Source organism: Amphiprion ocellaris, chromosome 12 (genome assembly GCF_022539595.1).
Source record: "Amphiprion ocellaris isolate individual 3 ecotype Okinawa chromosome 12, ASM2253959v1, whole genome shotgun sequence".
In the NCBI taxonomy this organism is placed as follows: domain Eukaryota; kingdom Metazoa; phylum Chordata; class Actinopteri; family Pomacentridae; genus Amphiprion; species Amphiprion ocellaris.
This window is the reverse complement of record NC_072777.1, coordinates 21,817,691-21,961,869: the sequence shown is the minus strand read 5'-3', so window position 1 is coordinate 21,961,869 and position 144,179 is coordinate 21,817,691. Positions and strand designations below refer to the sequence as shown.

Sequence of the window (144,179 nt, the reverse complement as noted above, 5' to 3'; positions counted from 1 at the left end):
CTTTCAAAAGCTTTATGTGGTGAAAAACTGAAATTTGTGTTTCTTGTGCCTTAACTTGTCATTTTGTAAAGATGTTATTAATTTTTGCTGTTTTTTTTTTAATTTTGTTATTTGGAAATACCAGAATTTGCACATTATTTTACATTTTTGTCTGTCAGATCACATCGTTTCCAAAAAAATAAATTGGACATTACAATCAAACAGTTACTCAGTACTTGAGTAGTCTTTTCACCAAATACTTTTTTACTCTTACTTTGGTAATTTTTTGGATGACTACTTTTGACTTCTACTTGAGTGATATTATTTCGAAGTAACGTTACTCTTACTTGAGTACAATTTTTTGGCTACTCTACTCACCTCTGGACATAAGTCACCTCTTCTAGTCTATTTTCCAGGTGATTCATGGGACGCTGAGATCCGTTTGGAGGTCAGGATCGGGGATCACGTCTCCCTGCTGAGGATTCCGAAAGAAGGACAGCGTCTATTATTGGCCAACCCAGATGTCTGGAAACAGAGCAAAACAACCTAAATCTGGACCAGCAGACGTCCGGAGGGGGGAGTTCGTCTAGACTGTCTGTAGCGCTGCACCGCCTCTGGTCACTGTCCTTCACAAAACCTTTCACCTTCAGCTCTGACGTACGTTCATAACTGACAGCTGTCGCCACATCAAACATGCTCTCCATGGCCTCAGGATCAGTCAGAGAAATGTGTAAATTAGACGCTGATTTGAACATGAAGCCACAGAGGTTAGAGCAGAAGGTCAGCTCAGGCCTGCTGGAGATCCCTCGTGTAGCTGAAGGACGTTTTCGTGGACTCGTTCTGAACAGCGGCCTTCACTTTAAGGACAGCTGCTGCCTCGCTGTCAGCAGCTGCTTAGCAGTTTCACAGACATTCTGCAGGGAAAAAGAAGAAACTCTCACAGTGAATTCTGATCCTTGTAATTTTCACGTTTATTCTGTGTAATTTGTACTTGTGTCACTGCTAGAGCACTAACACAGAGCGCTTAAGTGATGGCACGAACATGCATTTTTACATGACATCTGAGTGATTTGCACAAGCAGAAACCAGTAATTTCACCGTAAAGTGAGTGTGCTATTCAGGCCAAGTAACTTCTCCTATGTTGTAACCTGGAGGCAGCCTGTGCAACATGACATCTGTCCTTCCTCCCAAATCCATGTAATGTGTTCAATAATTCTCATTCGTTTCAAGTTGAAACCTTTTAGTACAAATTTACTCTGTTGTTGATGCCTATTTAACTGCATTTTTGTGTAAATGCTGCTATACTGCATTACCGTTGCACATTGTCAACATGCTCAAGCGCTTTTTCCTTTCATTTATTTGAATAATTTTCTTGAAATTTCAACCTAGAAGTCGTCTGTTTTCTTGGATTTGGCATCACCGTGGGGCATCTCACATGTTTTTTCAGACAAAGCTCATGAAGAGATGACACAAGAGTTGTGTTCACTTGGATGGGCAACTAATTAAAATGCCAGATGGCAGAATCGACATCAGAATGATCAGTGGTTTAGTCATCTAAATGTTCAATTCTGATGGGTCATTTTCTGTCTGACGAGTGAGATTTAAAGGAGATCCATAGATTCTCTTAATAAGACATGAGCTGCCTGGAAAACATGATTTATGAAATATTATATGGTCTCTAAAATACTGACAATGTGCTATTTTTTAGATTTATCTGTATCCTGACGATCATGGACTATGTATAACACTGTGCTACTATTGATGTGTGATTCATGCATATGAGGGTCATACATCAGTAATTTCCTTCCCAGACATACATATTGTTATTGCCAACACTGTCAAAGCATGGCAGCACAATATGACCAAAGACCAGAAAAACAAGAATGATCTTACCACCAGCACCCATAAAACAAAACAGGAAAAGAACAAACTTTCACCATTATTCATTTCTTTGTTATGTAGTCAGCATACAAATATGTCCACAAGGACTTTTATGAAATTTGGAATTTGCCGAAACATTTGAAGCAAATCGACTGAAGAAAAACCAGAAAGTGTCTTGTACTGCTATTGTAAGCACTAGTTGGGATAATGATAAATAAAAGATAAATCAAACAATCAGTTTAAAAATGTTGAATCTTTAATTTTTTATCACAAAAGCCTTCATGTCTTGGTGTATTCAGGACTTGGTCACAGTGGAGTAACAAATCAGCATCAATGCACCAATACAGATCAGTCAAAGCCCATCACAGTGCATTGTAATGTTCAGCTTTCTATTCAGTGTTCAGTGTTCCTCCTGCCTCTCTTCTGTGCACCACCACCCTCATTACTACACAGGCTGACTAAAACATAGATTAACCAGCAGCTCACTCACTCTCACAGTATTACAATCAGACAACGTGATGTCACTACTGAATAAAAGAAGGGAAAGCATGCAGCTTTGAAACAACCAGCAATAGCACAATGCACTGCAGAGTAGATAGCAAAATACAGTAGTTAATGAACAAGTTGAAGTTCTAAAATGTATCTATGTGAAATGCTAGGTTATGGTGAGGACATGCAAGAAAGAGCAAGACAGTAACGTAGGACAAACACAAAAGCAGCTTTCAGAAAAGAAAATTGAAAGAAGCAGCTGAAACAGTGGAGTGACTCATATATGTGTGTGTGTGTGTGTGTGTGTGTGTGTGTGTGTGTGTGTGTGTGTGTATTTTTTGAAAAAGAGAATAAAATACCAGCATAAATTAGGCATGAACAATCAATCCATTTCAAATCAAAATCACAGTTTGAAACAATACAATTAGCAAATTTCAACGGCTAAAAGTTACTTTATACTTACGCAGCTCAAATCACAATTGCAATGTCTTGTAACAAGAATTAAAATTTGTTTTTTTTTTTCTGAATTGTTCAGCCCTTTCCGTCAAGGTGTAGTAGTAGTGCAATGTCAAAGATACCCACCAGTGCTAAAGCTAGCAACAGTGTGTCATCTGGACAATGTGTAAAGTGAAAAATGTTTGTTTTGTGTTCATCTGTTTCAGTGCTGCAGCACCAGATTTTATCAGCTAAAAAATCTGGTGCTGTTTGCCTATAATCCTTGTAATTTAATTTCGAAAATTAAACTATATGCTTGTACATGTAAAATTATTGCATTGTTTTTCATTTGATGAATGAATGGCACTATGTGACACCATGAAGGAGATGAAACACTTACTGACTGCTATAAAAGACGAGTTTCATTGAGTATACTGTGAACTTTGTACTATTAATAACTAAGATCTTTTGATGTCATAGTGACAGTTAAATTCAATTCTAGACAAGGGCCCATCAGTGCAGTACCCAACACAGCTTTATTGCTTGCATATATTGTTTTTACACCTTTTCCTAAAACTATTTTCACATTTTTAGTGGGTCCTAATGAGGAAAGCTATGTTTAAAGTACATGGGACGAATGACTAAAACGATGGTCATCTGCATTTCACTCAAATTTCAGTCTGACAATCCGCAAACCTGAGTCTCCTCAGTTCTACATTGATGCCAGAAACAGTATTTGACTAAAGTGCAGTACTAAAGAAGCGAAGAGCTTTATAAATGCTTATATTATCAATGGGAGTGCCAATCCGTAGATGGGTGTCAACTGGAGGTCACCAGCACTCATTTGACCTCTGAACTCAATCCTGCCCCGTGCTGTTCCCCAGAGAATCGACTGAGCCGGTTGAACCGTGTGTATGTTTCTCCTGTCAATGAATTACTAGACAATTCCCCGTTCCTGTATTCACGACTCACTGCACCAGTGGATTTTAACTGAACACTACATCACTCACATTGTCCAGCTCCCCTGAGAGTGTCAGCTGTGGCAGAAGGAATGATTTAGAGGGTTTGAGGATGAGGCAGCTCGTGACATCCGTGAGGTGGCTCGATACTACGAGAAAATATCCTTCGAAATCCTCTTTGACATATGGGAATTTTGCCGTTTATTGTTTTGTTTATTTCAAGTCTTGTGTGTTTGTATGTTTCATTGTCCATCACAGTAGCATTTTCTTCACCATTTATTATATATAGTAGAAAAATATACTACATATTTTCAAAATGTTTGTCATTTCTTTATGTGCATACTATGGGCACAATAATCTGCCACTCAGTCCCTGTCAAGAAAGTGTTTAGGTGGTATGTCTTTCAGCCAAAGTCTAAAAAGCTGGAGTTTAATGTAAGTTTTATTTTATCTATCAGATGTGTTAAAGCTTAATGGACTGGTAGCACACAGAATATTTATCAGAGCTTTTAACTACAAACAGGTCCTTGTATGCTGTGATGAGAGGGAACCAAAATAGTGCCATTTCAGACCACTGAGCCAAAAAGATCCTAAAAAGCTCTGAAGAAATTAAGTTAACTGCAGAGTTGGGTGATAATTCTGTCTAGAACTGCCACAATAAGCAACTCCGTTCATATTACATGACAGGTCACTGGATCCATTGAGGTTTTCATTCATTTGTTTGCTATTTTGTCAGTCAATACTACGCTTATTATGCAAGGCTCACTGAAGGTCCAACACTACTTTGGACAACAAAAAAAACAAAACATTGCACTTCAATGTTGACCCAATGTTTGATAGCTGATAATTCAAGGGCCAGGAAACATTTATGCATGTCAACAAAAACCAGCCTTCAGGTGACCTCTCCTCACCTGATCGCTGATCAGCTTCAGATGACCTCGCCTCCCCCGTAACCCTCGGATGCTGTCACGCTCCATTCGCCAGCTGACCAAACATGAAATGATTATTGGGTTCCAAACGGCAAGATGTGATATGCTGCTGAGTCTCCGTGTTGGCAAGCCGGTTTGGTTATTGGCATAAATCAGGTGAGGGGAGTGGAGCGGAAGGGGACTATTATCCAGATGCCGTCTATTTTTAGACAGCGAGAGAGATGCATGAGGAGATGAGGTAAGATGGAGATTTATTTCGACAGAATAAAAGGAGAAAGATTAATACAGAGGGAAGTTCAGATTAGAAATAAGGAAATGAAGGAAAGAAGGTAAAGGTAAGGTAAAAGAGAAGAAAAGGAAGGCATGTGCGGGGTTCAAAAGCGTAATGGCCATTTGCACAGCTCATTGGTCAGGAAGAACAACCTTGGCAACCTTGACGCAGCCCAGGAAAAGTTACCCATATATCTGGCACTCTACAAGCTGCATTAGTTACCTTATCCAGCTGTATTACCTGCCTGTCATCGACATGCATTTGCAGTCCTGGCGACCCGCATCATCAACCTGAGACACATGCCTTGATTTATACTGCTGTAGCAGGTGGAAGCCAAAGAAGAGCCTTCACTCATGGGCAAGGACAATCTCATGCTGTAACACTCTCTTACCCGTCTACAGCTTTCTTGATATGATTATTATATATGAGATTCCCTTAAATTGATCACAATCGCAGCTTTGTTGCACATTTTCTCACCTGCCTCTTCTTTGCATAATTTACATTCATAATAGTCATCGAGAGAATGGGTCACGCAAACACCATTTCCATTGTGAATATCTAAGAAAACTATTCATGACAAAACCACAAAATATTGCATAAACTTTGCAAATGACCTTAATGTTTTAATAGTGTTCTGTGTTAGCTTTTGGTCAGACTTTAAGCCAAAAGCTTGGAATAATTTATCTAAAATCGAAATTTAATGCGCTGCTTGTCCAGACAGAATGTCCTGGTGACATTTCTTGAATCACTGCAACATGGTAGTGCATACAACGATAGCGTGACCCATGATCAGAATGCCCACAGAGTAATTTTAGATTTATAATGTAGGCTGAATTACTTTTTCTGAGGGGCTGTTAATGGAGTATATAAGGCCATGAAATAAAATAAGCACATCTCATGGAAATTGTGTCCGAACACTTGACCTTCTTTGCAATGTCTAATACAAGATGATAAACTCCAATAACTAACACATAAAACTGACATTTTATGAACTAGAGCTGTGCCCCTCGTCAGTGGTAGAGCTCTCATATCTTTTATCATGAGATGAACAACACTGACTCCATCCACAGGGAGCTAAAGGCCAGGCTGTGAACCCCCCAAAACAGCTAGCATTTATCCGATTTGATTCAAACTCAACACTGCACCTCCTTGCATCCCTGGTGATACATCCACCAAGTAAGAAGCAGATCTGATGTACAGTAGTTGAGAAAATTGACGAACAGACGGACACACACACAGAAATAGATTTCTAAGTTAGTTGAAATTGAAATGAAACAGCAATCTGTGGCAATTGCTTCTACTGATATTTCTGTTGACCAAATTCATGATTTTTTCCTCGTGGTTGTGCTCAAATATGCTATCTTTGTCTGCAGACACTGAGATTCAAATATTTGCTTTTCCAAATATGTGAAAAAAGTCAAGAGTTTTGATAGTATATGCCTATTTTTCAGATTTATGTAGTTGCCATGAATGCCTAAATTAGCTATTTCTGCAATATAATAAGGCTGTAGCAGTTATCAAACAAAACAAGAATTGTGCATATTTGCCCTTAATAAACTCAATCAAATGCATTAACGTTCGTGCATTTTATTGTTTAACAGTGAGAAATGGTGGTTTGCAGCTAATTTGCAGTCTGTTGGTGATATTGTTGCTGACTTCTTCACGACAAACAGTACTGATTTGGTTGCTTGTTTTCTAACCAATATGACGTCCGTGTCGTATAAGAACCTCAATAGAAGACACTGGAATCTCCTTTAAAATGTACTGAAACTATGTAATTACATTCAAACTGATTGGTGAATTCTCCCTGTAAGTTTCCACACTTTTAAAAAGTTACTGCAGCACCAATATGGTCCAATTCCTCCCAATTAATTTGACCTTTATATAATGAGATTTTCCTTCATGCAACACAGAGCTATGCCATCAGTCAAGTTTTGCTTAACTCGGCTGTCTGGCACACCATCAGGTGCTATAATAGAGCAGGTGCTGGTGTCTCAGTGCTGTGGTTGTGTTTTAAACAGGGTATTTCCTCAAGGCTCCCCTCTTTGCTTCTCTCTCTCTGAGCAGCTGGATGTCTTCATGCTCGCCTGATTAAAATAGAAATGCTGCAGTCATATTTTCAGTATTATTTATTTATAAAGCTTAGGGGAGGTTTTAGTGGCTTTCACATGAGGCATTTAAACACGGTGTAGGAAATATTAAGTGCACATTCATCAGTGAGGCACTGACAGGTAAAGAGAAGTCAATATCTTCCATCATTGACTGCAAATATTAAATTCCACCAACAGTAATAGAACAAAGGGGATGTAAATAAAGACATGGAGGCAATTTGCCTGAAAACAAATCATTTTTTTGGTGCACAAAAGGATCAGATATAAAGATGTGGTGAATGTTAGCTAGTAGCAGGATTCTGTTGACCAATATGAGGACGCCAGCTGTCAGCTGCAGTGTTTCCCACCAAACAAACAACTATGTCAGATGCTATCGTCTCCAAGCACAAAGCCTTACATGGAACGCTACTGTGGCTAATTTACATTATTCCTACAAGTCATGTGAGGACACAAGCTGAGATTTTCAAGTCATGACAGTCGGTCAACAGCTTTACATACTGTCTAGAAAATGGTCTTGAAAAGTATTAAAGGACAATCTGGAAAGTTTTCAGAATACTCCAGGGGGAAATGAAAAATCCTGTGGGGAAAACACAGATCATCATCAGTTTCTGTGGGTTGCATACATGAATCAAGCAAGTATACTGGGCATGACCTCCCTTTTCTCTAAATACAATCTCAGCTCTTGATGTTTTTAAGATTCCACACAATTTTTGAGTTAACTCCATGTTGACATGGATACTGTTGTGGTTTCTCTTAGCCATCAAGGATGTGCAGATGTTGAAGAAAACGTCCATTGACACTGTTGCTTAATATAATATGATTTATTACATAAATAAGACAGCATCTGAACATGCACCATGGTTTGCCTGTGGAGAGTTTCCCCAGCCAATATGAATCTCCCCCGAACATAAGGCTGGTGGTCATTTTATATGCTTTGGACAAGAAGGTCAAGTATGAGGTCACAACAAATGGTTTCAGCTAAAAGACCAAAATAGCAAACAGAGGGCCCCATAAACCATCCTCCTAGACACAGAGGCTCCTTAGAGCCCTGTCAATCAATATCTTTGACATAGGAATCCTTATAAGGGTACCTTCTAAAAGGAGAGCACAGTCCAGATTCCATATGATAAGTAACACATCAGACACTACAATACACACAATCTATGTATCTAATGTTACGGCCACAAGTAATTGTGTGCCGTCTTGTGCGTTGGATGGATTCCTTCTTGGTCTTTGTATGAGGAGATTACATGTGTAGGCTCAGCTGTGGCTGGTTTCAGAGCCTCTCTGGAACCCCAGCTGCCAGCCATCTCCACTGATGACTCCAGAGTAGACGACCTACACTCCAGCCTTGTTCTCCCCTCCTCACGACCTTCCTGATTGGGCCACCATCCAGTTATCTTCCACCTTCAACCAACCAGACACGGCAATCGCCACGCCTTAGGAGTATATATCTGCAACCAACCTCTCAGTCTGGGTGGCTGGTAATTGTGACCAGTTTGCCCTGGTGTCTCTGTAAATATTGTATTGTTAGTGTTCCTGTGTGGTCCATAAGTTACTTGTGGTTGGTGCTATGGACAATTTAGAGCTTCTGTTGATGGCTGCTAACTTCGTGTGGAGCCTACAGATTCAGTGGAGACTGAGACTCCAGTTAGCAGTCTGCCAACTTAGTAAAAAAGCTATTTAGTATCTTGAGACTTGATGTATTGTGTGTACTATGTGTATTCAAAGGCACCAGTTTTGTTTAGTTCATTTTTGTGCACTGTTGTATTAGTTTTTGTGGTAGTGGGTGTTGCTAATATACTTATGTTTGGCTAGGGAGTTTGGTTACTCTGTTAGCCTTTGTTTTGTTATATTCTGTTCTTTGATGTGGCAGCACCCACCAGTCTTGTATTTGTTATCACTTTTATGTTCAACTGGCCACTGAGCAATAAATTAATTTACCCGAACCAATAACGACTGGTTCTTTTGTTGCATCCAGCCAACCCTAGGGGTTGGATCATAACACTACTGCTTGCAAATCTGCTAAATAAGAGCGGTCAAATTGAAGCATAAAACTCTTCATTTTAAGTGTTTATAGGACTCACCAGAATGAAAAACACCTGCAAGAGGACAACACTGAAGCTCCTCCGTGTGCCTTTTTAGAACAGCTGTCTGCTCAAGGAGTGTTCTCAGACTGATACTGGATTTGAAGCAGTTGCCAATTTGAAGCAGTATAGGTCTTGCAGAAGTGCAAGGATTAGAGATCAAAATGGATGGAAAGATGAAGAATAATGCACATACTGGTTGGAGCGAAACATGTACTGTAGATGTGGTCATAGGAGGTGACATTCACAGAAAGTTTTGTGATTTGGTGACTCTTAACCCCAAAGCAGATGGAGTGGACACCAAGGTATTTGGGACAATGATCTTTTTTTTTCATGTACTACCCAGTGTGGAGAGATTTTCCATCAAAAAAGAGCAGTCCGGAGAATCAGAAGGAAAGGTCTCTGATGGCTCACAGGCTCATTGTTGAGCATGTCGAATTTTAAAAATGACTTCTTTCAGCTGTAAGGAGCCAGGGAAAAAGTAGGATGACTACCTTGAAGAAGACAAAGGAATGAAAGAGCAGCAAGCCATTGACTTGAAGAGAAAGGTTTACACGGATGATGGTGGATGATTTTAAAAAGCAGATGGAGTGAATGGAAGCTGACATTTGCTCCTTTGAAAAACTAGAAAATAAAAGAATTATGGAAATGGAAGCTACGAGCAATCTGACCATCATTGCCAATTCCATCAGTTCTTGTGGTAAACTGCAAAAGGGAAAGAAGCATCCCTGCTGAAGATGGAAAAATAGATAAAGTGGGTAGTTTCCATAGTGTAGTGGTTATCAACTGGGTGGAAACATGTTTATTTGTCCATAAGACCATCAAACTCCTCCCACAAACACTCAGTGAGTGATTTAATGCGAGGAGGAGATAAGCAGCAACAAACAATGTCATCATTTTGCTTTCATCTTTCTTAGGGAACACAAAGCTGATGATAGAAAAACCTCAACATTCCCCAACAGGGAATGGAACCACGATCTTCCTTGTGACAGGCAGAGATACTGTCCACTGTACGAACAAAGACTGTGTGGGACACTGTCTTTGTGTCAGTCAGCAGTTGGCCCAGTTTCAACTGTGACAAAGACTGCTTGGAGATACAGTATTTGGACATAGGGATGACCAGTTTTTCTTGGATTCTCCTGTATCTTCCATTACTTCTCTGATGTTCTTTTGTTCAAATAATTTCTCAAATCTCCTATATTTTAAACTTTTCTGACAAACAAGGTTGGCAGTATATGCCATTGATGTTAGGAATAACCACTGGGCCTGTCTGGTAGAAGAAGAAGGCGGCAATATGCTGGAGGACATCGCTACATGGTACCTTTGAATTACACACAGTCCTGCCTTCCTGTCATGTCAAAATATGCATCTCTGTTGAACAGAATGAAGTGGAACCATCTTTCTAGTAACAAAAATACAAAAAAACACTACAAGAGTGATTTGTGAGAACAGCAATCAGGGAAACTTGCATCCTGTCCTGAGTTTGATGTCTGACTGTGTCTCAAAGCAGAAGCCGGGTTCAAGATATCCAGGATATTTTCTCCTTAGCTGTCTTCACTAAACCTAACAACAGTTGAACAAAGTCAGTCCAGGGTTTCTGAATCCAGCTTTGAATGTGTTGACATGAAAAGGATGAAGCTGGCACCAGATGACCAACCACAAACATGTACAGGTCTATGTTTCTAAACCAGCATGAGGATCAATTGAAAACTATAATACAGTCTAAAAACAACACAGCTGCTGCAGACAAAGCAGGAAGTAAAGCTGCAATAAACTGGCAACTGTGTGAGCTGTGAGTTAATAGACTTATTAATATCACTGCTTCATATAAGACAAGATCTGAAGAAAACTTTAATTATGTATAAGATGCTTGGATGAAGGTTTCTTATTAAATATTCAGTTAACTTATTATGGGACATGAGTGCATAACTGAATCACAGCTGTAGTCTCTTTATACTACTCAAAAAAAGAAAAAAATATCAAGTGATAAAAATAAAAGTGTTTTCATGGAGATGTGGAGAATGAATTCAGTAATCTCACATTCAGTGTCATATTCCAATAGTGTGCAAGAGTTTTATTCATTCTGCTGCTCGGTGGTGACAAGTGGTTTTGAGAGGAAGTAAAGAACAAATATGCAAACATTACTCCAACTGATGAGTATGCTTCCTGCAAATTTGACAAAGTCAAGAAGTGCAAGGCTTTAGTGCTTTGTCAGTGTCTGTTTTAGGATCATATCAATATCTAAAGGCCTATAGAACAATGAATTGGCTGGAAATTGCAGCTTTAAAACCTCCTCGGAGACCTTCTCCTAGTATTATCTGCACACAAAGCTCTGTGGGATGTTCAAAGAATTGTGACACTATTTTCCAGTTCCAACTGACTGGTCACTAGGCATTGTTTCAATAGATATTGATCTGTTATCTCGAACATAACCTCCTCCGGAGCAGGTTCAGCATAAGTTACCATGGCGATGTACCCCATTGAGGATGAAGGTGAAGGTGGCCGCAGAAACGCAGCCAGCTTCAAGAAAGCCAAGCGAGCCAAAACCGAAGGAGAGAAAGAGGGAGAAGAAAAGGAGAAGAAAGAAGTAAAAGAATTTTACTTCACACACAGTCTGTCACAGTCACATGGCCTGTTCGATGGCCACAGACGTGGCCATCGAACAGGCCGGGGGGGTCTGGCACCGTGTAGTTCCTAGAGCACTAGAAGGCAGCCACCATTGAGTTACAGAATAACCAGGAATAAACCTGGAAATACCTCAAATCCTTCTTTGTAGTACAAGTTTCTGCATCTGCATTTCTACGTCTGTCTGTCTTGCTTGCGTACCACTGTGTTCTGGGACTTTCTACCTGACAAAAGTGAGAGTGAAATACAGCTATTTATTACATTTGATAGATGCCGACGGGCAACAGTGTTTATAAACTCAGCTCAGAAAAGATAACCGTGTCGTGTGCAAACATTTGTTCACAAAATGGTTTTCTTGCAGCAGCTTCTGTGGAGATCAGTCCTGACAATATATGGGCAGGAGGGAACTTCTCACAGGCAAACAAATATAAAACTAGACAGCAGTGACTTTAGGATTCACTGTGTGGACTTTTGTCTTAATATAAGAGGTATGTGGACAGTGGAAGCAGTTGTGAGGAAACCTAGGGCATCCCTTATTTACTTTAGTGTGGCAATAAATGCATTTTTGACAGGTACTTACCTTTTTGGGTAATTATGCAGGGTGTCTCTAAAGTCTAGACACATAGGGAATCTCATTAACTATAAGTTTTTTGCCTCCACAGATTAAATATGGCTTTGTTGAAAGAAGAAAGAGTTGAACTAGTACTTCTCAATGGACAAGAAGGATGGACATATCAAAAGACGGTGGATGAATTTAATATCATTTTTAAAAAATCTGTATTTTTGCCTATGTGTGCAGACTTTAGGGACACCCTGTAATGCTTCATTTTATTGTCAGCTGAAAGAGCACTAAGTGTTCTTTTATGTACTTCTCACTGACTTAATAATAATACTAATAACTTTATTCATATAGCACCTTTTAAAAAACAGAGCTTAAAAAATGTCAAAAAAGAGGGAGACTTAGGAAGACAGTTGAAGAATAGAAAGTCAGTCCAAAAAGACCAGGGAGGCAAAAGTGGAGAAAATAGAGGTAAATAGAGTAAATCAATACAACAACACCTGATAAAAATCATAAAAGCACCAAAAAAAAAATTATATTCAATTAAGGAAAAGGAACAAGTGAAGACAAGATGAATAATAATAGTAATAAATAAAATAAATACGTAAATAATAAAAGAAAAATAAGGTGAACAAATAAAATCAGAATTGCACTGTTCCAGCTCCAGTTGAAGTTAGTGTTTGCTGCATTTATATTATCCTCTTATTTCTGCCTCTGCATCCTATAAAGTACATTTTGACTCGAGCAAAACTGTGTTCAGTTATGCATTTGATGATTGCTATTGGACTAGCATAATGTAACGTAGCATAAACAGTCTCTTTCCTGCCTCTATTTTGCCAGAGGCCATTTGTTAAGTTGCCTCATGCACCACATGTTCTGGCATAAATAAAACATGCTACCATGTCAGCTTGTGCTTCCTAAAACTTTGTTTCCTCTGAAAATAGAAGAATGGAGGAATTTAGTGGAGGATGAAAAATAACCTAAGAGATGCAAAACGACAGATGCCGATTCACTGACAAATTCCTTGATTGGTGAAGTGCTGTCAGCCTGGATAGAAAACGCAACGGTTCTTTGGTTCAGAGATACTGAAGAATATTTAATCCTGTGCAGTGTGTAGCCCTAGGAAATGCGTTGCATCATGATGTTCTGTGTCGAGGTGCAGCACATTGTATATGGAGCGCTTCCCTGTGTTTCTGTGCAGGTCTTATGTTTTATTCACTTCCCATTAGAGGCAGGCAGCTGCAGCGACTGTGCGTGAAGCTACACAGCTCCTGATGTGTTCAGCTTGGGGAAATCCCTCAGTGGCCGGCCTTTTCTGATATCATAGCACCGCCTCATATTGTTTGACTGTATTCCATTATAATTTCAGACTTACTTGGAGACCCACCATCAGAGTTGTGAGTCCTCATTAGCAGGAATAATATCCAGCTGGACCCTCTCGATGCCTACCAGTGAGCTGGTGGTCAGTCGACTTGGAGAAAAGGTGCCGCTGCTTTTGACTTGATGCCAGACACCAGAATGGAGGTCATAAAAAAGCCTGAGAGTAAAGACAAAGTAAAATGCAGAGACCACCAATAATCAGCCTTTATGACTTAAAAAATAAGGGCTGTTACACAGTATTGCGCAGCAAAAATTTAGTGTAACAAAACGGCATAATGGTCACACAATCAAGCAGAATAACAGATGTAGGGGAGCAGGCACTGAAGTGAACAGTGAATCTGACCTTCAGGAGCTAAATCAGCTTAATATTGATTTGAACAAGTGGATGCACAGAACATGAAAGCACAATAGTAGCTGATTGTGTTCCACAAGTGCAATAAAACCTCATGTAGAGCCACTGCAAAGCCACAAAAAGCACCTCCAATCAGATAATCTTCAATTAAGCCTGTGGGTTAGATAAGGTGATTTTTTTATATATATATATATATATATATATATATATATACAGAATGCTGTGTGACAATGGCAAAAGAAAGCCATGAAGTACAAATTACAAAAAAATAACAAATTAGCTGACAAAGTAGGCTTTTAGTGATTTTAACCATTTGTTAGGCAGATTCTTATAGTATTGACATATAACCTCTGCATACAGTAAAATAGCAGCAGAGATAAAGTACAATATATTATTTTAGCTCAAAGAAATTAGGTTCATGTTGTTGTAATTCGCCACAGAAATCAAATTTTCTGTTAAAGCGCCTCTGATTTAACTTCTAAAAACATTCTTCTTTTTTTTCAATGTTCAAAACACCTTCCAACCTTTAAATGACTCAGATGTAACTATATCGCCCACCACTAGCTGCAACTTGAGCCCACCAGCTCATCTATGACTGTTCAAATACTAGAAACCTACTGTACTACACAATGGCAAGTTGTAATCGGAGTAATTCATTCCTACATCTTCAAATTTGAAACTATAACCATACTGAAAGCTCAACCCTGAAAGTTCACAGGATTGGCTCCTTCTTTGGTTTGTTACATATGAAGCTCACAAAGTCTGAATCCATGGTTTTAGAAACATGGGGTTGACACTCATGATATACCTTCCAGAGTACAAAAACACACGTTAACAAGGTAAAATAACACTTGATTTTCAGCAGGAGGTCCCTAAGGATAAAAAAACCAATAGGTTCTCCATTAGCTGCAGCTTGAGCACCAGCTCTCCTCTGACTCTGCTCAAACACTGTAAAATAGTGCTACATTACACAATGGTAAGTTGTACTATTAAAGGAATTCAGAAGGAGAACCTTCTGAAGGAGAATAATGATACAGAAAGCTCCACCTTCCAAGTTCACAAGATTGGTTCCTGCTGTAGGTTTATTATGTACGGAACCCTAAAAGTCTGAATCCATGTTTTTGAGACCATCATCAGTTCAGGAAATGCTCAGCCATGGCAATGACTGCTTATTTCACTGAGGAAATGTCTTCCAGCCTATAAAGAAGCCACAAGTTAACAAAGTAATGTAAAACTTGATTTATAGTAGGCCTGGTCTTCTAAGGATGAAACAACAAAAGTAACAATCAATGTATGCAACTAGTAAGTATGCAGTTCCTGATTTTCCTGAAAACTACAACTAACACCATTACACTGGTGTGTTCCTTTCATTCTCACTTTTGCTTTCCAGAAAGAGATAGTGTCATATTATCCATCAATCCATTAGCTATACTGGCTCAATCTTGCAGAAGGTTGTGGGGGTCCAGAGTCTATACCAGCCGAAAATTTGTGAGAAACATTAGACACCCTGGACAGGTTGTGATACTAGAACTGGTCTAACTCAGAAATACATACAACCATGCACACTAACTCGCAGTTTTGACAAATCTAGATTCACCAGTTCTCACAAAGGCTCCGACTGATCAGCGGCTTACCTTCAGCACTATTCAATGTCCAAAATATCATTTTTGCCTTTAAACAAGACCAAACCCTGTCTTGCAGGTAGTACTGGTAGACTTTAAGTCAGACTCAAAATCTAGGTTGTGTGATGGTTAGGCAACTTAATCTCGAAGCATGTCAAGGCTCTGGGGAGCGGGCCATTTGCCACCTTCATGACCAGTTTCTTGGCTAGGACCTCCCAACCCACTCAAAATCGCAGCTGATTCTTCAGATGCTCTGAAGAGGCTGATGAAGACAGGACAGACCTATGAGACATGTCTTATATACTCAATCTTCACACTTTTCATTTTCACTGTTGAAGTGGTGCTTATGGAAAGTAGGCAGGAAAAAGGTGTGCAAAAACTAAAAGGCAGGAGTAAAACTGCTAAATTCAAAAAACACCGTTCACTGTTCAATAAAAGTCCTCAAGTAAGCCATGACTCAAGTGACAGCTTCATAATCATCAATAATAACAATAACATCTAAGAACAACAAAAACTAGAAAAACACTCAGAGAGCGCAGTACTCCACCAAGGCAGCTCAGTTGACGTATCAGTTCCGACGGATGAAATCTTTAATAAAAAATGACCTTGCGCTGAGCACAGGCATGTGTTATGCATGTGCATGTTATGTATGGATACTGAATTGTGTGTAAATTACCCTTATAAAGGTCTTTTGATCAGTTCATCACTTTTGGCAAGCCTTTGTTTTGCTAGTGTTAAAATAACTGTTCCCTCCATGCTTTTATTTTGAAGGCGTATATTAACGTTATGGGCTTTTATTTTGTCACCATTGTCTGCCCCCCTCCCTCCAAGCAAGAGGGAGGGGGGCAGCCATTTTGTTTGTCTAGTTATTATTAGCTGGTAGCCTGACCCTTAGTTTAATCTTGTCTATTGTTTTGGCTAATTCTTAGTTCCCTGTAAAATCTTGAGTTTCTTAGCTAGACTTTGGTTAGGTTTCACACTTAGTTCTGTTCCTTGATTATTGTCATAAAACTCCTTGTTTAAGTTGCCTGCTCTATGTGCCTGTATGCCTGCATTCTGGTTTCACCCCCCCGAATCGTAACACCTTGTGGGTCTTGCGTAAATGATAACATCAGGGCTGCTGCACCAGTGTTGACTCATCCCTCATGAATATGCATGCTTCATGGTTGCCTGTGTGTTTGTGCTGACCAAGGCATTTACAGTAGGGTCTCTGGTGTCAAGGTTGTCGGCATTGTGCTGGCCAGATGTACAGAGGCACACACTGAGTTTGTTACTGGCTGCTTTGGCAGCAGAGCATGAGAGGATGAATGAGGTAAGCACATAAGAGGAGGTATACACAGGAAAAGAAGAATATAGCATCTTGAGTTTTAATATTTCAACAGAACAAACATCACAGAGCTGCTGCTGAAACAGGTTAAGAGCGAATACATTCTATTGCCAGTGTGAAAACGTAATTCTAATGGTTAATTTAACAGAAAAGCATGTTGAAGTTAATGAATTGTTGGAATGTCTGATTTTCTTGTGTCGCCATATAACTGTTGAATGAATTTGGTACAAACTTTTGAAATGTTGGTGAAATATGAATAAGGAGCATTTCAGTTGAGTCAAAAAATCTGTCTCTTGGATGTCAAGACAGCTCACATGCATGAGGAAATATGGAAGAGAATTTCAGGATTGCAGTTGTTTTAGAAAGTCAGCTGAAGTTTTATTTTATGCTTTTTTAAGCCATCATACAGGTAGGTTAGAACTTGGATAAATTCATTAGATGTAAACATATAAACTTGCCCAACACTCTCAGTCAGAACTGTACTTGTCTCATTTTAATTATCTCCACTTAGCATGCTAACATGCAAAACTAAGAAGCTGAAAATGAATGAAAAGTAGACCCTTTTTTCCATCAATCTACCTATTGTGGCTATATGGGTCAAGTTAACTTTGCCTGCTTCAGTGCTCTAGATTTGGGGAAACAACAAGTCACACAAAGCCTGTGAACAGTGTTTATTGGCGTGACTATCATGGGCCCCTTGCAACTTTAAAAACAGATTATTTTTCTATTAATCATTTAAAATTAACTGCCTGCAGACTTCATTAGAGATCTACTTCCTGGCGAACCTAACCCACCGTTACATTCACCTGTGCAAGTTGGTTTGTTTGCATGCGTGAGGCTGACTGTCACCACAGTCATACTGTCATCTGAGAAAACTCAGCAGTTTGATGTAATGGCAGATTTCACCCTGGACCATGATGAGGACGACAAGTCATTATAGTTTGATGGTAGGCTTGACCCAGATTGTTCTCAGTGGATAAAGCCAGCGGCAGGAATAGAACAACAGGATGATCTGAGAGACAGTATGTCGGTGAAACTGGTGTTGTTTCTGAGCTCACTGCTCTACTGCTGAGGGCGAAAACATTGGCTGCAAAGAGTGGTACCTGGTGATGTCAGATTTGGTAAATCTTTGTATATGTGTTCATGCAACTAATGAATCTGCCATTACATCATCTCCTTTGTGAGTAAATTCACTTTTTCTTTGAAATAAAAATCATGCAAAGAGAAAACATAAAAGGATCTCACTTAACCTGATGTTTTGTATAGACGTGGTTACAGTTTTTTGTGGGTTTTTTTGGTAGTTACAGCATTTACAGAACAATCTTGTTTACTTCTTCCTAGTTTTTCTAATGTAGCCAATTATAAGGGTTATGCTAACTTTGCATTTAGCAACTTTATTGAGTGTGTGAATAGCATTTATTCGGGCGACTCGCTAGAGCTTACTGTAGCCATTATATATATCTCTGTGTTTGTAGCTTTCTAGTTTGTAGCTTTTTAGGCCTTTATTGTAGAAGACAGTGGAGAGGAGACAGGAAATGAGAAGAGTGGGGGAAGGACATGCAGCAAAGGGCCGTGAGCCGGAATCAAACCATTGGTGCTGCGTCGGGGATTATAGCCCCTGTTTATGGGTCGCCCGCTCAACCAGTTGAGCTGTCCCGGTGCCCGGCTTTCTGGAGTTTTAAGAGTTGTTCTTGGATTTGTGTTTGTAACAAAACATACCATAGTAAATTCAGTTCCCCCATGAGGTCACAATTATATGTCAGTGCAGCTTTGTGTCATGCACCTCTGTCTGCTGATTGTGAGCTTGAGGTAAAGTTCAGTAAATAGTGAGGAGAAATGATGTCAATTAACGTACTAATCAAGATAAAACCCCACCAAGTTACTTTTGACCACTGACAGTTCCACTAAATTTGTATTTTGTATAAGATCGTGGCATTCACAAAACTGCTGATGAAAACAGGATCAATCAGAATCAGTTTTGCAAATTTTGGCTTCTGTGTTAAATAGAGGAAATCAACAATGGTTATGTGGCAGTTTTGCCCAGAAACCCTCTGTTATTAATCAGTGCACTGTTTTCTGTGCTAATCATTATTTGTACAAAGTTGAAACTGCCGGATGGCAACGGGGAAACCTGTAGGAGTCAATAAGCTAGAATATCTGACACGCGCTGCTGATGACGACAATAACAAGGCCGGATAGCATGACTGAGGATCTTTGTATATGTGTGTGCGAGGGAGAGATGGATGGAAATAATATTCAAGGAGTCAAGTCCCTGCCAGAGACCTGCAATAAGTCGGGGCCAGACCAACATGGATGGTGCTCCGGCTAATCTGAACACCCAGTTAGACCAATATTAGCTTAGTCAAATGGTACTCAAATGACTCCATTTCTATCAAATGTCAGCCCCGTTTCCTTCTGCTCAATGTTTTTCTCGCCCATTTACTCTCTAAGTGACTGCACTGCCGCAAAACGAATGCTCTTCTGCAGACATAAAGAGTGAGTTCATCTGCCGCACTGATGTGCACATACTGCACTACAGGGCTTAATGGATGCTCCAGGAAGGACATGCATTATGCATACTGTATCGTGATGAGGTTTGTGTGAGGACCATGTGACCTGACAGGTTTTCTGCACTGACAGTATACCCGAATGTAGAAAAATTTAATAGATGTGAGGCACAGTTCTGCACTGGATTGTGAAAATTGGGTGCTTTATGATGTAGCCTGTCAATAAAACACTTATTGGTTCTTACTGGTACTTAATTGTGTCTTTAGTCCATATACTGAACTTTAATAGTGCACTTAAATGTAAGTAACAGCCATAATTACCATAAATTCTCATCTAAGAAATAGTTTTCAAATAGCCCCGAAATAATAGACAAGGCCAGTATGGATAAATAAATGCTGCTGGTAATAAAGACTGGTTCAGAAAAATTGAGGACGAGGGTGAAATTACCTGTAGACATGTCCAGAGCCATGTTAAAGTCAAACATCTGCAGCTACCACCTTCCAGACACTAGTTCTGCCAATGACTGTATGGCTTTTATCAGAATGTAACAGCATCACATCATAACATACATTTGCAGCGAATCTTACGCATCTGTCACAAGTCAAGTAAAGCCGACACATTATCAGAAGGTGACAGTATCATATATTTGCTTTTGCTGCTCTTATCAGAATGTAGTTGTATAAACTCTGATGACATTCACGAATCTTGGTTTGATTTCTTAGTGGTTCGATCCCCCTCCTTTCCACACATCAAAGTGTCCTTGGGCAAGACACTGAACCTTAAGTTGCTCCTGATGGCAGGGAAGCATCTTGCATGGCAGCTTTGTCACCATTGGTGTGTGAATGGGTGAATGAGAAACACACTGTAAAGTGCTTTGAGCATCACTAAGGGAGAAACATGCTACATAAGTCCAGACTATTATTTTCTTGGAGAGGTTCATAAACAAACTACAGTAATTCAGGGGCTGAATTCAAAGACCAAATGTGACAGTGGCGCGATGAAGACTGTCCCATTTTGATAACCGTTTCAAATGCAGTCTAGAAATCCAGCCTTCTTCTCTGGGTCCACAAAAGATCGACCCCTTTGGCTGGAACTCTGCCAAGATTTGTTTGGCGTTGATGATGGTTGGATTTTTTACAATGGTCTCCTCAGGGCCAATTTGGTGTCTAAGTAAGTATAAATGTTTGGTTTCTACTCCCAAGAATTGCAAATTATACCAATGTTAGAACATCACAGTCTAACCAATACATTTTAAACTGTCCACAGTCCTGTGTCAGTGTGAGAAACATCATCGCAAGTAATGAAGCATTTTAATTTCTTCCAGTAGAGGATAAAAGAAACAGGAAAAAGTGTCTTCTTGTAAAAGCGACAACATTCAGGGCTTCTGTCAACTTCAACAGTTCAGGTTGCTCAATGAAAAGGTCACAGATAGGAAATTGTCCATACACCAGACTGTCTCATTTATCATTGGAATGTACATAACCATTGGGGAAGTGTCATGTTTGTGACAACTGCCAAAGAGGGGAAATTAAAATAAAGGTCTATAAGCGCAATAAAGGTCTGGATATATCATTTAGTTTCCCCAAATAACAAACATTGCACTATGAAGAGAAAATGTAGTATAACAGAAGGTGTGTTCTTAGGAATTTATAATGTTGTGAAGTAGATTGTGCTCTTTTAAGGCCTCATTGATTAATTTTTACCATAGAACATTTTGACTCACACTTGAGGCACTTTTGTGGCTTGGATTGGAACGAAACTCCTTCAATCATGAGTCCAGGTGAGAAATTAATTTAGGACTCCAAAGTTGCATTTTGGCAAGAAACATTTAGATTGTTAAGCTAGTGTTTTCTTATTTCTTTGAAACAAAATCTACTTTTTTACTAATTCAAACTTTGAACATCAGTGACAGTTGCTTACTCTGAGGACAGAAATATGATGCAGCATGTATTAAACCACAAACACAGTAAGTGGGAACCAGTCGATACATGTAAAACCTAGACCTGCATAGTTTTTATGATTTCATTTCGCAGTTTTGAGCTGAGCAGCTGACCTTGTTGCAGGATTAATTATCCTCTGTCATTTGGACCATAGTGTTTGTCTTTCTGTAGTGTTTATATGCATCACTATGAAAGAACTATACTGTCACTCAAGGAGTCAAAGGTATACTGTTAAAAAAGCAGTGTAATATATAGATGCAGGAGGGCCAAAAATAGTGTATCTTTAATCAGAACTCTGAACTGATAATCATTCTGTCATTTTCCTCACACAGTCATGTTTCCTACACTATAAACCTCAAGCTGCACCTATCATATTTTTTGCTGCACTTTGGTATTTTATTTATGTTTTCACTGGTTTTATGTTGTTCGCTCCCTGCTATTTCTCACTAACTTCCATTCATGACTCAGCATCATTCAGCCAGGAATTTAAGGGCAAAAAAGCCACCTCTACCTGCTGCCCGACAAGTAGACGATGATGGCTTTTCTATTGTAGTTTGTCGTGCCTGTGATTGAGTGGAGTGCGCCATTAAGATTGGGGATTTCTGCTGATTTATTCCTCAACACTCAGTGTCCTTGAAAACATCTGTCAGTGCTGCCAGGGATGGATCGGCTCCCAGAGAAAACACAGCGTAGGATGATGAGGTCCACGTTGGATTCTGGGGCAATTACAGCCACTAAAAGAAAAGAGAAGAGAGGCTGTAACTTGCAGCTGGAAGGTTGCCAATTTTAATCCCATCTGAAATAAGTGAAAGTGAATTGAAGGCTCATTTGGCTGTTTACAGTTAAAGGTGCCCTGGAGCAGGCCAATTAACCCCCGGCTGCTCCAGTGGGCCCATACAGTGTCACCTGGACCACAACCTTTAAAACGGACACTTTGGTTTTGGAGTAATCTTTGCATTTACTGTAACTAGCAGTCATAGTGGATGCTAATTAAAGGTCTCATATTGTGCCCCTCATAAGCAAAGTACTGAAAGTCTCATGTCTCTGAAATTTGTGTTTTCAGCTCAAAATACTGCAAAAATTATTAATTTTACCATAGCTGTATAACCCCTTGTTTTAGCCCTGTTCTATATAAGCTTTAACTGCTGCTCTCCACGCTGCCTTCAGGAAGAAGACTCTCTCTGTGTCTGTGATTGAGAGTGCAGAGCAAAACACCTTAGGCAGCGGACGCAGATGTAAATGTGAGAGACCAAATTGTTCTGTTGCTTCTAATTTGCTCTCTGAGCGAATATTTGATATGTAAATGTAGCTAGTGCACTGCACAGCTGTTACTTTGAACTCATGTTTGGTGAGTTTGGCAGACATCATTGCGGTTGAAGTGGCATTTTAGCAGTGTAGAACAGCAGCAGCTTTGAAATGGCTACGAAATGACTGCTCTGTAGCATGTAGCCTTAAAGTCAAGATATTGTTATTAGTCTTCCTTGGGAGAAATTTGTCTTGCACAGAGGGATCTGCTGCACAGACGACACATACCATTCCTACAACAATAAAAATGACTAACATCCAGAATTAAAAAATAAAGTGAAATGAAAGTACAATGCATCATCACATCGGTTAAGAACTAAAGTGCAATGTGTAATGTGCAACTCAGCGTTATGTATAAAAACAATGCAGAACACACCCCTTACACACAGGTTATCTGGATGACCTTACTGGCTTCTTATCTTACTGTTCATCCCAGGTAATCTGTTCATTAATGAGTTTTACTGACAGAGGGATGAATGAGTGTTTGTACTGACTGTGTTTGCATAATGGGACCCCTGTACCTTCTTCCTGAGTTAAGAGTCTGAGTTCAGTCTCTATACAGAACTTGTATTGTTGTCTGACAATAGAAACAGAAAAATATGTAAATAAGAAACATTTAATGAGAATTGAGCTGTATTAAAGTACTTTATATATAAAAACCCAGAGCAGGAGAGAGGCAGACAAATGTGAAAGGCTGAACTTAGGTTTCACTGCAGCACAACAGGTGACATGAAAATACGAACAGTCTATCAGTCACCGTTACTATTTCCACAGTGCTAACACTGAGAATTTTCCTATTGTAGCGGAAGCATTGTTATCAAAAATATAACTAATACACCAAATCATTTCCTCAGATGCTGGGAAAACATGAAGACTCTTGTGTTCACTTCTGCGGCTAACAGTAGAACATTTGGGGAGCTTTGCTCATGGTCGAGATGTTTTATATTTAGCACAATTCTTGAAAGTAAATAAACAAGGCAGCTACTCATTCTGAATGGTTCACCTCAGAGGCAGCAATTAGTTAGGGGCGGGAGTTTGTACATTTTTAAGTTGGTGATCATTGAGTCGTCAGTTTCTATGTAGAAACTGGATAACATTCTCGGCTAGGCTGAGACTACAAAAAGTCAAAGGACAAATGTCAAAAAAAGACATTGAAATGATGGATAGCAGAGAGTCAAGGACCACTATTTGATGCAAAACAACTACAGGATAATCAAAAACAACTGGATACAAATTATAAAAATGAACACAAATAGACATAAAATGATCTCAAAGGCTGACAGGACCACCACAAAAACCAAACACTGAAAGGTACAAACGGGCCACATAGAGATGCAACCAGACCACAGAAGGACTAATGCAAAAATAAATGCCAAATGCTATAAATGTAAAGACTCCTGAAATGCAAAATGACCACACAAAATAGCAAATAAGCAGAAAAAAATGGCATAAAACAAACACTCGGTTTCTTGAAACATGTCTGCAAAAAGAGACAAAGTGACCTCAACAAAATGCAAAACAACCACCCAGAGATGCAAACTATATCAGCTTTGTTTATTGTTATTTTGTCTTTTTCAGTCTTGGTGTCTTGTGTAATCAATCTATTTATGGGAAACATCATAAAATTTCATTTATTGCTCATGTATTTGTCAGGATATTTTGACTACAGTCCAGGGTGGTGAAATGACTTGAACAGCCATCCTGCTGCTAACATGGCTAAAAAATACCTATTACCTCATCTTAAAATCCAACATCTAGAACCGCCAAATGCAGATGAAGACATTAAGAGCTTGACTTAGAGAACGCTTCATTCTTGGTAAGTACAAAAACAGACAAATTAGCTGTCTCGAGTCTACAGTTGGTCACCTCTCTATGTGAGCCTGCATGTTGACGTTGTATTGAAGACTGTGCACTATGTGAGCACATCTGAGCAGCCACCCACCACGAAAACAGTAATTTTTGGACTTTTTCCCAGCTAGAGTCATAATCAATTACTAGAGATGCGAATGCTTGTCACGCAGAGTCAAATTGCTGCTGACACATTGACAGCTTAGCAACCGGCACCAACAACAATTTTATCACATACCTGCCCCTCCCAATTACTCATTTTAAGGAGCAGCTCCCTCCCTGTAATCGCAAGGTGGTGAGAAAGTACATTGTCATTTGAACTCATTGTAATCACGGTGGTCCCAGCTGATCTGGGTTTGACACCTTCCATCTCCCCTAATCCAACGCAATCTTACCTCCATGTTCACTTAAGCAAATGTGTCGTTACATTTTATGCCTCTGCATTTCCACACATAATTCAATCGAACACACAAAAATTGGGTCATCTTAGGAGCTTTTGATAGGCTTTAATAAAGTAATAAATCATCATTTTTGTCAAGGCAATGTAACTGACAGTGTCATCTATCAATGCACAAAGTTCAACCATAAAACAAGGTGTGTGTGAGACCGTCAGTGTTTCACACTATGCTGTGAACAGCTGCAATGAAAGGAGGCTGTCTTGTTCAACTGGCTGCTGGAGCTCAGAAGGAAGAAAGTTGCTAATAATAACACACATTTACACAGGTGCAAGGTACAGTAGCAGCCAAAATTCAGACACATCTGCTCGTTTCAGATTTTCTTTTCTTATTTTCTATCATGCAAGACAATACTGAAAATATCAAAGCTTTGAAATAACACATAGTGGTGTTATGTAGTAAGCAAAAATCCAAAACAAAGCAAAATATGTATCAATGTTAAATGTCTTACAGCCTTGATTAAAAAAAACTTCTACACATTTTCACAGTATTAATCAGCTTAACAGTCCAATGTCTTTTCGTTTACTACATCCCTATATGCAGTTTCACATTAGACAGTACTATTAGAGTGGTTTGCAGTCGAATGTGAAGCGGCTGGGATGGGAGTCAGCACCTCCAAGTCCGAGGCATGGTTGCTTCCCCAAGCAAAGGAGTTCAAGTATCTCAGGATCTTGCTAACAACTGATGAGAAAATGGAGCAAGAGATGGACAGGAGGCTTGGTGCGGTATCAGCGGTAATGCATGCTTTGTGCCGGATCATCATAGTGAAGAGGGAGCTGAGCCATAAGGTGAACCTCTTGATTTACCAGTCTATCTACATTCCAACCCTCACCTGTGGTCATGAACTGTAGGTAGTGACCGAAATGAGATGGTGGGTACAGTGGCCAAAATGGGCTTCCTCCATAGGGTTTTGATCACTCCTTTGGCTTGTACTTGCCAGTAACAACTCTTGGTTGTTTAGTAAGCGCATCTATTGGAGCCTGTAGATGTCATCTCATGGTAGGCGTGTTACAGTTTGACATGGGGAGAACCCAAAGTGAGAGCTCCCAGAGAGGTGGCGGAGGCAGATCAAAATTAAACAGATTTACGAACAAAACAAACCAGGAATAACATAAAACAGTGTTGGGGAAACAAGCTGTGGCTAACTCACTAAGAAGGGAATGGGGGAAGGCAGGCTCCAAGGAACCGGCAGTCGGGGCGGCACATGTCAGTGCTGACGGCGATCGGCGGAGAGCGGTGGCGGCCAGAGGGGAGAGCCAAAGGGTTGCAGCCAGTCCTCGTCAGGGGAAGGCAAGCATTGGCCCTGACAAGATGTCCATAGGATCCGTCAAGGGGGGGAGTAAGATTTCACACTTAGGGCATGGCAGAGGTGTGAAAACTAATTAGCATCGGGCCTGCCTGTCTAGCGTTACTCAGGACACCCATTGGATGAAGCAAGGCATGGCAACAAAAAAAAACTGTGTCATGACTGGTTGATAGATCTGTTGCTATTGGTCGTGTCATGTCACCAGTGATGCCCCACCATAACTCCATTTCATCTGGAGCAAGTACTGTCTTCCTGGCATCCAGCTGCTGTGAACACAATCAATACAGGAAATCAATACCACTCAATCAATACATTCATTAACATAACAGAAAAATAATGTCATAATGACCAGCAATAGTGTTCTTACCACATCCGCTGGAGAAGCTGTTTAATTTGTCTTCCATGGTGGCCATCCTGTCCTGCAACCTCTGCTCCCTCACCTCCAACACCGCTCAAGCTTCTGCTCCAGCTTCTGCTCCAGCTTCTGCTCCAGCTTCTGCTCCATCTGTGCTATCTGGCCAGACAGATCACTGATAACGCTCAACACTCAACAATTTCTTCTCAGTGTCTGACTGGAACCAGTCGGTCATGTCCAGGCTGTCCTAGCCAAGGAGTTTGTGGTGAGTCAAACTGGAGATACCGGGCAGCTATTGTAGAAACTCACGTGACAAAGACAATTTGTTTGTCCGTTCGTATATCACACGGTTGTCGCGAGACTTCGCGATGATGTCTGTGACGCAGCATTTCTGAGTAAATACTAACATGCCGACTTCTCCAGGTGAACAGTTTTTCTCCATGCTTGCAAAATGAACTTCTCTGATCAAAAGAAGTAGAAGTCCAGTCTACTTTATGCAAATGAGCTGCGGCCTGCTCCTGGTAAACACACCGTATCTCTGGTCGAAACGCACTGCATGTTGCATGCTGGTCCGGTTGCGGTGTGTTTCGACCAGCGATCCGGTGTGTTTCCCAGCCAGTTACAGTGTGACTGTGCATGGTTACATGTACACAACAGGAACACATAATAACACTCAGTTACAGGCAGGATGAGCTAATCAGGAGCTTATTTAAAAAGTAGAAGACAAACATTTTAGAGAGTTTATTCCGGACAAATGGGTACTAATTAATACAAAAACAAGAGCTCAATTTGCAAAGCAGTTTTCAAATTTCGTGAAGAAAATGCTTCAGAAGGGCAAAAAGTTTGATCATACATTTTCTTTTCACAAATGAAGACAATTTTTCATTACATTTATGTTGCTACATATTTAGAGTTCTACGTAGTGGGTGCTGAAATGACCTTGGCAAATACTACAGCAACAAGACAGCTGTACATCCTCGCTTCTCAGGATGCATTCTATGAATTCAGACATCTGTTAAGATGGCGCATTGACACATATTTCCGGGTCACAGGCAGGAGAAGGTAGCACAAAGTAGATGAGGGGGCTAAAAATAGAGAAAAGAGAGGAGCTCTAAGTTGTAGAGTCTCAGAGTCAGTGTAGAGAGGAGGTTGGGGTGGATGGAGGGGTTGATAGCAGTTGGGCTATCATTGGAGACTGCTGTTTGTGTCCCTAAAGAGCAATCTCTGTGTGTCAAATTTGAAAATTTATCAGAAAATTTATCGTTTTTTTTTTAACCTCTATCTTCACTCACACCTTCTACATTTCGAGCACACCAGCTCACCTTTGTCTCTCCTCAGACACTGTACAAGTATTCTACATTACAAAATGGCAGGTTGTTATATTGGAATAATTATCTATGCATGTTCAAACCAGAAACTGCAAAAAATTGGAAGAATGACTACAGAAGGCTTCATCCTGCGTGCTACATATGAAACTCTGGATATCTGAATCAGTGTTTTGGTGATGGTCATCAGTACACTGCAGTTTCAAGGTGGAAATGCTTAGTCCTGGCATCGTTACCTGCTTATTTCATCTATTAATTGTCTTCCAGGATACACACACACACACACACACACACACACACACACACACACACACACACACACACACATATATATATACATATATACATATGGATTTTAATGACTACTGTATTTCATTAATTTGATCTTTTTACTGGAAAGGATAAACCTCCCCAAATTGTTCTTGGACTTATGTATAAATAAACATTTTTTTTTAAAGCTCCTATGGGTAATATTCAGAGGATGAGGACAAATAACCTCTACTTTGAGGGTGACCTGATAGCCGAGCGCTTAGGTAAATTCCCACATGGGTGCTGAAGCCTTGAGCAGCAAGTCTCAGCTGGATTCCCGGCTAGCCAGATCATTTGCTGCATGTCATTGCCCTTCTTGCTTTTCTCACCATCTCCTGTCTCTCTCCTCACATCACCCTCAACTGAGATAGTTTGAAGTACCAAAAGTGATCAACGATAGTCTAAAGTATCAATACGTGGTTGTCTAGGTTATAAGGTTATTGACACTCTGTCCCTTTTTGGCAGCCATTACCTCGTTTTTGAATATTTGAATATATATATATAAAAAAAATCCCTCTTAAAGTTTATATATCTGTCATTAAGAGATTAAAAAAATGGGCAGTTTCTTCACCACACCACTCACAATGCAGCATTTGTTGGCAAGGACCTAATAAAAGGTGCTGTCGTGTACAATTATATTAGCTTTGTTTTCATCACTTAGCTTGCCTTTATTTCATCACTCTTCCTATATTGGTCTCTGTCTATTATCACACAGGCAATCATAGATGCCCTTCCTCCACTACAGCATGGTGCCACTCACTGCTGCCAAAGCTGCCTCTGTCCAAACAGAGAGGCCAACGTATGAGCAGCACCGTATTGATTCTCATCAAGCCTCTGTCTTTGCACAGAGCTTTTACCTCAGTTGAAGAAACAGGGAGGAAATGGGAGCTGGTTTAATGGAAAACAAGCCCAACTTTGGCCAGAGTTCACATGAAAGAAGTTTTGGGGAAGTTGTAAATATCAACCTCGGCATCTTGAATTCTTAATATACTAATTGGATTATTATTTATTGTGTGTGGGGGGGAATCCCTCAACTTCTGCAACTTCTTAAAATGTAATTAAAAGATGCGAAAAATAGATCATGAAGTATAATTAAAATAAAACAGTCGGTGGCCTCATTTCACAGCTCTACCTAGAGTTTCTACCACTGTTTCTCTGTTCATTTTCATGCATTCCCAGACGCTATATGCCCTACTTAACACCACTGGTGAAGAGCCTCATTAGTGAAATTAGACATGATTAGTTCCCCATCCAGTCCTTTCATCAAAGCAGCCTTCCCTCAGTTTGGTCAAATTTCATCTCCACTCCACAGAAAAGTTTCTGACAATTTCAACATCTGTGCAGCTTTGCAATCAGGGCTGCCTCCTCCTGCAGTGACGCAACAGGAATGAGGCGGAAAAGAGCAACGAAAAGCAAAAGCAGAGAAAGTAGGACGATGCAGGAAAGCAGACAGACATGCAGCGAGGGAGATGTTATTCCCAGACCAAGCATTTGAAAAGCTCTGATGAAATGATTGCTGACATACAAGTAGAACTTATCTGGAAAGGTTATTGATTTTACAGGTGGTGTCAAACATCAGGAAAATCAAATCGCTCCGTGATCCAACGAAACAGTCGCGAAAAGCTGCCGAGTCACATCACAATAAGAAAAGAAGAAATGTTTTCTTATAGAGAATCAAGGCAAGGAGGAAACAATTATCAGAGGAATAAAGTATCAAAGAAAATGATACATTGAAAAAAATAGTCCTACATATCTGCTTTGTAAATCACATCCTCTGCTCTCTGTTAAGAAACAAGCAACCCAAATGAGAAATTTTCATACTTTATACTTCTACTATACTAATGACAACACCCTCCATCTGTGTGCTATCATAGCTAGGCTTAGACTACATGCTATTTGTGTCTGATAAGTGTCAAATTAGGTGATTATAGAGTCCTCTTCTTGCCATTACAGGTCATAGCTTGCCCTATGTCATCACCTGTTTGATGTCTTTTGGAAAGAGGTCCAGGAACCAACAACCAGATAAGCCAAAAAAAAAATAAATGAATAAAAAATAATAAAACTGTAGACCAAGGGTCCGTTTCACGAAGCAGGTTTAGTGAAAACTCTGAGTTTGTTAACCCTGAAATGAGGGAAACTCAGAGTTTTCTATCTCAGAGTAGATCAACTCAGAGTTCAGGGTTAAACTCAGAGTTTGTTGAACCTGCTTCGTGAAACGGACCCCAAGTCAAGGTCCACACCTGGAAGGCTGTTGTCTGTCCTTTACCCTTTATTCATCTTTCACTTCACAGTTTTGTTTCCAGAAGAAAGCTTTGGGCTCTGATTGGTCAACTTACAGTTCTGTTGCAGAAGCTGATTTAAAATAATCAGATATGCTAGTTGAAACGAGTTTTTGTTACTGCTAAGTACAGTGTGAAGTAAATAATGAAGTTAATAAAATGACTGAACCAGACTCAGAACAATTTAGGAATGACAGATGACCACAGTGAAACGGGATTCAAATTTTAACTTTATATAGTGAACAGCAATAAGCAGGTGGGACACAAAGTATGTGCAAACACAAAGTAAAGCTGACCCTGATATCAAAATACAAACAAAAAAGTACAATAATAAAAGTAAACTGTGCGCACATACTAAATAAACCAAAAGACCAATTACCTCCGTAAGGTTTAGCTTAACACCATAGCAACCCCACACCATGCCAATGGTTCCTTTATGTTGTACTTAGTAACAGCAGCGCCTTTAGCTAAATGTAGTGATGATAAATATCCTACAATACCAATTGCTGATTAGCACCATCTTTAAGCTGTAGCTTACGGTGAAGGAAACACTTAACGTCACTAGGTTAAAAATGGACCTCACATAGTTTAATAAAGCATGGCACAATAATAAGTACAGTTTGGTAGAAAACCACCCAAGACAGGAGGATGTTTACATCCAGTTAAGTCAGATCAACCCTTCAGTTCTGGGTAAAGTTAACAGCATTGTCTCAGCAGTTTATTGATCCACACTGGGTCAGTTTTTCAGCATTTTGTAGTCTATGACTAAAGTTTAAAGGATCAAAGCTAATTCATCATAATAATAACATAAATATCTGTACCAGATTTACCGCCAAACCTGTCAACACATTTTGGTCTGGACCAAAATGGTGGACTAATGAAACTACCTATCCAAAAGGAAAAGCCACATCCAAGACTGGATTTCTTTTTCTGGAGTCCCTTAGGTAAAACTGTACTATTAGACATCTGTTGTCATTATGCAATAAAAAATAAATAAAAATCCAGTTAGAATTAATAATATGCACCATGTGAGCACAGGGTTCCTCTAAAGGAGAGAACTACAGGATGAGTAAAGACTTCATAGACTTCAGCTTTTGATATTATAATTGAGTGGTTCAAGTTGTGTGATTAATTGAATTCCCAAAAGCCAACAGAGGCCTAGAAGCTCCTGCCCTTCAGCTGTCATAGCTTCAGAATCCTCCACAGCTGTGTGTAAAACCTTTTGTTCCACCTCTGGGTGGAAAAAGCTGAATAGGTGTTTTAGCAAGACGGTTCTTAACAATGACAAAGCCTAAGGTTGCATTTTTTTTATTATTAAACTTTAGGCCCTAAATGCAGCTTCATCAGCAAGAATGAACAAAAAGTGAGAAAAGAGAATATTCATAAAACCACTTAACAAGACAGACATGACTTGTTTCTGTAATTTGTATTGAAATGAGTTTTGAACAATTAGGAGAATGGCTTTCACATTTATTTCTGAGGGCATATCAGATCCAAGTGGGCATAAAAAATGCAGCAGCAGCAGAAATAGCATGTACAGTATGAGTCTGAGGCAGAAATCACTTCCTTCCATTTGTTCAAATTTGCTCCCACAGTTTTCCTCTGAGGAGTTCTGATGCTAACAGTAGGGTGACATAAAAATAGTAGACTAACCTTGATACTCAGGCCAGTGAATCTGGCCCCAGCTCATACCTTATGTTCTGAACACAGTTTGATATAAATTGTCACATTTTCTGTCTTGAAATACATTTTCAATTGATTTATTTTTAGTGCCACATTGTAGCTGGAGATTACGCACAGCGATTCTTTACTCAGATGAGTGTGCTTTGAGTGTGACTTCTTTTCCTATTGTTGACATTGTTGTCATGGTAATGATAACCGCTAGGGTCTTTTTTCGTTGTGCTGCTGCTGTATTCATGCTTGTTACACTTGAGAATTTGCCACCAACTCCTAAAACATGAATAGAGAATGTGATCTGTTTTCTCTTACACACAATTTCTACAACGACAGTATACACTGAATGTCACAAATAAATATGGACAAACTGTTATGAGTTCACCTCAATTTGGTGCAATCATAAGCAATCTGATTTGCGGTGTAGTAATCCATCAGAGTTCAGGGGCTACACATGCAACTGACCAAAGGCAAAGTGACATTTCTTTCTCTAGACTCACGTGCATTTTGACTACCTTGATCGTCTTGAACTTCAGTGTGTGTTGCTTTAAAGTTAAAAGTGAATTAATATATGTTCCTTTGTTATTGCCAGTCACTCCAAACATTTGACCTTGACTCAAAATCCAAGGCAGGTGTATGAGTAATAAGACTGAGAACCTCTGGACTAGGCAGACACATGAGGAAAGTGATCTCTTCAAAGAACAAAACCCCAAATCTGTTCTGCATAATTCTGCACCATTAATTACTTGGACACTATTTCGACATGATTCCAGCAACATATTAACATACCTGGTTTACACATTTACTCAAAGACCAGAAAAATTCAACACATCAGGTGGGTTGGTGGTTGGGGTTAGAGTTGGTGACAAATCAGGTCAAAGCACATGCTTGGAAATACCATCAGTAGTTAGTTCCTGGGTAAATTTAACTATCGTCAAGTTATTGCAACATCAACCCAATCAGGAGCAGATAGAAGAGGTTGGCTTTTCCTACTTTGTTTAACACTGATCAGATTGGAGTCTCTGTGGCTGGAACCCGATGGGAAGCCAGAAACTTTTTCACAATGGATCCAGGTTGTCCTGAAGCGTTGTGTGGTCGCTCGGCAACGAGTTCTGCCGTTGGAGCTCAGTGCAGTGTTAGAGGTCTGCCAGCAGACATCTGATGATGACACGCAGGTGATGGGTCAGTAGGCAGCTGGTCTTCAGTGCGTGGTCTACGTTGTCTTCATGGTTGATGAAAAATAACTTGTTTAGTGGTGGCTCTCGTTACGTTTTCTGTTGGCGTTAGCCAGGTAATACAATAGGATTGTGAAAACTGAGAGCGGAGGCGCGGTGGAATTCAGAAAAAGGAATAAATTTATTTTTGTTATTTCTTATTGGCTCATCAAAAAGAATATTAAAGAAATAAGCTCAGGCTTATAACGAAAGTGAGGAGTGTCTACATATGTTGTAAAATTATAAAAGGGCGACAAAAATGAGACAAAGAAAAGAGCGCTGAAATGAAGTAAAAATTCAGGGGACAAAAAAGTTAAAGAGCGTTACACATCAAGATGAGAAAAAACTGAGACGAGGCGTCAGAGCAGTGGCGTAAGGATAAGCTTACAGGAAGAGAAGAGAAAAGGCGGAAGAGAAGAGAGCGAACAAAGGGGGCGTTCGTATTTTTATCGTGGAAGTTAGTCCTGGGAGTGTAAAGAAGTTGTTGCCTCGAATTTGGTGAAATTTAACTCTTCTTTGTTCTCAGAAAGAGGGAAAACTGCATTTGTTAAATCGAATTAAAACATATTATTTTATGTGCACAAACATGATCTGTCCATCTCTCACCATGACCCATCGACATGGAATCAAAAATCAAGGCTATACAATCTAGCAGATAAAGTAGGCTACACTAGGCATAGAAACTACATATAAAATATGCTTTAGATATTAAGAATATATGTTATTGTGAGGCTATGTGTTACATTTAATGTGTATAGTTATGGATGTTACCAACTTCACATTTTACACTTTTAATCAATGATGATACAGTGGTTATTATTGATTTCGTCCCGACATCGTCAGGCTATCCGATGTCGCTAGGTGGCACTGTGGGTCCATGCAAGTAATGTGATTACTTCAATAAAACCTTAACTTTGTCCCCATATCACCTACAGATGTGAATTTTGGATAGGTGATAAAGGAACTCCTTATTGTGACTTTGGTATGCATAAAAACACAAAACAGATATCAGAAAACAGTTATTGATTCCATGTATATTTCAGTGTAAAAATGTGAGTCTTACTCCAGACCCTCATCTGGAATGCAGAAAGTTTTATGGTTATTATCAGTTGCCCTCATTGCAGAGGGGTGCTAGTGTCAGTGTTCATATGGGGGTTACATGAACAGAGAAGGGAGTAGGAGAATTCACAGCTTCGTGAGAGTCACTGTGTCTTTTAAGTTGTGGTCCTTCAAAGTGTTTATGTCCTGTATGAAGCTTCATCCCTCCACAGGAGGTCTGAGATTCACCCTCATGCTAACATGAAATTAATGTAGCACCATTTGCTCCAGAGGATTGCAGATCTTGAGGTTGGTCACAGCAGTCCTGCTGTAATTCACCTCTGACTCTAATGTAGTTTCTTCCTGAGAACAGGAGGGTTTCCTGTTCTGTGTAATGTCCAAGGTGGCAGTTTTATGTGGGCTGTAGGTCTAAAACCTAAACGAAAAGAGTTTGTTTCCTGGTTTGACATCTTCCTTGGCATTCCAAGAAAGCCAAGCTGTGTTCTCTTACAACCTCCTGCTCCAAACTTGATCTCATTTTTCCCCTTTTACATGTGCACCATGTTGACTACACATTTGACTCAATTTAATAAAATAATTTATTAATTAGAGATCTTCAAATTGTTTCCTGAAATAAATATCACTTTCATCACAATATACCTAGTGCTTCATATTTCCATTCTCAGGTGATGATCCCCTTTTAATCACATGGAATATCAAGGACTTTCTCATTAAAAATCACATCTGCCAACTTTAACATGAACTCAGTTTAAGATATATGGAAGCCTAACAAATCCACTAATGTGTTGATCAGGCTAATTAAAGACTTAAGCATGTTCTTTTACTTTACACAATACCGCCACATGAGGTCCCACCTTGATGTATGTGAGTTTTGGTTTTACATGACCAGCAGGAGCAGTTTATGGCTCATTGCCTTATGAAAGCCCTGTTTAGTTAGAGACCTCATGAATTACTAAACATGAACCCTCAGACAAAATCAATAGACCCTCCCCACACCACGGCCCTCCCCTACCTGCTCACATCTCCTCAGTCTGAGCCCTAAATGGATGCAGATAGAGGGAGCATTTCTGTTGGTGATGGATTGTCTAGACAATGTCTCAGCAGATAAATAAGCAAAAATTAAATCAGCATGCATTGCGTAATCTCCAGTGCGTAATGTCCATTTGTTCAAATCACAAGAAGCTCCCACAATGACATCATAATGCATGATGTCCACCAGCTATTATGCAAAATAGTACACCGACACTAAATACCTCCCTATTGTCCACAGTGTGATTACATTTATTACCACTTACCTTCCTCAAGCCTTTTTAATTCCAACACCAAATGGCACTCATTTGATAGGAGTTTATTAAATATCCACATATGCCTGCTATGCTGAAATGGCCGACTCTAATGATGAGGTATGTTTTTATGATCTGTGATGAAATTATGTGGTAATCAACACAGATAGAAAATACTAATTTTAAAAGGCCAAGCATTTTCTCACCTCACTTTCTATATGTTTTCCTAACTTACTAAGAGGTCCCTGCAGGTTTTGTGACAGCAACCTTTGGGGGCCAGTCTTGCTCCTTATGTCCGGATATTCCCCACTTCAAATTTGATGTACCACAGCGGTGACCAATGGCAAAATACAACATTACAAACAAAGTAAGTTTATAGTTACTAGTGTCTGCTTGTCCTAGTGTAGCTGAAGATGAATTCGTCTCCACATTGGACCATGCCAATAGTTGAATGGGTGGACTGAGGAGGGTTAGCAAATGACTGAGATGGAGATCAGCCATCTTGGGGAGATGAAATAGGGGACGAGTAGTCGGTTTGCCATTTGTAGGGGGTGTGTAGTGCTGGGTTTATGCACAGTTGGTCGGTGGTTACCAGTGACACCTCACAGCTACTGGATTCCCGATTTGCATCCCATCCTGGGCCTGCTACATTGCATGTTCTCCCTGTGCATGTGTGGGTTTTCTCTGGGTTCTTCGTCTTCCTCCCACAGCCCAAAAACATGCTCAGGTTAATTGGTGATTCTGTACTGTAGGTAAGTGTGAATGGGGGAGTGATTGTTTGTCTCCATGTGTAGTCCTGCGATAGACTGGTGACCTGTCTAGGGTGTACCCTGCATTCACCCTAAGTCAGCTGGGATGGATTCCAGCCCCCCATGACCCAAATGAGGATTAAATGGTGTATAGATGATGGATGGATGAATGGATGGATGGATGGATGGCTGGTGTTGGGTTTATGTACAGTTGACCAGTGTTGGTGTTGTGTTTTGCCTTATTTGTCTTTAATGTAAGATCTTCACTTTCCTTCTATTTTTATGAGTGTAAATGGCACCAGCATTGAGCTAACCATCTTGTTATCTTTCCTGTCTTATTGTTGGATGCGATACTTGATCACCAACTTAAAAGTCATCATCATGGCTCATCTTCTCCCTCTTCTGCTTCACTTTTTGCCCTCACTTTTTCCAAGTTTTCCTGCAGTAGTGGCAGGGCCTGAACATCAGGACACAACAATTTTTAACCAACCGGGGACCGGGACAATTCCCAGTGGGCTGGTCTGCTGTTTGGGCCGCATGGGCCGGTGTTCACATTTTTTGTTTGTTTGTTTGTTTGTTTGGCCGGTGTTCATAATACACTGAATTACAAGGCTTTACAGAACAGCGTGCTATTGTAGACTGAACATGTAAGCTTATCATTACATGATTTTAATAATAATAGGTCGTGATCTAAAGTGGGCCAGTCTGAGGCATGAAACTCCAGGGCGGAAAATGAGTCCCACTTCGGCCCTGGGTCTGTCTTAGGTTTTTGATCTGACAGAAAACTTTGAAATATGAATATTAAGCCCATGAGAATTAAGACACAAATTGCATGAGAGACTGCTCTTTCCTGAATAACCATCTTCTGTCCTTGATCTCTCAGAAACCTTTGAGGTGCACCAAAATTATAGAACAATTCCAAATGCATTTAACAGACTGTTCTTGCTGAAACAGTCTCATCATATCCTGCACTAACAGTCTCAATCACTTAAGGAAATATTGCTTTTTCTTACATATGGCACTAACGCACAAGCATCACCGTCATCATATGTGTGCTGTTAACTTATATATCCTATGTGCTAATGTCTTTCCATAGACCTAAATGCACATCACTTTAGTCAATGTTACTATTGAAACGCTAGCCAGCTGAGCAGTCTTTATGGCCAAAGTGTCCCAACAATGAACCCTCTTGTTTTCTTCTCGCCATATTAATGCAAAATCAGAATCATCAGGGTTTGCTCAGCATTTTTATACCTTAGCATGAGTGGGTGTTAATTGCTAAATTGTACCATCAAGCCCACCTGTATGGAAGCATCTGCATTTATTGTGTCCCTTCGTGCATTTATTAAGGATGTCCGTAATTGTGTGGTGAAGGTAAACCCCTATGCTCAGAAATTACAAGTTTAAATGAAGCCCTGCCATTCATGTATGTGTTTCTTCAGGCCATCCCAGACCAGTAGTATCTTAATGCAATGCAATCCACTGTTATTTCCATCCCACACTAGTCCCCATGCTCACTGACATGGAAGACCAGGTTTGTCTCCTCTGGAGATGTTCACCTGCTGTTGTCTGCCTCACATATAGTGAAGCAACCATCTGATGGGCCCAGGTTATTAGTAAATCTACATAAATGAAATATAATTTGAAGTGACAAAGCCTACCACTAACCCCAAGAGTGTAATTTTCACGTCTGTTCTCTGAGAGCCCAAAGGATTGGCATTATGCCTCAGGATATCTTCTATCCTCTTCACCAGTTTTGGGTGCATTTCAAAAACCTATTTATCTCTGACTACTTTAATTATCCAATCCTATTTGAATATTATCGTACGTTAATCTAAACGTATCCCTATGTAAAGCTTTAACAGGCTTATTTTATATCCATATATATATACTGTTCTCCCCTCTACTGTAATTAAACTTACACAAGATACAGCATACTCACAAGTCTTCCTCATAGCACTAATGTTTAACTATGTAAATCAATTATTTGTCTTTGAGGCTTGCTATTAAGTAGTGGCATCGGGATTTGTGACTCATCAGTTGCCACTGGTGTAATTCCTCAATCAACAGGTGTTAGATAGCTGACAGAAAGTATAAGATTTATACAAGTAAAGCAGGGAATCAGTCGAGCACAAGGAAGGCGACTCCCAAAGACTTATATCCATGAAAACAGCTGTTTTGCAAGTGCTGTAAGAAAATCTTCAGGGCCAGAATGATAAGAATTGAGAGTAAAAACAGCAGTTCAAATGTGTTTAATAGCAACCTATCAATCAACTGTTGAACCAGTAAAACATGAAGACTTGCAGAACTTGCAACAGCTGTCTTTTACCAAGAGACTTGCCAGCGATAAGCCAGCTAAGCTGAACTGTGCTTACCGGGCTGTAGTCTGACTCGCTGGTTATTGATTGCGGGTTTAAGACTGTCATTGGTTGTGCACTTTCCATTATCTGTATGTTACCATTTTCGAAATCCCCTTCACGATGGGAAACAACTACAACCCCTGAGCAGCAACCTACCATGTTCAAAATTTCAAGCTTTTTCTTTCTTTTTTTTCCCTTTTTTTGGTGAATTGCCTAAATTAGGGCATTGTTCATCTCCCTGCATGCAAATGTATTACTGAAACAAACAAACAAAAATTGTTCTCCTGGCCCTGTTTTGAATAAACACAGTTAAAACATTGTGTTTGTAGCTTCGGACAATACCACTTTGATTGATTTAAAAAACATAAAAATGGCAGAGCTTAATAATGAGGAGCAGTCAGACCATTCTACACAGTGCTGTGTCAGTGCTATTGAATGGTCTGGCTATTCAGGTCCAATTGAGTCCAAACACTCCACTGAGAAGCTAGTGCTAATGCTCTGTGGGCGGTTCATCATGTTAGCCGCCTTCTCCAATGGTATCTCCACAAAACTAGCAGAACAGTGGATGGTGACTGCAACTTTAGTAGGTACCATCAGTGACCACCAGTTTAACTGAAACACTACAGTATTTCCAACAACATACTTTGACATAAAAAAAAAACATGGATATATAACTGTTTTCAATAATATACAGGCATTCTAGGATTCCAGAGAGAAGCTAAGATTGAAAAACGACAAAATTTTACAAGAGAAAACAGAGGAAAAACGGGAAAGACAGAAGGTTGGGAATGTTTGAGACTTTAATTTCTGCCTTCACTAGCCATGAATGCTGTATACTGTCAGCCGTGACAGATAGGCCTCTCTCTTCAAAAGCTTATTCAAAGCTACAGTAAGTCATCTCCCCCACCATCACAGGCTGCCATTCAAATGTACAAAAGAGAATATCCAAAAAGGTGCCAGAATGCACAATGAAGTCACTTAGTTGATGTTCGGAAAAAAAGACTTAGCAGTCAGTAGCTTTCTGTCACATTTTGACATCAGTTACTGCATGTCTTCTCCATATTTTGTTGCACTGCTGTGAAATTCCCATATAAAATGTGCTTGTTTTGGTCAGTTTGGCATATTAGACGGTTTGGTGTGACGAAAAGCTTAAATGCAAAGCAAGTCCAGACACTGACAGCACTGCACAGATATCAGAGTCTGAAAGCAAATCATGCATACAGTATCTGTGGCGTTCTATGAAAGCATCATTAACTCTGGATTTAGTGCTTAGCTCGTGAATTTTGACATACAACTAGTCTGTAATGTCCAACTTTTCTCAAAAACCCTGCAATTTTCATTATTGTCACTACCACAGCGTTATAATTTTAGCTGTCTTCTCTTTATTTCTGAATGCATGCGTGGAGGAATTTACCCCCTTACTCTGGCAGCCACAGGAGAAGAACCAAGTGAAGGAGCGTCTGACAAACATTTTCAATTTCTAAATGCAAATCACGTCCCAACTCCTCTCTGTCCTCGCTTATCTCAGGATTTTCCTTCTATCTCTCTCTCTTTCTCTCTCTCTCTCTCTCTCTGTGTGTGTGTGTGTGTGTGTGTGTGTGTGTGTGTGTGTGCCACTGTGCATATGTTGCAGTCCACTTTTTCTTTTCATTAAACTGGTGTCTGTCATGCTTGTGTGCACAGTCACACACGTGCAAGTCTGCACACCAACCTGTGTGACCTGCCTGTTATTGCTATCCCTGCAGCTAAAGAGGAGATGGGATCTGCACTGTTGATGAGTATAATGATTTAATCCGGAGCCGACACCAGCTCAGCGTTCCGGCTCGCACACACACACATGCACACACACTGTGGCTTTGACATTATGATGAATTGGAGCAATGTGGCAACACAAACAGGCACATTCGGATACCCACGTGTATTCATACTCACATACCCATTTACTCAGTCATATACCACATGCACAGGCTTACAGACACAACTGCATATGCATTGTATTAATATGTGGGTATGTGAGGGCAGTTATAGCTAGTTGTTGCAGCAAGTTTCTCCTACATGGGTGCCAAGTTTTTGGTATTGTTAGTGTTGAATATTGTTTGTTAAAAGGAGACCAGTTGGACTCTTTATCACCAAATCTATCTTTTCCCCACAGTAGGTTGTAATGAGCTGTGTTTAGATACTTAAATTCAATGGTTAAAAGGTGTCATTTTTGCAGGTGCTATATTAAAAGATGTTCCCAAAATTAATGTAAAATGTTTTTGTGAGGATGTGTGAGTAATTCGCGACTTCACCACATTAAGTGTGACTTTGCGAGCTTGACTGTAGCTTCACAGAAAATCTTTGTGGTGTCTCTGCCAACTAAGAGTCAGCTGAATTATTTCTTTTTGTGTTGTAGCATTGTCTGGAACTTTTTACAACAAAGTTGGCTATAAGAGACGTAATATGAATCTATGTTAACAGGAGCATGTACTGCTTTGTTTACATGTAAATATACTGTCCGCTGTGTCTTGACCCGTTACAATTTCTGGAACTTATTGCCATGAAGCTGACTGTGCTTTGTGGAAACAACGTGATAAACTGGGCAAAGCCTAATTTTTACTGCTTTACTTAAATTAAAGTGTATTAATCACAGCAGAAAGCGACCTGACCAGCTTCCTCCGTAGGTGCTTGCGAAAATGTTAGATCCTCAAAGCTTTCGTCTTTTGCCATTGGTGTAAAATGCTAGCTGGCGAGCTAATTGCTAACATGCTAGTGTGACTGAGTCGCAGTGGCTCCCTGAACTTTGGTCTGCTTTCCTCTCTATTCTAAGAAAACTTGTTAACTTATTGTCCTGCTAGCAGTTTATTTAAAAATAAAAAGTTCTAACTCATAACTGTTGACAAACTACTCTACTTTCGTGGCGTAGTTTATAGGCCAACAGAGGAGGTTAAACAATTGTGAATGATGACTAACAAGCTAGTAAAATTTCCACCATTACGGGTTGTCAAAGGTCAGTTCTGTGAATTGATCAGACATCAGATATTATGAGGTCTTTAAGCTATGAGAGCAAAAATTTCAATTTGTAAAGTAAATAGTGACTAAAAGTTTCCCTTTGATAGGTAGTGGAGAAGAGTAGAAAGTGCCATGCAAAGAGGTGATGTACAAGAACCTCAAATGTATACATAAGTACTTGAGTGGATGCATTCAGTTACATTCCACCACTGTGATCTGGGGTTAAACACATGGTGTCAAGATTCGACCCCCTTCCAAACATGAGCACATGAAGCATGCAGACCCTCTGACCTTCATCTATCACAGCTGTGTTGTGGCATTTTATGATTGAACGAATGATAAAGTTAGACAAATGGGATGTGTGAATGTAATTCAGGAGCTAACAAAGATAAGATCGGAAGACCTAATGTCTCAAGGGAAGTTATGAGTACCCTGAATAATTCTGTGGAAAGCGGCAACCCAACTGAAGCCTATGGAGCCCATATAAGGCATAAGACAAGAAGTTCATGCCCCTCTTCATCTGCACTCATGAACTGAAATCTAGGGCACGATGAGCCAAGCAGAAATAATGCCAACCTAGCAGAAATAAAAAAGAGGAGGTGGTCTAACTTTTGGTAAGATTACATCATATACATTCTGATTAGGTCTTAAAACGATGGGTTGCGGCTTGCAGAACGGAAGAGGAATGTTTAAGAGAAGGTATATAAGACGATGTTATGCTTTGTGTAGTCAGTTAAAATCTTGAGATTTTGCTCATGTTTGTTCTTACAGCCTCTGTACTGAATAAACATTATTTGCATCAGACTCTGAAGACTGCTTGAAGATTCTTTTTGAAAACTTTTTGAAGACTCCAAGTTTTGACCCAGAATTGATTTTTTGACTATGTGTTTGACAAAGCTGTCTGACCATCGTTGGCCCTTAGCAGCCGGACTGAGTCACAACAGCTGCTGCAATCTTGACAGTCACGCTTGCTCCAGACTTAATATCTTCTAGATTAAAAAAATAAATATTAGCAAAGGCTAGTGAGCTTGCTAACTATATCAACTACTTCTTCCCCATTCATTGGTTGTCTACAACATCTCCAAACCTGGTCACTGCTGAACAACTGTTTAATGCAGTAGTTCCTGTACTTTGTGAGAACAGAGCCCATCTTCATTTGGAGCTATCGTAAATCTTGATGAGTAACTAGACATTAAAGTGGGCATGCCCTGTGAACAAAATTAGATTTTTGCAAATATGCAAATCTGAGGTGAAGAGAGGCCGAAAACAGTGTTTGATCTTCGTACTGTGCACTTTCCTTTGGGAATTTTTTAATTAATATTTTTCCAGGAAACCCGTCCAGATGAGGCACAATCTATTCTTTATTAAGTGTCTTCCTGACTTAGCCATAGATTTATGCTGCTGCGAGCCCAGCAAAAGTTATCCACTCTGCCATCGCTCAGTCTTCCTCTTCTTCCTCCTTCTCCTCCTCCACATCCTCTCCTTGGACCCCCCTGAGACAATCAAATGACCTTCACCCAGGCAGATTGTTTCAGCTCCATAATCAACACTGGTCACAATGAGTCACCTCCAGCACAGTGACGAAGGAGGGGAAAGGGGCGGAGGGCTGTTTAATGACACAGGGAGAAAGGGATGTCAAAAGAGAGGGGGAGGGATGACGGGTATATGGGATGAAAGGAGAAGGAAAGAAAAAATAAAAAATAAAAAATCCAGCCCTCTCTATTAATGCGGCTGTATTATTCACCATCAGAGAGGGAGAAAATTCCTGCCAAGGAAAACCCCTAGTCAGTTAATTAGCAGCTTCCCAAATGTGGAAGATGGAGGTGTAAGGATGAAGAAGAGGAAGGCTGGTGAGGCCTGAAAGGAAGAAACAAGGAAGAAGGAAGAAATAAGAAAAACTGAGATGATGGAGGGGCCTAATATTTTATTGTCAGGAAATTAGTAAATAAATATTGTATTATTCTCCCTTTTTCAACTGGGAACAGGCATTACCAACAATGACTCAATTGTATGTTAAAGTATAACAGACAGCAGCAGAAAACAGCCAACCTGCTGTAGAATGTCCTCTTCCAGAGCTCAATAATGTGGGATTGTTGTGATTTTAAGGGAGTTTGGTTCTGTAACTGCAACATTTCTTTACTAAGTGACTATTCCTGTTATTTAATGCTGCTTTTTCACTAGAAATGTCTATCTTGTGGGTTTGCAAACTTGCTAATGATTGCATTTCCACAAATCTGTAAACAAACTCTTGCTCAGACTGAACCCCAAAACAAGGTTTAAAATACATGTAATCTTTTTTTTAAAAAAAAGACTTACAAAAATAACACAATTTATTAGTCAGCAACTGTAAAAACAGAAAGAAGTGGATTTTCAAGTTTCCAGCTGTCATTGCACTAATCTTCTGTATTCCGTCGGAAAACATATTTCACTAAAAAATTTGCTAAAAATAAACCATATGCCCCAGATTCTCTAAAACGTAAAAAAAAATCAGTGCTCCTTGGAGCAGCTCCAAAGCTCATAGGGACATGGCTGCAACCATGTTGCTACTCTGTTGGAGCGACTCCTGGCAATACTCAGTGTGTGCAAATGGATTAGTGTGTGTGTTTGTTTTTAAGTGGGGTTTTTTTTGTATGTTCTGCATTTTTTCCCCGACTTTCTTGTCCTCCCAAAATGTTCAATGAAACAGTGTTATACCTGGCCTGTGCCCTGCTACTGATCACCTGTTTATGGCAAGTAAATGGACTCCACTGAAAACTAGCGCAGTCGTTCACCACCACTGGAGTAGAGGATGAATGTCTCACACTTTCAGGCACTGTCACCAAACAACTGGACTCTGCACACCTCCACACCAGGATTTTATTCATGGACTTCTCCTCTGCGTTTAATACTGTACACACAGACACCCTACTGCACCGCCTCTCACACCTTCAGGTTCACCCCTGTAGCGGAATGTGTAGAAGTGGTCTCGCTCAGGAACCATAAAAGAATATATGTAGCAAAATTGTTGCAGAAATTAGCCTCATACAGCAGAACCAAAAATATATATATATGTGGCAAATGTGTCAGCTGCAACACACCCAATGGTAGAAACTACACTTTATGATTAAAAATTGCACTCGTTAATTTAGGGGCACCATCCTCAGCTTATCTGAAGAAATTGTCAATTCACACTAAGTCTCAAAGAGACTTTAATGAAAAAGGATTTGATCAGTCTCATTATGAAAGTCGTAAACTCTGATTTCATTGACCGCCAGTTCCCAAAACAAAGAAATAAACGGTAGAACTGCTGATAATTATATACAAACATTTATTAACTAATTCTACAAATAAAAAATAAACAACAATGACATAACAACAGACAGTGAATAAATGAATGAATAAATGCAGATAAACTAATGAGCTGTGATCATCACTGGAAGCAGTTGGTAGAAAAGGTGATGAAGTTAGAATTTGGAATTGGAAAACAAATTATAATTTGTAAATTCACCCATTTAGCAGAAGGAAAGTTGTGGTAGTGAGAGAGAGGCTGCTGCAGGATGTGGAGCTGTGATGATCTGCTGGATGAGTTGGTTCAGGAACGCAGAGACAAGAAGGCAATTTGAAGGCTTGAATTTTTTAAAAAGCCCAAGTTGCATTCTTCAAAAAAAAAAAACAAGTCTAGTTCCAAAAGAAAGCCTAAATACAAAACTATGTCAAAGCCAAGTTTTTCAAATGCCAAGTTGCATACCAGTGACTTTCCTCTATATAGAAAATTTTGGAGCCAAATTAAAATCAGCATCTAACCAATCATGGATGTGTTCCTCCCAAGGGGTGGTGTTGAGCTTCACTGTCCATTAGAGGTCAGAGGCCAGATACCTTCAAAACTTACTCATAGTTCATTTCTTAAATGTAGAAATCAAATTGTTCAACATTTATGGTGATCACAGATCTGAAATAACACAGAATAAATGATTAAAATGACAGCAGACACAACATGTTTATCCCATATGGTTCCTGAGATGATAATAAAACGTGTAAACATATGAATAAACTTACAAATTGTAGATTTTAGGGTTTAAATATCTGGGAACAGAGATCAACAGCAGCCTGTCGTTTGTGAATCATGCTGATTCAGTGTAGAAAAAACACACAGCAGCTTCTTCACCTGCTGAGGCAAATGAAGACTTTTAATGTCAGCAGAGGCCTTTTAACCCCGGTTTACACCTCACTCATTGAATCCATCCTCACATTCAACATTTCATCCTGGTACGGTTCCCTCTCCGCTAAGCACAGAAAAAACTCTTCCGTATTGTGAATTAGGCCAGTAAATCTCATGTCTTCAAACTGTGTAACTGCTCTGTGATCTGGATAGCCACCCTGATGACAGAGGACCCCTCTCACCCTCTCCATCACTCCTTCCAGTTACTTCCATCAGGCAGACGTTATAAAGTCTATCTATCTATCTATCTATCTATCTATCTATCTATCTATCTGTCTATCTATCTATCTATCTATCTATATCTATCTATCTATCTATCTATCTATCTATCTATCTATCTATCTGTCTATCTATCTGTCTATCTGTCTATCTGTCTATCTGTCTGTCTATCTGTCTATCTGTCTATCTATCTATCCAAAATTCAAGAATAGTTTTTGGTTTTTCTGAACTCGACTGAACCACAGACTGTGCTGGTTCAAGGTGCCCTAAAATTTCCTACACTGGAAAACTGTCCAATAGTCATATGCGTTTTTTTTTTTTTTGTGCATAATTGATATGTTTTCACTACTCTGCACTGGACTGCTCTCTCCATCACTTTAATATATATAAAGAGACAGACAATCCTTACAGAGTAAGCTACAATTATCTGCCTTTTTGGCCTTTGAAAATAGACTATTCACTTTTGATTACTATTAGAACTTAATGGATAAAGCTGGTCTTCCGAGTCTAGTTATTGCCATCAGATTCCATCAAAACAGAGCCTAAAGTCTGATGCTTCCTCTCGTAATACTTTCTGACTTCTCTAATTAGTTCTGACTCATCTAATTAGTCTTTGGCACTCAGCCCCAAACCCAGCGGTTCCCGCTGAACACAGACTAAAGAACAGAGTTCTGTTTTGTTTAGAAAAAAAAAAAACAAGGCTGAGTGATTTACTCAATAAGATGGTCACTGTAGTGTCTTGAAAATGACACTCAAACAGGAAGAGCTAATGCATTTATTGGAGACCATTTTCCCTCAAATCTGGTGCTTTAAGAAACACTAAAAGCAGCAGCAGAGTAGCTTTGATTTGTTTTCATTGAGGCTTTCCCTGCTTGGTTAATGGTCGATGGCAGTGCTTCATGCTGATGTCTAGTTATTTTGGTGTGGGGGTTGAAGAGAAGTGATGCTGCAAGGAATTATAAAGGTATAACTCAAAGGGAAAGTCAAATAGAGGAATACATCAGGTGTAGGTGTGGAAAAAAACATGTAGAACACTGATGGAAGACACAGAAGGAAGATGGAGGATGGTTGTACAGAAAATCCCCTTCAGAATGGATGGGCTATATATTTGCAGAAACGCTGCGTCAGCACGGCGGTGAATCAAGTGCTGATGATAAATGAGGTTGAGAAACGCTGCTCTGACGTCATTTAACGAGGGGCTATATTTTTTAAAGACTACTTTATGGTGCATTCCAGAGGTAGCTAGAAACAAACTGGTAGATACAGCGAAGTGGTGGCAGATAAGACTTGAATCCTTCTGGTTCGGTCTTTATCATCCACATAGTCATTTTTAAAAAATGCCTGAAGTTTTAACATGGAGGTATAGCATGTTTTACCTACATTTCAGCCTCGACAGATTTTAACATCCAACTTCCATCCTATAAATACAGAAGTCTGAGGCTTTTATGCACAGTTTTGGTCTCGGTCTCATGAGCAACATTATTTCATTTATATTCTTAAAAAGTAGACAAAAATAATAGGAAATCTGACCAGGCTCTTCAAAATGTTACAGCTACAGAGTCGAAATGCTTAATTTGGTTTGAGGAGTCTCACTGGACCGCAGTTGGTATTCAGCATCAACAGTATGAATCAATGGTCCATCTGTGGAGATATGGTGTGAAGGAGCCTTTTTGCTTTTGGCACATTTCTGGTCCTTTAACACAATATATTGTGGTTATAATTTCAAGGACCTGAGCATTGTTGCTGAGCATGCGCATCCCTTTATGCCATAGTTAACGATCTTTAATGGTTAATTCCAGTATGATAATACTCCACGTCACAAATCCTCTCAAGCTGGTTTCATGATCATGATAATGAGTTCAGTGGACTTAAGTCGTCCTCAGTCACCACATCTGGATCCAGTAGAACATCTTTGGGATTTGGTAGAAGGACAGATTTGCAGCTGGCACATTTGTAAATGAGTAAAAAAAAAAAAAAAAAAAGACTCCTTTGGGACAATAAAGTGACCAATCCTGTCTCCACAAAATGGCATTTTAAGTTACATTTGAGGGGAAAATCATTTTGTTTAGAAAGAAACATTAACTGTCACAGTTGACATCATAGGAAAAATGACCACAAAGTCTGAATTAGGAGGTATGAGGGGAGCATGACTGCATAAATGAGAGCCTGGACATTCAGCCTGAAGACCAAGATTTGCATCCCATGATGGATCAACACTTTTAGACCTGAGTTTCATTTTCTGTCATTGTCTGCTTTCAGTTTTCACTCGGTTTCTGGTAGGTTTAGGGAATTATGACACCTTTAGACACTTTTATGTATTAGAAACTTGGTAAACATTATAGTTTGGGTTAAATACAACTTTTTTTTTACCACATGTTTAAACCTTCTTCTCCATGCTCTGGGTTACCATGGTGACAAATCTCACCCTATCTAATATATGATTGGTTACTAAAAACTAGCAACTGCAAAGCAATAAGATTGCTTAGGAAAATATTTGTGACACATTACAAACAAATGTAATCCAGCAGAAAACACATTTTTCTCAAAACGTAATTGAGAATACTTTTGTATAGGAATGTAATTTTGTGAAGACTGGGTTGAAATGACTGAACTGAACTAACAAGAAACAGAAATTGTGTGATGTAATCATGGTAATATGGAGCAGAATCCAACTTCAATCTGGTTTGGTATTTGCTTTTTATGGGTGCCAGCTCCAGACTTTTTGATCAGTCACTGTATTGCCAGCAATGGTATTGTTAGACTAATGTTTAATCAAGCTACTTGCTTTTTGTTTCACACTTCTCCTTCTCCCTGCAGGTTTTTAAAGTGTCCTGTGTTGGTTGACCTTGACTATGGCTGTATGACGAAACTCAGGACTTCAGTGACAGCTGAATTGTTGTCATTTTAGTGGCATTTCACTCATTTCAAGATGTGATGTTGCTGTTGAGGTTGTTTGAAATGCACCTGTGCATTATCTCGAAGCCTGATATTGAGCAGTGTCACCACACAACCATAATCTAATTTTGATTGAATTATGATGTGGTCCTCAAGACAGGCTCCCTGTTTATTTTCAACTACATACCTCAAGACATTCAATATATTTACGTTAGACTATAATCAAACTATGAACTCAAAAACTGTTTGTCTCCAATTCTTGTGTCCAATTCTTTATATACTTTCAGTTTTACCTTACTAAGAACATTGTCTTTGATAAATCAACTGGAAATTTAAAACCCCATTTATATGACAATTCTACTAGTTTCTTAACTGCATCCTACAGTTTCACTCCTCTCATCCAAATTGCAGCATCAACAGCAAAAAGCAAAAACACCATCCCATTCTCTTTTTTCCCATAAATACACAATGTATCATTATAGAGAACAGCTACGAGGAATTCTTCTTTCAACAACCTCTTCTCAATAATTGTTCCCTATCCTGACCCAAGGACTAAAAAGTCCTTGATTTGTCTACTGTATCTACCTGAACCTTGATATCTGATTCACAAGTTGTTAATAATGCTTATTTAAATGTCTCTTAACTTCTCTACATCAAAAAAAAAAACAAAGCTGTTCATCTGTAGATCCTTTCATTCATCATTTTCTTATATTTTGCAGGTGTTATATAGTAAATGAGTTGGTCCATATGTTATTTGGTTTGTGCAATCTTTTCCTGGACCTACAGCAGCCTCCTTCTGGCTTTGAGTCAATTTCCCTCGCAAACTGTATTATCTACTTCTGGTGAAATATCCTTGAATGATTCACTGCGATCTTTCATCAATATGTTGCAAATGGTGGAGCTGTAATAGCTCTTTATTCTCCACTATTGTAGTTTCCCTTCCTCTTTTTTTCTCCTCTTCACTAATATTGTCAAAACTGTGGTTTTTATGGACAGTTTGTTCCATTATGTCTGCTTCCTACTCATCTTACTGCTGTTGTTTCACCTTCATTTCAGATCAGATCCCAAGACTCTCTTTTGACCCTCACATTCCTTTCATGATCCTCCAAATTTCATCAGTTTCTTTCTTCCTTCGCGCTGTTACACAACTTCCTCCAAAAGCCTGGATTTATTGTAATTCTCCTTCCATTTGCTTGCAATCTTTCATGTTTAATAAGATTCTCAAAACTGTGATTCCTTGTTAACGTTATAAAAGATTTAATTTGAGACTCAACTGCTTTCTTGCATTCCTTTGTCCGTTATGTTGCAATCTTCTTATTGAGCTTGAGTCTACATTCTTCTGAAGGACTATAACAGCTTTACAATCTTAATTAACATGTATATTTTTTGCATTTCTTTTTCGCTCATGTACCGAAAATTCTCCCCATCAGCACCAGTAAAGTACCAGTTCTTTCATCCTCCTGTACCATATTCTCCTTAACTCGAACCTACTACAATTACTTTCAGCCATTCCTCTAACTACTTCCCATGAGCAAACATCAGCCAGTGACACTAGTGTAAGATCAATGGCCAATTATCTGCCTGTCCTAATTGAAAGTTCCTTCTTTTGGCCAAATTTTAGTTCTAATATTCCAATGGTTTCTTTCCCAAAAACTCTATATTGTGTTATTTGTTTCCACTGCCCTCTCCTCCTTCTCTGTGGATACTATTACAGCCTTTATAGCCATTTGTTTTTAAACTTTCCATTGCAGAATAACCAGAATGTGTTGTCAGCTGCCTCCCATCTCCCTCAAGTCTTTTATTGATTTTCTCCCAGGATACATCTTTTATACTTGAAACATTCTGTGGTCCCTTCACATGTTGTGATCCATTCAGACACACGAGACAGGAAGTTGAAATGAAAAGTAACTTTAAAAGAACATAACAAAGACCAGCGGGGCAATGAACAAACGGCAATTAGAAATCAAGGGCTATAAGTCCGTAATTGAATAAAACATATCCAAAGAAACTGATTTAAAAAAAAAAAAAAAAGAAACACAAAGACACAGAGTTGAACAATGGCATGAGCAAAACACTGGTGAACAGGCATGTAAGCAGGAGGTAGAGAGAAGAAACTGGCAAGTTGAAGAAGGAACGACAAGACTAAATGAACACAGAGAAGTTGATTGGAAGACAACACACAGGTGAGCACACGATCACACATGCAGTAAAGAAGAAATCACAAGAGACACACAAGGAAGGGGATATTTTCATAATAAAACAATAAAACTGTGCAAAGTACAACAAAAACAGATTTAATGTTTATTGTATTAAACTTTATCCCTTTTTCACAGCGTTTATCATAGTGTTGGACCATTGTTTCTAAATGGGACTCCTGAGACTTCACTTTTTATAATGAGGTGCAAAAGGATTATATGCATATAAACATTTGTACATAACATAAACTAGTTATGAAAACAATCTCCTGGAAATGTAGTCAGCTGGACTCAAAATTTTAAGCTCTGAAATGATTGTTTTTCTAAAAATATTTCCTAGAATTAAATGGAATTCTTTTTTAATCAGTTATTAGGAGATTTAACTGTACAAAGGGTTTTCTTGTATTTTATAACTCGAAAGAGAACTTAAGTTAACAGAACTTCCTTCCTTCCCTTCGAGAAATCAAAGAATAAAAGTCCAAGTTGTCAGGATTACAACTGAAATGACAGCTCAGCTTAACTTGCTAATGTAATTGCAATTTTCACTTTAAATGTTAATCATTAATGCATTTTTTACCAAATGACCAGTGTTGTTGTTCTGTGTTGAGGACAGTCTGGTCAATAGTAAAAGCACTAATCGCAACCATCATGTATCAGTAGATTTCTGCTGAAAACACATTTTCAAAATATAAAATGATAGTAAATGAGCGGCTGCAATTTGTCAATTAAATTCAGTATTTTCCATTAAGATAATATCATTCACATTTCTCCTAATTTCTCTCTTTCAAAAATGTAAAAAAAAAAACAAAACTCATCTCATTACTGAAATCCTCATCAATACTGCTGCTGTGGAGGAGTCAGACTGTATGATAATCACAGCTAATGATACGAAGGCAGCGGAGCCAAACTTGTGGCGATGCGGTCGCCTGGAAGATAAAGCTCATGAATTATGGCTGTAGTTTTACACCCTGCACTCACTGGGGAACTGTGGGCTAGTGAGTTATATGACTATTACTCCCTCTGTACCACTTATGAGGCTTTGACAAAGCCGCTGAACCCTTTAACTGCTCCAGTGGATTTGCCCAGTAGCTGATAATAAAGCTGTGGCTGCACTGGGAAGTCTCCAGGTAGGAAATCAGAGGGGAAACCAGGGGGTGCATTGAAACTGAAAAAAAAAAGTTCAGAAACTCCCTAGCCCCTATTGATTAAGCAAGCAAATTAAGAAAATGAACTGACAGACAGGAGTGCGGCGTAAAACGGTTGGATTCGCTGACAGACGACTGCTTTGAAGGTGATTCATGGGACAGTTGCATGCAAAATTACCCCCGCTCGTTCTCCCTGCAGGTACAGTGATGTGATGTTCAGAGGCCAAAAGCATGCCAACTCCAACAAGGGTTTTCCTCCATCCCCCCACCACACTAGCATCTACCTCCTACTTTTTTTTTATACTCCTTTGCTCTGCTGTTCTGTCTCTGTGGAATAAAAGCTCTTTTCATGTGGTTGAGTTGTGGAAGAAAACCCAGAAGGATATCTCTCTCTCCAGCCCTCTCTCTCTCTCTCTCTCTCTCTCCTCAATTTTAAATCCAGTCCTCTGGGGGATTGTTATATTCTGCATCTACAGATTCATAAAACATGCTCGGCATCGTCCTGAGGTGTAAGCATTGCTGCATTTTCCTATGTTTCCTACATAAATTATTAACGCTCTGCATTTGTGTTCTCAGAGTTCTTTATAAATCACAAAGGAAGGAAGAAGTAAAGGAAGAAAGGGACACTGCATATTTAGAAGACATACGCCACATCAAAGAAGGACAACAATGTAAAAATTTCTCTTATGCATATTATTTTTATATTTATATATATATATATATATATATATATATATATATATATTTATATATATATATATATATATATATATATATATATATATATACTGCAGCAAAACAACTAATTAGTCACCAAGCTAATGACCCTGTGACAAAGAAATTTAGAACTGTGCTTTGTTTTTAAGTGGCATTCATCTGTATATTGTTCAAAAGAAGTTATTTCACCTTGAAAATAAGAGTGTTGTCGTAAACATATGATTCATTGTTCTACCAAATGTTCTCCTAATTTGATTGATTTAGGTTTGTTAATTCATGAAGTTGCTCGAGTTGTCACACCCGTGACTGCGTGCTAGAGATAATGCAATATTCTCCCCCTCCCTTCCTGAGTCTGATCACCAGGTGCAGCTGGAGCAGGAGGCGGCAGGTGTTGGACATCAGCAATCAGCTGATCTGGAGTGAGCAGGTGGGAGTGGTTTAATCATCTACTCCCTGGGCAATAAAAGCAGGTCTCACTCACCACTTGACCCTGGACTGTGGACAGGTAACAGTTAATTTGCTGTCTGTTCAGTATAGCTCCCTGTGGTAATGCAATTTTGCTAACTCTTGTTCTGTGCTCACTGCTAGCCTGGACTCCCACCTGCTCGTACCCTCCTCTGATCCACCAACCTCAAGCCTCAGCTGTCCGTTGTTTGTAGTCCTCCCGTTAGTCTTGTTTCATATTTTATTGTGTTGTAAATAAAGATCTCAACTTTTGAGTGTCATTTCTCAAACCCTGAGCCTCCTCGAGAACCGTAACACAAGTAGTTTGAACTGATAAATCTATTTCAGATTAGTTATAATGAACTTTTTTATTTTATCGAGCGCATCTGGTTCTTTGAGCTCAAGCATTCACTACAACATAAATAGTGCTGCCTGTTGTATGAAATTTGTCTTGTCTGAACATCCTTTAACATGAAAACCTGCGGTTGTTGTACAAAGAAGCAACTTCGTTAAATACTGCATATAAAAGGAACATTAAGTGATCTGACAATAAAAATTGTCTATATTAAGTTGTAGTAGCTTGAAATTTTGAACTGGTTAAGCTTTGTCATTAAAATTCTGTACGATGTTGTACCTTAGTGTCAGTATGAGGTATCAATGAATTTTTTTTAAATTTTTTTTTTTGATGAGATGGAACCCAGTTCTGGATCATTATTGGGGGTCCCCTGTGGCTATTGCCTGTGACAAAGCGCATTGCCTGCACCCCCCACCCCTTTTTTTTAAAAAAAAAACAAAAAAAAACAGCAGATCAAATGACTGATTTACATTTGATAAGAGTTGCTTGTAATGCTTTACTGCTGAATACAATATCAGCTTAAGGTCATACAGAGCTGGAGTCCAGACACTCGCCTCATAAAAACTGGCTCTGTCAAGCTCAAAAAGAAATCAATACCTTTAAAAGTATTGGTAAACAGCATTTTATCTATGTAATACTCTAGTGCACCCTCTCTTCATATGGTCAGGGATGCAAATTTACATGGACTTCAAGAGTCTGCATTCAAAATCTCGGGCAAAGAATAACTATAGGCAGTCAGTGAACTGAGGGGGGAGATTGGCGCATGCTGACCCCCTTGTTTACAGAATGACTAAAATGTATTCCCCTTGTTATCATGCCATCTTCCTTGTCCATCCCCTAGTAGCAGAGAGTGCAGGAGCAAAGGGGATGTTTACCAGAATAAGTAAAATTTGCATGACTCGCGCATCCTTTATCCAGTGTTGCCAACTCTGACACTTTTGCTGTTGTACAACCACTAGCTTTCAGGTTCCATCTCACAATGCCCAAACCAAACAAATCTCAAATCCTTTGTCATGCAAAAACATTTAACGCCTTAAACCCCGTGTTTACCTGCGTACAGGACAAAGTCTGAACATGAGCTTTTTTTCAATTCAGTAGCAACACATTCTGAAGACCTAACAAAAGACACCTTTTGTATGCATTTCACTCACAAAGGCACACACCCAGACCTATCAAAATGGAACCACCTTTCATGTATGTTCTGTTTTGACTAATTTACTTTGATTTCACATCTATTAGAGATTGAAATGTCCATAAAAATACAACTTCACTGTGATACAGATAGAGTCTGTAGCAGGTCAGATTAGAGGTAATCAATGATATTGAATGCAATCCACATTTAGACAAAATGTTAACAAGAGCTGGAATTTAGTTTGTTGCTTCCATGTGTTTGTAGGAGTCTTTCCTCTAAATGTATTAAATACCTGCAGCATCACACAGCAGCATTATCCAAATGAGCATCTCCAAAGCACGTGTTGCACACATTTACCATGTGAAACAGTTTGAGTTTCATCAATTTATGCTCGCTGAAAATATGGTGGCACAACTGATAAATGATATTGTGTATTTTTCTTTACCTCAAACCAGTGAGGTGTGACGCCAAGAGATACGCTTTATTGGTTACAGTTTGTTAGCCTAATGGCAGCTGTCTACAGATGCAGTCCTGAGCTAAACCACAGCTACCAGGACGTTTTTGTTTTAATGCTTTAAAAGGTCTGATCCATTTACTAAAGTTGATCACAGTACATATGGATGTATTCCAATAAGTTGCATTGCATTTGTAATTACAGTATCTACGAAATTAAAGTAACCAAGTAGGCTAACCTGTATCAGTAATATTAGAATCAACAGGTTTGGTCTGATTATTATTAGTTAGTTATTTAGGTTATTGTTTTATGTGACTTTATTGATGAACTTCCTCCCTTTAACAGCTCCAGCATCTGTTCTTCCAGAGTATTTTAAAGGGTTGGATACTCAAATTTAATTATTCTCCTTTAACCATTCTTTGGTAGAGCAACTTTCATGCTTAGAGTCATTGTTTTGTCACATGACCCGCTTTCTCTTGAGACTCAGTTTATGGTCCGATATCTTCATATTTTCCTTTGACTCAAGGCAAAGAAGATCTTTGCACATCTATTTCACAAGACGTGAGTCAGAGAGGGACGAGCATATCAAAAAGTTTTAAAGAGACTAATGTGCAGTAAATAACATACAAAAATACAACTATAGGTTTCAATGCTCGACCTTCCTCTGGCAAATGATTCCCAGATTTCTCTTCAGTACTTGTCAGTGACTTGAAGTTGAGTGTAATTTTCTAATCTGAGACTCAGTGGTGAAGGATTGAGTCACAGGATTCAGAAGGTCAGTCACACATGTCCGAAAGTTTACCAAATAAGATGCTGATGCCACATAGAGCTTTTTGTTTTAGACTATAGATGATTAGTTAAAGAAATCAGGGTAAGATGGCCAGTTAATGACACCCGATTTAGGTAAAGTGGGCTTACTATGAACAGTAGAGGACTCATTAGTCCAGTCTGTAGGGAACACTGGAGTACAAGTAGAATCAATCAGTGATATCCACAACTGAACCCTCATTAAGCAAACACTGCAGATTTTTCCCCCTGCTAAATCATATTAATAGGCAGATGAAAAACCTTTGTCTTGTTAAGATTTCTTGAAGAATGAATAGTCAAAGAGGCTGTTAAATTTAGCTAAAACTGGATGATGAAGTCTTTCTCTGAAGATTAATGGTCATTAGAGGGGAAGCTGGAATGAATAAGAAATATGGATTCAGTGACAAAAGGTCTGCGTTTTTGTTCTTCACATAATTGGGTGGAGTGTGTGTCTGTGTGCTTTTCCGGAGGTATTAACCGTGTCCATCAGCCAGTAACGAAATGACAACACCTGCTATGTGCACCACACAGAGCCGCATGATACGGATTCAACACTTTTAGATGTATTGTCATGCAGGAGAGAGGAGGCATTTATTAACTATCACTATTTCCTCTGTTATTGATGGAACAGAGACAGGAATAGCATCATAAAGCCACATCTGGATGCCCAAAATATCTGCAAATGGTGACACTTCTGTGATGTTCCTTGTGCTGACTGAGCTATTTTCAGGCAGGCAGGTGTGTTTTCTTTGAATACAGACCCAGAAGTTTTTATACATCAAATACTAACAACTTTATTAGCTGACATTCAGGATTAAACAAGGGAAAAGCAACTGCAATATAACTTTCTGTACTGCTAGATTTAAATAGATCTTTGGTTTCATAGTTAAACAACAACAAATGGCAGTTTAGCGGCTCTTCCTGTTAGTAGCATACGAGAAAAGAGCACAGAGTCATTACAGAAAAAGCATTTGCACTGTATAAAGAACAACACAGTACTGTATATAATACAAGAGCAGACAGTTTCATATGAGGTAGTATGTATAAATAGCGAAAGGCGGGAATGGCAGGTAAGCCGGAGACGGTTGGCTGGAGTCAGAGAGAGAGTGATAATAAGAAGGTCAAAGGGTGGAGGTGGAGTGAAGTGGATCTAGAGTGAGAGAAGGATCTAAAGGTTCAATGAGGATGAGGATGTAGCTCAGGGTGGAGGAATACAGGGTGCGACCATCAGAGACCTCCAAAAACTGTGCGTCTTTGTCTTCCGAAAGAGCTTCAAGTGACAAGGTGGAAATGGGCTCTTCTGATGTCATTATGAGTGTAAAGAGTAAACAGTTGAGGATTTTCAAGGTGTGATTTGATATTCCATGACAGGTAGTAGTAGTAGTGGCTCTAACTCAGATGGAGTTCAAATCTGGCAAAATCTTTGGCCTGTCCAACATTTGGTGATATTGTGAAACTAGAAGTGAGTGATGACTAAAAAGGTAGGATTGTTCTCCTGCAGAGAAGCTTGTTGAGTGTACCCCAATCATGATTCTCACAACCTTTATCCTCCACCTTAAGTTACGTCTTCATCCCTGTTCAATCTTGAGACCACTCTCTTGCTCAACCCCCACCATTCCACCCTTTGACCATTTTATGACTCTGTCACTCCAGTTTACATGGTTTTGCATTTATAGCGGAACTCAAGTATTAACTTAAACAGAAGAGGAATATGTTGGGTTTTAATAGAAAACTAATCAAGGGACAATGAAAAGCCGAACCCCAACTCACCCCAAAACGCTTATGGTACATGTCCACTGGATCCGTCAATTTCTTGCATCCCATTCATTGTCTATGTGAAATGCAACACGTTGCATGCTGGTTCCGCTGCAGTGCATTTTGAGCTGTGATTTAATGTGGAGTGCAGAGGTCTGACTCATCACGAAACTTTCGTCAAACGTCTAAACTAGCCGTCGTTGAACTAAAATGGGGACAGATTCAACAACTGCACAGATTTTTTCTCATCTCAGATGCTTTCAGAAATACTTTTAGCTGAAGTGTTTTCAAAATAAAACAGAAAGTTTGTGGCCGAGCCGTCATGTTGGTCCAACACATCTACCAGACTGAAGCTGCAAGTGCTGTCATGTGACCACGTAACGGCCCCACTAGTGACCACCCACCAAGTGGGTGATGTTCAGATGCAGCACGTTTACATGGGGGAAAAACGGATCCAGTGGACACATACTATTACTCCAGACACTCGACTGCCTATTCACCACATTTAAAACCTTCTCACAGGCTTCCCCTTCCATCAGATCAATGCAAAAATGGTGGTAAGCCCAAGTTCAAGTACTCTTAGGGGAAAAGAATGCAACAGCTGTTTTACAGTTTGCAGCTGGTTCTCCACCAGAGTGTGCAATAAAGCTTAAGGTATTTTGTGTTCATAGAAGTTTCTTTTATGGGGAGTTCCTGCTTAAAGGCTGTCGAGTTTTCTGAAGTGGGAAAGGGCTATCTGTTACACTATAAGATATTTCTCAGTTGTCAGACTTAATTTTAATCAATACAGCTGTCCATCAGTGGGATCATGACTCATTCATGCATGACTGCAGCCCAGTCAAAAAATAAATAAATAATACATAATAAATTGAGCTCTCTGCTGTCTCTAAAGTTAGTAATGCTGGAGACTACATTTTGTATTAAAGCCATCACCTGGCTGTTTGCAGTGCTGCACATCACATAGAGACATCTTTGCCATCCTCGGTTTACTCTTACAGCGCGGCCCGAAGCAATTTCCTTCCGCCTCTGTTATTGGATCTTTTCTACAACGGCTCATTACTGTCACATTGGGAGAGTTTTAATAGTATGTGCAATAACTCAGCTCCAATCTACCTATCAACCAGAAAAGGGCATGTGCTTAAAAAGAAGTTCGTCATGGCTTTGTGGGCTTCAAGATGGCCGTGCACCGTTGACAGCACAAATTACAAAACAGTGGGGACATTTGAGCCATTAGGTTATACAACGGCCTCCGACATTTTCGGCTCCTAGATTTATAATTGTGTGTTTGCAGAGTCTAGTCTCCACGGCCCTGCTTCACTGGAACCCATCGATTGTTGTGAGAACTCAGTCCTTAGAAAGTACTGTAGAGTGTGCAAAGGCTTGAACTTCACTCTCACTAATAGACAAATTACACAATATACACTGTAAATACAGTGTAAAAATTAGAAAATTTTCCACAATTATTTCTTTTTTAGCAGTTTGCTGTTTGCACATTGTCTCAGTTTTGTTCAATAACAGATATCTAGGAAAATCTTTAAAAATAATAATACAATCATATTAATTGTAAAAAAAAAAAAAAAAAAGGCCAAAAATAATGTCCACACAACAAAATCTGTATTTCAGTAAAATAGCAATTCATTGTTTTATAACACATGACTCTAAAATTACTCATTTTTTACTTATTTAAAATCATTTGCATTATTAAAAAAAAAAAAACTCACCACATAATTGTCATTATTTGAAAGAACAATTATGTATACTAAGGATTGAAAAATGATAATTATATTTGTAAACCGGTATTTTTTGGTAAGTTGTTAGTGTTTTGTTAAATTACAGACAATAAAATCACAGAAAAAATACATTAATTTAAATGTTTTCTGTAGGGCTGCACAGCGGGTCGGTGATCAGCACCGTCGCCTTGCAGCATGAAGTTTGCATGTTCTCCCTGTGCATGTGTGTTATTCACCACATACTCCAGATTCCTCCCACAGTCCAAAAGCATGCTCAGGTTAATTGGTGATTCTAAATTGTCCGTAGGTGTGAATGCAAGTGTGATTGTTTGTCTCTATATGTAGTCCTGTGATAGACTGGTGACCTGTCCAGGGTGTCCCCTGTCTTCACCCTAATTCAGCTGGGATACACTCCAGCCCCCCCATGACCCTAATGAGGATTAAGTGGTGTATAGATAATGGATAGATGGATGGAGATAATGTATGTTTGCTGTAAACAAACTGGCAAAACTGGTAAATAACGTCCATGTCAAAAATCAACATTTTTACTAATGGCATTTAGTTGTTTTAATCGCAAAAAAAAGTATTTTCTTTAGAGACATTTGCAGTTATTTGTTGAATCATTACAGTATTCCACCATTTAAAATATTCTTTCTGACGTGTTTTACTTTTTGTTTAATTTTTTTCTTCAAAAAGGTAGCCACCTAGTTAGTTAAAATAGATCTTTATTTGTTTATTTATGTTTGGATGAAAGACGCTTTGTCAGTGTACATTTGTGGTTATATGTGTGTTACACTGTCTTTATGCATGTGCATTCTTGTTTCTGTCATTGTGTCGTGCATAAAACTGCATTTGAGTGTTGTTGTTTATCAACTGTCTTGTGTACAGGAACAGTGTGTGTGTGTGTGTGTGTGTGTGTGTGTGTGTGTGTGTGTGTGTGTGTGTGTGTGTGCGCGTGTGTGCGCGTGTGTGTATATGTGTGTGTGTTTGTGGAGGTGCTGATGAATAGCTCTGATTAGCAGCGAGGACGACACCAGTGTCTTTGGAGGACCCTGCAGAGATACGGGGCATCGCCAGCATTTGGAAACAAGCACTCAGGCAGAAAATCACTTTCATAAAGTGACACAGACCCCACACGCACGCACGCACGCACGCACGCACGCACACACACACACACACACACACACACACACACACACACACACACACACACACACACACACACACACACGCACGCACACGCACACAGAGCAACACGTACAGAAGAAAACCTCATTTGAATATCTGAAGTCAGCACAGATAAAGACAGAATAATATACACATTTAAAGACAGAAAAAGCTTGCACTTCTCTGTACGTCTGTTTGAAAATCAGTCTGTAATTCTGCAGTGAATTTGTGTAAAAGCTTTAATGGCAGCCTTGAAAGAGGGACGTACTTTATGAGGCTTTTAAACTGCAATAATTGATCATTTTTGAGCAACAGCAGCTGATGTTGTGAACATAACGTTGTCACATCGTCACCTTTTATACAAAAACAACAAATCTGTCAATAGACAGTTGTTTATTGATACATTCAGCATTCATGGAGCAACACTATCGTTCATAAGTAGCCGTGGTTCCTGCAGCCTGATAGATTCAAGTCCACTATAGGACTGTGGCTAATGGAACTATCTGGGCCATTAGCTTCTATAATTCAATTCATTCTCTCGTTCATTTCTTTCCTTTGCCTGTCTAAAAAATAAAGCATGTTTTTGAGGTTAATATTCCGTTTTCTTTGACAAAATGTACAGCCGCACTTGCTGTAAGAAATTAAATTCTTGGTGCACAAAGGATAACCACAGATGCCTTGAAAAGAATTACAAGGACAGAATTATAATGTTCTTTGATTCATATCTTTAAAATTCACCAGTACTTTCATGTAAGGTTTATTTAGACTCCTTTTTCCACAGCAGCCAGTCCTCTCTCTCCTGCACATACTACAGTCAAGTTTTAGCCAGTCACGACATGCCAAACCATAAATGTCTTACAAAGTTCTAAAAAGCCTCTTCAAAATAATAAAATGAATTAACAACAATATTACACGTTTTTTTCCAAAAGAATTACTGCCCTTGTGTCAACATCTGAAGTGAGAAAATGACATGCTACTGGAAAAGGCTCCTTTCCAGTGCTTACTTCTGGAACAGAACCCAAAAGTTATCTGGCCTCACTGTGGCTCACTAGAATAGAATAGTCACTTTATTGTCAACAAGAACATACACTAGTTGGTGCACATCATGACTGAAATGTCGATCCAAAAAGCTTGCCATCGGACTGTTAAACAAAACAAAAAAATATTCTAAATAAAAAACAATTCCAATGTATACATTTAAAAAACTACATAAATACATATATACGCATATTTATTGTACAGTGAAGATGTGAGAGCTGTATTGCATGTAACATTGAAATGTAGCAGCAGTTATATTTCACAGTGACTGCTGGTGCCCCTGCAGAGAAGGATTATTTTAATTCAAGAGTCTAATGGCTTGGGGGATGAAACTGTTACAGAACCTGGCTGTTCTGGCTCTGATGCTGCAGAACCTCCTCCCAGAGGGGAGCAGAGAGAACAGTCCATGGTGGGGGTGAGTGGAGTCTTTGATGATGTTGCGGGCTCTGCTGACACAGCACTTCTGGATAGATGGAAGAGTTGTATTGTTATGTGTACAGCCTGTTATGAGCTCAGAAAGGACTGGCAGAATGGCAACTTTTTTTTGAAGTGAATGTCATGGACAGTTATTATGGACATGTATGAGTAATTGCCCTGCACATCCGTGTAGGCTGTTTTTTTTGGAGGGGGAGGATTCTCTTCAGTGGGGCTTCAATCTTCATCCATCTGCCACTGTGTGCTGATGTCCACCCACATCTCCGTCTCCATCACGCTGGGATCAGCCATCACCTCAGACCGTCTCGTCGGACATTCATTATAAAGGGGCGGTTTGTTTTTGTTTTGCTGCTGGGGTTTGGGTTTGATTTGCCTGGATGGCCAGTTGTGGGTGAGCAAAGACATTTTATGCCCTTGAAACTGTTGGTGAACTCAATTGTGAATATTGTGAGCAATCAATGGATGCAGTGTTTTGGTTGTTTCATCATTCATGAGCTAAATTTTATGTGTAGGTTCAATGTATTTGTTATATTTGTTTTCCGAAAAATTGCCATTGTGTGTTTTTGGGGTGAATGTATTCCTAACAAAATTCCTTCCCGAACCTGAATTACACCTTAAAGTGTTAGAACCAAAAGGGAGGGTTACACATTGTTTGCATCTTGTGTTCTACCCATAGACTGTATAATAAAGATGGACGTAGCGGCTCCAAAGATGACGTAGACTCCAAAAATGAAGCCTACACGAAAATGTCAAAAACGTGCAATATCACACTGTCTGCCAGTGGCTGGCTCCATAGACCCCAATTCTACACAGGAAAAACAAAAATTTGATAAACTGCTTTTCTACAGCTCAGGATTTTTTTTTTCATTAGTTTTCTTGGAGAGATCAGGTGGCTGATCTTAAAATAAATCAATATTGAATTTTGTATAGAGCGTTAAAGTTTTGCAAAGCCAGGGGGTGTGGTTACTTGATTGACAGTCTGGTCTGTAATGATTGACAGGTCAGACAGTCTAGACCAGGGGTGTCCAAACTTTTTTCACCAAGGGCCACATATGGAAATATACACCAGCAGCCACTCACTGGAGGTGAGGTACGAACTACCTGACCTGGTAAAGAGCCGGGTTCTGCTCAAGGTTTCTTCCCGTTAAAAGGGTGTTTTCCTTGCCACTGTCGCCTTAGGGCTTGCTCTGGGGGTTCATATGGGTTCTGTAAAGTGTCTTGAGACAATCTGACCTCTAGTTGGCGCTATATAAATAAAATTTAATTGAATTTAATTGAATTTATTTAACCCCTTGACACCTATTGTCGCAAATTCTCATCATACCACTTTCATTCAGACTGCAGATAGCGTATCCATTCCCCCAATGCTGGTTTGTTCATATTCAATACGTACCTGGAACCTTTTACAAGCACTGGTTTCTGGTAGGACCGGTCGGAGTGGGAACCTAAATAAACAATCTCCACTTATTTTAGCATCAACTAGAAAGCAAAAACATATACAAAAAAAATATTTTTATTTAATTGTAAATAAATTCAGGTGTCAAGGGGTTAAGTAAACTAAATCAGCCTACAACACTGCTTCTCATGACCTGACAGAAAAAGGTGAAAAGGTCTCAAAGGTTCTTTTATTCCAACTGCTGGAACATTAAATATCAGGGTGAACGCATCAGGATATGAATGAACCACAATAGTGTTTTTTGTCCAATTTTTAATCTTATGGAAATGTTTGTTTCCTAGTTGAGGCCAAAGAACATTTTACTGCTGTAGCGTACTAAGAAGCAGAACATTCCAGAGCAACACACAAAGATTCAAAGACCCTCTCCCAAAGCTGTAAATTTGGTAAGACACCATTTCAGAAAACTGCTCACCCAAAATTTGCCTCCAAATGGAACATCTGCTGATCGGATATTTACTAATAAAGGACCACTAACAGCTCTCTGAGACAAAAGGACGCCTCCTACCTCCGCCAGAATCTGACAAAGGTCATAAAGTGTCAACTGTGAGAAGGGGATTGGCATTCTGACCTTCTGATCCCACTACCTAACACATAGAACTTTCTACACAGGAATGAATTGAACAGCGTAAATCAGAACATTAAGGAAATGCAGCATCACCAGATTCATGATCTGGACTCAGTCTCTGATACCAGGTTGATCAGGACCAGTATGGAAGAAGAGCACATGGAATCTCCCCCTTCTCCTTGTCACAGACTACAGCCATAAAAGACAGAGAGACTTTTTACTCAAAGCATATATACTCCCTATGTCTTATGTTTCTTATTATTGAATGTATATGCTTTTATGTTCAACCATGTTGTAAGTTTATCTTCATGTAGCCTAAAGTATACAATTTGTAAGTTTATTCCTATGTTTACACCTTTTATTATTATCTCTGAAACTATATGAGATAAACATATTGTGTCTGCTGTCATTTTAATCATTTATTTGGTGTTATTTCATATCTGTGATTATCATAAATGTTCAACAGTTGGATTACTACATTTAAGAAATGAACTATGAGTAAGTTTTGAAGGTATCTGGCCTCTGACCTCTAATGGACAGTGAAGCTCAGCCCCACCCCTTGGGAGGAACACATCCATGATTGGTTAGATGCTGATTTGCATTTGACTCCAAAACTTTCTATAAAGAGGAAAGTCACTGTAATGCAGGGAAATCTTTTAGAAAATTAGACTTGGGCTTGTCAGAAGTGGCTTATAAAACACAGGGCTCTTAGAAAACTGGGCTCATCGAAGAATGTAACTGGGCTTCAGAATTACTTGAGAACTGCAACAGTGCAAATATTTTCTCAAAAACTGTGAGCTTTGGCTAATAGTGTTTTTACTTTCGCACACTTTTGCAATGCAAACCTGCCACAGTACCTTCTTGTCTCTGTGTTCCTGAACCAACTCATCCAGCAGATCATCACACCTTCACAAATTGCAGCAGCTTCTCTCTCACTACCACAAAGGCTACGTCAGTATCACTTTCCTTCTTCTAAACTTGTGAATTCACAAATTTCATTTGGTTTTCCAATTTCAAAGTAATTCTAAATTCATCTTTCTACCAACTGCTTCCGGTGACGATAACAGTTCATTAATTTATCTGCATTTATTAATTCATTTATTCACTGTCTGTTGTTGTTTATTGTTTGTAGTATGAGTTCATAAATGTTTGTGTATAATTATCCTCGGTTCTGCCGTGTATTTCTTTGTTTTGGGAACTGGAGGTCAATGAAATCAGAACTTAAGACTTTCAGATAACAGACTGATCGATTTCTTTTTCATCAGAGTCTCTTTGAGACTTAGTCTAAATTGATGAGTTTCTCAGACAAGCTGAGAATGGTGCCCCTAAATAAACAAATGCAATTTTAATCATAAAGCGTAGTTTCTACCATGAGGTGTGTTGCAGCCTACACTTCTTTCTACATTGTTTGGATCCCCCGTATGAGGCTAATTTCTGCAACATTTTGCTACACTACCTTAGATGGACAATGCAATTTATTCTGTTTTATTCTAATGTATCATTAGCACTCTGATTACATGAGCTCCACCCAGTTATGTGACCATACACTGCTGTAGAGAAAATAACTGCTGTTCTGTTTTATATTAATAGCAGCAGTGTTAGCTGGAACTGAGGCTCAGATGCAGGAAATGAGTTTCCAGACAGTGGAGCAATTTAAGAACGTTTATTTACAGAACAGGAACACAATACAGAACAATAACTGCCAACCGGAAAACTACACGATAGTGGGAAATAGCAGGTTCCGCTCAAGGCGGCAGAAAGACACGACTCCTCCTAGCGGGGAGGCAGACTAGAATACAAGGACAGAATAAGGCAAAGTTAGCAGACCCACGTATGGTAACACCAAGACAGGAATACAATCAAAAGTAGCTGGATCCAACTCAAAATACTGTGATCAGAATATTCTAACAAATAGCAGACCCACATATGGCAACACCAAGGCAGGAATACTAGACAGACCAAGATAACCATGAATACACGCAACCATGAACACTAAATACAATGATCAGAGGTTGGCTAAACAGTAGCACAATGAATGCAGACAGTAATCCAGAAATGGAGCAATGAGTGACTAGAGTCTGGTACTGTTCAGGTTAGGAACTTAGCATGTTTGATCAGGTCTCGCCAGCTCCTGTCGAGTCCCATTGACTGCGAATGATGGGACCCGCCAGAATGTGCTGAGAATCTCTCCAGAGTCTCTACACTAAACTCATTCTCTTTTTCACTAGTATCCTCTTCTGGCCTATTCTATTCTATACTGTCAAGACATTCACAATTATGGTGTTCAGTACCGTTTGTTTAATTATTTATTTATTGAATCTCTTTTTTTGTTGTGTTTATTGTTTGTTTTTTTTTTCTGTTTTATTGATGGGCAGTTAGTAGTTGGGAATAACACACCACCTCACAATCTTTAATTGCAATTGCACCGCCTGTTATTTCCTATCCCTGTTCATCCTGTTCGTCCTGTTCGTCCTGTCCAGTCTTTGTTTCCCCCACACATCACTGAGGTGTAGCACTGCCCTCCCTGGCTCATAATAGGGAATTCTAATAAAGAATGTCTGCTTAGCTTCCAGGGAGGGCTGGTGATGGTCACACACATGCACTAAATATTAAAATATTTGGCTGCAAGACTAAAATATGCATCAATCTCATATAATGTTGACACCTCTTTTGTGGAGTTAAACAATGAGAATAAATGCAGACGAGAAAAAAAAAGGAACTTAGCTGATGGCGGCTGATGGTGTGGCTGGCGTTCCACAGTGGAATGGCAGCTGCCGCTGTTTGTGGCTGGCATTGGCGTGGCTGGCGGCTGGCGGCTGGCGTCGGAGAGACAGAAGGGAGTGAACCAGTCCAGACAGGAGTGAGAACGGAAGGAGACCAAGCTGATCCAGAATGGTGGCCAAGTCTGGATTCTCTGGAGGGGTTCTTGTTGGTGGAAACCGGGATTCTGGGAGGCACGAGCAGACAGGAGCCGGTCTAGAATGGAGCAAAAAGGATTACAGCAAGAAATAACTCACAGAGTGCAGTACTCCACCAAGGCTGCTCAGTTGACATCATTTCCGATGGATGAAATCTTTAATAAAAAATGACCTTGTGCTGACCATAGGCATGTGTTATGCATGTGCACGTTATGTATTCATACCGAATTGCGTATAAATTACTGTTGTAAAGGTCTGTTGATCAGTTCATCAATTTTGGTAAGCCTTTGTTTTGCTGTTGTTAAAATAACCATTCCCTCCAGGCGTATTTTTAATGCTATGGGCTTTTATTTTGTAACCATTCCAGCGGCACACGAAGTGTTCATCTAAGAAGCAGTTTCTTGACATGACAAAGATGCTGCCGAGAAGTCCGAAAATTCACGTGAAGATGAAAGAAAATGGTTCCACGCTGTTGCTGAAGAAAGGAGTGAAGGACAGAAGTGTGTAAGCTGTCGTAAGCAAGTGCTATATGTTACAATTTAACAGCTATTTCTTTATACTTTGCATCTTTATAAAACTGGTAACCAACATTGTTTGGTTGGATTCCTGCAGCCATCTTCTCTTATTTAGATGACCAAATTTTTCAGTGGTTTGGCATGATACCAGAACCATGAAAACTTGATAGTCAGTACCTCGATGACAGTAATTCCTGTCATTTGGAGTAAAAAAGCTGTTATGTACATACTGGTTTACTGCAGGACACTGTCATCATACTATCTGGTCGTCGTGGAGTGGGTCGATGTTGGTAACCTGTGACTTTGATTTTTAAAGGGAAGCACTTGGCATCCAATCACAGGCTAAATGGAATGTGTTCACTGTGTGGCCTTTAATTAAGCCCTTCCAGAGGGGAGGATTTACTGTTCTGGATGGAGAAGAGGATGAGTACACAGTATTTTCTCACTTACTCAGGCCAGCGAGCCATAAATTATTTATGTTACCGCAAACTGTGCGTACAGTTGAGGAATCCTGCATACGACAGCTGTATCGTAGCGCAGTGTATCTGCAACGGCTTGGCACTGAATGGCTGAATATGAAAAGAGCTCCCCTCAAAGGGTAATGCATTAACTTTTGATGTAATACCAAAATGTCTTGTGCCCCATTTCTGACTCTGATACTCGTGTTTTGTGCTTCGATAAAGGCCTTTTGTAAGGGCTACTCCAGCTCAGCTGTTAGTTTGCACAATAGGAGATTGTTTATCTCATGTCCTCAGCAATCGAAGTTTCAGTGAGCATTTGGAAATGCTTGAAATACTAAAAAATGATCTATTTAACAAAAACGTAAATTCTTTGGTGGTCTAATGAGGAGGGTTGAAGCTTTGTCATTTAAATCAACGAATACATGCAAACAGGTTCTGACAGTCAAAGAGAGCAAATAAGAACAAATAAGGCTGCTGCATCCATCTTTCTGATCAGGAACCATGTTTGGCAGATGGGTGAATGAGGTTTTACTCATGCCAAGAAATTATTCAGGTGCAGAGGTAGAAACTGTACATGACCTACTTTTTATGCTACTTCTCCGCTGCCGTTCTTCCAACTGTAAGAGGCACTGCTTGGAAAATCAGACTCTACAGAAGCTGGATTAAGTTCTAGGTCAACAATAACGACAGTCTCTGACACTTACGCAATGAGATCTCACTTTGACTATGTATACAGACTGGGAAGGGGACTCGACAATGATTACCGTTGTAAACCCAAGAGTATACAAATGGTATTTACAGTGTAACAGGCATGAGTTAATCCTAATCCTGAGCCGTAATTGATTTTCCAGTGATGAGATGTTCACCAGGAGATGTTGGACTAGGATGAGGTTTAGTCCTTGTCTGTGAAACCGGTCAACAAGCAGGAAGCTGAGTGGACCAGATACTGTCCTGGACGCAAAGGTGTTGTTGCAGGAAAAAGTATAAGGTTCCACTTCTTTCATACATTTCAAGAGGAAACTGTTTATCAAATCTGCATTGCCAGCAAAGCAGGCAACTGTCTCTGGGACCCAGACTGCTGGGGCCCTAGAGAGGACCCAGAGGACCCAGGTTGGCTGTGTGGTAATAACCTTCTGGTAATTTGATGCAAATTTCAAGGGGAATGTGCACTACGAAAACACAGTTAAACAGCTTAAATGGTGATGTCCTTAAAGTTGCTCCTCTTAAAGCTCTAAATACGTGCCCTTCTATCAAAGTCTCATTTTAAAGATGTTCTACACCAATGTTCTGTGGCTCTGAATGAGTCTGAAAAAATATTGATATGAGAATTTGGAGTGTTTTATACTGCAGATGTTTGTAGAAGCTTGTAGAATACATTATTTTTGGAACAGGAGTTGTACTAAGGTTGAAAAGTCAGAATATGTCTTCCTCTCCCCTTGCAAGTTCTGTCATTTTATAGCAACACTAAATCAAATCTCTTGCCCTTTAATACGTTTAACCCCATCAAGCCTTTGGCTAGCCATACATGCCTTACCTTGTTTTATTCGTTTTAAGAAAAGTCTACACTATCCAGATCTTACATAAGCTAATATGATACTTGCATATTACCCTTTATATTGAGAAAAAAACATGGATCCCACCATAAAATACTGGCAGTGGAGGTGTCCTGTCAATGGGGAGATTGTCTTGAATCTGGCAGAACCATGGTGGTGGGATACTGTACGACTTAGCAATTTAAAATTAATTTTTCACTTAAGAATGCACAAACAGTTGCCTACCAGTGCATAGGTGACCTGCACATGTCTTCTGACCACAACAATTGAATCATTGCATTGAAATACATTTCTGTGTTTATTTCTCAAACAAATGTCTGCCCTTCGTTTGCTGTAATCACATTAACCAACAGCTTGTGTCATTGGAAAGGATACGTTCTGCTTTTATTTCAGTGTATTTTGATATACATTAAGTTATGAATCAATAGGGATGTGTTGACTTATTCAAATGAGAAGCAGTAAATATATATAACTTTGCAAGATTTGGATCCATCTTCATGATGTGATTATTTCAGCATACAAATATGTGATAAGAATCACTGCACTGCTGGACTGTATGGGTCTTTCTTACGATATGTGTTCCATATCAATGCAGTGACAAGCTCTGGCGTAATTCAAACAGGAGTAATGGGTGTGGAGATGGACACAGAGCTGTATGCAGATTGTAACTGTGATTAAATTTGAATATAGATTCAAAATTATTTTTCACCTGATAGTAAAGACAAGCAACTAGCATTGATGAAGCCATGCAGTTACATTAAAATGCACTCCACCTCACTGCAATAAATATTTGGTGAGCAATTTAACTGAGAGGATGGCATGGAAAGGCTGGAAACATTACTACAGCCTTGACCCAACTGTGATGGAGACACACCTTTAAAATCACACTTACAGTCGAGAGGAGTTCCATCTAGGGCTTAGGTAATAAACCTGCAAAAGGAAAAATGTTCTCTGTACTGCTTTTCTTTATCTTATACTGGATGTATTTGTTGAATTGAACTTTTAGTTGGACAAAACTGAATGAAAATTATTTCAAGATGTCAGTGCTTCACATGAAAACATCACCCTGATCAGGAGTTTTGTATCTTTAAAATGTCATTCAACAGCCATCCAAGACAGTCACTCAGATGTTAATAAAGTTAGTTATATTAAGAGTGTTGAAAATATGTACTGAGCAGATGAAGTCAATCTGTTTAGTGGTGTCCAGATGGCATCACAAACTGGATGTGTTGCATCTTTTCATACCTGTGGCATACATCAATAATATAGGAAAGTGGGTTACACGAAAATGTTAACAGCATGGAGATGATGCTTGTGTGTGAACTTGGGCAGACAAAATTAGTTGCATGTGTTTAGACACATGCTAACACTATTACCGTGTGATGTTGTTACAAAGCTTCAAAGTCCATGTAGATGGAAGGTGAATTTAGATGGATGGATAGACAATTTATTGTACTTGGACACAGAAAACCAATAGTGTTGGGTCCTTTGAATTAAGACAATGAAGGTTCCCCTACAAGTAGTCGCTATCACCCAAACTATGTTCTCTGACCCTTAAAGTATATCTTATGCCTAAAACGATTCAAAACCTTAACCATAGCAGCATCAGAAACTATCATATTCATTATTTTTGTGATTTTAAGTGAATTTCAGCAACAAGTTCTCTAATTGCCACAGCCATATAGGTAGTTTGTCCAGGAGATAAGCCACAGATAAACTGTTAAAAATCACTGCTGAAAAATAAACTACATAAAAATAATTTACTGTAGAGACAACACTACGATAAACGTTTAGTTAGGGCTAGGCACAAATAACTGTCATTAAGTTTAGGAAGAGGTCATAGTTTGAGTCAAAGTAAGTACTTTGTTGACATGGTTACAACAATAAACACATGGTTATGATTATGCAATGTCATGGTTAAAAGGTACAAAGCACACTGTAACTTGGAGATTGAATACTGATGAGAACAGTGCTTTCCTGTGTTAAAGTCCAGCATTGTGTTGACCCATCCATCCACCCTAACCTCCTCCCCATGCTGACCATATATACAGCCATGTAAAAAAACTATTAGACCACCCTTGTTTTCTTTAATTTCTTATTCATTCGATGCCTGATACCAATAAAGGTATATTACCTGAAGAATACAATGAACATGACAAAAAATGCAGTTGATTACACAATACTTTATGTCCTATTTTACATGCTTAAGCTAAATTGTATTCCCAGGGTATATAAGAGGCAATGTCATGTCATAAGCAGCACTGCCCATGTAAAGGCTGAGAGAGTTTTCCTACTCACGTTCAAGCCATAGCAAAACTCAGAAGTTGTCAGCTGTCATATAATGCCTAAAACAAAAGAATTATGTGAAGCCACAAAGGCAGCCAGCTTGGCACTGCTGAAAATTGACATGAGTGAGAGACAGATAGTGAAAAAACTGAAGATCTCCAAGACAGCCATTCATTACACCAAGAAAAAACAAGCCGAATATGGTACTACCAAATTGCTAGCTGGTCACAGCAGGAAACGTCTTTCTTCCCCATGAGATGACCATGCACTCATCCGTTCCTGTGTCAGGAATCGTCATAAGACCTCCAGGAACCTTAGAAATGAGTGGGCACCGTGGAGAAATGTGACTTGTTCAGCAAGGACAGTTCAAAACTGACTTCTTGAAGCTGGTCTGAAGTCACACAGGGCATGGAAGAAGCCCTTCATCAACAAAAGGCAGAGGAAAGACCGGTTGCTCTTTGCTGGAGATCACAAGGATTGGACTGTTGATGATTGGGCTAAGGTTCTCTTCAGTGATGAATCCAATTTTCAGATGATGTCCACTTCAGCCAACTTACTGGTTAGGAGGAAATCTGGAGAAGCCTACAGACCAGACTGTCTTGTCCCTACAGTAAAACATGGGGGTGGATCAGTGACGATCTGGGGTTGTTTCTGTATGAGTGGAACAAGGCAAATGCAACTGTGTGAAGGGAAAATGAACCAGGTCATGTACAGGGCTACTCTTGAAAACAGTCTTCTTCCATCAGCTGGAAAACTCTTTCCTGACTCGAATGACTGGATTTTCCAACAAGATAAAGCCTCTTGCCACATGGCAAGGTCAGTTAAAGCCTGGATGGAGAACCAGAACATTGGAACCATGCCTTGGCCTGCTCAAACACCAGATCTAAATCAATTGAAAAATTGTGGAAAATCATCAAACGCAAAATGGAGATGGACAATGGACTCCTATGTGTATCATATGACAAAAACAGATAGAAAAGAAAACATGGAATGCCTAAAAGCACTGTTTTTGGCAGTATATTGCCATAGCTATTGATGTAAGCTGTTATGCCTTCCACTGCTGATGCCAGATAGCGGCAGGCTGTCTCTCCCTCCCTTCCTCTCTCCCTGCAGGTGGGCGTGTATGTGGTGTGTGGTGGCATGAGACAGGTGCTGTCTATTGGTAATCCAGGACTGATTACTGCCAGATGGGGATGATCTGCAGCAACTACTCATCATAAACATAAAAGTCAGATGCAGTCACCACTTGTCTCTAGACCAGTCAACTTAGTGTTGATTATTGTTTGCATCCGGCTCTTGGAAAGACTCATGCTCTAACCATGTTTTTTGTGTCACAGTTCTGGATCCTCGCCTGGGCTGCAAAAACCTGTCCCTGGAAATCCACCGTCTGCCCCGTTCATTGTCTGGATCACCCGAGAGATCCACACCACGCTTCCTCCAGCCACAGCAGCTGTCTCATCCCCACCATCATGCCAGCTGCACTCCACCTCAGCCCGCCTCGCCTTCCCTCATTTCCACCAGAACTCTCTGCCAGTTAAGTTCCCCACTCAGTCGCCTAGTGTGGAGTTTAGTAGTGTGAGTTTTCCAAGTGGTTCTGTTTCGCTGATTTAATAGTGTTGTTGTAAGCATTAACTTCTGCTGCCACATTCAGCACACATTTAGTTTTGGTTTCATATCAGAGTAGAATGTTTTCTGTAGTAGATAGTTTTCGCTGTCTGGCGTTCAGATTCCTGTTGTCCCTTGTTAGCTCTCCTGCCCTGGTCGTACTAGGTTTGGGTTAGCCCCGTTTTGTTAATTGTGTGATCCAGTTGGTTTATAGTATTCTGCAACCACTCTTAGCAGTACTCTTGTTCGTGTCGGTTCTGCTTCATTGTAATTAGTATTCTGAATTTATTCTTGTGTTTGGCTGTGAATTATAATAAAACTCATTAACTGTACTCTGGCTGTCATGTTCGTATTGTCCTGTGCATGAGTCTCTGTACCAGCATAAGATAAGAACCTGATTTTATGGAATGTGATTTTGGTTATTATCAAGAAAACCGTAGAAAATGGCTAGATATAAGCTTTTAAATTAAACTCTTCAGAGCTATTTTTGTTATCATTATATTTGTCCAACCAAATGTTAGTTGTACCAGGCATTAAAATGAACAAGAAATTGAAGAAAATGAGGGTGGTCTAATAATTTTTCCATGACTATATCCCATGTGTATCCATGTGGGTGTGTGTGTGTGTGTGTGTCTATATATATATATATATATATATATATATATATATATATATATATATATATATATATATACATACATACATATATACACACACACACACATATATATGTATATATATATATATATATATATATATATACACACAATTAAATATTCATTATTAATCTATATTAATCGCGTTTCATTTTGCATGAGCAAACACACTCAAGGAAGAAGAGATATATATGCACTTAACACAAGTCCTGTTCTGCAATGAACGTGCACACACATATTTTTAAATCACAAACCCGGTCAGTCATTGATGTCGGTACCTCAGCAGTGGCTGTTGCTCCCGGCAAACGAGTTGTGAGTTTCAGAGCTGACAGCAGCTCTCTGGCTGGGGTCTGACTCATGACATGACAGCACTTTTTTGCTGCTAGTTGCGTATGAGTTTTTCTGAGCACATGGTGCAGAAGCAAGCACGTCTTTATTATACAGTATAGTTCTGCCACTACTGGTCACATCAACTGACCATTTGTGCATTTGCGACGGTAAGTCTACTTGGACAAACTGCCCGAAATGTGTTGCCAGAGATGCTTTAGTGATTCAGTCATATTCTCTCTCTCTCTCTCTCTCTCTCTCTCTCTCTCTCTCTCTATATATATATATATATATATATATATATATATATATATATATATATATATATATATATGACTTTGTGAAATATATATGACTTTACAACAATGCCACCTGACATCCTCATTTGCTTCTGTCATGATTACAACAGCCACTGGTGGAAACTGTCGCTTGAAAATTGTCCTAGTTTTGTTGACCCATCCATCCACCATGACCTCCTCCGTATGCTGAGTGGACACCATTGCTTGAAAGTTTTACAAAAAAAAATATTTTCGGGCCTTTGTGGAAACACTTGATGCTGTCTCATGTGACCACTAGAGGTTACTCAACAATAAAACGTAACTTGCACGAACAATGGGAGGACAGTCTTGTTTTGGAAGGCACTATTAAACATCGCAAAATGTTAAAAATTACATATTTTGCTATTTATTTTGGAGGACTTGTTGGTCTTGGTGGACAATTAAAAAACAAGATTTCATCTATCTAAGTCACCTGCTGCTTTCACAAGATGAGTCAGACTGAAATGCAACAGTTTTGTAACATTAGTTCTTGATAGTCAAAGCTTTGACACTGTCATAATGCTCAGGGAGGGATGACTCAAGGTCATTTATGAGAAACTGCAGTGTGCCTGCCTTCACTGTCATCACTCAGAAATGGCTGTAAAATGGATATCAGTAAATAATTTCTCCCCATACTGTGTGACATTTTCACACGAGCAGTAAAAAAGCGTGGACGTGGACTTGCTGGATGGAGGGAGGCACATGGGATGGAAAATTCCTCAAACATCTACACTTGATCAGAGGAGAGGAGGTTTGCAGGTGGAAAATCAGGCCAGATAAGCTGGAAAAAAAACTGGGAGGTCTGTGTTGCCTGATTCCAGCCACTCCACTGCCTGTTTGAAGCACTCAGCGTGAAACACAAAACACACAAGTTGGGTTTTCCCCATTCATGAAGCCAACACTGACTCATTCCTGCAAGTGCTGCTGCTGGTCACTCTCAGCCACCTGCAGGAACTGTTTTTCTTTTAATTTTTTTTTTTTTTAACAACTCTCATGTTGCCTGTTGCCTCCCCCTGCTTCCTAAAATAACCAGGCATCACCCCGACCTCCTCCTCCTCCTTCCCCCTCCTCTCTCCTCCTCAAACCCTCCCGCCACATGGTTTACAGTTAAGTACATAAATCAGGCGCCACCGCTGGTGTTGGAGCTGTAGAGGCAGACACGAGGCGCACATGCTCACCGCACCGCCGCGGCTCGTCGCTGCCACTGCAGCCGGTGCAGCGAAGGAGTCTCTCGGCTTTTCTCTCCGCCGTCGACACGGAGGCGGAATGGCTTGAGATCAGACAACCGGCTGACTCGTCTCGGATCGCCCCTGATTGCACGATGATCTTCTGACTGTCTGCCCTGTCTCTCTCTGTGCGCGCGTGTGTGTGCGCGCGTGTGTGCGTGTGTGTGGATGTGTGTGTGTGGATGTGTGTGCCCGCCTGTCTTGCCGCGAATTGCTGCAGTGCTGTTTTTTCCAGGTGTTGTGTGCGAGTGCGTGTGTGCGTGCGTGCGTGTGTGTGTGTGTGTGTGAATGAGTGTGTGCGTGCGTGTGGCGCTGCTCGTTGTAGCCTGGTGTAATTGGAATTGTACTAAAAGAAGCCGGGGATCGGAGTCTGATGTCACATGTGCTTCATCGGAGGACACGGGGCATCTGCAAGCTGGATTTTGTGGAGGATGCTGCGGCAAGTGATACACAGAGGGCTCAAGGCTTCGTTCTACTGGCTGGGCTTATTCGTTAGCAGACACCCCGTTTTCTTCCTCACCGTCCCCGCCGTCCTCACCATCATTTTCGGATCTACCGTGCTGAGCCGATTCAAGCCGGAGACGAACCTGGAGGTGCTGGTCGCCCCGACGCACAGCCTCGCCAAGATCGAGCGGAGTCTCGCCAACAGCCTGTTTCCCATCGACCAGTCGAAGCACAAGCTGTACTCGGATTTGCACACCCCGGGCAGATATGGCAGGCTGATCCTACTGGCCAAGTCCGGGGGGAACATCCTGGAACTGGCCGACCAGGTCCTGCAGGTCCACAAGCAGGTGCTGGACCTGCGCGTCAATTATAAGGGATTCAATTACACGTTCGCGCACCTCTGCGTCTTGAGCCACAGGGACAAACGCTGCCTCTTGGATGATATCATCACCATCTTCGAAGACATCAGGCAGGCTGTGCTCTCCAACAGCACTTTCCATAAGGTGCCCGTGAGCTATCCAAACACAACGTTAAAGGTGAGCGTTTCTATGCATGTCATCCAGGCCCATCTCTTCTCCCCCTCCTCTCCAGCCAGAGCCGTGGTGACAGTGCAGCAGCGTGTGCATAGCTGTAGCAGGATGGCCCTCCGAGCTTGCCATAATTTCTGAATGAACGCAGTAAGGGCTTGTATTCGCTCAGGCTGTGCTGTGAGGCTGCAGATTGCTACATATATCAACCGGCGAGGGAACCCTCTCCATAACACAGACAGCCGGCTTCTCACTGTTTCAGCCTCCCTTGTTGGTGCAGGTGAATTGATTGGCTGCATATAGCCGCTGACTGCTCTGTTCTGCTCCAGCACACACATCCACATCCACAGCACACACACACACACACACACACACACTCTATGGGATACCCTGTGTCATTTTTTAATGCAGTGTCTCCCCTCGTTGTCTTCTCCAGCCTGCACATGCAGCATGACATGGCTACAGTAGCTAATAGACTCCCAGGTATTCCTGCATCTTCCTGGGTATCGCTCAGTGGGATCTGACTGCACACATGCAGCTGTATCAATCACACACAGCCTCCCAGCTGCACAACATATCAAGATGCTGCATGTAGCAACACACACAAACACACAAGTGCAGACTCCAGGCCAACACACACACACAGACACACACACACGAGGTGCAGATGCAGCATCTGATGAGGTGTTCATGTAATCTGAAAATCTGTTGCGTTCATTTGCAATATCCGCCATGATAATATTTTTTAAAAAATACAGATTTAATCAAATTTCATCAGTGTTACATTGCAAGGCAAGTGCAGTGCCAAGGTTATGGCTTCTAGTTGTGCGATGTGTGAAGCATTTTATCACTTTCATGGTTGTGACATGATATAAGCATAGTCACTTGTTCTACACAAGTCAAATAGGTTTTTGAATTACATGCTGCTGTAATCTTGCATGCACTGTGGGCTCAGAATGACACAAGCACAAATTCAGAGTAATACACGCCTGGTGTCCAGCATGGCAGATTGTAACTTGCACTGAGAGCTTCCTCAGCAGTGTGAGCTATCTGTGCAGTGTCAGTGTCTGAGCCCAGTGGTGAGGCCGTCCATCGTCCTGTTGCAGACTGTACGGTTTCTGATGTTCATAGAAGGATACGTAGTGGATTCCTCTTTTGGATCCCAACAGTAGACATACATGGTTTTTGAATTTAGTAGTTTTCAGATAAAGCATCATATAACATACAAAAACCCTGTACCTTTAAGTTAAGCAATTTAGATTTTTTTCCCCGGGAAACTTGTGCCCTAAATGCTTCTTAATAGTTGGAGAAAATTCAGGAAGGTCAGTGGTCAAGATCAATGGTCAGTGTCATTACTTTATAAGTAAGACTTTGAAATTTACTAGTAATTAATTCTATGCTAAATGGTAACTGATCAGTGCTTTCCCATGTTCTGTCCAGTCCAGTTTTTCGTTGACCCATCCATCCACCCTGACCTCCTCCTTCACCTGACTTTGTGTGTCTGTAACAATTACTTTTTCTTTACTCCTGTTGCATTTACGACTGGAACACACTAGCTAGCTACTAGCCAGAATTTTTTTGAAACAGTTTAATAAAAAATTGATGTATTCATGCTTGGAAAGTCAAGTTTAAATGTAGTTTAAATAGGTAAACTCATTGCTTTATTGAGTCATTATACACAGGAAGCTGCACAATTAATCAGTTTTGGGAAAAGAGCCTAGTTTGTGTTAAAATTTGTACTTTGTAAAAGCTTACATATCTTATTCATTATGTTTACAATAATAAACATACGGCAAAGTTAATGAAACAGTAATGTTTAAAAACATATTAAAGGCAAGTTAACAGCAGTGTCCAATGTTAAAGTGTAATTTCAATTATTTTTGACTCATCCATCCACCCTGACCTCCCTGTGCAGAATTTGTGGCTCTGTAACAAAACTATTTCACGCTCTTGTTTGCTTTTTCATGACAACCTATGGCCACTAGAGGACACTGTCACTTGAAAGTTTAAGACATCTGTTTAAACAACTGATGCTGGATCAGCAAATGCCACGTCACAAATCTAAGAACAGCGCAGTTTTTGATTTTAAGTTGAAATTTTGCATTTTGTCATTGGCAGCAGTGACATTTCCGTATCTGTTGCTTTCCTATATTCAGTCACTGGTTATGTGTAAATTATCATTGTAATGTTAAAAGAAAATAGACATTATTAGTTTCAGTACACCTACAGTGAGTCAATTCACTGTCATTTGCCATTTATTCTTTATTATATGCAATCATGGAGTAATATCTATCTCTTTAGTACCGATGTCTTCCTTTCATTGCCATGTTGCAGTTTTATCAGAAAACAATCTGTTCACCTAAATACAAACAGATATGTTTCCATTTGCCCTTACGTTAGACATATAGTCACTTCTAGATGCTTGTGCTGTTGTTTTAGTAGTTATGGTGAATATGGTAAGTTTGTGAGATTTTATAGGGGCTATTTCTTCAATAAAAATTGGTGCAGGTCAGTCTCTGCCTTATTTTATTCTTTTCTATATCCCTTCTCTTTTATTGTCATCTGGCCTCCTTATTAATGAAGTGCCAGTGCAGTTACAAAAAGCCATTTTCTTGCATAGCTTTAGTGGTATTGGGCTCCTTCTCGAAACTTTTGCAAGTGCAATTTGAAAAGAAATGGGATTTTGATCATAGTGCAGTCTTTGAGGATGATAAGACATAGTTCCAATGAAAATTGTATACACTGAGGCCTGTGATTTAGCCAGCGTAATAGGATACCACACACCATATTGGAAAGACAAATTGCTGCTGAGGTGTTTGAATGGGTTTTTTTCAACATTTCAGACTAAATTCAGTTCAGCTTCACTGTATTGAGTAGATAGTAGAAATTGCAAGGTTTTCGCCTTCTGCTATTGGACTTTTTGTAACCAAAATATTCTCATGTAGTGAGTTTTCTTGATGCAACTGCTATTCAGAATCCATCTGCAGCTATGATAAGTGTTATTTTTGAAACCAAAAATATTCACCAATTTCAGTTTTTATAAACTTTTGTGAGACTTTTTGGTGTCACATATGGTAATAAACCTAGATATCTTTGGGTTTGGACATTATTTTGAATTACACAAGCTTTAAAAATACAACACCTCAGGCTGTTCACTATTCTCTGACATTTGAATAACCAAGACAATCAGAAAAATAACCAGCAGATTAATAGTAAGGTGAAAGTAATAGCTAGCGTCAGCCCTAAATGCAGCCAGTTCTCCTTATTTTCTCATATATGAAATTCACTGTTGCCATCAGCGTTCATATCATTCTAGCCTTGTTCTTAAGTATGCACATGCTGCCTTCTGTCTCGATGTAAAAAGAACACAAAAGCCTTCTCTCGAACAAGATTTCCTTGACATTGTATAATATGCATGCATGCTCTCAGGCGCGCTCACGTCAGGAACTTCTCTCCAACATGAAGCACAGTGTTTCAGTCATTAAGGTTGGTGTGACCTCCTTCCTCCAGCAGCTCTCCTCATGCTGTATCAGTCGCTCTGCACTCTCCATGTTCCTGAATCCTCCTTCTCTCTGTCTGCCTGTCTGACGAGCTGTCTGGGTTAATTCATTTGCCTGACTTCTTATGCCTCATCCTTCTCTTTGATGTCACCGCTGGGGTTTATTTCTCTGCTTGTTATACAGACATAGTCTTTGTATAAGAAAAAAAAAGTCCCACTTTTTGCTGAGCTGAACTTTAGCTCTGTTCCCAGGAGAAAATGCTTAAAATATATACTCTTTGTTTTGCTCTGTCTGCTGTATTTGAAGTTGTGTAATCTTTTTAAGCTGTCACATAAATAAAAACACATTAAAGGGTATGACATAATATTGTAAATGGGGCCATTGAAGCTTTAAAACCTTATTAAGGTGAAATGTATATCAGCCACAACATTAAAACCACTGATGTGTGAAGTGAATAACATTGATTATCTCTTTAAAATGGCACTTGTCACAGGATGGGATGTATTAGGCAGCAAGTGAACAGTCAGTTCTTGAGGTTGTGTTGGAAGCAGGAAAATGGGCAGGGAAAAGATCTGAGTGATGTTAACAAGCCTAGTCAGAGTATCTCCAAATCTGCAGATCTTGAAGGGTGCCAGTGCTTAGTACCGTCCAAAAGCGGTCCAAAGTACGACAACTGGTTACTCAAAGATTCACTGATGCATGAGTAAAGACTGGCTCATGTGGTCTGATCCGGCAGACAAGCTGCTGTAGCACAGATTGCAGAAAAGTTTAATGCTGGCTTTGATAGAAAGGTGTCAGAACACACCTGAGACCTGTTGCCAACCAAGAGTGAAGAACTGGACCATGGGGCAATGGAAGAAGGTAGCCCGGTCTGATGAAGTACACTTTGTTTCACATTATGTGGACGGTTGGGTGCATGTGTGTTGTATACTTAAAGAAGAGATGGCAGCAGGATGCATTATGGGAAAAAGTCAAGTCGACAGAGGCAGCGTGATGCTCTGAGCTAATTTGGTGGGGAAACCTTCGGACCTGCATTCATGTGGATGTTACTTTGACATGTACCACCCAACTCAACACTGTTGCAGACCAAACACACCCCTTCATGGCAGCGGTATTCCCTAATGACCTCTCCCAGTAGGATAAGGCTCCCTGCCACACAGCAAACGTTGTACAGGAATGGTTTGAGGAATTGGTTTTAATATTGTGGTTGATGGGTGTATACATTAAATACATTAATATGGATTGAAGCAATATCAGGAAGCACAAAGCAATGTGAGAAATACACACTTTCCAGCACTACAACTACCAACTGTCACAACTACTGTCCAATGGTTAATTAGAGCTTGTCGATTGCTGGTTGAAGTGCCAAAGTTGTCACAGCAACAGACTGGACATATGGCAGCGCTGGTATGGGACTGTCTGCTGATAGCCAATATGCCAGAAATATTGGAGCTCTCCTTGCTGATGCTCAGTCCACAGTTTATCTCAGGTCACACAAATGTGAACTTCTATTTTGCAGCTGCTCAAATCTTAGATTGTATATATATATATATATATATATATATATATATATATATATATATATATATACACATAATAGATTAATGTGCGATTGATTGATATGGAAGTTCAGAGAGGCTGTGGTTTACACACCTGCTACCCCAAAATCACAACTTAAGTATCTTATCATCTCAAGGTAACAAGGTTAAAGCTTGTAGACAGTCCTCATCTTAAATCTAATATTGACTGCATCAACAAGTCAATCAACATACAGCTGAAACTAATTCATTTGATTTCGTTAAGGCTTCAGTTATTTATTAATTTATTTTAATCCATTGTTTGGTATGTAAAACATTCAAACAGTGTAAAACATGTCCATGACAGTGTCCTAAACTTCAGGGTGACATAAACATATTTGTCCAAATCCCATTTACATGAATGTAAGATGAGGAAAACCAGTGAGTTCACACATTTGAAAAACAAAAATCTGTCAAATATTTGACTCGCAGGCCTAAAAATATCCTCAGTAACTGATCAATCATAACAACTAATTTTCCCTCTACAAATAAATAATACATCGATTGAACTGTTTCATCTCTACATCAATAGTCCAAACAGCTGACAGATGCTAAAATTTCCTTGACAAGCAACCTGTTGTGTGGCATGCAGCACTACCGATACTGTGTTTACTAATACCAATAACAAAAACATTGAGAATTTAGAGTTTAAAAAACAAATTAGCTATATATTAGCCACTTACATGCACAAACATACTTTTTGCAATTGAGATATAACCTTTCAGTGCTCTCTGGTGGGTAAACTATGCAAGGATGTTTCTCCATTACTGCAGATATGTAATTTTTGTATCATAACTTCTTGTTGTATCAGCCTCTGTATAAGCCCATATGTCTAATAAGTTAACACATATAGTAACACAGGAAACCACAGTTAGCATCCTGTCTAGTGTTAGCATGCAGGTTTCTCATTACTGTGATGATAGGGTTTTTGAACCTGAAAATCTTAACCACAGAGGTTTCATAGAAAAAAAATCACACTTTTGACAAATTTTTGTGATGGTCGTTCGACACACTATGATGCCTAACCTCTGCTGTAGGGCTGCTAGATCAGAAAACACAGTTTCCTTGTTTAGGTTGAAAGTCCTATCGAAATACACGGTGCATTACAGCCATTATCCTGCAAAAGTTGTATGCACAAGATATCCCATCTAATCATTGCAAGGTAACCCGTGTAACTAAATGGCTGTTGCCTGTCTATTTAAATGAGAATGTGCATCAATAAGTGGCTTGCCCAGGGGTCTGCTTTGGTACATGACAATAGGAAATTGCCAGTAGAATCCTCAGACGTCTCTTGCATTAATTAAAACCTTTAATTGAGCATTTTGAATGTAAAATACAGACAAAACGTTGCAGCCAGTGTTATATAAATCAGTGTATTTACTGCAAATGCATACTAATTGCAAATTGATGCTTTTCTCTCAATACAGTAGAAATTAGATTATTTAGATTATGATTATGGTAAAGTTCGACCCCAGTAGTGACAGACTGATGGTTGTACAGACTGGTGGATGTAATCAGGCCATGTGTTTGATGTTTTGCCGTGGCAGTCTTGAAGTAGCTACATTTTTGAGTGCAGAATGCAAAGTGCAGAAGTTATTCAGTGTCACCTTAACATGGTATATGATCCAAGTATGAGTGAAACAACTTCAGTAATGCTAGATCCTACATTTCTGTTGAAGAAATTTCACCCTTCGTCCTTCGAAGTTTGCCGTAGTGGGGTGTTTATTGGTGTTCCGATCTACGGTGGGCTTGCCAACACAGGGCATGAGTCTGTGAAGGTAGGCCGACCCAGAGCATTTGGAGAGCACCCATTTTATAGGGACGGTCAGAGAGTGGATCAGAGGGTAGGGAGGGCTGACAACAAAAGGTAAGGGGTCTGGCAGACAGTAACAGATCACAAAGATAAAAGCATTGTGGATGACTGTGGGAAATGGAATGAAGGGGGTGACACTAGTAGCAAAAGGTGTGCTATTTTCTTCATCACTTCCAATAATTCAGCAGTTTGTAACATACTTTTATCCTCCAAAGCCAAGGAAGACATATCTTGATACGAACAATTGGTGGTATCGTCCTTTAACTGAGGAATGTTCATACTTGCAAACTTATTTTGTTCTTAAGATGCTTCAAAAAGGACACTGCAATAGCACAGTAAGTATATTGAACTAAAGCCTTTGTGAGAAGGATTGTTGAAAGCTTGTTTCTCCACCTCTCACATCCACCTGTCACCTCTGTCTCTCATCAGAAAGCTTGAGAGGTGTCACTTACCCCCTTTTCACGCATCACTCAACACAGATATCACACATGGTTGTGTGGCGCCTTCACTCTGTCATACGATGGCCACAATCAAGATTAGAAAACAAAGCTGCACTGAGCAGTTTTCTGCAGATACAGAAATTGTTGCCCTGATTATGTCTCATCATTCACTGTGCTGGAGCAGGAAAGGCACATGTATGTCTCCGCTCTGCAGTTGATGCACCGACTGGCTCGGTGTGGTATGCAAACGTTTTAAGAGTGTTGTGACTGTTGAGATTCATTTGAAATGCTTTAGTGAAGTTGAGGAAGTCACTGTGGTAGATTAATTTGAGCTTTGTGCAATTACACAAGTGAAAATGGAGCTAAAGCTTTCCAAGTTCCCTTAGCAATTACTGAGTGATTACATTACATAACACACTTGTACACTGTCATGAAATGACAAATTTGAAACACCGAGGAGGATTATTTTAGAGAGTAATGATCTGGATTAAAAAATAACATACAGAATGCGCCTTATAAATTAATGTATCTGAAACTATGAGTTATAAAGTGTCAGACTGACAGAAAACCTGGCTGTTGACTTACAGATGGGCTCAATTATGTGACTTTAAGGTGCAGTGTCTTCCACCATCAATTTACCCTGCTGCTCACACATTGCCAAGAGCAGAAATAACTCATCCATTTTTCTCCCCCTCGTTCAAGTAAATTAACAGAAACTGAAGCAAACAATCACAGGGATTTATTTATCTAGAAGCATGAGATTTATATCAAGCTCCCTGCTGTGAAACAGCACATCACAACTGTTAGATTGTGCTGGATTATTGTGTTGGTAACGAGATAAATCGTATCTACAATAAGCAGCAAATTAAAGTTGAAATTGTTCCGGTTGCATCAACAAAACAGTGTCGTGCCAGGGTGCAAATTCACAGCACAATGGTGGGTGGGAGTCTTGGTTTCCTTATTAAATAGTCTGGGGAAATATTAATTATGTCTTAGTCAAATTGTAGCATAAAGTTAAACCTAGTGAATGAGTCTGTTGGTTTGAAATACAGTCTGTGCATGACTGGATTTGAATCACTGAATTGATTCAATGATTGTATTTGATTTCAAGTTTGTCATATGCCAAATTGTCCACCATCCACTAATGGTGATGCTAAGCAATGGAAGTGAAACATAGACAAGAAATATGAGCTTGTAATGGTATGTGAACTAAATTACCTTTAATGTTGAATTGTTTTTTGCATTAGCGTTCCTGAGACGTTATCTCTCAGTTTATTCTGTATATATAGTAACTTAACCTTCCTTTTTTTAAAATGTACTCTATATAGAAATGAGTTACATTCTGTTGTAAATAGGTGCTAATTTGCCTTGAACCTTCTAAACAGTGCTTTGAATTTATATTTAATGTTCATCTACTGATCATTATACTTCAAAAATTGCTAAAGCATTGACTCAGCTAATGGCTCAGTAAACGAAAAATCCAACTAAACCTATCAACGAAAGTAGTGGGAATCAGTTCTATTCTTTCATCTAACAGACCTGTGTGAGATCCAAAGGTGAGAAGTACTTTCTGTTTTGCCATTTGCATGTTTTTTTGTTGTTGTTGTTGTTTTTTGGGGGGTTTTTTGGAACAGCACAATGATGTTTTAACCATGATTTTTTTTTTTTTTTTAAAAATCTACATTTTTATCATGTTTGCAATGCACATAAAATGTGTCCAATCCAGCGCAAGTAATTATCTGCTCAACAGTTGATTGTAGAAATGACTTACAGGAGTTATGATTACAGACTCATGCAATCTCCCTACAGTTGTATTTGGACTGGAATTAATATCCCAAACAGTGGCAAAATACTTTCTAATTTTCCATACATACCGTGATACTATCATTAATTCTTCTATCCTGATAGCGCTACAAACTAAATAATGTCTCATCATGTTTGCATGGCATTACATTATCAACTGTGATATTCAGTAGATATGGCTAACATTTTAGGCAACAGCACATGCTAAACACAAGCCGCCAAAAAGTCAGCTTTATACATAGTCGTAACATTTTCCCATTACTAGGCAAATGATGGTGCTAGCACTCAAAGTAGGGAATGGTTAGCTACCACCACCAGTCACAAAGGCAAAACTTACTGTGCATCTACTTTATTTATAGAACTTGGAACCTGGATCTTATTATGACATTTAGATATGCCACTTTAATGTCACATCATAAATGTGTTGGGAATAATCAATCAAAGATGACAAAACATCATTAAAACAAGTCAAAGCCAACACGGAACTCACTCAAATGGTCAAGGCAGATGGGTGCCTTTCCTGAGCCTGGTTCTGCCAGAAGTTTGTTTTTTTTCCCTTTCTATAAGGGTAATCCAAAGCAACTTTGGATTGTTGGGTTTTCTGTTCTCTGTTTCTAATTTGTAAAGTCTGGACCTTACTATGCTAAGTGCTGTGAGATGACATGCGTTGTGAATCTGCCCTATATAAATAAAATTGATATGAATTGAACTCCGATGACCCTCTCAGCTCCCCTGACTATCCTCTGGAGGGCTTTTCTGTCTGACATACTACAGCTGGAGTACCATGTTGAGATGCAGTATGTCAGGACACTCTCAACCACACCTCTGTAGAAAGTCCTGAGGATGCTGGTAGGCTGAGGTGTTCTTATTCCAGCTCAGGTCCTGCGAGATCTGCACTCCAAGGAACTTGATGTTCTCCTCTATCTCCACTGTGCAGCTGCTGATGCTGAGGGGAGCATGCTTAGGTCATGACCTTCGGAAGTCAATGATCATCCCCCTCATTTTGTCCACGCTGAGCAGCAGGTTGTTCTGTCTGCAGAAACTAGACCAGCCCTCTCGGTGTTTCACTTCATCCCTGTACATTGATTCCTCGTTCCCACAAATGAGTCCCACCAATGTGGTGTTGTTGGCGAACTTTATGATGTGGATCCCCTCTTGTGTGGCTGCACAGTCATGTGTTAGCAGTGTAAACAGCAGTGGACTGAGAAAAGTTCTTTCCGACCCAGACAGGCTGGGGTCTCTCAGAAAGTCCAGGACCCAGAGCCATGTGGTGGTATCCAGGCTGACTAGGAGGAGTTTCTCCATTCATCTCTGGGGGATGGTGGTATTAAATGTTGAGCAGTTAGAGACAGTTCAGAGCATGGATGCTTTCAGTGACAGGTGGATACTGTCAGAGGACAGTCCATGGTCTGTTTTAGCTCCACCTCTCTGGTAATTTTCATATTCGCCAGGAGTTAGAAGCAGTCAGCCACTACCAAGGTGACGACAGCCACACACTAAGCTTCAGAACTGCTGTGCAGACACCTATGGGTGATGTCACGGATGATTTTTCTATCTCTATACATAGTCAGTGATCATTACACGTTTTCATCAATCATTTCAAAGCAGTGATTCCCCCCAACCATTTTTAGCAGTTTCTAAGTACTTGGAAAATTTGAGATACTGCAAGGTCTACAGAGGAAACAAATAAAACATTTGATACAAAACCATATTCTGTAACAGCTCAAAAGTGTATGACTCAAATGCTACGTGCTGTGATTGAGAGTGGTAAATAAAACTGATCTATAGATGATATCAATAGCTGTGAGTTACATAATTTTTTCTTCTTCTCACTATTCGTGGCCATTAGATGCTGCACTTTAATGTCACAGCATTATTAACAGCACTGGGATTACAACTGATGTGCTTTTAAAGGGTTCAGTAGCTTTTTGAAGCTCAGTTGGTAACATATTTTGACTTATTCAGTTCAGTATTAGTCTTTGAGCAAGTTTTCTTTGTATTTGTCATTTTGACAAGTTTTTTTTTATGTCTTTCCTGGGTGACACTGACAAAAATACAGCTAGCTAGTCGAAGTAAATCTTTTAACTATCCCTTTAGACACTTGTGGGTGAAGTTTTACATATTTTTTTCTGATTTCAGTTTGCGTCACACCTTTCACACAACATGTATTTTTTTTTAATCTTTATTTAATCAGGAGAAATCCCGTTGAGATTAAGAACCTCTTTTGCAAGGGAGTCTTGAGGTCCAACATCCTGTGGTCCTATTTCTTGGACTGAACTGCTGAACTTCTGACATCATGCACATCTGCAGTGCTACTCTGGCAATATTTTCAGCTTAACAATGAAAGGTTGTGCCAACAATAACCTTACGTCCCTTATATATTCAGATGTCCTCCTGACAGACTGATGCTTCCCACTTTCTTTGTCCCAGCTGCCTTATTGAACCCTCCCTGCTCTTCGCAATTCTTTTTGCACAATTATATTATCTCCAAACTCTTGTCACTGTGATCTCTTGCATGTGCTGTATAATTTGATTAATTTCAAAATTACTATGGAGCAGAACATCAGGCTTCACGATATATCACCATCTCTGTCCACAACTGCAATATCAGAGTGAGGCAGAAAACTACACTGTAAAAAATAACGTTTGGGCTCCACAAAATAAATGAATGCAACAGTTAGCATCAGTCTGTTTAGACAACTAATGCAGGTATGTCCAACCTACAAACTACAGTGAGTTAGGAGAATTTACTTTTCATCTACAGTTTAACGTATTTTAAAATTACCTGTCTTAGTTGTCTCAAATTGTCCCATTAATTTTCATCAGTAGGGGAAGAGACTTGAAATCCTGAAGTTACCATGAATAAGCATTCGTTTATCAAGCCAATTTGAGTTTAGTCTTAGATGAAATGATGGTGAATCTCTAAATGCTGACTAAAGTGGTGGGAATGGATCCCTTGAATCTTTAGAATGTGCTTCTGCCCTGCTCTTTGTGGGTTGAAGCTTCTATCTAATAACTGGTGTCAAATTAAGTGTTGTCAAAGGCAGCAAAGAGGTTTTTAAGTCTCTGTGCTGTTTGCTGTTTTCATGCAAGTTGTACTTTCATCAGCGCTAATGTCAGATATCTCCGATTTCCCTGCAGGATGGTCGTGTGTCCTTCATCGGACACCAGCTGGGCGGCGTGTCCTTCTCACCCAACAGCCGCGACCAGCAGGTCAAGTTCGCCCGCGCTGTCCAGATCACGTACTATCTCCGTAATCACGGACCACCGGTGCAGGATGCCATCGCAGAGCGCTGGGAGAATGAGTTCTGCGCCCTGGTCAGCCGGCTGTCCACGTTCGAGGCGCCCCAAGCACCTGACCAGCTCCACATCCAGTCCCTCACCTCCTTCAGCCTGTGGCGGGACTTCCACCAGACGGGCGTGTTGGCCAAGGGGGAGGTGCTGGTCAGCCTGGTGCTGGTGCTCTTGGCCGCCACCATCTCCAGTTCCATGCGGGACTGTCTGAGGGGGAAGCCGTTCCTGGGCCTTCTGGGCGTGTTGACCATTTGCATCGCCAATGTGACGGCCGCCGGGATCTTCTTCATATCGGACGGGAAGTTCAACTCCACGCTGCTGGGGATCCCGTTCTTCGCCATGGGTGAGTGGGAATGAGGGTCGTGACTGAGACTGTGTGTTTTGTTTGCAACGGTTGGGTGAGAGGCTTATCAGAAGTTGACATTCACAGTAGGTTGATTGGGGAGGGGATTAGTCAAATTGTGATGGGCTTTTCCTCCGAGTGGATGCCAGCGGTTTATTGTAGTTGATGTAGCAAAATACTGAGCGGCATGTGTGCATTCATGTGTGAAGCACTTTCTTTTGTCAGGCAATTTGCAATGTTTTTTTCTTTCCTGTGATTTTTTTTTTTTTAAAGACAGATGCAATTGTGCATACTTTTTGTTATTTCTCTGCAATGTTATCATCACTCTACAGGCTTTAATAATTAACTCTATTGAAGTTTGAATATGAGAAGCAGCACAGGACTATCACATATTAGAATCCCATTGTACTGTATGGAACCATGAAGCCACCTACATGTAAATATGCTACTTTCTTTAAATGTGTATTTGAGGTCATTTTTCAGCCTCCAACTTTCATTATTTCACACATTTTTTTTTTTTTTTGCAAGAACTGCTGTTCAGGAAGTACACAATAGGAGTTTATGCTTTAAACATAACATGTTGGACTGAAGCGAACATGGAAAGTGAATCAGTGGTTTGCGCATAATCATGACTCGATAAAAGAAACTCCCAAATCATCAAAATTCATGAGTTCACAGCGCCATCGAGATTTCAAGGGTGAGCGAGTCTTTGAAAGTTGCAAAGCAAATCATAGTCTATTGTCTGAAAAGGAAGGCCACCTTTTTAAATTTTCATGGTTCTATTCAGGAAACTTTTCTGAAATCATTGGAGAATTATGAAGCTGTAAAAATACAGTGTTGATACCATGAAAGCTGAAAATAATGAACTCCCTGTGGTAGCAAAGCCTCAAAGGCCTTGGTGTCCTCAATGGTAGCTCTGGTCAGATAGAATATTAAAAGTTAAAAAACATACAGTTTTTTTTTTATGTGAGTAATAGTAATGAATTTATCCTCAAAACATTTGTCTTTTAGATTTGAAGAGTTGTGACAACAAATTCTTAAAAGCTAGATTGGCCAGTATTTTTTGACATTTACAGGCAAATTTCCTATAAAGAAGCAGCTACATTATCACCAATACAGCTGCCAAACAGCTAGATTGGCCAGTATTTTTTGGCATTTACAGGGAAATTTCCTATAAAGAAGCAGCTATGTTATCACCAATACAGCTGCCAAACAGCTGCAGAAATGGCGAACTCTGCCATATGCAAATCAAAACTACTGTATAGAGGCAACTGATGTTGGAAAATATCAAGATAAATAGAATGAAAAAAACAGTTTGAAAGACAATTTTACTGTATTTATTACTTCAGACATACAGCATTACAAAATACAACAGCAGTGTGATATACTGTATTTTTCCCGTTGTTCTGTCTTATTCTGCACACTTCTTTCACCTTCGATGCTGTTTCTGTCCCTCCGTCTCATCCCATAACTCCCTTCTCTTCCTCTTATGTTTTCAGCCATACCTTGTCCATTTACTCCACAGCATATATTGCATTTCCTCCCTGTGCACTCCTAAGGTCACCGGATCCCTGGGGCTGTGGTACAGCTTCTGCTGCAGGCCGGCTGACATAACTGAAGCTTAAGTAAGACTCAGGAACACGAGGCTGGATCAGCTCCTTGTGACCTAGAGGCGGGGGAGAAGAGGGGGGAAGAGGTGTGAGACTGGCTAAAAAGGAAAGTCAAGGAGAAAAGAGCAAAGAGAAAAATGTATGTGATGTATAGGAGAGAAAAGGAAGGCAGGGTGCAGAGGAAGAGGCCCGGTAGAGACAGATACTGGAGGAGGAGGAGGTGGAGAAGAGATACGAAACAGAGAAAGACACATCCAGAGGGAGGAGATGGAGAAGGGCAAAGGAGATGGAGAGGAATTGATTAAGTCTGTAATTTCATGTGACAAGACCTCAAAGGCAGCAGATGTCCACCCTCCTCATGGGAGGTCCTGACTGAGACACACCCCTGTCACTATGTCAACGGCATCAGGGCAGACACTCAGACCTGAAATGGAAACCGATACCCAATCTGCCGTGGCAGTGTAGCGCCCCCTGTTGAGACGTCATTACCATTTAAAGCTCCGTTCAGATTTTAATTACGGAGCTGAAACTTTAATATGTGATTTCATAACTATGATTTGGTTTATTATGGTATTAAAAGCCATAAAAACAAAAGTTCAGAGAAAAAAATGACTTAGAAATGCTTGCACTGAACTGAATGCCACATAGGGTAGTAAGTGTTCATCCAGCTGTTGCTATGCTGAGACTGACAATGTGTGTACAAGTGGAAATGCCTATGAGAAACATGAAAACCTGAAGATAAGTTCTTATGTTTGAACAGTGTAAAAAAAATTGGTGTATTTGTAGAAACAAATTGCAACCTACAGCATTGTTGAGAAGCAAAAGAGAAAACATCAGAAAGTAGCAATATTGCAAAACAAAAATACTGTGTCCTTTAATTAAGAAAATTTCCCCTGTGAGTTCTCTCATATTATATTATGAGGTATCTGTAGTAACTGCTTTTACTATGGTTGAGATGTAATTCCTCAAATAGTGAGTGGAACCTTTATTTTCCTCAACTGCAGTAGGTAACTGGTCTTTCTTGGAGCAGGCTTGTATTAGAAGGAGGACTTTTTTCTTATTCCTTTCCTTTGGTAAGTGTTACTGGTCATATTTTTGTACAAAGCTTTGATTTGATTCACTCCTGTTTGCCCTAGTAAAGTTACACTATTAATACAAACTACACATTTCCTGTAATCAGCTTTTATTGGGGAAAAAGCAGTAAAAATCTTCAAAATGCTTCACTGGCATGCATATTGTATAATAAGCACCATGAGTTTATCCACCGTTGTTTCTTTGTTGGCCTGTATTTGAGCACCAGTCTTTATTTGTTCTGACTGAGTACACCCCCTGCTATTAACAGGCATGATTTTAATTGACAACGGGTTTCTAAGTCATGACCTCACTTTGGAAATCTAAGTGAACAAATACAGTAGCTTTAATTACTTTACTTACTCTAGTGGAACATAATCAAGAAGAATGAATCATATTTTATCAGCTGATCATATCCTTTGTCTGTAAAATCTTGATCTATTTCAACAATAAAGCTGTCAAATAAAAGTAGTGAAGAAAAAAGTGTGATTTGAACATGAACAGTTTACACATGCACTACACTTCTTGAGTAACTTTACTCAGCAACATTCTAATTGGTATACCCACTTATTAACAAACCACACTGACACTCCTGGTCTAAATCAAATACTTAGATCACAGTACTAGGTAGAAACATGGCTCAATTTGTAGTTTCTTTTGCTGATTTTCTAAAATTTGGCTGAAATCTGTTTGATGGAAACTTGGCTTGTGTAGTGGCAAATGCTGCAAGCCAGACATTTTTTTTTTTTATCAACATTTTAATGTCTGAGCTAATCCATCATCCAGGCTTCATAAATGTCAAAAAAACAAAACATCAGTACTTTCAGCCTACAGCTTCAAGTGTGTTTTGTGAAAGGAGACATTTGGTCATGTGTAGTGAGGAGTTGGCATATGACAACATGACTAACTTAACAAACAAATTGTGGCCCATTAGTTTATCTAGGATCACGTTTGCAAATATTAGAAGGCTAGTATTTGTTTTCGTACCACCTTATATGCTTAAGTTGTAATTTTTCTGCATCTTCCAGGCAGTTTTCTCTTGCACAGATATGAACATGAAACTTCAACTTCATCAAAACTACCTTGTGAATAAATTTTCCTCAGAAAAAGATATATTTTGATTATCCATTTTCTACATCATTGTCCCAACTTTAATTCACTGAGCTGATAGTGTGCTGCAACTATCTAACCATCTGCTAACCCTGAATGACTCCAGCTTTACCGAGATAATGTGACACGAGCTTTAAAGCTCCTGTTTAATTTAGTTTCCTCAGTTTAAATCAACCATCTAAGATCTCAGTATGGAGCGGTGGTGCAGTCGTACTGTGAGGTGCTGTCCGGGATGTTCTGAAATAAGTTTAAAGGCTTTTGGTATAGTTCTATTTAAGATGCATTTTTAGCTTTGCTATGTTTTTTGTGCTAATGAGTCTGCAGCTCCTGGTGTATGGGGGCAATATACTAACAAAGATCTTTGTAGAAGCAGAGGTACACAGCCACGTCTTGGCCTCGTTCTACCCAATCCTATGATTCATTTGTGCTGGTGATATCCACCGTAGACCTAATTATCTTATCCGAATAGAGCCCCATTGGCTTCTTAGTTGTTTCTGGCTCCCTTCATCTCCTCTGTGGAGACTGCAGTTACACCTGGGACCTCAGTGTGCTATTAAAAGCCCCTATGTGTAGAATTATGATATTATAGAAATGATTCTGGTAGTTGAGGTTTGTCTTTGTAAAAAAAAATGTCTTGGTTATCATTGGGTATTGCTAGGTCCCAACATGTCACAATACCAAATGTAGGAATGTTTAATTCCCTAGGGTGTACTGGAGGCTGTATCGCTAAGGTGCAACTAAAATCACAATTAGGTATCCCCTTTTAGCAATCAAAAATAATGTTTCAAGGAAATGAGGCAAAAGACTTGTCTGTTTGAAAATGAGCTCTTCATCATTTTAATACACAAAAAGTAGGAGCAATGATAAAACCAGAAAACCAGAAAATGTGGACTATAAACTACACAGATATTTCTCAAATTGATTTCCTTTGCAGGTATATGCACGTACTGTACTAACGAAATCCCAGAACTGGACTTAAACCCAACCACTTGCACTCACCATCCTAATTTATGTTGTTGCATAGCTTTTGCAGTCATGCAAACTCTGAAAAAGTAATAGAATTAAAAAATTCCAAACCTTGAAGAGTTTTGAGAAACTTAAACATAATCATTCAGGTATCATGATCACAGTTGCCACTTGCCATCTTGTAAGTTCGTACTGACGTTCTGCACTATGGATGCAGATTAACTGTGTTTATGCTGTTGTCCCCGGAAAATGCTGTCCTTATCTAAACTGCGCTTGAGCAGACAGATAATTAATTCTCTTATTCATTATTTTGATTTTGGGCTTCTGTTATGCATCGTGAAATGCTTAATCTCTTTCTTTCTCGTGAGTGGACCTCGTTGTGACTGAAGGCGGTCGTTCCAGCTTATCCAAACTCCTGTGAGGATATTGTTGGCAGAGCAAAGGTGCCTGAGGTGCAACTTACACAGCAGCTGACTGAAGCTGATTAACTACTAAACGTCACATGTGAATAGATAGAGGCATTTTCATTAATTCTCAGCTTGAATTCCGAACAGAAACACGTGTACTTTTACTGCGCAGGCCTTTCTACTATGCAAGTTTTACTGGATGGACTTGGATGGTGAGGTAGAAAACAATGTCACAATGTTAATATCACTGTTTTTTCAGTATCTTTATATACACAAAAATATGGTTGGCAACTATGGAAAGCCCTTTGAGCATTTATTCCATATCCTTGATATCAGACATTGTTTTTCTTCACTAGTTTGGTCTTTGTCAGCACTATTTGGACATTCAGCCACACTAGTTATGCAGTTTGTCATACTAGTTGCACAAAAACTCTGACTAGCCACTCATTTTCAGCAACTAGTGGCACTTTTGTCCAACTAGTGCCAACAGAAGTCTAACTAATGACACCTAGAACCACACTAGTAGTGCCAAACTCTCAACTAGTCAGCTTTTTGATGCCCTAGTGGCCCACTGGACCAAACTAGTAATGTTCAAAGTCTTACTAGTTAACTAGTAAGATGCAAAAGCTTTAACATGTTAGGGGATTAATCTCACTAGTTATTTAATAACCTATAATTTCCTGCACTAGTTAACTAGTGAGAGCTGAAACACCCACTACTGAACTAGTGAAGGCCAAAATGCTGACTAGTTAACTAGTGAAAGCCTCTTGAAGTCCAAATATTTAACTAGTGAGGCTCAAAAGTTGTACTAGTTAACTAGTGATGCCCCAAATATCCACTAGTTACACTAGCTTCAGGATCGATTTTAAGGTTCTTTTATTAGTTTTTAAATGTCTTAACGGCCTTGCGCCTTCTTATTTATCTGATCTCCTTTTAACATATCGACCCTCACGGATCCTGAGGTCCTCTGGCAGTGGCCTTTTATCCATACCACAAGCCAGGACAAAAACCCACGGTGAGGCGGCATTTAGCCACTATAGCCCCCGCCTGTGGAACAGTCTGCCAGAGAACCTCAGGACTGCAGAGACCGTCGATATTTTTAAAAGAAGGTTAAAGACTCACCTTTTTAATCAGGCTTTTAACTAACCTCTTAAATTTTTATGTTCTTATCATTTTGTATTTATTTTCATTTTTTAACCTTTCACCTTTTTACTTATGTTATAGGTCTTTTATTCTATCTTGTAGTTTTAAAATTTTTAGTTATTTAACTCCAGTGTTCTCCTCAGGGGGGTCCTCCACACTGGGGGCTGTGTCCGGTCTCCCACTGGGGGTGCTGTCCATGAGTCCCTTCGGTCCGGCTGGCTGGGGGGGGTTCCCACCTCGGTGTGGGGGTCTCCCTGTCTGTCGGGGTCGGGGGGTCTGTGGGTCTGGGTGCCAGCGCCCCCAGTGGTCATGGCCTGTGACTCCTCCCAGTGTGGACGACCCCAATTGGAGGCGTTTTCCACAATCGTTAGTGCCATGCCATGTCTCCCTACTGTCAGTGGTGGGAGTGTGTGTCTGTGGGCGTGTGTGTGTCTGTGTATGTATGGGTGTGTGTGTGTATGTATGTGTGTGTGGACGTGTGTACCTGTGCGTGCTCCTGCAGTTGTGTGCATATATGTATATATGGAGGGAGGGAGGGAGGGACGGGTTTTCTTGTTTTTAATGTTTTTAATGTTGTAAAGCACTTTGCGTTGCATTTTTAACTGTATGAAAAGTGCTATATAAATAAAGTTTGATTTGATTTGATTTGATTTGATTAGTGAGACATTTTGACTTAACTAGTTCAACCAGTGAGGTCCAAAAAGTTCACTAGTTGAACTAGTGCATGCCAACCTGCTCACTAGTTAAAGGGTCTTTTGAATTAACTAGTTAACTAGTGATGCCCAAATATTTACTAGTACAACTAGTGAAACCCAAACTGCCCACTAGTTACACTAGTTGCTCTGAATGCTAATCAGGAGGTAGGAAAGTGCCCTAAGTAGAAACCTCCTACTGACTCTCCAGAAAGAGTTTCACTCAGCAAAAATTTAAAACTGTAAAGCCTGATTTTGAGCTTCCACTATTGTTCACTGTCCCTTGCTTAATATCAATGCAGATTAAAGCCATTTTTTCCTGTTGTAACAATTCACAGGTTGATTTTTTTTGTTTGTTTGTTTGTTTCCTTGTTGTTTTTTAAATTCTGAAACCCAAAGCCACGTAATGATTTGCTTTGGTGAGCTTGACCAACAGTAGGGCTGGTCCGAATAGCAATTTCTGGGCTCCGGACATTCGGGCCCAATTAATGACGAATATCCGAATATTCGGCTCGTCGGCCAGGGGGTTGAAGCGCATTTTCAAGCCTTGCTTCTCAGGGTGTTCAACGTCGGACTCCGACAGCATTAGCGTTCGCATTAACAAAGTATGCATCTGGCCGAGAACAGATGAAATATGCAGATGTGTTCCCGCCCCGACCACATTATCGAGGACGCATCAGACCAGACTTGTGTGGACTTGGAGCAGCCAAATAACCCATAATGCATTTCGCACCGACCAGCGGCAAAGGCCGAGGAGAAAACTTTCAGAGGTAACAAGTATTTTGGGGAATACTACTGTTATTGTGGCACAAAATGTAGTTTTCAGATTTTTTTCAGGCGACAAAGTAGTTGTATGAAAGTCAAATCTGTGGTCAAGCCTGATTTTAAAAATTTACTTCAACTGTTTTGGAGATGTGAGCGTCCAGGTTAGACAGCAACTGGCTGGTCAGCACTCAGTCGCCAAGAACAGCCTTATCTCGGCAAGACTTTCTGAAATCTGCCGCTGGATCTATAGTGGTTAAACAGGGATTTTAGTAGTTATTGTTAATGTTTTACTCGATTGCTCACTGTGTACTCCTGAATTATTGTTTTGTCTTCATTACCTGTAGTATGACTTTCTTGTAATCTAATGACTGTCACTGTGCGTTACAAATAACATTTAATCAATATTTTATTCGAGGGACATCTGAAGAAACTCCAGATCCTCACTGACTGCTGAGAAACTCCACAGACAGAACATCAGCAGCTCCATCTTCAGCATCTGGACCAGCATGCCGTTCATGGAAACTGAAGAATATAAAATGCTTAAATATATTTAAGCATCTGTTCTGACCTGTCTGTCTTCCTCTGTATCTGTCTCTCTCTCTCCCTGTCGCTCTTGCCCCTGTGTCTCTCTCTCTGTCTCTCATTTCTCCCCTGCTCTCACTGCCTGAACTGCTGATTGCTGCAATGAAAGTCAGCTGTGACAATCAGCTCACCTGTTCTCCACCTCACCTCCAGCTATTTAAGCTCTGTGCTGTGATTCACTCCCGCTGGATCATTGACCTACATGCCTTCATGGACTCTGTTCCCACCTGGACTCTGCTTTTGGACTCTGTTTTCCCCTCCTCTGGATTTCCCTCACTTGGACTCAGTCTTCTTTCAGATTCTCGCTAGCCCTTCTTATGTCTCCAGCCAGTAGCTCCGGTCTCATCTCCGTTTGCCCGATTTCCTCAGCCTGTTTCCCTGCTCCTTCTGTTGTCTGTTCCCCCATCTTGTAAGTACCCCTCCTTAGCTTAGTTTTAGTTTAGTGGTCTTCCGTTTTTTGAATTCATAGTGTTTATTTTAGTTTTGTTTCCTCCCAGTTCAGTTCTCCATTTATGTATTGTTTTAGTTTTCTAGTTTAATAAAAGTCTTTCCTAAATTCACCTGTCTGCGCCCGGGTTCTCCAGCTCCCCCCGTAACACTAGTTAACTAGTGAACCTTTTGTTGACTCACTGGTGAACTGGTTAGGTTACAAGAATCTTTCACTAGTTAACTAGTCAGTAATTTGTCCTTCACTACTTAACTAGTGGAAGTTTTGGTTCTCACTGATTAACTAGTGAAGGAAATCCTAGGTCACTAGTTAACTAGTGAGGAGAATCCATGTTTGACTAGTTAATATATTGCTGTAAATGAGTGACTAGTCAGAGTTTTTGTGCAACTAGTATGGCAAAGTGCATAACTAGTGTGGCTGAATGTCCAACTAGTGCTGACAAAGACTGAACTAGTGAAGAAAACTAATGTCTGATATCAAGGATGTGGAATAAATGCTCAAAGGGCTTTCCAGAGGCAACTGCATATTCTTAAATTTAGATGAAAAAACATTTGTAGTCTACAACTTAATTTAGTTTTGAATCATTCATTGGGTTAGCATAAAAGGGTTGTTTGATATGATAATAACATTACAGTACCCTGCCACTGATGATCATGTTATAATGAATTATTGGACAGTCCTGTTGCAGGTAGTGCATAAAGTTGGAAATTACTGTGGTTGATGCTTTTCACATCTACACAGTAATCACAGAATGGTTCGGTCATGAAAACCCACTGGTCAAAATTGGTACGACATTGAATTTGATCTGGAATAAAGAATTTATTAGGATGCAGTAGTTCCCAGCAGCAAAGAAGTGGGAGAGGTTTGAAATAACCAAACCCTTCATCCATCTCTTCCATCATGACCCAATAGGTGAAGAGCGGCAGAGTGGGCAGATGAAAGCCTCTCCTGAGAAAAAGCCAAAAATCTCTTCATCTGTCTGATGGGTTGGAAATTGATCTCTTCCATACAGTAAATGTTAAGTGCTGTGCATGGTGAGATGCCACTTTTCACTGTGAGGTTGCACCATTACGCTATTAGGAAACTTTTAGTTGTAGGCCAAACTGGAAAGCTGTTTTTCACTGAGAGGATGATGGCTGAAGCCAGATAAAAACACCATAAATATGGCAAAATTCATCATAATACAGGTGCAAGGTCACAAGAGCTGGGTTGCCATTGCTTTGACAATATGAAAACCTAGTTTTGGCACTCAAATTTTGCTAAAAATTAAACAGTATAAAATTCAGTGAAGTTGAGTGAATGATGGACACGAGAAACGGTATTAGCATGAATGTGGCTGTTGTACCGGGCTATTGGGAAGAGGGATTTGAGCTGAATGCCAGTTTGTTTTATGAATCAATCTATGTTTTAACCCTCATCATGGGTGGCCAAAATAATTTTACATATTAGGATAGCTGGTCTCACTCTAAAACAAGTTGGGATGCTCAGATATTGAAGTAGAATCGCTGCCTAGCCAGTGACAGAAGTGACTGTGTACATGGATTTCAGTATCCCAGTTTTAATTACATTTAACGTTATGATTTGAATTATTCCGTTTGTTTTGTTTTTGTGCTTGTAAACATCAAACCAAATTTCAGAGAGCTGGTGAAGCTCATGTCCTGGTTTTGAGAAACCTGATCATGCTAGCTGGAATATGCCAAAAGGAACTGGGATACTGCTGTATATATACATCTTATCCTGGTTTCTGCCTGCTGCTGACTACCTGCACAGGCACAACTTTAGCGAAGTGACGTAACTGGGTGGCTTCCTCCTGGCTTAAGACTTTTATGAATTTGCTCATAGCTTTGTCCACTGTACAAACTGGGCCAGACCATATATACACATTTTTCACTGTCTTTCTTTGAATCCTAAACTCCTTAGCAAGTAAGTAAATCCCCACTATTGCCCAGTGTGTTTTGCCCACTGATGCCACTTTAGCATCAGTGATGGAAAAGGTGCTTGTACTGTTGTTTCCTCTGGTGTCATATGGTCAACTGTGTCACACAGTGAGTAAAAGGACGCCTTGTTCATGTGGAAATTCTTCCTCCATATGCGCTTACTGAACTCCATCATGATAACTCTATCCCACCAGTTACAGCTGCCCATCTCCATCCTATGTGGTGACAGTGACTTTGGCACCAGTCAAAGTTGAAGACATTAATAATTCCTGTCAGACTCGTCTTCTGTTGCAATGATTTGGACAGGCCAAATGCTCACTGCAATGTTGACATCTAATAACACTAAAGTAAGCCAAAGTGGCCTCATTTTTAAAAGGTACAGTCAAATTAGTTTAAACTTAGGCCAACAGTTACAGGTAAACATGTAAATGCTATCTACCAAGTATGATCAAAACCGGAATGAACCTCACAACTGAAGATACTGGTGCACGAGTAAACGCAGTCGGCGAGATGCATTCAAGGCACCTTCCATTGGAGGTTTCAAAAGCATAGAATGGGTAGGTGAGCCTACACTAAACCCTGAGCACAGTGGAGAGTTCATATATGTTAGCTGCCATGGAAAAGCTTCTGACTCTCCTAGGAGGAGCTGGAAAACGTTGGGAACGGGAAGTGAGGTCAACCTTGCTTAATTTGGAACCACAGTGACCTGACACTGGATCAGCAGCAGAAAATAAATGGATAGACAGTTGAGCTCAAAAAGTATGTCAAAAAAAAAATTGCATAAGGCTATAAATTTGTCCGGAGAAGCCCGCAAATACTGGATTTCCATGCACGCAGTCCTAGAAGGCACAAAACAAATGAACTTCACCCTCAAAGAACAAACAAAATGCGGCCCTGACACAAATTCTGATCGTGTGTAAGTGGTGAGGGAGAGAAGTTCCTCCTCTCTGAAGTTGTATTCGGCTCGTTAAGTGTAGAGCTGTGTCATGGTTTCTCTTTATCTGTGAGATCAAAGCCTCCCTTCACAATCGTAGTAAAACTAATCCACGATTCTCTCTCAACAGTCCAACTAATGTCATCTCTGGCCTTTGAACTGTGCAGAGGAAGCAGCTTTGTGCAGGTGCAGGTTAGCACCATGTGTCTTTGGACCTTTTGTTTAATATGGAGCAGCCTCTCCTTCCCGTCTGTCTCCCTTGTGCCTATCTACCGTGTCATCTGCGAGCTGGCCAATTACTGCTGAGCGGAGCTTGTCACTACCTTCCCTCTCTGGATATGTGAAGGCTGTTAGAAGTGTAAAAACAGGCAGGGAGAGGGGGATAGTAAAGAAAGCAGAGCAGAACTCATGAAACATACATGCTGGGACACTGCAGAGGAAGTAGTGACTGCCTCTCCTCGTAGTATGATGGCCTTCAATGAAGTCGACCTTGCAGAGCTGCATTTTATTTACTTAATGTAATCCAGTCTTTTTTCTTGACATATTTGAGGCACAGCAAGGGAATAGATTGTTTGAAAGGTGTGTTTTAGGCTCTTCGAACAGAATCGCTCACAAACTTTCTTACTTTATACTTAAATCTCAGCAGTAATAGGATAATACTGTGAGTTTATATAAGGAAGTAGGTGTGCTGCACAGTGATATCACCTGAGAAGCTCTGAAATTCAGCTCAAAGGACACGTATCTGTAGTAAATACTCTGAATGTAAGGTCTACTCGTTTAGCTATTCATGAACACCATCCATTCACTGGAGAAAGGTCATAGGATAAAGTGGAAATTTGTGGGCGTAATAAAGCGGACGCTGCATTTAAAATGTGTAGTACCGATCAGATGTAACTGTTTCTTTAGTTGTCAGTGTAAGAAAGGGCATTAATGGCTGAGCAGGTTTTCATTTCAACCAAAGTCCAACCAAGGGTTTCTATGTATGCAAGTCCAACAGCATTAACACTTTGCTGCCAGCATCAATGTAATGTCTAAAGTATATATGCTTTTTTTCAAGGCCTTAGCTTCATTCTGGATTGTATTCATTTGAAAAACCCAAAATGATGAATGGAATTAGGCAGTTTCTCACCAAATTATAGATAAGTAATACCAGGTTGAGACCAAGTAGTCAAATTTGAGCTGGGACTTGGTTGAGACACACGACTGTCCACACCTTGATCCCCAACTAATAAGAGCTTGTGGTCCTACATGACCTATGTGATGTTGGTGGGAAAAAGGTGCCAAAGACTGACTTCCCGACACAAGAATATTAAAGAGTGCATGATACTGACTGTGTATTAGTCGTTCTTTAGCCTCATCATATTGCTAAGTGAGAAGTAGAATATCTGACAAGCTGCTTTTGGAACAACATGAAGTTTATAAAATGTGGCATCAATCTAGTCCATTGCATAGTTTGAAGAAAAAACTAAAAATTGTTGATGCTTTGCATCTAGTCTAAACACAGCTATGATTGTCCGTCATGGGCAATCACTGTATGCTGATCACTATGTAGATAAAAAGCTATCAGTGACTACTAGTTGTTACATATCAGTAAGATTTGCTTCTGCTCTCAGCTTACCAGATATACCATTTTCATTGACTGAAGAAGCTGAAAAGGTCCCTCAGAATACCCATTAGTGTAGTTTACGTCCTCATTTTGTGGTTTGAGATGATAAAACACATGGCTTTCGTGTACTGTGACATATCTGCCTATTTGTAAAGTATAATGTATTTACCTAAATGGGTGTCCCCTTGATTATGCAGTATGATGTTGCAAAAAGCATTTAATACATGTTGATGTGCTATTCTAATCATACACAGAGCAGTCATGTAGTGTCTGGGTGGAGGAAGGGTTATTACAGATGTTTTCATGAAAACTTCTTTCCCTTTTGCCTGCTGTGATGTTCCTGTCAGTGCTGCTGCATGATTTAAAAGCTCTTTGGAGTTTTCTCTTTCTGGATCTTGATGTTTTTTTACGGACTGATATTTTGTTATCCTGCGAGGGCAAGATGCATAGTGACCCTCAACATTCGCAGCCAGTAACGTGCCGTGCATGTCTCTGCTGACGGTGAAAAGCCTTCTGGGAATTCCTGCCTGCTTCTATAAGTAGGGCCAGATGACTGATGATCGATCTATGGATGTTATTGCCGTGAGTGGCTCTGGGATGATGGTGCTGTGACAGCTTCAGAGTCATTATTATGGCCTGCAGGGAGGAATCATAAACCAGCTCTATACATCAATTAATGTAGCTCCTCGATGATACAGCCCTAAATGGAAAAGATGCACTATTTCTGGAAGAGTAAGTGATTTGGAGTCTATACAATGTAGTCCTGATGTTTCCACTATCATCTCTTGTTGCCCTGGTTAACACAAAGATGTATTTTATACTGGGAACAAGATTTAGCCTTGTTATCTTCCCAGTATCGTGTTCTGGCACTGATTTTGTTTAGCTTCTCCACTAATTTCTCTCTGTTCCAAGAAATCTGTGTGAGGATATGTTTCTGCATCTGTAACTGGAAAGTGAATTTTGCACGTTGCTGAATTTAGAGATTAAGAAGCCTCCATGTTTCTTGCTGGTCAAAACCAGTTCAATCAAAGCAGACAACAACAAACATAACACAGTTTGCGGCTGTAGTATCTCTCTGCGTTCCCATGGTGATGTGGCCCATAGGTAAACCCAGGAGGACACTTTTTGTTTGCTGGAGAAAAGATGCTTGATTCAAAATACTCTGATCCTTACGTGTACAGTGTTGCTGTTGTACATCTAGTGTGTAACTTCACTTCTGTTTTGTGAGATGATGTGAAAGCTGACAGCACTATCTTAGCTGTAGCATTATGGTGCACAATGCGTGCTGTCTGGTTTTTACAGAGCTGGTATTTATTCATGACAAACAGTGTTCTGTTTCAGTCTCAACTAGTAACGCTGACAACTAATGAGCAACAACTTTCTTTGTGAGACCAACACAGCACATGAATATACAGTGCATGATGCCCTCCTGGTTTGTTTGCAAAAAGATTGTGTAAGAATGAAACAGAGGAACTCAAAACTGTAGTAATGTATCATTTTCTTGCAGTGTAGGTGCGAGACAGAAGTAGGGACTGGATTTATTAGATTTTTGCAGTTTATCGAGTTTTGAATCTGCTTATCAAACCTTTTTCACATAGTTTGTTTAAATTCTTGCACTGTTTATTTCTTTCAGGTCAGAAAATCAGAAAAAATCTGAAAAAAAATTTGTCCTGTGAAACAAAAAATAGACCCAAATATTTATGAATCTAACTCCTTCTAATCATGTTAAAAATACAGTTGGTCATTTTAATGGTGATTTACGAACCAGTTACCAGTAAAGCACAACGCTGACAAGAATACAAAGTATCAAACCTAAACAATGGATGTCAAGCTTTAAAATACATTTTTATCACAGCTCTCTGATGTTCATTGATGCTGCCCTGACTAACTTTTCCTGTTGCTGTGAGGGAAAGAGGCATTTATTCGTCACTGGTGGGCTGCACTGTAGCTCCAGTGTTAAAACAATATTAATTTGACTTGCTTGGCTGATGTTTAATATGCACAGTGCACTCCCTTGAACTGAACTCTGCCACAGAGTCTGACGGGTCACTTGTTGAATAGATGTTTAAATAAAGCACTTACTACTCCTACTTAATGATACATAATTCTGGTCAAAATGACAATCATGATCATGTTGGTCAATATGAAGATCACGGTTAATTATCACAATTAGTGGTAGATTTCACAGACACTTTTTTCAGTTGTACTGTCACATTTAAATAAATAGAGGACTACTTTCACATTCACAACAAGCTACATTTATTCTAATCTACAAATTGTGTGCATCAAAATAAGACATACAATCAGATCCTTCTTTACCTGAATTTAGTGCACCTCCTCGAGGTAAAATATTAAATACATAAATTGTACCTAAAATAGCTCCCTTGCCTACCATCTGCTTATTGATAGACATGTTCACTAAATGAATCACATACATGTTGCAGTAGATGCTAGACAACTGTCCACAGAGAAGCTTCTAGTCTCCTCCTGCAGTACAGTGTGAACAAAACTCAGACAGGTCCAAAAAGTGCTTCAGAAAGATGAAAAAAGGTGTGCTCCTGTCAGATTTAGAGACCAAATGATTTCATCAACTTCAGCTGTTTCCTGAGAGCAGAGCACGCACATTAAACATCAGCATCACAGTCGATCAAGCTCATTTAATAGTGGGAAGCCAAAACATGATGATTTTTGTTTTTAGGATTAATTGTGCAGCACTACTCCATCCATCATCGTGAGCAACCTTGATCAAATGTTGCAGTTGTTTCATTGAAATTTGATATTTGTTTAAAACTGCATTACTAAGTTATAATAATAATAAAAATAATAATAGTAATAATGCATTTTATTTTTTATTTCTCAACACCCAAGGTTGCTTTACAAGACAAACAAATGCTACAGAACAGACAAAATAAAAACCATACATAAAGAAAGAGGCAATTAGAGAGAATAAATATTCTTGAACAGATGAGTTTGGACTTGAAGAGAGGCAGAGAGTCAATATTTCGGATGTCTGGTGGGCATGACTTCCAGAGTTTGGGAGCAGAGAGTGTGAAAGTCCTGCTCCACATGGTGCTGAGGCAGGCAGAGGGTACTATGAGGTGGATGGAGGAGGAAGATCTGAGAGAGCGGCTGGAGGAGGCAATGTGAAGGAGATCAGACAGACAGGGAGGGGCGAGGTTGTGGATGGTCTTGAGTGTATACAGGAGGATTTTGAATTCTATTCTGGGTGACAGGGAGCCAGTGGAGCTGCTATAGGACGGGGGTGATGTGATGAAATGAGGGGGTTTTGGAGATGATGCGAGCAGCTGAGTTCTGGACCAGTTGAAGCTTATAGAGGGATTTAGAAGGGAGACCAAAGAGGAGAGTTACAATAGTGTGGGAAGTGATGAGGCTGTGGATCAGGATAGACATAGTATGGGGGTGAAGGAGGGGTGGAGATGATTGATGTTGTGGAGATGGAAGAATGCAGACCGGGTGATGTTATTGTTATGGGATTGGAAGGAAAGTTATCTCACATGTGTGCTCGTCCTTTTTCTTTGCAGATGCAAGTAGTATCGGAGAGAGAGACAAAAGAGACCAGCTACATAGAGAGCATTTTTGATTAACTCAATATAGCATTAGCTTTCCACAGATCTAACTAACACTGGAAACTTTACCAACTTTGAGGCATAAAAAATGAAACTGGCTACCATAGACTATCCTTATAGAGTGATCTACAACTCAGTGTGTTCATTTTTTCATTACAGCCGAAAATTAACTTTAGTTCTGTTGGGGTTCCAATCTACAACACTTGGTTTACTTATTCTAGAGATATTTAAAGTGAAGTAATGCTGGTTTTATGATTGTTTGTATTAGTTGTGCCATTATTAGCAAGGATTCTGTAAAATTGTAAAAAGGTACAAGGATGTGATGAATTTGTTCGACAAACGTATACAGTCAGGCTTTTGACCCCTTAGTAATCTCCAGAATGACTGAACATTCTGACAGTGTTTTAAATGACATTGAACCGTTCAGAAACAAATTTGACAACCATTGTTTGGAAGCACAACTCAAATGCTGTACGCAAGACTACTGTATCTTATTTTGGCTGCATGAGCCCAATGAACCAAATGTTTCCAAGCTTTTACAGATAGATGTAACAAAGTGCTTGTTGTCCCGTCATTCGCTGAATTTTGAATCACAATTGCATTTGGCAGTTGTTTTGTTGATATCAGAATATTTTATCTGGTTCACCGTATTTGTTGTGGTTCTGTAAATAGTCTTAATTTCATCTTCTGGCTTCTATCGCCAACTCTTCCCCTAAAGTCCAACTGTAAATGACTCATTTGTAATCACAGCGTAAGGTAAGAATGTCCACACCCACACTTTAAAAAAAATAAAATTAAAAAAAAAAAAAAAATCACAAATGCGGCGAAAACCAAGGAACTAATAGTGGACTTTAGCAGGAACAGACACATTTCTTGTTCACCAGTGAACATCCAGGGAACAGACATTGAGATTGTGGACACTTACAGGTACCTGGATGTTCATTTGAACCATAAACTGGACTGGACTACTAACACCAATGCACTCTGTAAGAAAGGTCAGAGCAGACTCTTTCATTACAAATCAAACATACACACGTCCCCTTGACTTCCATAAAGAAGTACTCATTTTTGTCTGGAGTTTTCTGCACTCACTTGCTATGTTGCGTTTCTTTGGTTGTGTCACTTTTGGTCTGCTGTGACAACAATCATCTTTCCCTAATTTTGTTTTGTAGAGGAACTGCCTTGCTCAACTCAGTAGCTCCACCTACAGTTAAAACCTAGAAATGCGATACTGCCAAGTCAAGCTTCATGTGTGGGCCATATTTCAGTATATTTTTGGAATTTGCTGTGGGCCAATTAAAAATGGATCGCGGGCTGCAATTGGCCTGTGAGCCAGACTTTGGACACCCCTGGACTAAACAAACTGGTAAAGAAAGCCAGTTCTCTCCTGTCCTGCTCCTCTTGATCCTGTGGAGGTGGTGGGAGACAGGAGAATGATGACAAAGCTGTTGTCTATCATGGAGGACACCTCCCACCCCCTGCAGGAAACAGTAACATCACTGGGCAGCTCCTTCCTAGACTGCTTCACCCATGGTGTCTAAAGGAGAGATACTGCTATCTACACACTGTGTGCATTGTGTGCTGCTCTTTTTTTATTCAAATTGTTTTTCTATTTGCTGCTGTTACACTGTGAATTTCCCCACTGCGGGATCAATAATGGTTTAATCTATCTATCTATCTATCTATCTATCTATCTGCTGCTCACTCGCATTCTGACTAGAAACACATACCCTAGCAGTCTCGTCTGATTTAAATAACTCATAATAACACCATTGTTTTGTAGGAGCTCATGTTTTTGTCCCCATCTCAACAGAACTGAAGTATAGCTGTTCCTTCTCGAGCAAGAGTTTACTTTGATAGAACTCTAGTTCTAAATTTTGCATCATTGAAAATCTTGAATTAAACATGAATTCCAAGCGACGCAGTGCAACGTCTGCTGCAGAGGAGCTGATTCTAGCAGCAGCTACACAAACAACACACCAGCCAATCTGCTTTCCAGCTTCACTTGTCGCCCGTTTGTGACACAGCAGACTCACTTGTATTCCCCACACTGCCACCAGCCTTGACTCACTGACGAACACATGTAGGAGCGTGAGTTTGTGTTCACATTTATATATGTGCCCCACGGAGAGATGCTCTCCTGAGCTGCAGCGGCTACTTCTCATTACGTCAAAAAGCATTGATCTTCGCATTACTGTCAGGGTCCCGTGGTTTAGTAGATAGCTGATCTACCCACACACTCTCACACACATGTATTCAGCATTCTGAGCTTGACATGGCCATGAGTGGTCATGACAAACAGGCAGGCGAGATATAAGAGCACACACAGTCACACATAGCACAAAAATAAATTACAAATGAAAGTACATTCTTGGATGCAGCAAATCCTTGTACTCTTCAAACAGGCAGTGCATCTCTGAGCTAATGCTGCTAACACTAGCATATTTAAATTCAGGGCAGAGTGCAAAGTGTGGTTTAACTGTAATTCATTGATTTGCCAGTATGCAATAAATATGAGAGAATTTTAAACAACACTCAATGAATCCTTAGGCAGTTTGTTATCAGTAATACCTTTACAGGTTACCAACTAATAATCAGGCAGCTGTATAATTATTCATGGATGTGTGTGATGAGGCGTAATAAGATCTCAGGCCACTGCTGAAGGCTTCAGGTTTGTAGTGGGCTACATCGTCACTGTTTTTTATTTGGTATCAAGTTGGCTCAAAGGGAATCATTTTTAGCTTAAAGTCAGTTGGAAAGAACACAGTTTTCAGTTTGATACAACTTAATGTCTTCAAATGCAGAGATGAAAACAGAGGAACATTTCAGTAGATTTTTCAGTAGCGGCTGTGAAACCTTGGGCTCTGTGAATAAAGAGACACACTGGAGAATTTTAAAATGCAATAAGTGTCCTTCTTAGAGCAGCTCAAAACTCTCACATATAGAGTACATAACAGCCAACTGACTGTGGGTCAGTACACACATTTATTTTCAATCAGTTTTTAATTCTCAACAACAGGAAAATTGTTGTTGGCAAAATAATTTCCTTAAAATTACAAAACTCCTGTTATTATATTCATTAGCTTGCTAGGTTGCTTCTTGCAATGCAAAAAAAAAAAACAGCAGCTGGTGGAAAGTGAACAATAAAGACAATGCACAGTTACTAGCAGTGTGACTTTAATATTGTATGAAGACGGGACTAAGTAAATCAGTTTGAGATTATAATTAGTACTGAAAAAAGTTCAATATTCACATTGCAAGAGCCACAATTTTGAGAATTTTTATGATTATTTTTTTCCGCATTGCCCCAAGCAAAGGCATTTAAGACAAACATTTTGTTAAATTTCACTGCTGTTATCTTAAATGTCTAAGTTTCTCCCTAAATTCTCTTTATAAATTTATAAATGTATTCCAGAAAGTTGTCTGAACCACAAAAGGAAGCAATTGAATTGTAGTCCTTTACAATGGACCACCACTGGAGCAAAGTTTACAAAAAGTATGTACAGTATTAAAGAGCAACAAACAGATTTTTTGGATTGCTTCAGATGTGTGGTTGTTCTCCCACCTCCCACTGCCCATTTCCACTGATCTACTCTGCATTGCCCTTACTATACTTGATTTGCTTATCTACATATTTTTGAATTTACCACCAACTATATATGTAGTATATTTAATGCCAGAGCTGTACACCATAGCAGTAAACTGTAATTAGTTTCCATGTTAGTTGTACTTTGCATGTATCATCTGTCTTATCATGCATGTATTATACTGTGTGTTTTATGGTCCTTGTGTCCCCCCCACCTCTCTATCTCTATCTCTACCCCTCTACCTCTTCCCCTCTACCTCCATCCCTCTATCTCTACCTCTCTACCTCTTCTGTCCCTCTCAACCCGCCCGGCCAGCAGGCAGATGGGTCCCCCCACATTAGAGCCGGGTTCTGCTCGAGGTTTTTTTCCCTGTTAAAAGGGTGTTTTCCTTGCCACTGTCGCCTTTTGGCTTGCTCTGGGGGTCAGGCATATGGGTTCTGTAAAGCGTCTCGAGACAATTTGACTGTAATTGATGCTATATAAATAAAACTGAATTGAATTGAATTGAATTGGATCCCATTTTAATTGTGCCACTAATTAACGGTTGTCAAGTTTAAATATAGTTTTGCAAGTCAATAAAGTTGCAGTTTGTCTTAAAAGCAACTAAAGTATGAGGGTGCAAATGTGTAATTTGAAAGACTGATAGATACAGTTGCATAGCTGTAGCTGTCATCTTTTCCAAACTTGTAGTAATGTTCACCTTTTTAAATACTTTATCCCTTGTTGGAAGAACAAAATGAAATAAGCCAAGGTAATGGCCATGCTGGTGTTGGTGATGTATAAGGTGTGAGATACAGAAGTGGGTAGTAACGAGTTACATTTACTCCGTTACATTTACTTGAGTAACTTTTCAAAAAAAAAAGTACTTCTGGGAATAGTTTTACTCTGCCATACTTTTTACTTTTACTTGAGTAGATTTGTGAAGAAGAAACGCTACTCTTACTCCGTTACACTGGGCTACACTCAACTCGTTACTTTTTTATTTACCACATTAGATCTGTTTTATTTTGCTGGAGAGATGCCCCCAGTGGATCTACCATGTGACTGTGTTTCACCAATCAGACGATGCAACAATCATCACGTGACTCCATTTCACCAGAAGTCGCCTGCAGTCACGTGACCACAGACGAACTGTAGCGGCATAGCGGCACAAACTCTACACAGGTAGCAGACGGGGAATGAAAAAAATGGGCATTTGCAAGAAGTTTGATATTGCTTCAGAATCCGACAACATTAGCATAGTATTAGCATGGATAGCTCTGTCTTCGGCTTTTGTCTTTTGTTTACTTTCACAGTGTGGTTATAAACTTACCTGTCAGCTCAACCCACTCCTGTAATGTTGCCTGACTGTAGCTTACTCCTGTATGTTACTGAGAAGACAGTGGTGAGGACTGAATGGAGTCAGAGCTCCATGTATTGGACACACGGCACAAAGACATCATTCTGCGCGACTCCGACTCTAAACAGCATTTACTGTTTTATGAGAAATTAAGAGTACATCAGCATTTAATCGGCAAAACTTCGGCTGATGACGATTATTTTGAAAAGGGCTATAATCGACCGATTTAATCGGCTGGCCAGTAAATTAGTCGTGCCCTAGTACAAAGTTAGTAAAAGCCCACAAACTGAGGAATATGGTTCGATATAATAGATGTTTATGGATATTTGTTTTCAGTCCAGCTCCACGGACTCATGATTGAACTCAATGAGCTCAACAATTATTAATTAGAGCAGGCCACATTTCGTGACCTTCTGCATTTCACCCTCTCATTAAAATTGCCATTCATGTGAGTGTGTGAATATTGACGGGATGAGAGCCACTTTCACCACTGAGAGTCAATGAGCAGGTGTGTTGAGAGGAGGATAATCCATTTTTAATGGCACATTCAGCAGGAAGTGGGGTCTCCAAAGGACCCCGCTTAACAGCTCTAAATATAGCTTCAAAGAGCTGTGAGGTCTTACATTTTTAATGGATCATCTTTTGTTCGCCGTGCATCATATTTCTCGTGACTCTATGGTTGGGTTCCTTTGTGGTATTTTTGTACGCTGTATGCCACAAATTGCTTGTGAAGCCATTACACATCAAAGATGAGAGAATGACAGCAATGCTTTTCTGTTATGTTATTTCAGGAGTCATGCTGACAGATGTGGGTTTTCTGTGACAGTTGCGTCAAATATTAATCACTTGGGAAAAATTTAGAAACATTAAAATGCATTTGATTGGATCGGAGACTATAAGGAGAACGACTGTTGTCATGCTGCTCTAAAAGATCCTAAATTATTCTTCTGTTTTTACACCCACAGGCCCTTTTTCCACTTCTCACCGACTTTATTCAGAATTTTGTCAAAACCCGAACAACTCAGCACATCTCCAACAAAATGCTGTACAGCAAAAACAGACACTTGCTGTGATGCATTATTAAAGATCAGCATCTCCAGTGAATTAATTAACTCTGGAGATCTGAGGTAACAGACCTTTCTAAACAGTCAAGGGGAAAACACAGAAAAGTGATGCACAGACAAGCTGCCTGACCTGAAAATACCTGAAAGGATAAAAGGCCCATAAATAAAAACAGGAATTCATACATACAAATGCAGTCGGCTTACAGAAATGATCATGCAGCCTTGTTCTGACACTTCACCTCTTCAACAGATACTGAAGCTGCTTTATTAAATTGTTACAACAACAGAATCATGCCAGCGGAGAAAGGCAACAAAGCAAATACATATGAAGGATAAATACATATTTTGCTGCAAAGATGCACCAACATACTTTGTGGGTTTTCTTCCAAAGGTGAGGGCTTGAAAATGCAAATGTCCATTTTTGCTATTTCACTATTCAGGACAATTCCAGAAAATGTGTTTCAAGCCGTGCCAGACTCCTACACAAACTCCAGGATAATGTTGAGCTGAACTGTGGTAATGCAGCTGTTTAACCCCTTAACATTCATCCCCTTTTGCTGAAAAAGACTGAAAGCTTGGAAGCATTTTGTTCATTTAACTCGTACAGTAACAGTACTGTGCAGCAGATGGCGATGCAACAGGTGTGTGTACAACAGAAAAGGCTACTATATATTTACTCTTTTTACAAAGCAAGGGACCTAAAACAATTTACACTGAGTCTTCTCTTGTCTTGTATTCAGGCCAGAGAATGTTAGAGTCCAGTCTCTGTTATATTTAACATGGTGAAGTGAAATTACATTGGCTTTCAGCAACCAAACCAATTGCCAGACAAGTTATTGGATGATTATTCTAAACTCTATTATCTTCACCAATGTGATCCAGCAGCCACATGTTTAGGAGGGATTATTGCATTCATGGTCTCCAGAGGATGAAGCCTACTGACTTTGTTTATTGTCTGAGAACATTTGGGTTCCATGTAAAATATCTGCATATGAGATGGATTGCTCTAAATTTTGCAAACATTTTCAAAATGTAAACTCTAACAACTTTGGAAACCATCAGATTTTTCATGTTGCACCATCAGCAGGCCATAGTTTCCATGTATTTGTGGAATGTCTCATTATTTACTAAATAGACAAATTTGTTGCAGATATCCGTTTTCCATCTTTGAAGGACATTTTACAGTTTGTTCTACACGTGCAGTAGTAGTAGTAGTAACCCGTATCTAGGAATACAAACCAAACCCAACCTGTAACTCACCCTCTTCTCCACCAATTGGTGCAACATGGCACTGCAGTAAATCCACTACACATTTTCTGACTGTTACACCACATGTCCATCATCTTCTCTGGCACTGTTTGATCAAAGTATTTATGATTAAACAATAAAGGACTGATAATTAACGTCTCTACAGTGAATCGTAAAGCCCTTGATGATCCTATGACTTTTCCTGTAGTGCCAGAATAAGCTTGGCTTCTTTTTGGCTTTATGAATCCCCTAAACTCCAAGTAGTTTCTGTGGGTGCAAAAATGTCTGTTGCGTAATATAACAAACAGTGTCATAATTTATCAAAAAATAATTGTCAAAAAAGAAAAAATAGAAACAGGATGTCTTTTGTTACTTATTCTGCAAAAAAAAAAAAAAATTGAATCAACGTGCAACATTCATGTAAGGGCCCAGAGGTGTTACCAATACTGGAAAAAATGGTGACATACCGGACATATTTTGCTTTTTGGCTTTGATAAATGGCTCAATTTTGGTGATTTATTTGAAGATGACATGGCTTTCAAACCCATCAGTGGATTTTGGGGGATGCTGAGGGTTAAAATGTTTCCCCAAGTACTGAACGATATGCTGCAAATTTAGCAGTATGCATTTCATGCTCCCCAAGAGGATGATTTGTATTCACTTCTTTCAGCCCCCTCTGACAGGAGACAGCATCACTCAATATGGATATATTTCCTGGATCTGCCGAGATGGTTACAACACATACACGGCTATCCACAGCAACAGCAGGCATACAGAGTAGAAATGTTAGAACAGATGCCAAAACCATCAAAAGTTTGCAATTTTTTTTAAAAAAGGATATTAGTATGCGAATGTTTAATTTATTGCCACAAAAAGTTCACTTTAAAACCCCTGCAAACTTGCTGATTTGTGCTCCACAGCTGGTGACACCACCCTGTCCTGCTACAGCCACCAAGAAAAGTTTAGACAAAACAGAAAGAGGGATTTCCCTCCTGTGAAATAACTAAACCTGCTCAAACTTTAAAAGAAAATTAATACTTCACGTTGGAGCCTTGTCAGATCCGAAGGAGAACGAGTACCTGAACTTGTTAGTTTCTGTTGATTGCAGTCTGCTTTGCCTTAGAGCAGTGTGTCAATGTCACCCTGCAGACTAGATAATGATACTGTCTTCCAGTGGTCATTACTTCTGTATGCAACTGGACTGCAGCAGGTTTAAAGTTGCCTCCAGCTAAAATGGTGTACGAGCAAACAGCTGCAATTAACGAAAGAGGTGCATTTAGCAGCACTGTAGAAATTAAGACTTAAATTGGAGGAATTCTAGGTTGTAAAAAACAAAAAGAAAGAAAAAAAGCAGACTAGAGTATATATGGGGTGTTATCGCTAAAAATATTTAGATGTGAATATTGCTTTTGGGCTCCCTGGTGTTCATCCTCACTTTCACTCCCTCCATCTGTTCTTATTGAGTTTGGATCACTCTTTTGTGGCGAGACCTCCCTCTTGCGATATTGGCTCCTCTGTCATCTCTACCTGCGTGACAAGCCGGCCTGGTTAACAGTCGTCCTGATTGGGAGAATCCGTAGTGGGCGGGAGCGGCTGACATGCTCGCTCGCCATGTGATGGATGTGTTTTGGGAGCGTGCGTGCCCCAGAAGTTTTAGAGCAGTAATTTAGTTTAATGACTCGGTGGCTCTTTGGTACAGGTCTGGGGAGGAGAGGGGGCAGATGCAGCCGGGGCCTCCATTACTGAAGCTCTGTGGTCAGACGGTGACACTATAGGGCTGTTTTTTTTTCACTCCCTCTCCCCCAGGAGACTATTTTCTTCTGAGAAAATAGTCTCCTGGACAGCCAGTGACAAACTGCCCTCTTACAATCCATTCAGGGTTGTACCTGCATCTGGGAGAAGCTTGAGATACAACACCCATTACCTCTTCATCCTTTCATTCTGAGCTACAGCTTCTCATCTTTCTTCCTCTCCTTATCCATCACTGATTCCTGACTCGTTGATGTAGTGTTTGGCAGGCGGTTCAGGCTTGTCACCCCTTTAGACAGGAGGAGAGCAGGTGAGTCAGTTACCGGTTACAGAGAGTGCATCGACGCTTCGAAGCCGCTGTCTGGGTGTGAAAATTCATCAGTGTTATCAGGAGAAATTAGCAAAGGTTAATGCAGCCCGAACCAGTGTATTTATGGCCTGAACGAAACAGACAGTGCTGTAGCTGGGAGTTCAGAAATGCTGAGGTCATGAGTTTAAGTGCCTGCTTAGATCACAATAAAGTGTGCGACGACAGTCAAGCCTGGAGGTGATAAAAGCATGCATGACATTCTCGGGGTCTACAAATGAGAGGATTGTGACCTGATTTTGATGATGTGCTTCAGCTGAGTAAAACAAGAAGGCATTACTTTAGCAACCTGAGCATCGCATTACCACTGAGTGTCAAAAAAATTACACCAAAATTGCATGCTCCTCATTTAGACAGTGCACCCAGACTAGACCTGAGACTATTAATGCTGCAGGTACAAGGGGAGCACTTAATATCAGCAATGTAAGAGATAATGGGGGACAAATCCATTGCGCTAAATCCCACCCACCTTAGTCACTGTTGCTGTGTCTGTCAAGTTTTCTACAGCTATAATTAACTCCTTGGGTTGGTGAGGGAATGCATCTCTGGCTGATTTTTTATTACCTCCAGCTAATTGTCTGAAAATAAGAACCCAGCAAAAGGTTCTTCAATGTGTATTTATGGCTAAATACTTGATATTAATGTGTGATGCAAGAGTTATTTTTCTATGTGAAAGTTGCTCTTGTATTATAGTAAGTTAAATTAACAAATTGTTGAATTAACTGAATGTATTTCTCAGAAATTATCCAAAAATCAGACACAGTATTGCTACCCTAATGCAGATTTGACGGCATACAGTGTTATACCAGACTCCATACAGCAAATCTGTCAATCCTGTAGTTACACACTAATCATATATCATGGCCGCCTCGAAACACTAGGTTTCTATTGACTGATCTAGCAGATATTTTACAGATTACTTGATTAATTTTAATTTATCTCCAAAAAATGCAAAACAACAATTTACTTTTAGCTAATTTTACTTTGACAAACTATGCATGATGGAGCACAGCATTAAAATGCATACTGTAAGTTAAACAAGAAACTCCAGAATTATGAAAATTAATAAAGAGGGCTTCATATTTAAGTCAGTAGTGCAACTCAAAAAGAAATCCAAGTTTCTCTGAAAGCCTTTAACAAAGTGAAGAAGTTCAGTCAGTATATTATAAAATGTGCAACACTGACACAGTTTTTAATTAAGTTTCGGTTATTGCTTCATACAGTTCCATTGTCTGATTACAGAAACAGAAAAAAACATGTAAATGAGAACAGCTTATAAAGTGATCATTTGAAGTACTCCCATTCTTATAAAACCTTGGATCTTTGGAAACTTTAACATTGTTTACAGCTGACTAACAACTGCAGCCAAAAACAAGTGCCATCATGCAACATAAACTACGTCTTGATGTGGAACACATACATGTGTTTATCTGTATTTAAACCCTACAATAGGAATTGACTGATCATCAGGAAACCAATTATCAGGTTGCATGTTTTGCTGACAACCAAATACTGCATATTTCACTAAGAGGCTTGCTGTTGGACCTATAGACTATATGGTTTGACCTGTGGCTGATGCTATCCGGAGTACCCGTCTTTCTAAAAGTAAGATTCTTTTCAACCATCTGCTCTAACAAGCACATCTATCTAGCAGACCACAACCTTCAAAATCCAACAAGAAGCACAGTCATCACCACAAATCAGCTACTTTGACAGTGGCTGAGGCTACGCTTGCGGATAACAGCTGACAGCTGAGTTAGAAGGCAGCCACAGATTTCCACATATAAGGGTCTAGACAACAATAAATGTTGCTTGAAGATATGAAGATGTTGCCTTATTTTGGGCTATAAAAGTAATAGAACAGCTTAGCAAAACAGAGAAGAACAGAAGATGCAATTGCAGGAGAAGAGAAGACAAACTAAACGATGTCACACTAAACAAAGGAGAGCATCCGACACCACCACTTCTATTGATATTGTACATATTAAACTATAGTAATTCACATTAATGAAGGAGTCCAGTTGTTAATGACAGGTTCTCTGCTATCACATGCTGTTAATATATAAGATTTAATATATACATCTCTTACAAATATTGATTATAATCTCCTTAATCACGAAAATTCGGTGTAAAAACAAAAAAACATATCGGTCAATACACAGCCTTAGCCTTAACTGTGAGTGCAACTACAAATGCAGTTACACTCTATGATGGAGAGAGAAGGATTCAGTTTATGAAAGCCCCATTTACCCCTGTGGTAGCCTGCAAGACAGAGAAATGTTGTGAAAAAACACTTGCGTTACAATGCTCCTGTGTTCATCGTCAGGGACAACCAGGAAACAGCCAAACCAAAAAGCTCATAAAGCATGTTTTGATTTTTTTTTTTTCCCCGAGTTGAAATTGCTGAAAAGAGTGTGTTATTATCCGAACATAGTCTCTGTTTGAACGCTCAGCTATTCAGATATTGAATGAAGATTGACTGCTGAAGTCCTCCCCTGCCAAAAAGTATTTTCCACCACCCACAGATTCATATATAGAGGGAAGAAAGGGAGGTGAAGGAAGGCAGACTTGTTCATTTGCTGTGTTTATGTGTGGGTGTATGTGTGTGGGTGAGGATGGCGAGAGTAGCAGCAAATGAGAGTGCGGTCTTCCCTGCAGACTCGTAGTCGTGGCTGTAAAGTTCTGAGATGGGAGTCATGCTGTGTGTGCCTTTGTCTAGGGGACATCACAGTGACAAGGGTTCAGTTTTATCACTGCAGTAATGGTGGCGAATGGGAATGCAATCTGCCGGCTCTGCCTCTGCTGCGTTACCTCAACCCTCCCTTCAGCCTTCGTCATCTATTCATTTTAGCTGTCATAGAGGCCAAACTTAGAATCTAGACGTTCAGTTCAGCGTATTTCAGACACTGACAAAATTCCAAAGCTGATTAGCATTGAGCGGCAGTCATGCTTCCAGCCACGTGTTCTTCTCCCTCCTGCTTTTTTCACTTTCTCATTGATTAAAGTTCCTGCACTGACCAGGCTATTTTTGCTTCATTTTTTTATTGAAGGAGGATTTCATCTCCTAGAGTGAGTTGCAGCTATCCACAAATCTATTACTAAGTTTGTGTATCTTGTCACTCCTATGTATTAGCAGTAAGTGTTAGCACTGTAAAGAATATATAAAACAGAAATAAAAATACGCAATTAAAAAAAAAAAAATCATTACAAGCAATATGTACAGTTTCAAAAACTGTAAAAATCTGTTAAAATAACAGGAAATATCAGTAAAATTATATGATTTCAATACAGTAGATTTGTTCAGTTTGATGGTTGTGAAATTAAAAGATTAAATTATATGTAATAATAGAGAATTTTTTTGTCTATGATTTTAGTAGTTATTGAAAACAAAAAAAACTAAAATAACATTTTTAAATATTCTTCACAACTTTTCAGTCCTTAATATACAGAATATTTGCTTTAAATAGGTCGAAATTTCTGTAAAATAAAAATATTTTTAGCTCATGAAATTTGCTACAGCCAAAAATAGTCTAATTTTATGGTCAAACATTGCAAAAGACAACATTATAATGATATACATTTTTGATGTGGACGTTTGAAGTTTTGGCCTTTTTTAACGGTTCACGTGTACATTTATACATTTTTCCAGTGATTTTACGATCTGTAATTCAACAAACCAGGGAAAACCTGAGACATAACAGTAACTTGTTCAAAAAATACAGATAAAAACTGTGAGAAAACATCTATTATTTAAAGTGTAGCTCGTATCACACTAGTGATTTTCTTCTTTCTGTTGTTGGTCAAGCTTAACTGGGCTAAGCTTGACCAACAACAGCTGGTGCAACCAAATGTGTCTTCATTACTGCAAGGAAAACATTCAATTATCAGCCAAACCATCAACCTGAAAGTAAAAGTAGATGCTATGTTTCTCAGAAATCTGCATTCATTCCTGCCACCCTTGTTAGAATTGAGTCCTTATGTCAAAAATCTTGACTGATGTAGGGAAAAAATGTAAATAAGCAACACTTATTCGCTAAACATGAATAGATGCAGCTGCTATCCTTGACGCTCGGTTCAACGCATGTTGGTTGACGGAGCATCTGTCTTAGTTTGACATGGGTGTGAATTCATTTCACTCCTGCGAGCATGTTGCTGTTTTTGATCTTTGCTTGCACTCTTTCATTTCTCTCTCTCTCATCTCTTCTAATTGGGATTCTTCGCACCTTGGAGTAGCGAGGCTTTCAAAGACAGGTAGTTTCACAGACAAACAAGACAGGTGTGAAGTCTCCCGAGTGTTGTTAGCCATAAAACAAGTTCTGCTCTTACTAGAAGGCAGACTTGATGAAAACATGAGCAAAATTATTGTCTGTCCTTTTAAAATCAGTTCGAAGGATCTGGACAATATACATCACGTTAGTTTACCATATGTTTTTAGATTGAAGTTACACCCAACAGATCTAGAACATAGCACCCACAGATATATTTTATTTTGATGTACAGCCTTTTGTGTTGTTGCTTTTGAAGTTTACTCAAATAAGTTCTATTTGATTTTTTTCTTTTGTGTGTGTAAATTCTTATTTTGAGGGTTTTAGAATGTTGGCTGAACAATGAAAAGCATTTTAAAGCGTTCTAAAATTGAGCTTCAGGAAACATTTTGTAGACCTCACAATAGATGACCTCGCATTAGTTAATAGTTAAGATAATCAGTAGTTGCCAGACTTTAATAACCTTTGTATTAAAAAAATGAAATAAATAAAGAAAAGGATTTGACACTTGCTATTTAAGGAATTTTTAAAGTTTACTCTGAAACAAAAACAAATATAAACCAATCCGGTGGGAAAAAATAAGAGAAAGCACTGCATAACTTTTTTTTTATCCAACATCTAATGTTTTTTTTTACTGTAGAATTACAAGTTTGAATTTAATTAGTCCAATATGTTACACATTTGTTATATCTGCACCTTAATCAGTGTATTTATAAAACTCACACTTGAATGTGAGCATATTTTTCAGCGCTCAAACATTTTACCAGATGGGCTCATTTTTATTATCCACCTCCACCTGCCAGCAATCAATCTCTGTAATGAATCCCAGAGCTTTTCCAATCATGTCTGTAAAGTGACACACTACTTAACATCCTATTTGGTAACTGGTGAAGGGAAACATATGGAGACGCCCCTGGTGTAATACTGCATAAACCAGAGGCGTGAATTTCCTCTCTCTCCACAACCTCCAAACCAACTGACACTAACTAATTTGAAGTGCTGCACAGCTTAATAAAACTAAAAGCAGGAAGAGCCATCTAGCCCACTCATTACATAGGCCTAATCCTTTATAGTTAATTAACTTTTTCCTCTGTGTCAAACAAGGGGAAATTTATAATGCTGTCAAGGGTAGCAATCCCCCCTTTACTTCTCTATCTCCCTGCTAGATTTGAAAGGAACATTTTAAAGCTGATGTTGGCACTGAAACATGCAGATGAGCTCAATCCAGTGTTCACCAGCGCTGAAATATTTACATGGTGGAGGAACGTTAAATTGATTCGAGTGTTCAGAAATTCATAACACATTCGCTCGCAGCAGTCCAGCTCGGGCATTTCACAGATACATGAACAGTGTGCGTAGGTGGGCGGGTGTTCCAGCGTGGGAGGTTTCTGCACTATGCTTTGCATATGCCTTTGAACGCTGTGTATTCATGTCTATATTTTTTGACTGGTGAAAATCCCACAGATTTGGCTCACATGAATGGGCCTGCAGCAGATAGCTTTGGATGCTGTTTACTGATGCATGGTAGAGAGGATGTTGTACAACTCTGTCTCATATATGAAGAGAAAATGAAAGCCTGTCTCTATTAAACAAGTCAAGCTGATTTTTAATCTGGCTTGTCATGCTAAAACTCTTAAGCAGTCTTGCCACTGCTGCCATAATCATCAGTACATTGTTTAATCTCTGACATTTTTGTATTAAAGCGTGTACTGAACATGGCAGCTTCTTGGGGCCCCATAAATGTCCTGAAATACTCAATGCTTTTATTGACACTGCAGTAAATTGTGACACCAACTGACTGACAAAAAATTCTAAAATTATTTGCAATAAAAATAATGTCAAAAGATGCAAATCATATTATATGTGGAAAAAAAGTTAAAGAATTTGAAATTCTGTGTTACAATAATTTGATGTGTAAAGCGATGCTGGTTCTGTGGGAAAAGCATGACGCTACTCTTAGATGGCAGTACAAGTTGTACAATCAAATGATTAGTAGTTTTTTTTGTTTGGGTTTTTTTTTTTTCCTGAAATGCAACTTTTGCACTGATAATTCAACCAGGATCATTTCATACTTTCCAATCCTTTATAATGCATCAATTGTTGGCCCACTTGCATTGTCTATGCAAAAAATAATGGGGATTTTCAGAAGTTTCGATGATTGACATCAAAAAAAATTTCCAGCACATGAATAGACAAACATTGGCAATTGGCAGATTATATTCTGGATGTTATAATCCAAGAAAGTTCACCCAAAGTCACCAGTCTTGTGTCTAGAAACTTTCCATGGTTCCTTCAGTTCCAAGATTGTGAAGGTCAGTGGACATATCAAAAAGCTCCTCCATGTTTTGGTGCAGAAGCCCAGTAAATAAACATGAAATAAGCTTGTTGGTAGGTGCAGTTTTTGACAAGTTGACAGGGAATTGTCAGTTGAATGACACAAGCTCTAGAGAACTCAAAGAAACCATGAAAGTTCCTTCATTTTGGAGAAATTGTATTTAGTTGTTTTTCAGGGTCACATTTGCATTTTGCTTTGGCCTTTTAGTACATGTCAAACATTTTGAAAACAAACATTTAAAAAATGAGACCCAAGTTGAAAGAAGTAATTTCTCTGTGGTGCTTATTTGCACAATAACATTTCTTAAAATCATCCATTAATGCTAAAATAATGAAGTGTTTTATAATTCAGATAAGGCTCAGCAGTTCAATCACCTAAATTAGAGCATTCAAATACCCATATTGCTTTGTGATCTGAAATCTTTCAGACATACAAACCATTTCACGACTTAAAATGGTTGTATCATGCAAATAGAACAAGTATCTCGTTATTTTGGATATACATGTGCTTACACATCTCTCTCTTTTGTCTTCTAGGCCATGGAACCAAAGGAGTGTTCGAGCTGCTGGCAGGCTGGAGGAGAACGAGGGAAAACCTACCTTTCAAGGAACGTGTGGCTGATGCTTTCGCTGACGTGATGGTTTGCTACACCATGACCAGCTCACTCTACATCATCACATTTGGCATGGGAGCCAGCCCTTTTACCAACATCGAGTCGGTGAAAATCTTCTGCCAAAGCATGTGCGTGGCCATCCTGGTCAACTACTTCTACGTGTTCTCGTTCTACGGCTCCTGCCTGGTGTTTGCCGGACAGCTAGAACAGAATCGCTACCACAGTGTTTTCTGTTGTAAGATCCCCTCAGTGGAGTACCTGGACCGCCAGCCCACGTGGTTTAAAACTATGATGAGCGATGGCCATGACCTGTCCACACACCATGACAGCGTCCCGTACCAGAACCACTTCATCCAGCACTTTCTCCGAGAGCACTACACAGAATGGATTACCAACACCTATGTCAAACCCTTTGTGGTCATTCTTTATCTCATCTATGCCTCGTTCTCATTCATGGGATGTTTACAAATCAGTGACGGATCGAATATCGTGAACCTGCTGGCTAGTAACTCTCCGAGTGTTTCATATGCTTTGACCCAGCAGAAATACTTCAGTAACTACAGTCCTGTGATTGGCTTTTATATATATGAGCCCATTGAGTACTGGAACTCCACGGTGCAGGAGCATCTGAAGACTCTGAGTCATGGCTTCAACAAGATCTCCTGGATGGACAACTTCTTCCACTACCTGCGAGTAGTGAATGTGAGCGCTTCGACTAAAAGCGACTTCATCACCATCCTTAAGGGTTCCTTCCTGCGCAGTCCAGAGTACCAGCACTTCACTGAGGACATCATATTCTCCAAGAACCGTGAGACTGATGAGTACGACATTATCGCCTCACGGATGTACTTGGTAGCACGGACCACAGAGAAGAAGCGCGAGGAGGTGGTGGAGCTTTTAGAAAAGCTTCGTCCATTGATGCTGATCAACAGCATCAAATTCATTGCCTTCAATCCCACATTTGTGTTCATGGACCGCTACAGCTCCTCCGTCATCTCTCCCATCCTGACCTCAGGCTTCAGCGTGCTCACCATCCTCATCCTCACTTTCTTCCTGGTCATCAACCCCTTGGGAAACTTCTGGCTCATCCTCACGGTTACATCCGTGGAGCTGGGCGTCTTGGGTTTGATGACCCTTTGGAACGTTGGCATGGACAGCATCTCAATCCTGTGCCTTATTTATACCCTTAACTTCGCCATGGATCACTGTGCACCACACCTGTACACTTTTGTGCTGGCCACCGAGCACACTAGGACGCAGTGCATCAAGTTGGCACTGGAGGAGCACGGGGCGGCTATCCTGCAGAACACATCCTGCTTTGTGATTGGGATCATGCCCCTGGTGTTTGTGCCTTCCAATCTGACCTACACACTGTTCAAGTGCTCCCTCCTCACGGCGGGCTGCACCGTGCTGCACTGCTTCGTCATTCTGCCCGTCTTCCTGACCTTCTTCCCGCCGTCCAAAAAGAGACACAAGAAAAAGAAACGAGCCAAGCGGAAAGAGCGGGAAAGGGAAAGGGAGCGGGAAAGAGAGAGGGAAAGAGAAAGGGAGGAGATAGAGTGCATTGAAGTCAGGGAGAATCCTGATCATGTGACAAATGTCTGAGTAGTTTGTAATTTTAGCAGTCAGTATCTGTGTTACTGGTGGATTAGAGGTGTCCTCCAACGCCGAGGCACCTCTTGAGGTGCAGGGGAGTCCGAGATGTCCCCCTGAGGAGTAGGCACTCGTCACTCCCAATAATAGCAGCTAAGCTGGTCAGAGTCGAGTGCAGCCCCACTGCACAGTCATTCAGTCCTTCAATCTGGACAGTGTATCTCATTTGCACAAACTGCAACATGCCCATAGTTCTAAAGCTCTTTCCCAACTATTTGGTGTATAAAAACAAGTAAGTAACCAGAACGTATGCTTGCTAAATCTGTAAGTACATCCTAAACACACGGTATGTTAGTCTGTTTAAATATTAGCAATTCTATGTTCGTCTCCTGCAGCCCTCATCTCAGAACAAGTGAGTGAGGTGCATAGCAGTCTGTTAAGCCAAGGACACTCAGACAAGTTGGTGAAAGTGGTTAGAGCGATAAAGGTACAAACTAAAACTGTGCAAAACACGACTGTGCACGCACCTTACTCCTCACACCTTGTTAGCAGCAAAAAGAAACAAAACCAAAATGTGTGGAAAGAGAGACAAAGTGGGCCCAAAGCACACCGCATGCTTTTCTGTAACATTAAAAATAGCTGAACAGCTGAACTGGGCAGATGGCATACACTGTGTCCATTATGAAGAATTATCTTGCACATTGCATCGTGTGAATAGAACTGTCAAGGTTTATATGAGCAGGAGGCAAAAATTTCTGCTTTATTCTAGAGGTCATAGAAGGTCTTAAGCAATGGCAGAAGAAATTGCAGTGGGCTGCAGCGTATGAAGAGGAAGTGATAAGTGACTATCACATAAGAGTATTTGAAAAAGCAGTCAGACTGATTCTTAGAGTGTGACTTAAGAAAATCCTAAACTGCTTTTGCACCAGAGCAGTAAAACCAAAAGTGAAAGGTGTTTCTAAGGCTTGAAATGTTTAACTTTCTAGCAGATTGATAATAACGGAAAGTTTCCATGGGTGTTTGAATGTCTCTGTGAACCACTTACAAAAGCTTACTGTCAGTGAAATTGGAAGGTCTGAATGTGATTCTACTCTAGCAGTGGTGCCAAATAGTGTACAGAAACTTTTGTTGGACATATTTATATAAAAACAAAAATATTCCATAAGTTTGAACTTTCATATAAATCAACCATAAGCTATGAGTTACGGGAACTAATTTAAAGGATTGCTGTTTTCTGTTGTTCAGGTCTGTGAAGCAGATTATGATGCAGATTTTACATTAAATAGTGAGGCACTTATTGTAAAGTACACCATCACTGAAGAGTGAAAGATTTATAGATAGTTGAAGTTAAAACCCTGAGCTTCTGGGTTTTGTTCCAGAGTAGGAAAACACAAAATTACTAAAAAAAAGAAAGAAAAAAAAAATCTACCCCAATCCAGAGCATGCTTTTCACTCCATTTGTCTAGACCGGGGTTTTACATTTTGCAAAAACTAGACATTGTTTATTTAGCATTTGTCTTTTTACCACCCATTAAATCTAAACTAATTGATATTTATCCTCAGCTCATGAGTTTTAGTCTCTTTTAGCTTCTAGTTGCACTTACCATACACTACGTGCCAAGTACCCAACAGCAGACACAAAGAGATAGCACTAAGCTTGTGAGCATCGTGGATCATTTATTAGTTAAAGAGGCAGATATTGCCTGTAATATTGGCAGAGATTAAAAGAAAAAGTACAGGACTTTGGTCAGGTGGTCAAAAAACTAAATGGCAAATAAATGCTAATGTTGCTCCATATTTACAGGATGGATAATACACAGCCAAATGTTGGTACAGCATATTTGCAACAGCAACTTTTTAAAGCTGATATCATTCTCTGTTGCCCCCAAGTCAACAAAAATATCAGTCCTGCTTTAATGAACACCATTTCCTCAAGCTGAAAACCATTGCGGGTAAATATTAACAGCTTGACAGACTGGATATGACAGATACTACAAAATCTTGTGATGATGTATAGCAATCTCAAGGAAAGAAAATTAAATGCGAACAAATGAATCATTTAAACTTGTTTCAATCATGACGGGTTCAAGTGCAAATAGCAAGTGCTGCAAAATACACTTATTGATCTTATAATATGAAAACTAAACCTAAGGAAAGTGTTTCATGTGTTTAGGAAAACTAGTTCAGGAAACTCTTCAATGAGAGATTCAGTCAGGGTAAAGAAGCTACTTAAACAGCGACTAACCTGGGAGTGGCACCAACACTTTGGCTCACTATTGATAACGTTGCAAAAGTAAGAGTACAAGACCATTACTGCCACCTGCAGTCCCGGAGCTGGTCTCGTCAGTTTAGGAACTGAGTATACTTTGCCCTAATACTTCAAATAACATTCCACTAAAAGAATAATTAAAAAAAAATATTGAGTTGTCCTCTGCAAATACCTTCTTCAATATTCAGTCTTAGAAGTCCAAAATGGCTGCATTCTCCCTAGATGGTAAACAGTATTATCTACATCTGCCAAAGTCCTGATAAGAATCTCTGTTGCAGTCCCAAAACAAACACACTCAAGGTCAGCAGCCCCAACAGATACCAATCTCACACTGACCTCTGGCAGGCAAGTCTTAGCTGGTGGCATGTGATAGAGAGGCCCCATATGTGAGCAGATGTAGCTGATTACAGGTCAGTCAATACCTTCGTAGGGAACTGGCTGATTCTTACTGAGCTGTCATTGAAGGGACACTGCTGTCTTTTTCCTTTGTGCTGCCACCAACAAGTAAATGGCTCTCCCACAAAGCAGCTAATCGGGCCGGTGAAGTAGAGGTTAGAGTGTTCATACTGGGCCAAATGTCAGTGGAAAATATGTGTTGTTTAACATAAGAGTGCGTACGTTTGTGAGGTTAATTACTAGTTATCGAAAACGCATTAAACCCACTTCTTGTGTATATTACTATCAGTGAACAAATGAGACAACTATGGAAAAGAATCCTGTACTTGTTTACCTGAGCATATGTCCTGTGTTTGAGGATTTAAGAAGTAACTCAAAGTGCTGAATTCTCACTTATGTTTCATCAGCCAGACATTGCCCTACTAAGAAATAGTGTTTATGGCAAGATATTTCCTCCAGCACCTGCAGTGAGCATCACATTATGTACAAGCCATGTCACGTATGTACAGCAAGAAGGCATGAAATGTTTGAAAAATGAGAAAGAAATGCAAATCTTAAATAATTTACTTCCCAAAATGGACTGTGTTTGCATGGCACTGTATTGTATGTATGCATGTATTTAATTTTCCTGTATGGAGTCTACGTTTTTGTTTTTAATTATGATTTTGCTACTCTGTAGTGACTTATGTTTGTTGTTTCAATGCATATTCTGTAACACCATGTGCTGCAAAAGAACAAAACGAGTCATATCTGTTCCAAAACAAAAGCCAGAGGACAGTTCATGTGTAAAATAACTGTAAATTACTTTTTTCTATATTTTCTATAAAAAAAATATAACATAGAAAGATTTTTAATGACAGAATTTTCTTAAAAAAAGAATAAAAAGGGAAAAAAGTTTAACACAGTAGGCCAGTAATAAACAGTGGAATGTTGCCAGTATACTAGATCTTATTCCTTGCACACTGCAGTGTCAATATTTGTTGATGATACACGTTTTTATATGGGAAACTGTGGCCACCATTTTGTTGTTTTTTTGTGTGTCTTGACGCCGTTATAAGCTCAACTTGGTCCTCACATTTAAGAAAATTATATGTTACTCAACAGCCCTTGTGTAAACATCAGAACAGTCTGTCAGGCTTTGTAACGATCACTTTTAACAAAAACATAGGTTAGAAATTTACTGAATATAAACAGAATTATGTTGTGATATACACCTATAACAGTTTGCTATAAGGCAGGTCAAGCTAAAGCAGCAAAGATATCAATATATAGCTTAGCTTTTCTGGAAGCTCATTCCTAAATATAATTGGTGTCCTCATCCTGTACGGAACCTGCCATTGTTTCCTAGAGCACTATTTCTGTATCCTAGCCACATTCATCACTTTTCAGCTTTACCATAATTAGCTGAATGCCACCTGGTTCAGCTAACGTCTACTTAAATAGCATCGCAAGAAATTAAGAATTAATCCTCTATGACAACATACACAGTCTTACCAATGCATTATGAAAACAGCATGTGATATCAAATATTTAAAAACACTTCTTGATAGTTTGGTCTTCTTTTGAAGAGAAGCAAAGATGAACCTCGCATTAGTCTATATTTCCCTTATTGTCAAGAAATCTGCTGAAAAAGCCAAAACAATGTGTTGTGACTCTGTTCTTCCTGACCTGCCAACCATGTGTGCAGCCTCAAGCTCACTGGTGTCCATATTTATTGGGAACCAATCCAGTTTAACATATGTTAAGGCCAATTCATAGTTTCCATATGATGCAGACAGCTGATGCATTTCCATTCATGTTACAACAGATACACGCCGGTCTGCTACGTGAACAGTCTATTACTCCACACAGAAAAACAAACAGGGCTCCTGAGGATGTTTCTGAGAAGTTGGCTGGGACTTTACATTTTTCACAGGAAGTAGCAGCGGGTTACAGATTGTCCTGTAGCACTGTGTCAATTTGATTATTCCTGAGGTGTGTCAAGTACAGTGGGTGGACATAGCACAGGATTTCTACAGAATTTAGAAACTTCCTACTGTGTGTGGACACTGTCAATGGAAAGTATGTTCAAACTGAGGTACCTCCAAAGTCTGGCCGCAACGACTTTAACCACAACTTGGGTAGATGACAGGATGTACATCATACCATTGCAGACATGCAGATACATAAAATATGAATTGTCCTTTACTTAAGCAGGGGTCATTTGTTAATAAACTACAATATGTGTGTCATTGGAAATGAAGAACATGTTTCTAATTCTGTTGGTGCGGTTCCTTTCTGTTGTTATAGTTTTTGGACAACAGTGGAGCTCAGTTGCATAGAGGAGGAAAATAGTAGGCTTTGGATACAATACAAGGAATATCTGTTGATTTACTGTGTAATTTTGATGGTTTTGGCCTTTTCATGTGATTTGTTGACAATGAGATACAAAGCTTTGCTAGCCTCCTTCTTTAAAAAAAACAACTTGCACAAGATACTACTGAAGCTAAAGGTCACTCTGCTCTAAAAGCTTTTATGTATTGATTCATGGAATTAATGATGAGCCACACTTATTCTCCTCCTTTATCATCATGTAAAAATAATCAGTCAATAGTCAGTCAACCTCTAAAGTTGTGCATTTTGTGTGTGTGTGTATAACTCATATACAACTCATTAAATTCAAATAGGAAAAAGACAAAAGAATAAAAATGACAAAATCTTTAGTGATATTGTCAACATTTTAGGCAGATATATGAGTGTACTGTAAGTGTCATGGAATCCTTTGACCACACACCAGCAGATTTTCAGTTTGTGCAATCAGGGACAACACAATATTCCCACAATACGGGGCAATACAAGTATGCAATCATTATTTTGCTTGTTGAATAATGTACTTGGCAAACCTGTTCCAACCACAGCCTCAGAGGACAAATTGCTGTTTTACTGTAACTCATCTATCTTGTGTGTTATGTGACTAAGCCACAAAAATAGGCTCTTGTTGCTCCTATTACTCTGCCAGTTATTTAATGACTTCTGATTCAGCATTTTACAGTAAGTTTCAACATTGTGCAGAAGCTCAAATGAAAGTGTGGTTATTTGAGTGACCCTAGTCCCATTTAAGTTCAATTCCTGCAGTTAAAGCAGGTGTATTCAGTGAAGTTTGCTTTGTACACATCTACATCTATCCATCCACCATATGCTTCAAGAATCAACTGTTTACTTATTATGCATTCAAAATTCTAATGTATGGCGTCATCTGTGGGTTTGTGTTGCCATCAAAAAGCTATTTGTGCTATCATTTCCTTGTCCATTTCCATGCAGTTCCATCTGACTGAGGGTCTTGTTTAACTTGTCTGAAACATCTAGAACAAGGATTGTTTACAGTAGAATAATGTGTTCATATAAATCTAATACGACTACACTTTGTCAGTTGTCTTGACAATTATAAATATGTATACAGAGGATTCTGGTCTGAGCCTTTTATACTGAGTCCTAAAAGGGTATACCACTCAATTTAAGAAGATCTGTGTTGTATGTGATTTATTTGGACAATCTTGTCAGTCTATTAGCATAACTAGTGCTCCCTTAAACCACAAAATACACGTAAAATTACAGAAATTAGTCAGTCATGTTCGGCTCTCACATAGTTTCAACTCAGCCTGGAGGTGGGTAACTTCTGAGAGGATTTTGGCTTAACTTTAGTTGCAGCTACATCTACTAAGAGTGAAATCAAGACCCGTTTAGCTCTTAAGACTAGTCTTACACATCCTTATGAAACTCTGAGTGTAAAAATAAGTCAATCAGAATAGACTATAAAATGAAATTCTGGATCTTTAGTGAAACAGCGGCCGCCATATCGATGTAACAATTACAGAATAATGTAAATGCAGCAACATAATCAAAAAGTACCAGAGATACAGGAGTCTTCAAAACAGTGAACTGCCTCAGTTATACAGCAATATTTACCATGTGCCAAAATAGCTAACATTAGCTACCAGAGACTCCTGGGTGACGGTCCAACAGTTGATTGATATATTAATATATTTGATATATGTTGCTAACCTGAAGGCTGCCTCGGACGTTTATTGCTATCGCTGCAGTCATTCATATGTCTGATCTGTACCTCCTCCACAACTTTAAGTGGTGATAACAAATCTACTGAGGCAACCAGGAGATGGAGGAGGACCCTACAGCCATATATATGGGACTGAAAACAACTGATAACAGCCAATTAATGGGCTGATAACATTCAAAGCAGGTGATTTGAAAGTATCTATGTACAGATCATGAAGGAAATATTTCCACCGGTTTTATGATTATGGCTATAAAATCACCAGGGAGCCCACAATGTTCTTTGAAGAGTTTTCAACCATTTATTAATGTCTGTAACATTCCTGGGTGGAAAGAACAGTGGCTGATAGAACATTATTTAACCCATCTGAATCCAGGGAACATAGTTTCTTTGTTCCTGTCACATTTCTACTCACTGTGGGCTCATTTTTTTTTGACTGCAATGTAAAGTGCTGCACCTCTATGAAAAGAGCACAACTGACTTCCGAGTGTAAAAAAGAACTCAAAAGGTCTTTTGTGCAGTATGGCACCCTTATAATGCCATCATTTGTAAAAGTAGAAACATAAAAGTTGAATTTCTATGATTACTTTTTTTCCAAAAATTTAAAAAACCTGGACTCAACATACAAAACATTTTTCCAGGTGCCCACAGGTGTTGCACTGGAAAATATGGAATGTTTTGTTTTGTTGGGTTTTTTTGTTTACATACTTATCATACAAGTCTCTCTTTTGGTCGCCAATGGCTTCTCAGTTGCATCGAGGAACCCAGGATTTTGGAATTTTTACAGAATTAGTTGCCAATGGTTTATTTTGGGCAGATCTTCCTGCTACAATAAATGGAAACAACGGAGTTCAGAGGGTTAAAGCAACAATATGTTATTTTAGGTGAACTGTGGCTGCAAAATGATAAATACTAATCCTAACCCTTGTGATAGTACTGACAGCTAAAATGAAAAGAAACATTAGCAAAAGTACAGACAAGCCTGTGAAATGACCCAGTAATGTCTGTCATATATGAAGACATGTAGACTGATCATGTCAGAGCTGGAAAGTTCAGAATGGCAAACTCCAGAATGTATTCAGCCAAGAAAGAATTAAGATTTTATGTATTTAGCTTTTCATTTGCGAGAGGGAGAACATGCTTCGTTTTTTTGTGGGGTTTTTTTTGGTTTGTTTGTTTTTTTTTACTACCAAAAGTCTTGCATCAGATGTTATAAGCTAATGAAAAACCTTCACGTACAGTTAAAAGTAGCCTTATGCAGACTGTTAGTGAACTTCAGATATTTTTTTTGTATCACTGTGGTATTAAAACACACTTTTGGGAGCCAAACTATTCTCACAACTATTTCAGAACATGGTACGAACAAAGAAGAATCTTTTTTTAAACTGGGTGGTATTTCTCTTTTAAGTGTTATAAGCGCCTGTTAGCTTCGTAAGTCTGTGCTCTTTGTATAACCAGTGGCATTGCCTTGCATATATTTTCCAGTATTTCAGTACAGATGTCAATGGAGTATTTTTCTTAGATTGTGCCTGAGCTATCGTACAGCTTCAGATCCAGATGCAGTAAAGATACACTTTTGATGAGATGACAATGCTGTGACATGTTTTAGGCCGTTTGTGTGTCATGAGAATAGGTGTGTGGAAGTGTATCGAGTTTGACTTTAGACTTTCAAGTGCTGTTCATTCTTAATGCCTTTCTCATTCAGCATACCGTCAATCACATGAAGTTATACCTCTGTGAAACTGAGATAAGAACATGCATGTTTGTGCCCGGAACGGATGGAAGAAAGGACTGTTATCCCCTTCTTACCACCTCAAATCACTGTCAGCATTCATGTACTTTCTGTAAATGTTAGCTCAGTGTACAGCTCTGCATGGCTTTATATTGTACACACATGTCACCGAGGTATAGCCTCCAAAGAAGAGCAGGAAATTAAAGCTCTTTCTTTGTGTTGCCGGTTTTCTGGTCGCCTTCTGAGGTGTTGGCAGAGCTTGAACTCTGCTTTGCTAATCTATGCCTCTTACCAAACGGCAGTAAGGTTTAACCTCATGTGACTGCAGTGACAGAGAGAAATCGGGTGTTGGGGGGGTGGTGGGAGGTTGAGGGAGGAAGAGATAGAGGGAAACAGGATGCAGGCAAAACAGGAGGTAAGCCCTCATTTGAATTTGAGAAGATTTGAGCAGCAGGGATGATGGGAAGTTTTCCGGTGAAGGGAGATGTCGTATGAATCGGGGGTGACTGCGGCACTGCTAGAAGTGTCTCTGTTCAATCCTTTGCTGCTGTAATGAGTCTTAGAGCCTTAGTTTACTTATGGTGAAAGTTGCTGTTTGTTGTGACACATGCAGGTTTGCCCACTTTAGAGGAAACTCATTCTATCTTTCAAAAAGGGCATTTTTTTTTGTTTGTTTGTTTGTTTTTCAAGTTCACTTTAGTGAGAAGAAAATGGTATTGCTTCACAATTTTCTCCAGTACAGAAGCATTTTAAAAGGGTACTCCGGCATGTTAATATTACACTTTCATAAAACTGTCAGACTCACAACAACAGCTTTTAAATCTCAATATTTACAATGGATGTAGCAGAGGCAGAGATATCGAATTATTGATCATCAGCATGCATGGCTGAATAGCAGAATTATTTTATGGTAATGCACATGTAAGCGTAATATCAACAGAAATATGAAGAGGTTTTAAACTACATTCCGACATGGAACCTCTCAGTAAGTAATGCCCTCAGTACTGGGAGAAATATTCTTGTATCTTGCCATGATATCAGGGTGGCTGTGGAGACTGCAATATCTGTTGATTGGAACACCACTTTGGTTCAAACAGATAAGACTAAGCTATTGGATGACATATCTTCCCAAATCAAAGTTTTCACTCATTCTGCCAGTTGGATTGGTACGAAATGTTGTACTGACATTTACGGGTTCCAGAAAATGTATCTAAACAGATTCACAGAATCCCCAGACTTTTTCTTTCACACTATGACAAGGATGACATTTACGACTTTAAAGTAAAATTTGTCCACAGCTATGAATGGATTGCAATGAAGCTTGGTCACACTTTAACTGGATTTATTGGCTATCTGAACTGCATTTGGGATAACAGACACACACACTGCTGTGTGAAGGTGGAAGAGCAGCTGGACATTGTGGTTTTCATCCTATCTGTGTGGCACTTTCATTTGTAGAAATAAGTTCAACACCACATCAGTGTCTCCTTTGAAGGATGATCTGAAAACATCTGTTTGCGCTCTAGGATGGCCAGCTGTTCAACCACCTTCTACTACAATGGTCCACATTGATTTTATACATTTGACTTCTGACATGGTCAGCATCTTAACTCTCTCGACCCCTAAGCAGTTTATTTTTACTCACCGTGGGCTAATTTTTTCACTGCAAATATTAGGTTCTGCACTTTTATGGAAACAGAACACCCATGCCAAAGTATAGAAAACTCAAACACGTCTTATGGCTGTAAGATTAAAAAGGTGCCCCCAGGTGTAACCAATACATGAAAAATATGCTGGCTCTACATACAGTACAACAGATATTTTACTGCCTACATTTTTTTAAATGGTTTCCATACTTGTCTCCTATCAGCTGTGTGAAAACATAGCCAGCAGTTCAGCCCAAAAATCTCTCTCTTTTTTTTTTTATATGACTGCTGAATGGCATAACCTAGGAGCCATTCAGCAGTCATGTCAGAAAAATTAACCAGAATCTTTAGTTGTTTTGCAAAATCTGGTTAGACAAAATGGTTTATCACAATCTTTGCCATAGAACTGGTTAAGTTTCCTGACACAATGGCACGTCATCTGTAGTTCAAGGAAAATCTGACAATTCTGTTTTCACAGTTTCTGGCTCTGATAAATAATATAATTTATGTGATTTTTTTTCAACATAGTATGCCTTTTATACTTACTGACTGGCTTGGGGATTCAGAGTGTAAAGAACTAGATCTGAGAATCCATCACAGACCATCAGAACAATGTTATGCTGTGCTTCGATGACCCCTTTACTTCTCATGTAGCACCATCATTAGGTCAAAAATCCAGTATTTAAAACATTTGCATCTCAGGCTAAATTAGAGAATGTAATAAACATGTCTGCTAGCCAAATATCAGCATTGTCAATGTAATCATGCTAGCATGCTCATGTTAGCATTTAGCTTAAAGTATCATTGCAGTACCACCTCATGCAGCTACCAATGTGATTGTGCTATGTGGCAAATAACTGCTACATTGACAAAATTAGGCCACTGGAGCCCCAGTACAACCAAAGATTCTACGCTTCCCATCATGCAGTTCAACAGCATCTTTTAATAGTTTCTTTTAAAAAAAAAATTCTACCAAATGTGTTGGGACTGAGGTACCATTGATAGTATTACTTAAGCTGTAAATACTTTAAAAAGCTCCCTCCAAAACCAAAGATGATATAATACAACTGTCCAAAAGCAGAGTAACCAGCCTTGACCTGTAAAACTGCCAGAGTGCCCTTTAAAAGCTCATTCAATGACATGCAAAAATGTATTTATTTTTTTGCTATAGTAGGATGTTCTGCAGGGAAGAGCTGGCATTTCATTTTCAGTTCACTCCAGTTTTCCCCTCATAAGTTGATAATTTCCCTAAAAGCCTATGTTTTATGTGCAGGCAGTAGACAGCCTCAGCTTTATACTTTACAACACTGTAAGTTTTACTGTACACAGCAACATCATAGCGGCTTTTTGTAATCCCCCCCCCTGAACTTTTTACTTCCTGAGCTTAATGTGAGTGGCAGCAGGAGTGGCTGCTGTCGTGTTGTGCTCCGTTGCAGCGATATTGCGCCAAGCTGCCTTGGCCGGGGATATTTTTGGCTCCCACCTTGTCTTAATCCTGTCGTGATTCTCCGATGGATTATTCATGCTTCTTCTCCCCCTCTCACCCCACCTCCTCTCTTTCTCACCTTCCCTCTCTCCTTCCTTCTTTTACACTTTTCCATCCTCACCCCTGAGCGCCTTCATTTAACACGAAGCCAGTCTTCCTCTTAATACATCCGTGTCATCATTAAAATGCCTTGAAGTGTGTGCTCCCATGCTGCCAACCGATCATTCCTATAATTTATTTAGAAGGTTGTATAACATATCTGCAGCTTTCCCCATACACTCCAAATATATAAACCAACAAAGTACTATATCAATAATCCTGTTAACACCACTACCTACCTTGTATTGTATCCCTCCACTCTCTCCTATTCACTGAGATCACTTTTCTTCACAGCCTATTCAAGTAGTCTGAATTCCCTGCTGAGTCCTGCTGTGATAATTACTTCCATAGAATCCTCTCTTTAGCTCTTTCTCTTTCCGCCTAAAAACAAGATCCAGAGGACCTTCGACAATGAATAGCATTTAAAAGTGTATGAATATATATTACACTAGAGGCTCAAAGTCCATTAGAGTGAGTGGGTGTAATCGAAAATCTTTACTGATTTGTTTATTTGCAATTTGTGACTGTCACTTTGCGAGGCTGCAAACGAATAGTGGTGAAAAGTTGTTTGTGTTGAAATGGCGGAAGAGGCTTGATTATAGTTAACTCTGGATCTTATTTTGTAGCTTGGTTTGGCTCAAAACAGCACAAACAAATGGCAGCTTACTGATCTTCCTGTTAAATTTCAAACCACTTTCACACTTTACCATCTAATAGAAGAAATCTGGGTGTTTTTCAACCTAGACAGGAGCTTCACAGTAAAGATCTTTTAATATCTAAAATGTGAAAGTAATTTCATATTTTAATTTTCAAAAACTACTTGGCTTAGCATGGACAGAATTACTGAAGTAGCTGGCACATTGTTTTGCTAGTTTTTAATCCTGTTAAAGTCTCAGAATTAAAGATGCAGATATTAGTTTATCAGTGGATTAGTTGCTCTATGGAATAATAATTGGCAACTCCTATAATTTATCTATCAAGCAAAAAAAAAAAAAAAAAAAGCCTTTCTTTGCCCAAATCCAGTTTGCTATTTTGTCATGATTGACTGCTTTCTTAGTCTTGCACTGAAGTACATTTAAATATCTAGATTTTGGACAAAACAAGTAATTTCAGCATATCACCTACAAGATTTTACAGCTCAACAAAGAAAATACTGACAAATTAATTGTTTGTAGAAATAGTTGCAGCCTTAAAAATCACAGAAAAATACACATATATACTCCAGATTACTCCCCATATTAGACCATATTTAAACCCATCCAAAATCTTTAAATGTAGACAAGAATTTGAAGTTTGGAAGAATCATAAATGAGCATCAGTAAAATCAGTATTTATCCATGTGTTGACTGTCTGATAGAACTGAAACAAATGGTCTGAAAAAAACCACACCCCTTATCCAGTGAGGATTAACGTACATACATTATATCAGCTTGTGCATATTTTTGTCGTGTGTGACTTAAACTCGCTTTTCTCTCAGATGTCATGTGAAATAACACAATCTTCCCGGCAGCAGCAAAACCAACAAATAGTCTTCCATAAATGCAGACATCTAGGTGATATATTATCAGCAGAAAAGACCTCTTGCCAATTCTACCTTAGCCATCTCAGCTATTAAGAAAAAATAAAAACAAAGAAAAAAAATTTCTATACATGTCAGACTGAAGTCTCCTGGGTCAAAATATTATTCCGAATCCTTTTTCCGAAGCTTTTTGCGGTGACTAATTGAGTGTACTCGGCACATTACAGCCCAGCTCTGGGGCTGACGGCCAAATCAAAATGCTCTGGATGTACACATGGAAGGATTTTGGATAGGATTTGAGCCCAGGCTTTCATAGTGTATACAGGTCTGTTGTGGCTGAGGAGCTGAACGCCACCGATCAGACCAGCCAAAACTAGAACCGTAGTATGACGACAATGTACAGGAATGTCTTAGTTTCAATTTATTAGAAGAGGTATGCTTTTGAATGCTCTGACTATTTTAAATGTAAACTTCTTTTCTACTGCCTGCTATGTTGAAGCTATAAATAGTATGCATATGATCAACCTTTTTTACTTGACAGAAAGAAAAAAAAATTTTCATTAAAAGAGCTTTTGTCTATGAAACACCAGAGTGGCTTCTGTCATTTTTGTTGTCTATTTCAATCCAAGCTCAAGACAATATGGTGGGCAGATAGTGAAGACAGAGCTTTCTTTTTCTTCAGGGACCAAAACCAGCTGCCTGTTATCTTGAAATCACAGCTTAATTATTTAATTATCTTCAGATATCAGACTTGTTCTGTTGCCAGCAACATAAGTGACTCATAATGAGATATCAAAGTTTATTTTTGTCAGAATTTCATTTAATGTTGCCACGGGCAACATTTTCTGGTCAGAGATGAGCAGTTTGGAACAGAAGGGTTGTGTTGCTGCTGGTGCATCTCCCTATGTGATGGCCTGAAGTTGGAGAGATATCTGCAGGTATGAACTTCCCACATCAATAACTCATAGGTCAAACATTCAAGCAAGACACAAATAACACCTCTTTCCAACTGTGGTAAGGTACAAAACAAGCTACAACCCAGTTTTCATCAAAATAAGCCATCTAAGGTGGGCAAACAAAACTGGGTACTTTGTGCTGTAGGGCTGCATGATTACAGCCAAAATCATATTCCCAATTATTTTAATCAATATTGAGATAATGATTATTCATTATTTTTATTGCACTTTCACATTTGAATAAGCACTGCTTTCACTTTGATGTTGTGCTACATTCCTGCTGATGTATAACTTTTTGCATTAAAATAAGTGCTTCTACTTGACATAAATACAGTTGGACCAAAAACACCTGTTATTTTGCATTAACTAGTTCTTAGGTGCTACAAATTGCAGATGTTCTCTAAATTCCTTACATGCTGTGGTAGTTGCTAGCTAGCTCCAGCTGTGCACAGAGAACCCTCTAGTCTTCACTTAAATTCTGCACTGCAACCACTTAGACAGGTGTCTGACCAAAAAATTATTTAAAAAAGAGTGAAACAAGGTTTTTCTAATGTCTGATTAGAAAACAGTTGAAAATGAGTAATTTTATATACATGCATATTTTCGATGAGTGGAGCAAGTACTTAAAACATTAATTCGGATGTCAATTATGTCCATCCCATTGTGGAGAATAAAAAAAACAAATAAAAAGTCATAGTTGTGAATAATAGTCAGTTCATTGTGCAATTGTGAGATGAATTTGCAGGGACCATCTACAAAGTGGAACACCGAGAACAGACATTACAAAAAGATCTGATCATTTCATTCAGAGACTTTAAAGTATAATTAGCACAACTAAAATTTTAAAAATCATTTCTTTTTTATTTTGGAACTGCATTGCAATACCAAACTGTTCTAGTGAACCCAACTGGGAAGGATCCTGCACCAGACTTTCATCCCATCTCAGAAGAAGTATCCATCCATCCATCCATCCATCCATCCATCCATCCATCCATCTATCCATCCATCCATCCATCCATCCATTTTCATCTGGTTATCCAGGGTTGGATCGTGGTGGCAGCAGGCTAACCAGGTTACTCTAGACGTCCCTCTCCCTGGCAGCACTTTCCAGTTTCTCCTGGGGGATCCCAAGGCATTCCCAGATGAGATAAGCAATGCCTCCAGCAAGTTCTGGATCTACCCCGGGGTCTCCTCATAGTTAGACATGCCCAGAAAACCTCCAAATAAAGGCACCCTGGAGGAATCCTAATCAGATGCCTGAATCACCTCAGCTAGCTCCTTCCGATAAGAAAATTCAGCAAATCAACTCTAATCGAACTCTCCACCCCATCTGTAAAGCTGAGCCTAGCCACATTATATAGGAAACATTTTTAGCCGATTGTATCAACAATTTCCCTTTTTTGTCGCGACCCAGAGCTCACTAATACAGGTGAGGACTTGAAGCATGGATCCATTGGTAATTTGAGCACTCAAGTATCTCCAGATCTTGTTAAGAAGAAGCAGTTGAGTAAATATAAGATGGACTGAATGTCTTTGTCATTAATGAAATAAGCCTAAACCAATGCTTTTGACATCTTTGTGTGGTTCCTATTCTTTGCACCTCTTATAGCAATCATGAGGCTGCCGGTAAGTGCCTCTTTTATTGCTTCTATCTCACTGATGTTGCCTTTTAGAGACAGGCCTAGTAAAGCTGACAGTGCTGGCAAACTTAAGGCTCACAGGAGCTGATGCAATCACAACCAAGCAAGACACCCCAGTTTTACTGTAGTCAACAAGAGGCCGAAACTGCAACCAGTATCCATTACCTGATTAATAATAAGATCGCAAAGAAATAAAATTTGACATCTTAAGAGAAGTGCAGTGAAACAAAAACTAGCATCGGCAGCTGCTCCTGGCTTTAGCACAATTACAGCCATAAATGTGTCCTTTAGCAAATTAACTAACTACTCCAGTGATACTGCTCTTTGACAAATGGAAGGAAACTGGTTTTACTGGGCAGTGTCTGTGTGTAAAAGTGTGAAATGAAATGAAAAGTGATAAGCTGGACAGTGCTAAAATGGTACAGTTGTACACTCAGCAAAGCTTCCTAACATTAATTAAAGTCATGGCTGGTATCATTCTGAGTGAGGATAAAAAAAACAACTAACACGAAACACCACTGAGTAATAAAAGAGAAACATAAAGGGTTTAATGTTGCACATTACAAGACTTACTTTAAATAAAAAAAATAAACTTGCTTTTACTTTTCTCTTTGTATGCTTTCTGAGACAAATCCGACCACAAATGAAAGACATTTTACTCAAGTCTGTTCAAACTTTCTATAGAAAAACATTCCTTCCAACAAAAGAAAAAATATATCAGGTAAGTTAACTAAATGAAAACACTTGATTAAATCACTTGCTGAGGAAAAACCATTAAGAATGGCTACATTTCAAATGAAATAGTACCGAGAGGGTGCCTTGAACACTTGGCCAAAGACAGATAAAATTGTAAGGAATTTAACTGTTCATGTCTTTGTGTGTGGAACACACAAGCACAAACTTCTGAGATTTCTATCAAATTTAAATGGATGTCAGGCTTTTAACTTTGAGTGACACCAGTTTCAGTGCCTTCCCCTCATAAAAGTAGATGTTCTCATACGGAAAGTGAACAATTGTATTTGATATGATTGGTTTGAACTAGGATTGCAAATTTGAAACAGTTTTACAGATAGGAAAAATAAAGTAAAAACCAGGTTACATGATAAACAAGCTTCCACAGTAAATAACCTGTAACATTAATAAAATATCCACAGCGCTTTCATAACAAAAATAATCCTAGATGATCTACATGATGAGTAATGCATTTATTGTACTTAACATCAGTCCAGCTGCTGGAAACAGCTGCTCAGCTGGAACACATGTCTACAAATACTGTTGCAGCAACTACATCAGTCCAGGAAATATCTCAGTATTTACTGCCATCTTTAAAATGTATTTATACTCTTTACTCTTCACTTTTGTTTGACGGTTGTTGGAGGTATCTAACTGGGGTCTTGCTGCTCCAGTATGTTAGCAGCGTTAGCAGCTACAGCTGTTCTGTCAGTTTTAAATCTTTGTTAGCAATAGCATGAAAATCCTAGTTTAGCCTTAGCATTATCTGTCTCTGATAGTTCGTTAAGATGCTAGACACCTTTTTACAATCTAATGATGCAGAATTTATCAGCACTGAGCATGTAAATAGCAGGAAGATGCATAAAAAACATGCTACCCTTATTGGCAGTCAGTAAACACACTTGTAACTCCATTTCAGAGTAAAATGATTCACCTGGTGGTGCAAGCAGGTACTACATGTAATCTACAATTCCCCATCTTCTGCCTTTTTAATTGATTGAACTGCAACTAATTGAGTAAAAATTAATCATTAACATCACTAGGTAGGAACAAAAAATGAAACATAAACATGTATATATTGTATATAAATTCAAACGATTGTCAGTGAATGATGGGAATCACGCTGTGGTCTTCAGTCACAGCATATAAACTAAGTGAATACTGTAGAATTCATGCTTCCCATTAGCATCAAAACAGAATGAAGGAATGTCTTGTGAGGAATGCTACTCTTTGTTTTTGTGCACATTTTGTCATTTTTGACCTCAATCCAGACAGGGCTGATATCCCCTCTTCTAAATTTATTACATTACGGGGAAGCTCACCGGTACTAATTACAAAAGCCAGTCAGATAATGAAAATAGTCCATCTGGCACAGGGAAAGGGAGGTGAAAAAAGCGGTAACAAGCAGACGAGAAGAGAGAGATAGCAGATGAATCTCCTCAATCCGACACCTTTTTTTCAAACAAACTCCTTCTCACCCTCTCCTACTGCCTGCATCTCTCTAGAAATTAAATATTCATGGATGCCTGGTTTTTATCTGCTGCTTATCATCCTTCCAGCCTCCTGCTCTGCTACTACTGCTGCGATTGCTACTACAAGAGCTCAGAGAGAGGCCTATTTCACCTGTCGTCAACCCCTACCTGCAAGTCCACACTGTTTAAAATCTCCCACCCACACAGGAAGACAAGAAGAGGAGCTAAGTAGTGAAATAAAAACATGTGGGGGGTGGAGTATCTATTTCTAGGTGCAGATATTGCAGAAATTGAAAGGGGGAGGGAGGAAAAAGGAACACGTGAATGGAGGGGGGAAGATACTGCACATGGCGCACTGGGAAGAGCATCATTTTATGACTGTGATATCTCCTGAAATCTCAGCAGCTCGTGATTTTTCCCTCCCACAGAGAGCAAATATGGAAAAATATTCCATCACTGAAGGGATTTTCAGAGCGTGTTAAATAAATTCCGAGATTTGTTATCACTCTCAGGATGCTGAAGCTGCATCCTTCAGCCTGAGCTGCTTTACGGCGTCAGGAGAAGAGCAATTGCTCCCCCAAGTGGATCCTCAGCACTCAGCCGTTTGATTGTTCAGCTTATTCGGGACTCAAGCTGCTGACTACAGTTGAGATGCTGAGTGACTACATTAAAAAACAAATAAACAAACAAACCAAAAACAAGGAAAGGCGATTGCAGTCTGTGTTGCATTATTGCCATTATTATCAATATCTTCACCATTACCACCAATACTACAACTTCTTGCAAGTGATTCTGAAAAGACCCCCGTACCCTGCTGAAATAAGACAACTTATTTCAGACTTGCACAGTTTTTTTTCTATTTTACTTTATTACGACTAATATTTTG

General features: G+C 39.5%; 1 protein-coding gene and 1 long non-coding RNA gene across 2 annotated transcripts; one reads left to right on the top strand and one right to left on the bottom strand.

The window, feature by feature from the left end:
• Positions 1–66,320: 66,320 nt before the first annotated feature.
• On the bottom strand, positions 66,321–76,631 carry LOC129350180 (uncharacterized). Its single transcript, XR_008603496.1, has 2 exons — positions 76,489–76,631; positions 66,321–67,648 (listed from the first exon to the last, which is right to left on the bottom strand). It is a non-coding gene; the product is annotated as an uncharacterized LOC129350180 (long non-coding RNA).
• ptchd4 (patched domain containing 4) lies at positions 76,408–139,082 on the top strand. Its single transcript, XM_035955950.2, has 3 exons — positions 76,408–77,516; positions 89,782–90,277; positions 123,626–139,082. The coding sequence occupies exons 1-3, from the start codon at positions 76,917–76,919 to the stop codon at positions 125,305–125,307; spliced, it is 2,778 nt and encodes a 925-aa protein (XP_035811843.1). The 5' UTR covers positions 76,408–76,916; the 3' UTR covers positions 125,308–139,082.
• Positions 139,083–144,179: the final 5,097 nt, after the last annotated feature.

Bases quoted from the DNA above. Each gene is read 5' to 3' on its own strand.
- ptchd4 (XM_035955950.2), top strand. From the start codon at position 76,917: ATGTGCTTCATCGGAGGACACGGGGCATCTGCAAGCTGGATTTTGTGG. The intron at 77,517-89,781 runs GTGAGCGTTTCT...ATTTCCCTGCAG, and splicing joins ATCCAAACACAACGTTAAAG to GATGGTCGTGTGTCCTTCAT. The intron at 90,278-123,625 runs GTGAGTGGGAAT...TTTGTCTTCTAG, and splicing joins GATCCCGTTCTTCGCCATGG to GCCATGGAACCAAAGGAGTG.